Source organism: Falco peregrinus, chromosome 1 (assembly GCF_023634155.1).
Source record: "Falco peregrinus isolate bFalPer1 chromosome 1, bFalPer1.pri, whole genome shotgun sequence".
Taxonomy (NCBI): Eukaryota; Metazoa; Chordata; class Aves; order Falconiformes; family Falconidae; genus Falco; species Falco peregrinus.
The window spans coordinates 89,303,378-89,434,416 of NC_073721.1; the positions used below are offsets into that span (position 1 = coordinate 89,303,378).

The window sequence follows — 131,039 nt, forward strand, 5'->3', positions numbered from 1 at the left end:
AATTGGATGAATTTACTCATACAAAGTGCAGTACCATTCAGCTAAGGCTACTACTGAGAATTTATACAATTAAAATGGGAGTTAATTAGTTTTAGATCACTGTGGATGAGAGTATTAATCAATCACAAGTTAACTGTGGGCTGCCAGTGTAGTATATTTGGTAACCAAATTCCTGTACAGAAATTCATTCTTCACAGGAGGCATTACTTTCCTGGAATTTTTACTTGCAATACTATATTCCCATCACCTTAATTCAGGAGGGGTGAAGTCAGACTGTAGCAGATACCAAGGGGACTGCTGGGGTGATCAGGGGAATGAATGAAGAGCCTGTTTTAGGAGTGAAGACTAAATGCTGAGCTTAGCTTGTTTAACCTAGGATTAGAGCAGGCATGGCTGCAGTCTTTAAATATCAGGAAAGGAAAAATAGTTTAAAGGACAGCACTGGCACAAGAAGAAACTCAGTAAACTGGCCAACAGTAATTTTAGGTAGGAAATCTGAGGTTTCTATGGCAACCAATGAGTAAAGATTACTTGAAGGCAAAAAGTTGTTAGTTTTAATATAAAGTTTGACATGCATATGACAGATAGTGTTCATGGTTGTCATAGCGAGGAAGTGGACTCATCGGCTATCTCTGTGTTACAAATATAGCAGTGCCAGTCTTGGGCTGTGAGGCAGACTGGTGTGGCTTGGCCATGTCTGTACTGGTACACTCTTACCTCCCAGGTTAGTGTGCTGGCATCCTCACTGCCTGTGGCGAGGTGCCTGGGTGGGCATTAAAGCCTGGCCTGAAGGAGTTGAAAGATTGACCCTCAGGTCCCGTACCATGCCCGGTATTGTTTAATCTGTTACTGGGTCCAGAGGTGTTTTCCCTTCCCGGTTCATTGTGAAGGGTTGAGAAAATTCCTGGTAGACTATGATGTAGAACTCCCTACTGATGGCACTGAGATTTTTGTCATTACTATTCCTATTTCTAAAATGTAAATAAATTCTGCTTTATGTGAATATTTGAAAAAATAGTAAACCTGGACAAAAAAAATGTGCATTTTTTTACAATAGGGAATAATTCACTTAAACTTCATAAAGTAGTTTGCTATTAGATCCTATTCTCAGGGCAAAAATCCAACAAATAGCTGGAAGACAGGAGGAAAAATGGTGCTTTCTAGTTACTTTGTTGTTATTCTGTCTTTGTGCATGTGCTATTAACTACTTTTGGACAGAGGGTAGCAGATTAGACACTATAGAAAGAGAACATTACTAGTTCTTACAGAAAGACATGAAGGACACAGTGACTGCAATGTTACAAATGTTATATATTATGTAAAAACAAAAAAAGGATATTTTCTATGTTCTTGTAAAACAATCTTATTGGAGGGTATTAAGTTAGAGAAGAGAATACGGGAGACCAAGCTAAAGAAGATGAAAGCACAGTGAGTATATTCCAGTGTTCTTTCCTTTATAACCCTTTTAATGATATAGGTGTTCCAATGAGATGACCAAAGTGGCAAAAGAACAATCAGAAATTTTCTGCAAATGACAATAGTAATAGGAAGCAACAGTTTCTTAGCAACAAACTGGAAAAAACCCTAAATAATATTTTTTCCTGCTGAGGTTTGTGTATGCTACGTTCCAAGCATTGTTCTGATGTAGACCCAGATTTTTGTGTTTCGTTTACATTAATGTTCTTACAGGTTTGCCTTGACATGAAGATTTTCCGAAGAACCACTGTTTGTGGAGACATTCTTACCTGGAGTATGACTGGAATGAAAAATCTTTTTAAGGTTAAGGCATTAGATAGAACATTAAAGCTGCATTTGTTAAGGGTTTGGTGAACTGTAAAAAAAAAAAAAAAAAAAAAAAAAAAAAAAAGAAAGGGGCAAACCATTGCAGGCAGAGGATGCTCTTTTGGAAATGGTGAGTGACCACTGATACAACTCTGGCTGTTTCTCAATGGTGGTAAACAGACTGAATTGAACTTCTGCACAGTTTACGTGCTGAGTCCTGAGCCAAACTGTGATTACACAGTGCATAATTACATAGTGTACTTTACGAAAAGGTTGGTTGATATTTTTCTGTGGAGTATGAAATTGACAGAAAAAAGAAGAAATGAACAATTATGTGTTTAATTTTGACCTTTACAGAAACTTTTTGGTAGTCTAAATTAAAAAAAAAAAAAGAAAAAAGAAAAAAAAGAAAAGATTGCTTTCAAGTTGACCTAAAATATATTGCCTTTTTTCCCCCCTCCAATATAATCCAAAAATATTCTGCTGTATTTTTCCTCCTTTTCTGGTTTTGCCATTCCATAAGAAATTCTGGCTTTTAACCTGGATGGAGTGCAGACATTTAGCCTGAAAGCATTTCTTGGCATGTCTTTCCAAATCCCCCCAAACCAGTTCCTTCATATTCCAGCTGATTCGGGCATTAGAATACATGCTGAGACTTCCTAAATTTTTAACTTCTCTGTGAGTAATTTGATTTACAGGTTAATTCTTTGGGAACATGGAACAGTTAGGGGAAGAATCACAGCCTTTTCAGAGCAGTTTCCAGAAGGCAGACACCTAGCTGCTGGGTGGCAAAGGAGAACTGTGCATCTGTGCAAGACAAATCCCTGCACCTAGGAGTCCTTAGGTCAGGTCAGTGTACTTGAAGAATCCTTCGGGTACAAAGTCCTTCCATCTATTTCATTATTTTTGATTTCATCTGTATTGCATTTAGTTTATTGCTTTCAAAGGCACAAATAATAGGATTTATCTTCTTCCCCTAGGGAGGAGTGCCATTTCCCCAGGTGCTTTGCAGTTGTCTCCATCAAGGAAGGATTATTTAAAATCAGCCCTGTTTTGGCTTCGCAAGCTTACGTGGCTCCTGTGTTAAAATGGAGGTTCCAGTTCACTCTGGATTTCACAAAAGCAGTAAGAAATAGCTCTTTATTCTATTACAATAGCTGTGACAAGGTTAGAATGAAGCTGAAAGTAGAGCTTTATTTGGGGGAAGAGAGTAGTGGAAAAGGGAGGAGCTGCATGTAGCCACAGTGGAAGGGAAGTGATGCGTGACTTTCATCACAGATGAGAATGACAGACCACTTGGGGTGAATATGCCTGCAGATTTACTATCAGAGGGGATTAATTTTTCTATATGTGGTTTTGGAACAAAATATGCAAGCTTTTTTATTATTTTTTTTTCTCCTTCTGTCTGGCAAATCTGTGGGTCAAAAGGAAATGTGTTTATATTGAATCTGGGCAAGATAATTCCTTCAGTGATCTTTATTCTGGTCCAGTATTCAATTTACAGAAAATAATTAATCTTATTTTTATTCTGTTTTTCACATTTCCAGGATATTTGTAAATCTCTTTGACAAAGCTTCCAATTTTGAAATTGATGAGATTCATGCCTGCCCAGTGTGTCCTGGGCTAAGTTAGAAAGATTTTTAAAGGCGTTAAGGGAGCTGTTTATGTGTTTATAAAACACCCTCCTCTTTACTGGCTTACAAAATTTATGTAAAACATACTATGATAAATCAGTCTAATTATGTATCTAAACTCCACATTCTTCAGTCTTTAAAACTGAGTTATGAAATACCTGATTTGAAAACTGCAATGAGTTCGTAATTCAAGGCACACAAAAGAGAATGTCTTTGGTCTCATAAAACCTTAACGATTCATGGGAAGTATTTGCAAGGTGAAATAACCACAAGTTGGCTGTGAAAGAACTTGCAAAAAGAATTTTTCTAACTGAGATTGTGATTGCAGTATGTCTTACTAATACTTAGCATTGGCCGAAGCCTGCATGTCAGGATTCTGAATTTGAGAAGAGAATGTTATATAATTATTCGCCGCCCCCCCCTTGTGGAGCTAGTTAGTTACCCACTCTGAGAGGACTTGGGTTCAGTTATAACTATTATATTTGCTGTCTGATGATGTTCTCTGGTTAAAAGGGAATAACGCAAAGGAGATGTTCAAAGTAGTATTTCTTGTTCTCATTCATCATCATGCCCTGAAAACTCCAAATGGTTTTGGTTTCCTATTACATAATAGTTTAATTATTTATATGTACTTTGAATTAGATTTTTCTGCTAGTAATTCTGTTATACATTTTAAATTAATGGAGATGCTTTAATTTTTTACTGCTTTAGTGGTTTAACTGAGCACAGGGGTTTGGCCTAACAAAGGCTCTATTTGGTATGCAGAGAAGTAACACATAAAGGACCACATTTACTTTTTGCTAAATAGAAGCTGAGGTACTTACCAATCATAAAATAAAAGTTAAACAAATTCTGGGCAATATACTACATAGTATTATCTAATCCTTACAGTTTCTGGAATTAATTTTATACTTTATCAACGAAACTCACTGGGTCATGTGGACATTTCACCGTAGTAGTGAAATGTTGTGCCCACTGAAATAGGCCCTTGTGAAATATTTACGGGGGGGTGTGTGCGTGTGGTGTGTGTAAACTCCTGGTGTGAGTGTGATTGCTCGGTTGTGTTCCATATGATCATTGCAAAGGCTGCTGTCTTCAGGCCTGGAGAATTACTTAGCTCAGTAGCTAAGTGCAGCTCTGTGTGTTGATTCTTGTCCTGCATGCCTTTTGCATTACTGAGCCACCCCAAAGGAAGCCGTCACACTAAATTTTTAAAAAAGATTTTCCATGCTTATTTGTTCACCAGTCAGGGCTAAAAATGTCATACCTTTATTCTGAAATAAATGCTCTCCCTTGTAGCCCCAGTGTACTGTATTTGTGAGCCAGAACGCTAAATCCTCTGGCATCCAAGGCCTAACTGCCTCCATTGGGGAGGATGTTCACGGAGACCTGCCCTGCTGGAAGTGCCAGCGGTGTGTGACCTGTGCCGGGGAAGGGCTGTAACTGTGAGGCGCACGAAGTTGTGAGGAGTGGAAGCGACACCTTTGGTGTAGAGTTGCGGTTTGCTGCCAGGATGTCCAAAGCTTTTCTTTGGGTTTTTTTTTTATAGATTAATGTAAAAGCATTCACCGGGGAAGGAACCCGCTTTGGACTTTTCATCAAAACCAGCGTGTTTATAGGTTCCACCTGGGCAATTCGGCTCTGAAATAGCGGTGACAGTGGGGCAGGACTGGTGAGGAGCTCCAGCACAGCTGGAAGGGGATGCTGCCTGAGCTGGGGGGACGGTAGCAGTGGGGATACGGAGCCCCGTGGGCACGGCTGCAGCAGGCCTGGGAGCCGGCGGCTTCCGGGAGGTCGTCGCCGAGGGAGGGGGGAGCCCATAGCTGGGAAAGAGGGGCCCGGCGGGCGGGCGGCCGGGGCAGGCCAAGGGGAGCCCGGTGGGGGCGGCCGGGCGGCGGGGGCAGGGGGAGCCCGGCGGGGCAGGGGGAGCCCGGGGGAGCCCGGCGGAGCCCGGCGGGGCGGCGGTGCCCGGGGGAGCCCGGCGGGGCAGCCGGTGCCAGGGGGAGCCCGGTGGGGCAGGCGGTGCCGGGGGAGCCCGGCGGGGCGGCTGGCAGCACCGCGGGAGGGCGGCCGGCGGGGCCAGGCCCCGCGCGCGGTGGCGGCCGCTGAGGGGGCGGCGCCCTCCGCGCGCTCGGTACCGCCGCGCCCGGGAGCGGCTTTGCCCCGCGGAGGCCGCTGTAGCGCCGCGTTGCCCCGGCGACCGGCTCGGCGGTGCTGGGGCGGCCCCACCGCGGGGGCCGGCGCCGTGCGGGCTGCGGGGCTGCCCCGGCCGGGCCCGGGAGAGCCGTCGCGCTCGCCCCCGCGCCGCCGGGGAGGGCGCCTGGGGGGGCTGCGCCGCGGGACGGGGGCGGGGAGCGTCACTGCACCGCAGCAACCGTCCCTCCTCCCGGGGTGGGGGGGCGCGCAGAGGCGGCACCCGCGCACCGCGGCGGGGGGCTGCTCCGCTCCGCGCCCTGCCCCGGTGGGGAGCCAGCCCCGCAGCCCGGGCGCTGCGCGGAGAGACGCCGCCGCCCCCTCCCCGGCCCAGAGGCGGCGCCGTCCCCCTCGCCCCGCGCCGCTGCGGGCAGGGGCGGCCCGCGAAGAGGGGAAACTTGGCTCGCAGCTCCCCCCGCGCCGGGGCACCGGGGGCCGCGCCGGGGGCTGCCGGCACCGGGGGCTGCGGGCGCCGGCCCCGCTGCCTGCCCGCCCGGGCCGAGCGGACAAAGTTTCCCGGCGGGAGGCTCGGCGCGGCGGCGGGCGCTGCCGCAGTGTGTGCGCCCGGCGAGGCGGCGGGCGCGGCCGGGGCGCCGGTCCTGCCTCCTCCGGTGCGATGTGAGACTCGGGGCGAGCGGCGGCTGCCGGAGGCTGTAGTGTTACATGCGTCCGATAATCCTCTTCTCCAAAATGGATTTTAGTCAGAGCAATTTATTTGGATACATAGAAGACCTGCAGGAGCTAACTATTATAGAGAGGCCAGTACGCAGGAGCCTGAAGGTATATACTTCAAAATAGAACGATGCTTTAAAATCAATTTGAAATTGTGTCTGTTTGATTTATGCACAGCTAACTGAACAAGCAGTTTATTTTTTACGGACCAGAATAGTAAAGATTGTTTTCGGTCATTTTGGAATAAACGGCCTCGAATTCTGTGTAGCAGGGACTTAGTATTTTCCCTGTAAGAGTATCGTCCTCGAAAAAGAAAAGAAAAAAAAAAAAAAAAAGACTAGCTTAGGTCTTTACATTAATTTATATGTGATTTGTTTAGACTTTAAGTGATTAATAGTGGTAGCGTCAGACATGGAACTGTACTTCTATTGCATTCCGTCTTTTCCTGGTGAAAGATTTATTTGATTGAATTTGAAATACTGGCTGCAGATTTCAGGGATTAAATTCAAATTGCACGTGGAACTATCCCTGGTTGTGTGGGGAGGAAGGGGATGTTTTAAGAAGATTAAAGCGATGAAACAGTAAGGCATTGTAAACTCATAATCTCTATTTCACGCTTGACAGACACCAGAAGAAATAGAAAGATTGACAGTTGATGAAGAACTCGGTGATATTGAAAGGGCTGTTTATCTACTCAGGTATTTCCTAACATTACTGTGAAACACTGCTGACTGGTGTGCTCACACAGAGCTTTTTTAGTGCTTTACTTTTCACTATTACTTTGTCTTTCAGTAGTAGGTTTTTTTGGTGTGTTTTTTTTTGTTTTTTTTTTTTACTTTCTGCTCGTTTAATGTGTAGGCAACAAAAATAAGTACTGTCATGTAAAAAAATTGCATAGAATAGGATGCCTGCATACATGTATAAACGTTTCTTTTCTGAGTTTCTAATATGGCCCTCACCACACTGAGTTGTACTTCATCTTCTTTTCCTCTGCAGTTGATTTTGCAAGATTCCCTAAGTGTTAACATTAATGACACCAATCATTCAGTGATTTCATAGTCACTCTAAGGCATGAACAGTTATCACAGACTGATAACAGAGCTGTTTGAGCATACTGTATATGTCTGGGCTTTCGGAAGAGAAAACTTGAGGATTAGTTTTATAGTCCATAGGAAATACAATAGAAGATACTATATAAATACTTCCCTGTGTTCTGGTGGTGTTTTATTTATTTATTTTATTTTACTTCTTTCTTCTTGTTCTTCAGGATATTTACTGGCAGCTACTTGAATAACTTTAATTTTGATAATTTAAAATACAGATCTTTCAACTACTGTGTAAGTCATCTTTGAGAGTACAAATGTTCTGAGGGATTTTAATTTGAGTTTGCATTTTTAAACAATGCCTAGTAATTGGAGAACCAGCTGCAGCTCCCTCTCAGTTTGCTTATTCTGCTATTTAAAGTGCTCTTCTAGTCTATGCTTGTCTTCAATGGTTAGGGTAGATATTCTCAGTGCCTTAATTTTCTCTTTTTGGGGTGTGTGTCATTTTTAGGTAAGCATTTTTCTCCACTGATACTACTTTTGATACTGAGTTTTGTTTATTTTTTCTTTTAATGCTTAACTTTATTAAATAGTAGATTTTAAAACTTGCATTGCTAATAGTTCCTGTAATCAAAGGAGTCTGTTGACTCTAGGGAAATCCAGAGGAAACAAGTCTGCACGTGGTGCATATCATTGCAAAGGATGCATATCAATTTTAGACTGCAATCAGCATAGTTTAACTTTTTTTTTCCTTTTCCTATGTGGCAGCAAATTTCTTTGCTTTTTCCCAATTAAAGATCATGTTTCCAGCATTATGTCTTTATTGGATCATTGCCTTATTAAAGGGTAAAAGGTTCCACTTCATATCTTTTGTCTTACTAATTGCTTTTCACCCTGGCCTTGAACTCCTAACATCTTCATCTGCTTTCTCTCTACTTGAGCAGCTGCTCTGGGGACATAATATTTTTTTTCTTTGTGATGAAGTTTTCATTTTTGTCTCTGCATTGTCCTCATTGCTGAAAGGTAGCTTCGCTTCAGCTTGCCTTGATAAGCTTTTCATAAGTCAATCGCTTGCTGTGATTGTCCAGGTATGTTAATACAATAATCCAGTGGAAGCTTTTGCTGTTCAATAGCGTACTGCCTTCCCTGTACTAGAGTTGAAAAGCTGCCTGTAACACAGGTAGTATCCTTTATATAATGTACAAAAGTATGTATTTTTGGCTTGTGTGGCATTTTTGATCTATTATAATACACTACCCCTTCCTGTTCCTGTTTGACAACAATATCAGCCTGGTCTTTTCATGCTTCAGTTTCTCACACAGATGCATTATTTGCTGTCCTTCAGGTTGTCCCTTATGTGGGACTCTCCTTGATTTTATCCAAAAAGACACTGCCTTTTCTGAAAATCTCACCATAAAAATTGCTTTGGTGACATTGAAATGAATTGTTAATGATATCTGTATTGTGCCCCATTTGGAAAGGATAGTGCTATCTCCATATACATTAAGAAATATACAAGAACAATAATAGAAAGAAAATCTCTTCACTATCTAGAGGTAGTATCAAAATACTTAATGTTGTGTCACATTGTCTTTTATATTGTCATTTATGTAACCCTAGTCTGCAGATTGGAGAATTTTAATTTACTGAGGAGGGTGTCTTTGGTATTGCGTGTATGGTACTATGGGGCTGACTAATACTGAGAGAACATTTGTATGATACAGCAAAGCTAATGTTTACTAATTATTATCTGTGAAAATCTAAAAAGAGCCCTCACATTTTAATGACTTTCATTCTGAACAAAAAACAGCCCAACCACTTTCTTCTCTTTTCACACCAACTTTTCCCTCCAAAACCTGCCCCCAACTTCTCTTCGCCAGCCTTGAATTTAGATACCTTGGTCTGCTTATATGCAGAGTTGTTGCATGTTTAACAATGGATACTTGCTTTTTCTAAATTTCTGCTTCTGAAGTCTTTTACTGTTGTAATCTGAAAACAAGTACATTGACATCTCCTAGTTGAAGAGAATAGTACTGCCTTTTACTGTCTGAGGTTTTTGATGCCTGAATAGTGTTGGTGGTTTGGTTTGGCGTGTGCTTTTTTTATGTTTGAGGTGTTTTGGGGTTTTTTGTCTTTTTTTCTTTTCTGTGGCTGATACTTGCTATACTGTGTATATGAGAAGGTATTGATTCCCCAATTCTCATCAGTTTCGTCAGTCCATTCTTTTTTCACCTCTTGTATTTACTTCTCATTTGCCAATAATATTATGGCGTTTCTGGCATGCTCTTCTACTTCTTGATATTGTAAAATTATTTATTCTGCTCATCTAGTATGTATTTGTATCTATCTAATGATTATTTTGTATTTCCACCGTGTCTTGTCTGGCTATATTTAGCCATGATGTGTTGTTATAGATTTTGTAAATTTCTGTTCATTGTCTGAAGTATGACGTGTCTGCAAATGTTCTTAGCATGTGGTGAGTATGTCTACACATTAATCCTGTTTGAGATCTCACTTTCATAGAGATGTGGCTTCATTTTAATGAATTTTCTGTTGTTACCTACCAGTTTGTTTTTACAGTCTAAAGTGCTAATTGTAATTTTGATAATCCTAGCAAGTTTCTCTATTTTTTTTAATTATTATGTTTAGGGGATGACTTTGCTTTCAGTCTCCCTTCCTCTGCCAGTACTATCCTTCAGATAACTATGTATTGAGGTAGTTTGGCAAGGTGATCTAGGTAAAGCTGATAATTTTCAGTCAGATTAGTTTTCAGCTAAATCAACTCCTTGGTTTGGCTCATCATGTGTATATAGAAACAGTTGTGCAAGGAAGAGGAAAGGACTCGGTAGGTCTCCTGGTGGCCAGAGTCACTTTAATATGACGTAACCATGGGTGAACTTCAAGTTTAGATCATTGTTGCCCAGAGTACTGTTTTAATTAGGTAACATTCTGCAATTAGATTGAACAAGTTCTAATTTAATAAGAATGCGGTAGCAAATTGGACTGTCTTTTGTTGTAATCTCAATTAACCTTGATTCTGGTTGAGGAACTGGACTTCTTTAGACCAGGTTGTCAAGGATGTTTTTGAACTTCCCATTGGAATCAATTGGATTTAGGTACCTAAAAGGGAGAGGCATTTGAATGTCTAGGATCTATGTTTTACAGCTTAAGCTGGAGTGCTTGGTGGTTTTTGGAGAGTCTAACTGGAATCACTGAAGAGTTGTATTCTGACTGTGTTTCACATGTTGCTGGCCCAACAGAAGAAGGAGGAGAGCAAAATATCTATGTGCATCTGAACCACGTCAGTGTCAAGATTGATGGCTTATCATAATACCATCAGCAGATTCAGACAAGCTGCCAGACTTTGCACTAAAGTGACTGAATAGTTTGCGTTCCACCTCAGGGCATGGTGACCTTTACCAAGACAGTGGCAATAAGCAGCTCAGGAACAGTAATTTTTATTTCTGTTACAAACTTTTGCCTGTAGTCTTAGTTTCCATGTTTTCTGATGTTTGATTGATGTTGCTACTTTTATATGTCTTACTCTAGATCACTTTTTTATGGCATACAGCCAATAGCAAAATATATATTCTTTGCCCGATGTGAATCTGGTTTGGGTATAGCATGCACGCTGTGGAGTGGTTTGTTTTCTGAGGACTGAGTAGATTTCCCTAGGGGTTTTACATTGTTGTGTGTGCTATGTTATTTTGTATTCAGCTACTTCCCATTGCTTGTGTCTGCTTAGTGTTAGAGCTTCCAGGCCTTGACATTTCTGTCACACTCAAAACAACAGGGCAATAATGAGTTGTCAAGGTGGGAGATTGAATTATTCATCCTTTTGGGAACATACTGTACTTTGGTTTTGGAGTGATCCTATCTCTAGAAAACAAAATCCCCCTCCAAAACATTTAGCACAGGTTTTGAAGACACAATAGATACTTTATCTAGGTTGAAAGGAATTCAGTGCCTATAAACTTAGCATGTGTTAAGAAAAAACCCACACCCTGTACTTTATTGTAGCCATCCTTGATTAGCTAGAATATTCCTAAATTCTAAACATCCTTTTATACAGAATATGTTGTTAATTGTGAGTGTCAAAACCACTACTATTTAAAAGATTTTTTGATTTTTCTTCTAGTTTTAGTTTTCATCATGTTAGTTTTGGAGATTTTCTCTGTAGGTGCAGACAACTCACCTTTGATTCTAAACAGAAGCTTTAGTTTAAATATAACTTTAGGAGCTGGTTTTCTAATGGAAACATTGTCAATTTTATTTGTGCTACATAAGCATGAGAACTGGCTACTCTGACTCTTCTGAATTTCTGGCCCTGATGCATACATAGAATACTGAAAGATCCAGCTGTCATGCTAAGTGCGTTGGAGAACTATTCTTTCAACTATAGTGCCAAGCTGTAAATACTAACATAAAAAGTATTTCTTCAGCCTACATGCGCACACACACATATCTTTTATTTTGTAAATTACAACTTCAGTTTTATAAAAGTTTCATTCCTGATGGACTTAGTTGGATGGATTAATTAGTTGGCCTTGACTCTGTTATGCAAATAAATTATGTATATGAAATTTATTCTTTTACCTTAAAGTGAAGGGTGTACCTTTAGTCTGCTGGAATGACACTAAGTCACATAAATGCTTTTGTTGATCCTGTTTGCTGAGTAGAAACTACAGCTGACAAACCAGCTGTAGATATACAGACCAGAGTTAATATAGTGCTCTGAGAAATCTTAATAAAAAAAAAAAAAAAAAGACAAGGAGAGAGGAAAATCTTCATTTCAGTTCTCTTTCTTGGGCCAGTCAGTGTGGGAAGATTGCAGGGCCAATCCTTTCCCCCTTGTAGTGTTTGTGCTATGGTTTTGTCCGTGTACACATTGGGGGATTTATCTGAGACAAACCCTGAACATAGTTGATAGTTTTAAAACAGGTCGACTGTGTGACCCAGGACTTTGTGCACCTTAAAAACGACCTGTTTCAGCACAAAGGACTTGAGTAGAGTGTGGGAACAGTGCTCAGGAGTGGGTGAAATAGCTTTGAGATTTAGCACTATGTTTGTCTGGCTTATCATATTCTTGAAGCTAAGGTTTCCTCGTGTGTAGTTTACAGTCAAAGTAAGTTGAACGAAGCTTTTCCTATATCAGAAAAAGCAGCTCTTCTCTCCTTTCCTTACATGACTGTGTGTTACTGGCAAATTTTGTGTGCCAGCACTGATGTTATTGCAGCCATGCAGTCTTGGTCAGTTTAGGGAACCATTGCTAATTCTAACAAATTTTTCAGGTACTTTCTTCCAACAAAATGTGCAACTGCATGACTGCTCATGCTACTATAAGCTGGAACATGAGCAGAGAAGATGTCACAGCTGGTAGATCACTCATCAACAGCAGAACAGATTTAGTTCAACTTACTCTAATATTGAATCTGTACTTTGAATCTGTGAAGTCAAGTACTGGTTGAAACGACCAGAGAGTATAAAGTATCAACTGCAGTGTATTTAATGAACCCTTTGACATTACATGGATTTCTGGAAGACTACCTGAAAGCTGCAACAAGATCAGTGGTGGCTCTTCCTTATGCATTGTCAAATTATCCTCTGGAGATGATGTCAGTTACGTTTATGTTTCAGAGTATGTTTCTATAAACAAAGTTGAAAGGACTGTGGGTTTTCTTGACTTCTAAAATTTGTTCTGTTGCCCTGGGGAAAACCGTATCATGCTCTCCTAGAGAAGATCTGCATAGGAATATCCAGCTAAATATTTACAATGCTTCTTTCTTTCTACATGTCAAATCACATACAGGAATAGCATGTTTCTCAGCAGGAGACTGAGTCTGTTTTGTTTTTGTTTAGATGAGAACTGGCATTTGATAATAACTTTAACAGTTGCACAGTTCATTTTGTGATAGCACATAATTAATACATAAGTATAATAATTCCCTTTATATCACCTTCTGTGGAAAGTTCCAAGTGTTTACAATGTTTTGTACTTGTGAGGAGCTTTTATCCTTGTGCTTGCTCAATGTTACTACTTTATGTTTTTATATCCTTTGCCTGCTTTGGCAAGAAATAATAGTATTGTACCAGTTTACATCAAGACCTATGGATGCATCGAATGGAAACTGCATGAGGATGTAGATGGGAAAATATAACGTTTTGTATTAGAATATATCAAAGGTACAAACCCTTTAAAAAGCAGGTGAAGCTGTCCTTTTATGACAAACCTGAGAACACTTTCACACGATGGTGCCCTGATGAATGTTGCATGCTAGTGACTGAAACAAGTACCTAGCGGATTTTCTTGCAAATTCCTTCTTGTATTTTGAGGACTACTCTGTTGTAGACATAGGAAGCCCTTCACATGGCATGTTCTGGTGCTTCCATGGCCCTGCATTCTGACTACTTCATTTGCTGTCGACAGAGAGAAGCAGTGGCAGTTAGTACTGGCCTAGCTATTCTTCCCGTAAAAGCAGTAGACATTTCAGCTTTGTGAGTATAAGGACAGTAACGTGTACCATGTGTATCAAAAATCTGAGTACTCTGAGACTTCCAAATAATGATTCTTAATGCTGATATACCACATATTTTTACAATAAGAGTTGTTTTAGATACTCCTCTGAATCTCCACAAAATGAGGCAGATAACACATTATATAGTGTTGGTTCACATTGCTGCACTTTGAAATTTTGTGAGAGGGGAACCTGTTTTACTGAGGTGAAATCCTGATCATAATTTAAGGACTTCAGGAACTAGGACTTCAGGAACTAGGACTGCAGGCCTGGGCCTGTGTCTGTGCCTCAGCTGATGTGCTGTGACAGGAATAATTTGGAATGAGACAAGAAATAGCTTCATCGAGATTTAAAATTAATCCTGTTCTCTGGGGTATACTTGTAGAACTGTTTTATTTAGCTATTTTTAGAGTTAACTTTAGTAATAATGTTTTGTCTTTGCTCCACCAGCTGGTAGTCTAAATGCCAACACCGTGGTAAAGTTACACTGGATCTTTGTCAAGCTTCAGAGCCCAAAGCTTTATGCCACAGGAAAGAAACCAAGATTATTTATCACTTAAACAGAAATTTTTATACCAGGAAAAGAGAGTGGGAATATAGACAGTTATTGAGACTAAGCAATTCAAGTAGGTCTCCATTATTGATTGAAAGCTTCTCCTACGTTGTTAGGAGCATCATTTTAATCTTTCAGGGCCCTTTTTTGTATAAGAAAAATTCTCTTTAGGTCTTGAAGACAAACTCTAAAATAAATTGGAAGTAATTTCTATAGTGAGGATTTTTATTGGCAGTGCCTGGCAAAACCCATATTACAGCTAAAGAACCAACTGTTTAAAGTATACACAACTATAGGACTCTGCCTCAAAAAGAAGGTGGCTTCAGATTCCAAACCTGATGCCGCAAGTGGCATCTAGCCAGAGTAACGTCCTCAGGGAAAGATTTTTAGAAATAGGCCAGCGATGAAAAAACAGGAAGAATCTTTTCATTTGAACATGATAGTGATAGGAATGCTACTTAAGTAAGTTCTCAAAACTCACAGTTTGAGAGTTAACATGTCACTGGTGTTCTTACATCTTGATTCTGCCGTGCCCCCCCCCCCAATTACCTTTCTAGATCAGGTTGTGTATGGGTCTTTGCAGTCTGAACAGTAGAAGTATCTTTTACAGGCTTTGAAATGAAGGGTTCTCTAACTTTTATGCCCTAGTCTGTTAAAACTAGTTTTACATGGCGCTCACGTTTGTTGCAGTTCTTGAAGTTTCTCCTCTCTCCATGAATAACCTTGCGGGTCTCACGGAGACACTTTTTGTCTAGATGGAGTCTTTCTCATTGAATGTTAATTCCCTATAGCCTACCAGATGAGCACCCCTATCCATGGAAGAAAAATGTCTTTCTGCTTTATGAGTCATAATAAAACAGAATGAGAAAAGAGACAAAGAACCACTTGGAAACTTCTGCTAGATCTCTTAGATACATCTGTCTGAGGCATGTTTTGTTGCCTCTGGCTGATACTTTTACACAAGCAGGAAAATGTACCAGATATTTCTGGTACATGTTATTATTTGAATGGATTCCTGATGATGCAGGTATTCTTATCTAAATTCTACCATTTAGCTTCTTTTGCATTCAAATGAATGTTTCAGTGTGTTTCTTTTTGCAAAGTGTTATCCTACGAGGGGTTAATGTTAATGAATAAATATACCATGCTCTGGATGTATTCCTCCATATCTTGGTAGCAGTTGTTTCGGGAGCAGTTTTCTTTATTCCATGTTGCATGACTGTGGGTTCTGAGAATGTGTACAACTCACATGTGCAGATTAGCTGAGTCATTCCTTGTCAGTCCTATCAATTCACAGCAGGACCAAGAGGAATTACTGTACTTTATTGAACTTTTATTCCAACTTTTTTTATTTCCAATTTCCAATATTTATTTATTTCCAATTTCCAATATTGTTGGAAACATCTTGCCCATCTACGCCTTATATAGTAATAGATTTTAGATGCTTACTCCTTTTCTAACAGACTATGGATAAACAATACTTCTCAGTCATTGTATAATTCCAAAATTACTCTTTATTTACAGAAATATGCTACAGTGTGATTTCAGTCCCAGTGTTTTCCTGTAATTCCTACTTTCTTGTTCTTCCACTGTTCTTAAATTTACTATAACATAGGAAAGTCAGATTCAGGCTGTGTGTAAGCAGGGATAGATGAACTGATGTGAATGGAATTGCATCATTTTAAGTGTGTATGAATCCAAGGTGAGTGTAATAACTAGGGGTCTTGTTTTATTGACTTTGTCTACTTAAGGTAGCTGGGAAGGTATTTGTAGGACTTCAGACTTTTTTTTTTTTTTTGTTAACCTTACATTTTCTGTAAGATTATTTAAATGAAGGTGACCAGCATCACCAAGTCAAAACAATCTATAATGATGAAGAAAGAGTGAAGCATCAAAGAGCATATAGTCTTACGTTCTTTCTGTTGGGAGTGTGTGTGGGAAGAAGTAATTTATCTATTCTTCTTGTCCTTATCCATTTTCCAATAAACTTCCAGTTTAAGAGAATTCTGGCTTTGCAAATAGATCAATACAGGTATTTTTTTTATAAGGTATTTTTCTCATGGGTTTTTGAAGTTGTCTTCTGCTTTATTGTGAAAAAAACCCACAGGATTTTTTTTCTTTCCCCAGCATACCTTAAATTGGAATAAAATAATGTGGTTTTATGTTTTTAAATGGTAACGCACTGTAACTTTGAATAAAATTGCAAAATTGGCACGTGGTGTTCTGTGGTATTACAGAAGCATGAGGAAGGGTACAAGCAGAAAGTCTTGGAGCCCGTGTTTTTGCTTATGAGAATAGCTTTGTGTACAAATTGTCAATTATGTCCCTAGTAAAAGGTCTACGTTTCTTGAAGTAAAAACAGTGGATTAATTTGGGTAGGTATCAATTAGCTTCCCCCCCAATCCGATGACTACTGTTAAACAACAAAGAACACTAAGCACTGGAGCCATCAGTTTATACTAAGATTAAATAGTTGTTCAAAGCTGTCTGTAGAACTCCAACACATTTCTCTTTACCAGCTGGAAGAAGAGCAGGAAAGTTGGATTCAAGCTGGGTCAAAGCATTGATAACTCAATTGATATAAACAGAGCTGCACAGTAGGAGAAGCACTGTTGCACTCGGTGATATTATTGCATTTTGCTTGCTAGGGGTTATATCTACAAAATGGGATGATTTACTATTTACCTGTTCTGTAGGTAACACAGCATAGTGTTAGACGAGAAGTGCAGTTGACCTGCAGGTGGTCTGACTTTCGAAAGTAGTATATACTCTCTCTATATTCTCTTCTCCCCACCCCCACCCCCCAAGTGTAATTGCTTGGTAACTTCTTTTACCAAGAGTATATTGAGAAAGCTTGACCAGGGACAGTAAGGAAATGCTTTAAAAATGCTAACTATAGTTTTGTTGTAATTATGAATTAATTATATTGTCTCTGACAAAATAAACATGTAAAAGAGAAAACTGAAGGGCATCTGCCTTAATATATGTATTTTCTTGGTAATATTACATTGTTGGGCAGGCCTGGAGATAAAAATGCTGGCTTTAAAAGGAGAAACAGAAAAGATGCCATTTTCACTGCTGAAATTGTAACTGAGCTTTTTGAGGAGGAGGATTTATGTCCATATTAAATAGCAAAACATGAGTCACTGCCTCATTGCTGCTTGTACCAAAATTCTTCTGTTATAAGCAGTTAATCTCGTTTATGTAATTTCATTTGAAAGCTCAGGATTAGGATACCTATTTCTCTGCCATTTTGGGAGCTAGAAGTTATTCAGGGTATAGTCTTCAGGGCAAGATTTAGTTTTATTTTTGCTTTTTACAGCTGCATCAAGTGCTAACAACTAAATCAATGGAGAAAATAATGATGACTACTTAAAATTAACCTGCTGCTTTAATGTAGGTTTTAAGACAAGAATATGTCTATTTCCTCTTACTTTTATCACCATGTGAAGCCAACGGCAGGTGCATTTTGAGGGTTACTTGCAACTTGTTTTGAACCTTGCATGCCTGTTGTATTACACATGAACAAAATAGTTGTACCATGAGTTTGTAATAAATGATTAGGTGCATACCGGTATGGAAAAATCAGCTCTTAAGGGCAGATAAATGCATTTGTGCTTTGATCACTTAAACCATTCTACCTATTTTAAAACAGTGTGTTAGAGAGTAGGTAGATCAATAAAATTAATATCCAGATCTGTGTCCTACTTTTTTATTGCCAATTCTGAAGGCTTTAAGTAGTTAATTTTCCAGTGCCTCATCTTACTTCCTGATTAAATGAAGAAGATGGTTTTGTTGTTGGCTGTTTTCTTTTTTTTGTTTGTTTTTGGTTTTTTGTTTGTTTGTTTTTGTTTAAAAGAAGAATTGGAAAGTGGCAGCCTCTGGATCTATTGTGTATAATGTCCCACACCTATAAGACCCCTGAACTGAAAAAGATTCTAAGTAGACTTTAGTACTTGTTAGGTCATTTGAGGTGTTCATGATTCAGTTTGCGTGCTTGTTGGTAACAGATGCAAGTATTAGGGTTGAGGTTTCTTTATTCTGTTGCTGCTGTTGAGTCCAGCATACAGAAGACTGGTTTTATTTTTTGCCAAATGCTGTTCCTTCCCTTGCAAGTGTGTACATCTTATTTTCCTTTTCTTTGCCATCATCCCTATGACTGGTGGTTTGCCTTGAGATCATTATCTTCAGGAAACTACACACTGAGTGAATACCAGTTAAGATGGTTTGTGTGATACCTGTAAAGACTATGCTGGCCCTGTGATACTCATACAGAAATTTGGAGTTTTGGATGCAATGTAATATTGATATTCTAAGCACTGTGTGCTGTTTTTAAGGTAAATTCTACCTGTAGATATCCATTTGCATGGATGATGTATCAGACACGAAATAGAAGTATTATTCATGCAAATAATACATTGTCTTAATATTGCACAATGAATTTGGGCTAAACTTTTACTGTCCCACACCTTTTAGTGATCAGTTAATTCTGTTCAATTACCCAAATTTTTGTTTTGTAAACAAACCAAAGGGGGGATGGTGGTGGTTTGCAAATGGTATTGTATCAATGGTTGCCTTTTTCTGAATTTTTTCTTTTTTCTATTACTTTTGCTTTCGTAGAAGGATGTTGTTACTGACATAGTAAATAAATAAGCCAGATATTCTGATGGTTAACACTGGTTTGCTGTGAAGGATCTATGCAGTTGAGCATGTTTGACACACATTCAAAGGGAAGAGGTATTATTTTCTTCCAGAGAAGATTCTGAACTAATTTTAGTAAATGTGGGTGGAATTACTGGTAAATGCTGTATTTATTCTTTCAATTGCAGAATGTCAAACTTGTTTTGGGATAATCATGCTATTAGAAATAAGTTAAAATATGATTATGTGAGGAAAAAAATAGTCTAACAAAAGGCTACTCAAGATCATTGTAGTGATTTTGAAGGTAAGGAATGTTATTAGGATTATAATTACCTAAAACTAGTTGGGTAGGCAGGAAGATTCTGATCATGTGCTTATAATGATTTTGACAGGAATGTAAATACAGATGAATTATCCGTATGTATAATACTCATTTGTATCTGCTGTTTGAAATTATTCTGCCAGAGAGATGGAAATATGCAAGACTTGTGTCATCACTTCAATTTGTTTATGATGTTAATTGTATTATCTGGTTTGATTATCTGTCCACTCCAAGCTGTATGCCATCAATGGAACAAACAATGGCATGACTCTGACTCTTTCTTCATTTTAACCTAAGGAGCTGAAATTCATCCTACTTCCTAAAGTGAACATGAATTAAGTAAAGCACTTTTTTGTTTGACAGAATGTGAATCAGCAACAGCTTGGAATTGAATTAATTTTTAGTTATTTGCATGTTTACCTCCAAAAGCTGCCTTTGATCTGTGGTTGCTTCTGATACGTGAGAAATCACTATCAGAGGTATCTGTTTGACATTGTATTGCTTATGCATGTAACTGAAGTAGATGTCCAATACTACTTGAAAATATTTGAATAATGAACAGAAGACAAACAAATAAGGCTTTCCACTCTCAGCTGTCTAAAATCTAGCTTATTTGAGGAGTAAGTTCACAGTTTTGTGTTTGTTTTCTAATTCTTTTTTTTTCTTTTGAGTCACCAGGCCCTTTGAGTAAGACAATAATAATTTGGCAGAAATTTAGTGTTACCTGTTTGAAATCATTTTGAGGTCACAGTCAGATTTCCTTGGTTGAGAAAAAGGAACTGCTTCTGCAGCTAAAGCTTGAAAAGACTTGCTAAAATTTTAGATATTTTTCAGTGCTTACAATTTACATTGAACCATGAGCTCAGCTTGTATTCTTACATATGATACCTATCTACTTACAATGTCTCTCTATATAACTATATATATCTCTATATACAATATATAGATACATTTATCTTGCATGTGGGGAAAATGCTGTGAGCAATAGCTTCAAACCCCTGGGTTCAGTGTCTTTACCCTTTTTTATTTTTCTTGTGGCTTTTCATTCATTCACTGTACTTATACACTGTACTTTCATTCATTCTGTACTCAGCGTTATTTACAATGTTTCTACAGGTCTTTTACATTTACATTTTCTTCAATCCAGTCTGTGTGATTTTGAAAATGGATGGTCAACTTATGTGCAAAGTATGGTTTTTGTACTATTTGTCTATGTTATAGTGGTTGATGCAGCAACTTAGATTTTTCATTCTGAATCTTATAAGCCTATTTGAAAAAGTTTGAATTTTTTGGAAGATAACTCAAAAGTCCTCCTTGTACTTTAACGCTAAGAATGTTATGGTTATTTCAGGCTTTTACCATGGTCTTCAATATAAAACAAACTCTTGCCTATACAGAAAGGCTTTTTTTTTTTTTATGAAGCAATGCAAGTATAGACAAATAGACCAGTAACAGTTGCTTTCCTAACCTTATGATGTGTTTTTCCTAATGGTACCCAGAGGAATTCCTCATTAAATTAGTATAGCATAGTTTGGGTTTAAATGATTAAAGAGATTCATAGCAAGGTGAAGGGAAGTGTTATCCTCTATTAGAGCAGTCAATAAATCTTGAAAAAATAGGCAATTTTTTTAGACCTGCCAAGGAGAGGTGGAAATGCACAGATACAGCTTTCTCAATCAAGAACCTTTAAATATTCCTGAGAAGATTCTCGTCAACTTCCACAACTATCAGAGTTGCTGTAAAAAAAAAAAAAAAAATAAAAAAATTGATACAATGTGGAATATGTTATGGTCAGAAAGGATGATAATGCATGATGAAAAGTCACACAAATAAGTAATAAAGTGGAAGCTTTGGGATCTATTCATTATGATGCCCTACAACTGTAAGACCCATGGGTGGAGGAAGACTCTAAGTAGATTTTAGTACTTGTTAGGTCATTTGAAGTGTTCATTTTTTCATGCCACCATTAGCTAACTCAGTGGATGAAATGTACTGGTACAAAAAATAAGACTGGAGAATGAAAAGAGATCTTGTGTCTAAATTAGACTAGAAGATAAATTTAGGTCAGCAGAAGTAATTTACCCTTCTAGAATTTGGTTAGCATCTGTGATTATTTTTTTCCTCACTTTCTGTGTAGAAAAATTACAGGCTTTGTACTTTCTCAGAAGATGACTTATATCATATAACGCATGCTGTGAAATGACAAATCTTGCTGAAAGTGGAAATTATAAATTCTGGGTTAGTGAATGAGGGCTGGGCAGAGGAAAAATAGTATCAGCTACTAGCTTGTTTTTTTTATACCACCTAGGAATTGGAAATTATATTATCTTCATCTTGGAGTGAAAAGGCTGGTTTTACATTTCAAGTTTTGCTGTCTTTTATTTTGACTCTAGATGAATTCTACCCAGAGACCGTACAAAATGCAATATGCGTTATAAGTCCTCTAAAGAAGAGGAAACACTTATCTTCTAGCAGATAGTAATGTTGATACTAAGGTAATATTTGAAAGGAAAAATGTTTTCCTTTGAGGCACTTTTTATATTCTTGAAACTCTTCTTAAAATTCAAGGGAGAAAGTAATTTGTGTCTGAACTCACAGAAACTGATGGTATTAGGAAGAATTAAGTTATTGTATCATTATAGTACATCTGTTTTAGCTCAGGAACAGAAAAGAGTGTTTGTATGAACTGGACATCCTTTCTGTCTCTGACAGTTTTTCAGCAAGCAAACAGAACGGAGAAACTTCAGTTGATCAGACTAATCCTAGCAAACAAGGTTACTATGAATACAAAACTACTGTGCAGCTAAATCTTGGATTTCCATTCTTGTTTTAATTGCACTAAAAGTTTCATGTGTAGTGGAACACGTTCAGATATGTACTAAGATCAGATTAATTTCTTTTTTTTTAATGTATAGATCATGGAGGTTTTATTCAGATGTGCTGTAAAATGATCACGATCACATATATCTGAAGTAGAAGACCAGGATGAGGAAGTGGGTTTGAAAATTACATTTTAATAGAAAAGGGTTACAGTGTCAAATGAGGTGTTCATACTGCGATATTACCAGAACTTCTGACTTATTGAAAATGGATATATCAAGTGTTACATTTTCAGATTAACCTTATTCTATCTTATTTTCAGTAAAATTATAGAAGCCTGAAAATAAAGTTTCTTCCCTTTATTTGCTCTGGCTAGACAGGTAACAAAGGGAGGGAAGTGTTAAAAGACAAAGCTGCTTATCGCTTCTTTGGCCCCATTCCAGTCTTGGACTTAGTTGTAGTCTGGTTTATATACCTATTCTAGAATCTTGCTTTTTATCATATATGTCATACACACGAAGGCTTGCATACATAAATGTTATACTGTATTAGTACATACAGAAAAAGGCCATTGACTTCTAGGACAATTTAAATCAGTTTTGAGGTTGTTACATATGGTGCCCAGCTAAGTGTGGTCTTCAAAAGTTGTTCTGATAGTCAAGGAAGTGCAACATAGGGTTTAGGAGCCCCAGTATTGTATTTTAAAATACATAAGATTGCTTATGTGTGTGTGTCTAAATGAGTAATGTTTTTTAAGTTCTTGTAATAGATTTTCTTCAGAAGGAAGCCTCTTTTTTTAGCAGTTACTGTACAATGCCAGAAATGTTAAGTAGTTTGATACATCAGTAAACTGTTTTTAAAAATACAGCCTAAATATTTTGTGTATCTTTGCAGTTTCAAATCCTAGTGCAGATTATCAGGTAAAACATAATTTTGATTCCAGATACTTTTTTGATTTGCAACATGGTAGAAGATAATGCACGATTTTGTAAAGCACTTACGGTCTATAAAATCTTCCTTGTAAAATATAGTTTCAAGACTGAGAAGCATGAGCTGTGCAAATATTAACAAAGTCTTTGTTCAACTGAGGCACTCAAATGAAGTTATTTTAAAGAAATGACAGATTCCTCCATGGGACTGGGTCTGTTTATAATACACTTCTTACAATTTATGTCAAATAGATGTTCAGACACTACCATTATATAATTTATGTTTACAAAAGTATAATTGAAATGTAAGCACACATAACATGAAATAAAAGGAAACTTACGACTTTACAGTGGTATTAAGAAAAGATTGTACTTTCACAGAAAAGTGTGAAATATGGTACTGACTGTACTTTATCAAAGGAGTATTCACTTTGAAACAAAATGAAAATTGGTCTTAAAATAATTTATCGATATTTGTGATTTTAAGAAATTTTCCTATTTGCTAGGTTTTTTCTCCCTTTTTGTTACCAAAACCCTTAAAATATGCAATCAAAGACAAAATTAAAAAATAAAACTTACAGAAGTGTTAGTTTTTACTTAGCAAGAGCAGTACATAGAAAGCATTTTAATAAATTTTAAGTCTGTGTCTACGTGTCTGCATAGGAAAGATTGCTATGTAAAAATCTTCACCATAGAAGTCAAGAAGATTGTCTAATTCCCGAAGTCTTATGGGCCAAGCACTTTTATGTTATTGACAGAAATATTTATCTGGATTTCTAGTTTTCCTTGGCAACCAGTGTATTGCACAGAAGAACAAAAATCCTGGAAGGAGAATTGATATTAAATCATTCTGAATGGGCTAAATCCTTCACATTCTGAGCTTTTATACAAATAGGAAATTAAATTTAGTATTTATGAATGACAGTCAGAATAGTTTAGGTGGCTGGGGACTTCTGGAGGTCATTTGGTCCAATGCCCAGCGCAAAGCAGGGCCAGCTTCCAAGTCTAATGTAATTTGATGTTAGATCAGGTTGCTCAAGACATTGTCCAGATGAGTTTTGAATATCTCCAAGGATTCCCCCAACCTCCAGGCACCCTTTTTCAATATTTGATAATGTTCTTTCTGACTTTCTTTTTCCCAGTACCTGATTAGTTATTGAATACTTTATTATTTTTTTTATCATGTTATTCTAATCAGACACTCACTGAGGTTGGTAAATTTTTACTTGTGTTTTCAATGGATGCAGGTTTAGACCAACACAGAACATTTTGGAATCTTGTGCTGAGAATATGTCACTTATACGTATTAACACTGTAATCCCCTGCAACCATCCATCAGAACTACTAGATCTGTAAAACTAAGTTACACAAAGCATGGACTTCAGTGGTTGATTCAGCAATGGCTATTTAGCAAATCATTTTTGCTGAACTGATATCGTTGGCCACAGTGTTAAAGTCAGTTCATAAACACAGTGCTTTAGTTAGAGCTTGGGTAAACATTGTACCTCAGTCGTCTTTACAATGCCGTATTCTGCTCCTGTCACTGTGTTTTGCAGGCTAGTGCAAATGAAGGTGGGGAGAAGAGAGATATATGTAAATTTATGTTCTCTTTTTCAAACTCCTTTGTGGTAATATTCTCTTGGGGAACATTCAGTGACTAATCTCCTTTCTTCATACTGTAGAAGGAGCTGTAGTCCTTCATTCCCTTTCCAGATAGAAATGTTCCTAATTGAGTACCCAGGGACTTTTAAAACTTGTTTGCTCCTAATTTGCAGAATCTGTTTTTGAAAAATGATTTAAAAATGAAATTCAAATTGAATGTTTAAGCATCCATTTTTAGTAGCTAGCTATTTGAAATATAAGAAATCTTATTGTCTGCCCTGAGCTTGCTGAAAGTTTGCAAACCTGGAAACACCCCTCCTGAATGTAATCATAGTATAGTTGTGGTGTAAAGGGACCTCTGGAGATAATCTAGTCCACCTCCCTTCTCAAAGCAGTGTCAATTAGAGCAGTGTGTTCAGGGTCTTGTCCTGAACTCAGGATTTTGAATCCTAAGGATGGAGACTCTACCAGCTGTCTGGGCAGCTCATTCCAATATTTGAGCAGTCTGACATAGAAGAACATTTTTCAAGTCTATTGAATTTTTCTCCATTGCCTCTTGACCTGTCACTGGGCACCACTGGGAATAATGTGTGTCTGTCTTCTTTAGCACCTCACGTCACATTTTATACATATTAAATAAGACCCCCAAGTCTTCTCGAGACTAAAAATCCCTGTTGTCTAAGCTTCTGCTCAAATATTAGGTACTGTAATCCTTTAATCATTTTAGTGGCCCTTCAATGGACTCCCTGCCATCTGTCTAGGAGTTTCTTGTGCTGAATAGAGAAGAATAATCACCTCCTTTGAGCTGCTGGTGATGCTTTTCCTAGTGTAGCCCAGAGTGCTGTTGTCTGCCATTGCCACAAGGACACATTTCTGGCTCCTGGTCAGCTTGGTGTCTACTAGGACCTCCAGGTCCTTTCCTGCCAAGCTATTTTCCAGTTGGCTGGCTCCCAGCCTGTTCTGGTGCACTGAGTTATTCCTCCACAGCTGCAGGACTTGCATTTCCCACTGTTGAACTTAGTAAGATCCCTGTTGGTTTGTCGCTCCAGCTTGTTGAGGCAGCACAACCATCTGGTCTAACCAACCCCTCCACCCAGTTTTGTGTCATCTGTATACTAGCTGAGGTTACACTCTGTCCCATCATCCAGGTCATTAATGAAAACGTTAAACAGTATTGCCCCCAGCATAGACCCCTGAGGTAAACCACCCATGGCTGGCTCCCAGCTGGCTGCCTTGCCGCTGATCAGAACCCTTTAAGCTCCATAGTTTAGCTGGTTTCCAGTCTGCATCGCTTTCCATTTATCTAGCTTGTACTTCATCAGTTTATCTATGAGGATATTATGGAAAATTATGTCAAAAGCCTTGCTAAAATAAGTTAAAACGACTTCCACCATCCAAGCCAATGATCTCATTGCAAATGGCTAAGTTGGTTGGTCAGGTGTTCAGGTGTGATTTCCCCTTCACAAATCCAGGGTTTTTTTTGTGGTTTGTTTTTTGTTTGTTTGTTTGTTTGTTTGTTTGGTCCTTCTTATGTTTGTAAATGGTTTCTAGGAGGATTTGCTCCAGTATCACGGCAGTCCCAAATAGAACGTAGACTTCATTTTATGAGGGTAGGAAAAACAAGTAAAACCAAATGCAGGGGCTGGAGGGAGAGGCTTAATGCTACGCTTGCACTTGAGAAGTACCAGCTCTTTAACGAGCAGTGTATTTAGACCGGCTCTGGTACTGCTGGCTGGCGGCGAGCAGCTGCTGTTGCAGAGGCAATAAGCATTAGGACAAAGTGTTCAGGCGTGAGAGCTTTCCCCCCCCCGCCCCCCCCCGACTGAGGATTCCCATCACCGTAAAGTCACTGGGATCTCCTGTAGGATGAACTCAGAAGATGAGTCCTGAAGTTTTATATTTAAATGATATTATCTATGTGGATTTTTGCTAGCACAAAAGAGGTTGAGCTAAATTCTTTCTAAGTATAGGGCTGCGTTGATTTCTTCTATAGTTAGCACTGTTAAGAAAGGAGGAGTACCTTCATTACATTGAGCTTACTGTGACTCTGAATAAAAGATTTAGCATTTATTTTAATATATTTATTAGTACAAAAATGTTTAAATCTGAGCATTTAGCAATAATTCACTATAATCCTGAAGTCTTTAATATTTAAAGAAAATCTATTGGTGCAGTTCCTTTGGTAGAAATAGAAGAAAAATCTTCTGCAGTTGGAAAATTACAGGCTGTGTAGGTGTTGAAATGCCTCCTGCTTCACATTCTTACTTGGCAGCAAGCCAGATACTAAGCATTTCTGCTTTAAAGGGAAATACTCCCCTTTTCTTTACATTTCCGATGGATAAAGGTTGCATTTTGGCTGCATTTTTTAGCAGTTAGGATTTCTTCCAACTTGATACAAAATGAATAAAATTTAAAATTAAATAGCTTCTCCAAGTTACCTTGACCTTTTCCATTATTGCTGAATATTACAAAGGTACGCAGCTTTTCCTTGCAAGTTGTATTGTAAGAAGTTGTGGGCCTTATGTATGCCATGACCCTTTTCTACTCTGGGAGCTCTATATTTCTCAGTTCTGCTTTAAAAGCTTTGTTGGAATTAGTATGTGATAGTCAGAGAAATCTGCCATAAACATGAAATACTTTAATATTCATGGTTTTAAGTTGGATAATAAAATGGTTTTGCATAATGCAAAAATATTGCAAGCTGTAAATAGATCAGCTATTAATCATTAACTTAAGTCTATTTTCAGTAGTTGACAGAATACTGTCCTTTTCACTGAGTTTAGATGTTATTTGGAGATGTGTGTTTATTGAAAGAGGTCATACATGTTTATGAAATAAGACTACAGGGAAGCTAATATTAAAATCAGTCTCAAAATCTGTACTCTTATCCATTCTTTCTGATTTTGAATGGCATTGAAAAGGGCTTTGGTGTAGCTTTGCCCTGTCAAAACTTGTCAATATTCTTGTGTTTACAGACAACAGTTACAAATATAGAGGGGTATATATGGTAACTATCCAGAAAATTGATTCCTAATACTTTCTGAGAAAATTGTATCAGCTTAATTTTACATCTCTAGTAGTCTTAACAGAGGATTAAAAAGCTACAAAAATACTGATCCATTTTCTCAGTTAGAATATACACTATAAAAACCCCAAACGTGCAGTATTGGATTTGTAATTTTCTGTGTTCCTGAAGTAAGGTTTAAACCAAGAGAAAAAGATAACCCATATTCAAAAAAATACAGGAATTGGTGATTGTTTTTATGCTCTGTCAAGCCTTTTCCTCTTGACCTTGAAATAATGTATCTTAAATAATTTGTCTTGTTTTCAGCCTGTTGAGGGTTTTTTTTCATTAATATTTTTACTATTACATTGTGATATTGTTAATTTGAGTGTATTTTAGGTTTTTTTTACATCTGTGTTGAGCTCCATCCCCAGCTATAATTTTTGTTTGCTCTTTATTGCTGTAAATGTATAGGCACAATAAAAGTGAAGTCTCTGCTCTGGGAATGATTCCCAGATTTTGCTCAGCAGGTCAGAACATTGCAGCCCTGATGTCAGCAATGTGTGAATACCCTCAGGACAGTATTCACAGCTTTCTACTCACTTGTTACTCATCTTAGTATTTATGATTGCTCTTCTCTTTGGTTTCTTATCTTTCTAATATTTAAGGTGTAGACGGTCCATTGGAAATAAGACAAAAATACTGATTCCTGGCATTCGTGGTGTGTAGCACCCATTTAAAACAGTTATTGCCATTACTAAGTGTGTGATGGATCCTTCTTGATTGCTCTGGAACTCCGGGAAGTAGGAATCTTTTATTTCGTCCCACATTAGTTAAGTGCTATAGTCATACAAGCATTTCTAAAGATGTTAATTCAAGTTCAGACTGGACATTAGGAAAAGGCTCTTCACAGAGAGGGGGGTTGGTCACTGGAGGAGGCCTCCCAGGGCACAGCACCAAGCCTGTCAGAGTTCAAGAAGTGTCTGGATGATGCTTTTAGTCATATGGTTTAGTTTTAGGTAGCCCTGCAAAGAGCAGGGAGTTGGACTTGATGATCCTTATGGGTCCCTTCCAACTTGAGATACTCTATGATTCTAATATATTACTACATGAGAAATCAATGGGACCACTTGCAATGGTGAAGCTAAGGATAAGCGTGAAGGCCAGTAGGACTAAGGCTTGTCAGGCGTTTCTGTGGGCAGGAGCCATCATTTACTTACGGTGCAGGTGCATGCAGGAGAACTAGTTTTTGTGTCTGTTTTTATAGCTGGTAGAGGGAAATGCAGTTCAGAAGCACTGTCCATCTCAGCTATTCAAGCTGAGATAAACTGCTTTTGATTGAGTCCTATTTCTCTCCATTGATTTTAAAGGAAAATTAGACACAGATACAAACAATCTAAGATCAGGTTCATTCTATTATATATGCTCTTGATACATGCTTTCAAATTACGGGAACTTTATGTTACTCTGTACAAAAAATGAGATGTATCTGCCATCGCAAGTTTGCCCCTTTCTGGGAGGGGAAGGTTTTGTTGGGGCAGAGGTTTTCCCATGTTAAGACCCCTGTACAGAGTGATAGTTTGTAGTTGATGAGTTAGGTAATTACACCTGTCTGCAGAATAGAAACCTAACAGAGATGTGAACTGGTGGGTGTGACTCTCCACCTTGCAAAGAGAATTTGGATTCCTGAATTCCTGCCTTCTAGCCTGTGCTTAATCTTCCAGGACATACTGCCTTCTAACATGGAAAATGATCTTTGCGGGGATAGTGAAGAATACTTTCTTTCAAAAATACACTAAAATAGTTTGCTAAACATGATTAAGTTAGTCTTGGTGATACCTAATTGTTGTTTGAATGTTTTTACTCAGAAATTATAGTGTGCAAAGAAAAAAAATCTCTCTGGTAGGATACTACAGTATTTCTGTTGGGATATTTTAGTCTCTGTTGATTTTCACCAAACCTTTTACTTTTGTTTCTTACTTTTTATACAAACATATCTTCATTTTAAAAAGCAAATTTGTATGCATTTAACCAAATAGATCTAAATTGGCCTGCTTGACTGTACCTATAATTTCATTTGATCTTCTGAAAGACATGAATGCTGAGGATGGTGTAGAATATTAATGGAAAGTGTAAAGATCTTTTCAACTCTAAATGCTGCAGAAAGGCTTTACATCTTAACTGTGAATTCCCTAATATACTTCAGAGGCAGAACACAACTGGAAGGTGGTTGTGCAGATCTACAGTCCTGTGACCAATTTATGTACCTGGTTTCCTTCCTGAGCTCATATGTTTCACTAAGAAAACTTGGAATAATGACAGAATAAAAAGTGGTATATGGGAGTATTTAAAAGTAGTTTTACTATGATTTATCACGTGTATAATCATATTGTATGTTTCATTGCAATGTCACACGAAGAAAAATGCTTGCATGTGTGCAGTTGAACATTGCATGCTTATTTAAAAAATAGCTTCTTAGCTGTTGGAACAAATCTGAATTTGTTTAGCACAATGATTTTATGCATTTAAACAGGAAAAAGATGTATTGATGTTTAGTTTTATTTTTAATTTTGGCATCCAGACCCTTTCTATTTCTGATTCTGTTCTAGAAATTTATCCACTTGGGTATTTTTTATTTTTATCTCATACCTTCATTGCTGCCTACTGTTTCCCTCCCATCCTGCTTTTTTTTTTTTTTTTTTTTTTTCTCCCCACTTTCAATTGCAGGATACCACTGAGACAGACAGAATGAGGAGAAAGGTACAAGATCTGTAATCTAACCAAGTTATTGCATCCTTCTTTAATCATATTTGTCAATGTACATCTGATTATACATATGGCTTTTTCCCTACAAAAAGGAAAAAATTGTAGACTTCTGTTAAAATGTTCTATGTTGATTGTAGTTTTCGTTTATGTCTTCTGTTTGTCCCCCTCCAATGCTTTATCACTTGTACTGTTATAATAGAAAAGCTTCCAAAAAAACACTGCCTTCATCATCCAGTTTGAAAAGATCTTTCAAGCATTTCATATTTTTTCCCAGTGCTACACTAAAAATTGAAACATTACATATGAGAAATGATACATAACAGCTTTTATGGTTGATATTTTTTAATGCTGTTTTCTACTACATATTACATTAACAAAGTAATGCTTCTTTTGACTTACTATATGAATAACCTGGGTAGTGTGGGCTTGTTGTTTGTTTGGTTGTGGTTTTTTTAAGTGAAAGTTGTGAACCTGTAACCATTGTAGAGACTAACATATTGTTTGTATATATTTTTGGAAGTTCTGGCCAGGATATCCAAGGAACAAGTGTGGTGGCAAATCTTCCGGTCCTGATGCGACAGAATCCTGCAGAAACACTTCGTCGGGTTTTACCAAAAATCAGAGTAAGTTGGTTGAAATGAGGTTTGACTGTATCTTTTTATGCCAGTACAAATATTTTAACAAAGGTAAAAAAAAATCCCACTTTTATTGCAAACTCACTCTCTAGGAGAGGTATGTCCAGTAGATCTTCCATATTAATTCACTGGATTTACAAAGTATGTCAGGTATTGTATTTTTTGAAAAATGTTACCACAGGAAAAGAAAGCACAATTAGTACTATTTACATATTCTAAATATTTACCAGTGTTTTGACAGCTTTTTGAGAACTCTTTTTGAGAACCAGACTGTAATAACAGTTCATTTTGACATTCTCGATCTCCTTCCATCCAAACATTAAGATTTTCATTCTGCTACCCAGAAAAGTATACTTTGCTTTTAACTGTCTGAAGTTTCATGTGCTGCCCTCCCCATGTTTAGTAAGTCACTGCTAGCTGTGGTAGATGTATGCTGGCCATGTAATGTTATACAGTTATTTCACATACACATATGTTTGTATAAAGGATATTTGGGTTGTTTAACCTGGAGAAGGCTCCATGGAGACCTTATTAAGGCCTTTCGATACTTAAAGGGGGCTTATAAGAAAGATGGGGACAGACTTTTTAGTAAGGCTTGTAGTGACTGGAGAAGGGGCGATGGTTTTAAACTAAAGGTGGCTAGATTCAGATTAGACATAAGGAAGAAATTTTTTTATTATGACAATGGTGAAACACCGGCACAGGTTGCCCAGAGAGGTGGCAGCTGCCCCATCCCTAGAAGCATTCGGGCTCAGGTTGGATGGGGCTCTGAGCAACCTGATCTAGTTGAAGTTGTCCCTGCTCATTGCAGGGGCATTTGATTATATAACTGTTAAAGGTCTTTTCCAAGTCAAACTGTTCTGTGATTTTAAGGCAGATAAATAGGTCTATATTTCCGCTCTGCCCTGGCTATGACCTCTTGCCTAGAAGAAATGAAAAAGTGCATTTAATGTGTGGTTTAAAGCAGCTTTGGCTAAATAAGAACAAACTGCATCGCAAACACAAATGCAGTCTAATAACTCTAAAGCAAAATAACTCTAAATAATTCTAGTAACTCTAGGTAAGGTTACAACAGGAATTAAGACTTTGGTTATGTTAGCCTGCCGGTTCAGAGTGGGTTTCAGTGATTTTAAATGCTACCAGCTGAGTGGAAAAATACACTGGGTTTGGATGTCAAAATATCTGAAGGCTTATTTTGGTAACAGCAAATTTCTGAGTTTTGTTTTTATTGGATCAGTGTATTGTCAGTCTTCTACTGATACTATTGACAATTTTTATGTGATGAAATCAAAGTTTTTATTTAGAACAGTCTCTGGCCTGGTCTCATGCAATTGATCACTTTGGTATAAACCTGGTTCCAATTTATACAAATTGTCAGCTAAAGGAACATTGTGTTTGTTCGTAGATGTTTGGCTGTGGTAACTGTTTGAATGTATGTGCTTTCTATGTGAAAAGACGTAAAAATCAGCAGGGTTTCTTGTAGAAATTTAATTTTCAAAGCGTTGAGTTCTGTTCATAATGTTATGGACAGACTCAGTTGCCCCATGCCTTTTTAGAGTTACATTTGACATTTTCAGTGGTGTGATTCAGTCCTGATTTTATCAGGACACTTTGAAGAATTTAGGTTCCATTCCGCTCTCCTCCGCCCCCCCCAAATTTAAAATTCTTTCCATTGTTAACACAGTTTGCCAACGGGAATGTTATTTTGTTGTTACAAACAACTAATGCTTAAGAAGAGTATTTAGATCACTTTAGAAATACAGAAAGAGTTTAACTAGTTACTGACTCAAACTAAATCTGATGATCTAAACTATATTGAACTGAAAGTTTCAGTTCTGTTAAGAATCTCCTCGGTTGCATTGTCCTGTCTATCTCAAGCACTTTGTGGATGAGAAGAAAAAGTCTTCTGTAGTAGCTGGTGTGAGTTTTCTTGCTATATCTGTATCTGATTCTTGTTGCCAGTTTGTAAGAAACTATGTAATTATATTAGTAGCAGAGGTGAGATGGCTGAGTCACATGCTTATGTTACACGGTTTTCTGTCTACCAAGGAGATGATTACTAAATGGTAAAATGCGCCTGTACAAAAATGATACATATTTGTTACAGTAAATTCTCATTTATATTTCATTGCTTTCTTTGCTGAAGTTTTGAAGAAATTAATTGCTTCTTTCATTGAAATGCTGCGTGGATATATATCTCTCAGCTTTTTTTTTCTTCCACTTTTAAGGCAGCTACCTTAACATTATATTAATTCCAGTATAATAATTCCAGAAAAAATGTCATATTATGAAAAATTAGTTGGTGTATTTCTTACTGCTTGTGGAATTGGTCTTAAACTGAATCCTCCCTCTGTCTTCTAATCTTAAGAAAAAGGCTGCTCAAGGGACAACTCAGTATTTGTGAAAAACTAATTTAATGAGTTACATTCTGCTCATTTGTTATGGATTGGTTGACTGAAAGATGAGGAACAAATATGTACATAGTTCTCAGCATGATTATTTAGCAAACATTTTTCTGTACATTATTAAAACACATTCCTTGCTGCATAGGAGTCTTAGGTTCTGTGTGGTAGGGGTACTTGGCAATATTCCGTGCACTGATATGTGCTGATGGCCACCCAGCTGAAAAGCTGCTTTGCAGAAGAGGACCTGGGGGTCCTGGTGGACACCGAAGTGAACATGAACCATCAATGTGCCCCTGTGGCAAAGTATCCTGGGCTGCTCTGGACAAAACATTGACAGCACTTTGAGGAAGGTGATTCTTCCCCTCTACTCCATCTTCTACTCTACTACACCTGGAGCATTGTGTCCAGTTCTGGGTTCCCTGGTACGAGAGAGCCATGGACATACTGAAGAGAGTGCAATGAAGGGCCGTGAAGAGGTTTAAAGAACTGGAGCATCTCTTCTATGAGGAAAAGCTGAGAGGGCTGAGACTGTTCAACCTGCGGAAGAGAAGGCTTGGAGAGGAACTTACCAATGTGTATAAATACCTGAAGGGAGGATGCTCAGAGGACAGAGCCAGGCTCTTTTCAGTGGTACCCAGTGACAGGGCAACAAGCAGTGGGCACAAACTGAAACATAGGTTCCCTCTGAACATCAGGAAACACATTTTCACTGTGAGGGTGACCAAGAACTGGCACAGGTTGCTCAGAGAGTTTGGTGTCTCTCTCCTTGGAGGTATTCAGAAGCTGTCAGGACATGTTCTGGTTCTAGGTGGCCCTGCTTGAGCAAGGGGATTGGGCAAACTGACCTCCAGAAGACCCTTCCAGCCTCAACCGTTCTGTGATTCTGTGAATATTAGACATCACCTTTCAACTTCATATCATCTCCTGAAACTTTTGTGATCCCAGGATACTCCTTAAGATGAGCTGTTCCAACTTTTGTCTGAGTATTTGAATTCAGCAAATGGCCGAGAAACAGCAGTCTTCAGAACCGAGGATTAGTGTAGACTGTTTAAAAAACATTAAAGTACTTCAGGTTATCATGGTCTGTGTTATAAGTTGCAGATCAATAGGGGTTTTGTTTAAATATATATGTGTGTGTGTGTATAAAAAATGCTTTGCAAAAAAAGAATGACTTGAAGTTGCAAAGTAATTGAAAACCCTTTAACTTACACCAAGTTTCTGGAGTTACTGCCATGTGTTATTCTGATATCTATAATGCATTCTTTCCTAAACCAACCTACTGGCTTAAAAAAAAAGTTGCTTTCTCGTTGTTTTTTTATTTATTTCCTGTTTAACATAATGACTCCATTTTTGTCTCTGGTGTTTCTGCTTTGAGAGCAGAGTCCTTCCTCAAATGAAGGAATAATAAGAAATGCTGGGGTTTTCTTTACCCTTATTTGTCAGGATATGGAGAAATTTTTGCCTTTGCCTGTGTTTAATAGGATGTCTAATATGGGAATACAGTTTTTGATTCTAGTCTTAGTTTTTTTTATATAGGGATGGAGAAAAATATCTAAAAGGATGATGACTATTGTGATTAGGGCCTGGAAAATATTTGTACGGTGGGAGCTGGAGCTCAGTGTGTTTAGATCAGGCAGTACTTAATTACTTTGTAAAAGTATCTTCCTGCATAATATTAAATAGGACATGTATATGAAGAAGGAAGAGTTAGGAACTGAAGATAGAAATATTAGACATGAAGCAGACAATAATAAATCTGTTCAATCTTTGAGCAAATAACTGAGAAAAGTAGTGTATTTTTCAACTTGCAATGGAATTTAAATCCAAACTGATTGCTTTCCTAGATGATAAATTAAATGAAACTTAAGTTAATGGGCTCAAGGCAGAGGTAAGAGAGTGAAATATAATGAAGTCAGTCTAAATCTAAGTCTTCTTTTCAGATTTAAGCTTTATAAATTGAAACTTTCTGGAATGTATAGGAGTTAAATTTCTTTCTGTGGCTATACTCTTATGAAGCAGGTTCTTCAATGGTGCTCTGTTATCTAATATTTATTTAATCTGTAATAGAAGAACAGTTCTGTTCTGCCCATGTTCACTGCACTTTTAACTGCAAAAGAGTATCTGGCATCATTAACCGCTTGACCTATTTTTTTCTTATCCTTGTTTTTATTGGACGAATAGTCCAGAGCATTAACTGGAAACTGTTATAGTCTATAAAGGCATAATTGAACTCAACTGCGATTGGAGTCTTGCAGATGTAGTCTGGCATTGCAGAGAAATAAGCTGACTTAAATTGCTAGCCTTGGCTTCACTTCTGTAGATTGGGAAAAATCATTTGTGAATTCAAATTTGCACATGAAAAACAAGTTGTATAGTAGTTTCAGGGTGCTATTTATTTGAAAGTATTGTCACCATATAACTGGATAGGGAAACTAGCCTAGCATACTTGCAGAAAACCCAAAGCAAATGTAAATACTGTTTTGGTTACAGCTGAGGATAAAACAGATACAGGAAGGAATAAATGAAAGTAATATTCTGGCTGGATACATTACAAATTTTTATTTCACTTGCCAGAAATTGGTAAGTCTGGTTACTTTTATAAATAAATGTAGAAAATGATATATGCAAATTGCTTATAGTTCCTTAAAACCTAATTAAATTAAAATTATATCAAAGACCCTTTATGTGTTTAACATAAGGGTTTTAGGACTGAGTTGAATGAAATCAAAAATACAATGCATCAATAAATATGCCAGATCTAAGTAATGATTAAATTGGGTGTCAGTATTTTGGTTATGCTAATAAAATAAATATGTTGTATATCATTTAGATGTTAACATAGGAATGAGATTATGAAATAATTTTAAATTCTACATTTAAAAATAAGTGACATCCTTGTATGGGTTCTTTTGCATAGAGATCCCCACTCTGGATTTCTGCATGCAACTCCTCATGAACCTTGGAAGTCATTGAAATGCAGGTTTAGGGAACACTTAGACATTCTTATTGGCATTTCTTGTTGTGCCACCAAGTGGCTTTTTTCAAACAATGTTAGTAGTATTTTCCGTGTTTTCCATCCTTGGGCACTGCCACCAGAAGTACTGGAGGGAGGTTGCAAGTGTCTATCTGATTGACTAATAAAGAGATTTTTCCAAATGCTGTGATTGCAGAAAAATACGGCTATTCCTGTTGAGGTGTATACATCAAGCCTCATTTAGTGCTGCCTGATAAGTTCTAAACTAATTTTCGCAGTTACTTATTTTTCTAATCTATCAGTCTCCCCTTGAAAGCTTTTCTTTTTCCCTAGTTGATTTTATAGTTTAAGAGGAGGTGGGGTAATTTTCATCCTCTCTTATACCAAACATTGATTTTAAGGTCCATCCTTATTGTACCTTTGAGCTTCTGTAATCTCCATTATTTCTGTGTCTTTCTAGTCCTACATCAAGATTTCTGTCATGTCAACACAGTTCCTAAAACAATTGACTATGTTTCTGCTTGCAGCATTCTTTCAAGAGAATTCTATCGCTGCAGGACATAAAGTGCATTAAAATAGAAGTAAATTTTCTGCTTTTCAATTAATGGAATAAGCCAGGCTTTCTAAATTTTGCAGGTTTTGATGCCTGAGTTTAATCCGTAGACATTAGGATAGTTCAAGAACATGCCAATACACTTAAATTCCATTAAATACACTTGTCTGAGATAAAGAGGAGAAGCTTTTTTCCTCCAGAATAAGAATCTGTGAAGGGTCCATGTATAGAAAAATACATTACTTCCTAAATGAATTTACTTCAAATAAGTTTAAGTCCCTCAACTTGAGTTCAGTGAAACTGGAATGAGGGGATCCATATATTTTCGTATGTGGAAACATCAATGAGTTTCTGAGTGCAAACGTCAATGCAGGCAGGCATGTAAGCAATCTAGAAATTTACATTTCAATGTCTCCCGAGGTCCATGAGGAGGCACATCCAGAGAATGTGTTCTCACACATGATTATCCAGAGTTGTGTGGATCTGTGGAGGAGACTATTTGGAAACTTTATTTGATGGTAAGTAACCCTGTTTGCATTGCATACAAAGTGAATACGTACATAGAATTGAATTCAGCTCCATTATGTTCTGGTCTGCAGTGGTGTCTTAACATCTACAGTAGGTAGATAGTTCTTTTGATTATTTTGGAGATGTTCTTTTGAGCAAGTGTAAGCCAAAATCCAGAATAATATGCACATTGAAATTACAAAACTGGTAGGTGTCCTTATTCTTGGCTCTGGCTGTTGTAATAACAATGGAGGAACAAGGACAGAGGCAGGCTGTGGAGATAACAAAAGCAGTTTCCATGGCTATTGAATGCAAATGTTTTAGCACACTTTGATTGGTAAGCTGTGCAATGCTGGTTTGTTTTTTGTCGTTTGTTTTTTAGTTTGGGTTTTTGTTTTTTTTTCATTTGGGGAGCAGGGGCACGGAGAATGCTTTTACAAATATATACAGCTGTAAACTGAGGCAGCTGTTGAGAGATAAGCAGTGGTTCTCTTTGAAACCAGATAAAATACAATTATACATTTGCACACACAAGCTGGTTTACATCTGTGCAATGAAAACTTGTTGTTTAACTTTGAAGTAAGCAATGTCTGCTAAATAATTTCTCAGATGTTCTCTACAAACTGTATTTTCTCAGCAAAATACCTCTGCTATGTAATACTCAGGTGCACAATGGTTATTTTCTTAATCTGGTCTAGGCTGATTTTTAAAAAAATTAAATATAGCTTATCCTTGATTTTTGATATGTGATCTGCTGAAAAAACGGTTCATCTAAAGCACTTAAAAAAAAGAAAACCACATATATTAAGTGTTAAATAGGAAGTATGTGCTTTAAACTCTTACTGGGTTTGGATAAAATAAATGTATTGCTTTAGTGGTAGAATAATGCCCTTTATTTTCTCATGAGATAGAGAGAGACGTTTAGAGAAGTAAACAAATGAGATGTTCATCTAGCTGATGTACATACTTACAATGCTATGTCATAGATTGCATCCTGCAAGGTCTTTGGTGTGTGCATAAATCTGAAGTATAAATTGCCTTTTTTCTTTCATTCAAAAAATGTAGTAATATTTCATTCCCATGTTATCTTTGTTTAACTTTTGAACCGATGCTTTGAAAGATAGTCTACTTACTTATATTCTTATAGGTTAAAGCTGAGTACTGGTAAATGCTGAGTTACTTTAAATATTTTAGCACATCTTGCTTTATTTTTAAGGGGCTTTTTATACATATACACACATTTTCATTTGTGTTCCACATCGGTTGGCAAGGGACAAAATTTAAATTGCCTTCTTCTACTTCAGTATCTCTCACTGGCTGAATGAAATATTTAATTTAATTCATGCACATAAACAGCAGAAGTGCAGTTGTTGGCTGGTCTTTTTTTACCTCTCATTTTTTAAAGTAGAAAAATTCAGACATGTGCATTGATAAAAATGAAAGTCACAAAAAATATTATAATTAGCTTTATTTTTCTTAAAAGGTTCATGCTATAATATAAGAGATTTGAATATCTCCAAGTAATTGCTGTTAAGAGAAAATAATTTTACAGCCAATTTCGTAGTTTACCCAGGTTGTTTCATATCCACCCTTAGAAGTGAATGTAAAAATTTGAATGTTCTTTCAGTGCACTTCTGCACTAAATTGATATAATTTGTAATTATACAGGAGGTGCTGCATGTTGCAGGAGTGGAAATGCAGTTAACAGCTGCTGTTTCATTTTTGACTGTTCTGCAAGAGGAGTCTGTGTCCATTCATACATACTCCCACTCCTTCCTACACATCATTCTCCAGAACCTGGAACACAGAGATGCAGGTCAGGGCTCTAAAACTGTATTGATGACTGCTTACTGCTATATATTTTGTCTCCTTAGTGACCGTACAATAATACTGTGTAAAGCAGTGAGTGCAGTTGTGTGAGTGCAGTTGTGTGACTTTGTACCTAGACCTGCATGAATGAAAAGATTTTTGTATGCTGAGCACTTACAGGCTAATATTTAAATGTAATTCTGATTGAAGCAAACAAAACCACTGTGTCTGAAGGACTAAATCCCAAAGTTATTACCGAGTCTGAGCTTCTACTGAAGTACTGGAATTTTTTGGCTGAGAAAATGGAGGAAGGATGGTTGATGATTAGTTTTTCTTGACTACTTTGAGGCTACTTTTAGGATGCAAGGAAAAAAAAGTGGCCTTTTGTAAAACTGGAAAGTTTCAGTGGGCATAAGAAAAGAATATGCTTTGGGGGGCATAAGAAAACATTATGCTTCTAAATGAGGGAGATAATCTTTTCAAAACAAACAGGATCATTATTATTTTTGTACAGGAACAGAAAAGGTAAAAGCATCAGGGACAGAATTTGCTTCTCACCTATCCTACTTCTTAGTCTGAAGTCTTGAATGTTAGTCTAGTGGCTTTTAGATATATAGCTCCTTGAAGAGGTGTGTGTAAAAATTGAGAACTAATTTTGTAAAACTGATGTGTGTTTTATTATACTTTTTATCTGTAGAACAACATACAACCCATTTCTTTCTAACAGGTGTCAGCAATGCATGGCTAGAAACTCTTCTTGCTGTAATAGAAGCTTTACCAAAAGAGACTATCAGACATGAGGTAATAATATTCTCCCACATACGCTAACAAGTTAATAATATGTTGTAAGATTGTTTTTCCCTGCAAGTTTCATTCACTTCAGTAAGATTTGTGGCAGTTCCATGCCTGTGAAAACAGTAATGCTTGTGGAACATACTGTAAGAGAGGAATGTGCTAAAAGGTGAGACAGGAAGGTGACCTTAAAAACAAATTTTGGTGTTCTTTGGCAGATAAAGACTATTTACTGTAACACTTCCACCACACTTAGTATCCTCAGTAAAAGGTTTTTATATATCCTGTTTTGGTTTACAGTATAGTATCTCTTTCTGTGTCTTCATGAAGAAACTACATTTTCTTTGCTACCGGACTAAAATTCCAATTTCTACTAAGTGGGACCAAATACTAGACATCCATTTGATTGTGTATTTCAGTTGTTCTTGATGTACAAAACCCCAAATGCCCTGCAAAGACTTAATTTTTCACTGTATAGCTCAAGAAAGAGGAAGGAAGTCTGTCACTAAGTCATAAAGTCACTCCTTTTTACTCAGCTAATTTATTCAGTTTTAAGTATTCATATTTCATTATTAAGTTTAAAAGCTTTGCAACAGGCATATTTTATTGTTTTTATAATTTATAACAATATGGAGATTTAAATATATGATTGATTGTGTAGTATAAAAGTACCTATTAAAATAGGGGGTAATTAAAATCCAACACTGTTTAAAAAATAAATTTCTAAAAGGTGAAAAGTTTGGTTGGGAAAAAAAAAAAAAAGATAAATTATTCTAGTCACCTCCAAAATCCATTTGTAATGTAATTTTAAAGATGCTGTTTAAGCAAGATGGGGTTTCTCTCCTGGTTTGCCTCTAGGAACACATTTGTAAGTTTCCACCAGAATTTGCTTTGGGAAGATCACAACTGATAAAGCAGTGTTGATTCAGCAGCTGTACAGACACCTGAATTTGAAAAGGGGCCTTTTATGTTACTTGAAGGATGCTTGTATCAGAAAACTGAGACTATTCTAGTTGTTAATTTTTTTTGTAAGTAAAAACCGTAAAACAATCGTAGGTGCTGAGGATGTGAGGAAAGGTGTGTGCTTCAGACCAAAGGTCAACCTAACTCAGTGTCCTGTCTCTGGCAATGGTCACTTCATGGGAGAGACTGTGTCTAGCTCAGTAACTGGAGTATTACTGGACATGGTGTGTTTGCCGTCGTAGTTCAAAGACCAAATAAGTAACATGCAGTCTTGTACATAACTAATGATATGCTTATTTATCCAGTATTGTAGTTAGAAACTTACCTTATATACTAATTTTAGTCTAAGTGATCTGTTTGACCTTACAGCGCTCAGATTCTCTCACCTCAAAATTTCAGCTGGTAAAAGGAGGAGAAAAATGCTTTTAGAATACTTTCCTGAGCTTTACCCTTATTACCCTTTTATAGAGCTCTGCAAGACAGATTGGGTGAGGAACTGTGGCAGACTACAGGAGATAACTCTGTAATGTTCCTTTTGGCCTGGCACCTGGATTTCTGTGATTATTTCTGGGCAAAACTAATAGATCTAAATATGGTGCTCTACGGGCCTTTGTTTCTGGCACCATAGTGGTGATTCGAAAAATGAAAGCAGAGCTCCAATAAAGATGCAGGTTTTCTGCATCTGTACAGAAATGAAACCTCTTCCCTATAGATCCCCACAGTATGCATAAGCAGGAGGGATCATTGGCTCAGCGCTTTATGTTAAGTGGTGTTTCCTGGGAAAACTTATGAAAAAGAACCTTAGAGAGGCTTCCTTTTTCTTTTTCTTGTTCAGGAACATGTTTAACAACTTTTGTGAAAATTAGCAGCTAACAGCTATAAATATTCATATACAACTTAGTCCTAAAATTAAGACACAAGTAGACAGATGTAAAACTGGGTCTGTGATGTGAATCATAAACTGTTATTTGGGCCAAGATATGGTTTTAATATACTATAATTAGCACTGAATATTAAAGACAGGTTTCCAACAGAGTATTAATTTACACAGCCACTATTACTGTTAGTATTGAGCAATTCCATGAAAGGAGTAGATGACATTTGGGATATGCTTTTTTGGATTGTTTTTTTTAAGAAGAGGAATACATTATTTACTGCTCACATCTCTTTTTTTTTTTTTCTTTTTTTTTTTCTGTTTTCTTTTTTTCTTTCATATAGATCCTGAATCCACTTGTTTCCAAAGCACAGCTTTCTCAAACGCTTCAGTCCCGCTTAGTTAGTTGTAAAATCATGGGAAAATTAGCTAACAAATTTGAAGCTCATATGTAAGTAGACTGTACCTGTATTTTCAGTCCAGAGTATATGCCAGAATTTCTTTGTTAGCGGACAAAAATTACTACAAGAAAAGTAGACTTTATTGCAAAAATTAAATGCTTTCTTTTTACAGATCCCTTTATCTAGATATTAATTAATTTAAGAAAAGTGTTCATTATGTAACTAGCATATTCAGACTGGATGATGTTCATCTGTTTACACCTTCAGTTTGTATGTTCTTCCACAGGTTCTAATGGGTACCATTTTCATGCCATTCTTCCATATTATTTTTCTCACCAGGAAATAAGCCAAACTGTGGATTTCTCTGCAATTTAAAGACAAATTCCAACTTCATCACCTTAGAGTTTCTTGCCATAAAGAAAAGAATTCTTGTTCCTAACTTTTTGTCTAACCGAATTTGACTTGTATATACATTTTTTTGTCAACCTGGATTATATGTAGATGTATCAGGAGCCACCGTTGTTGCCTAATATTATCCCAGCTCTTAGATTCAGTGTCTGTGGGTTTTGGACAGTGTTGCAGAAAAGGGAAACAATGATAAAAATAAACCTGAATAACATCTGCCCAAAGCAGTTGGTATGGAGCATTCTTTGGACAGTTTATCCATTCTTATGATAGCAGGACCATTTCACAACACGGGTTTCCTATCCAGGCAATTGTCCATGTGACTTTTACATTACAAAAGGAATACTCTGGGGGCAACCAAATGCATAGAAAACATGTCTAGCTGAGGAAGTCAGCTCCAATAATGATTTTGATCTGCCCCAGAATGCAAGAATTCAGCATAAGATAGAAAGATAAAAAGCAGGATTGTATGACAAGACATTTACAGTTTCATTACATTTAAATTAAATTTTGATCTTTAAATTACAGTTTTTTCTTCTGTAAAAAGTAACTAGAAGCAACCAAAAGGAAGCCATCTACACCTTTATTTGCTATGTAGACTGCACTTGTCAGACATGCAAAAGTCAATAAGCATGGTAAAGCAGTATTTTCTGAGAATGTTACTGAAGCCTTCAAATCTTTATCTTCAAAATTTATAGAATTCTGGCAGAATCACAGTGGCTTTTATTTATTTGATGTTACATTCTTATGAAAATAAAGTGAAGAATTGGAATCTTACAACAAATTATGGTAGTATTAGTCATTAATAAGTTCAAATAACCATACCCTCTTTCACTACGTTATTTAATATGATTTCTTACTAAATAGGAAACCCCTCATTTCAGGGAACAGACAGTAGCACCATTTCTGCACGAAGCTACATGTTAAGAAGTGGGTGAGAATTTTCTGAAACATACTGCTCCTGTGGTAGAGGGCTCTGCGTGCAGTTCAGAGGGCTGAAGAGACCTGGATCCACAGGTTTAGAATGTGGCAGACTGAGTAAGATTCATGACACCCTTTCAGGCCCCCTGCAAGTGGGGTCTTGATGTAGGCTCAGGAGACGTGTCTGCCCTTAGGAGCAGGCAATATATAAGCATATCTTCACATTCTTCTTCAGAAAGGCACCATTTTTCCTCATAAAATTTATACTATAATTTTTTTTCCATATTTCACAGGACTCCCAGGTTATTTTATAGAGTATTGAAAAAGTCCTGACCTTGGAATAGAACATGAGTTTTTCTACCCTCTGTTCCAATAGCTAGTTAAAAACAAGGCTTTCTTGGAAGTAGTCCCCATTTCAAAGTATTCTAAAATGCCAGACTCCCAAGACTTTGTACAATTTCTGTAACTTGAGGCCAAATGTTACTGTAAGAAGGAAATTAATTTTCACTAGGATGAGTGGAGGCTGTGCAAGCTGGCTTGAAAATTTGCTTGTCTGTGGCTTCATATTATTTCTCTTGAGTTTTGCAACAACATAAGGATTTGGATAGAGATATTTTATGAACACTCATGACAGCATCTTGGGCAGTGAAAGGAAACACAATGGCTGGTTCTGCCAATTTGTAGTATGTGTTTTTACTTAAATACAAAATAACTGTTTTGAATTCTATCTGCCATTGATTTAACATGAATGCTTGGAACTGCTTACATAAAAGCATTGCAGTACTAAAGCTTTTAATTTTAAATTAATTTTCTGCTTCCTAAATGTCTCTTGGGTGCTACACACACACCAAAGATGAGGTATTAGAGACAATTAATTGGGATTTGGATTCCATTTATAGAATTCTTTGTATTCTTACAGTGGCTGTTCAAAAATTCTACTGAAGATTGTTATTAAATGAGGACAGCATCTCTAAGCCTACCTTCTATTTTTGTAATTAAAAAAAAAGATGAAATATGAGCAAATTATAATGACTGTAAATAATCCTTTTTCTGCTTCTTTATGGCACATATTTGTCCGATGTACAGTATTCTTTTATAAGTGCACATTTTCAGAAAATTTGCCATGTGTGATAAATTAGTTTTAAAAAAATGCCATTAGAAGTAATATATAGGTAAATTTTGAGTATGACAGTGGATTTTATATATTCTTGTTCTGTATATTAATAAAAGTATTCACATTCTCAGTATTAAAAGAGAGATTCTTCCATTGGTAAAATCACTGTGCCAGGATGTGGAGTATGAAGTGAGAATTTGCATGTGTCGGCAACTAGAACATATAGCTCAAGGAATAGGGTGAGTACAATTTACATAATGGCTTCTCAACACAAAATCTTTCTCTAAAATACTTAATGGTAACCTAAAAGCTACTTTTAAGATCTCTAGCTTAATTCATGTGTACTCAATGATGAATCTGGAGCGTACAGATATGTTCTTAGGAATTGGCTGTTGGCATCTGGCTCTTTTTCCTTTTTCAGATTTTTGTTCCTCTCTGATAGTAAAACTGCTGAACCATACAGTTTTTTGTAAATAATGAGTTTATTTATAGCATCTTGAAATCATTTCAATTATCCATTGATGTTATTAGGCTTATTTAAAAAGTGGAAGAGGATTATGGCAAATTTGAGCAGTTTCTAATCAATTACTTTGCAGTTTTTTGCAAAAAGATGCTAAAAGTGTTTTGTAAGCAAATTTCAGTTCAGTATCAACTTTTACTCTAAGCTTGAAGACCTTCAAGATTGCACACAATAGGAGTAGAAAAAAACTGGAACTTCTATTTTGCTAAAAAGAACATGTTAACTGCCCATACAGGATTGGTCTCTGAGTGAAATAATATTTTAAAATTTTAGGTCTGTTCACCTGTTACTGTGTCAGGAAGAGAAAACAAAAGCAGTAACAGCTTTTAGAGACCTGAAGAAATTATCAAGTGAGGTTCCCTGCCCTGGTTTATGCAGACGGGATAGATTAGATCTTAGGAGCCGCTCTGGCCTTTAAAATTGTGAATTTATGAGCAAATTCAAGGATGAGGCTGAAACTGAGATGTAATTTGAAAGCTATGGTAAATCCGCACTTCAGTGTGGCTGTGGAATGAGTTTGTGTGTGTGTGTGTGGTGTTTGCTTTTTTGATTTTTTTAATGGAGAATTATGTTGTGGCTCAGATTCTGAGTTATTTAAAAAACAAACAAAAACAAACCACCAAAAATTCCTGAAACAATGCAATTTACCTCTCAGCCATGGAATACTGGGAAAGTGTATGTTCAGGCAGTGTTTTAGCTTACTCTATTATAGGGAATGAATATTCACACAAGAACTAAGCATTACTGCCATGTGCTTAATTTAACTTTGTTTTGGTAAGATCATGTAGGATAGTAGTTTATAGATGCCTAGATAAACTTGTCTATATTGTGTACAAAATAATTTTATATATATGTGCTTTAGGCAGCTCTTCTGCAAGGTACTTGTCCTGCAAAAGTTCAGAGAATGTGAATAATGTGAAAACACAATATTATTTATCTCACTAAATAATTTGTTTGTCTTTATACTTACTGTCTTTGATAACAAAACATAATTAGCACAGTAAATAATTTTCATATTTTCCATCTTGAATGGCTTTGGGTTTAAAAGAACTTGTGATTACAGAAAAGAAAAGGAGTATTTGTCAGTATTGTTGATATTTGTAAAACTGAAAATTTAAGACACGTTTTGCCAAACTGAATTACTGAATAATCTGCGCTTGTGTTTATTTTTACTGTGTGTGTGTATCTCATATATATCTTTATGTATCTTGAAACTGGATTCTATTTCATGGAGATTAAAGATGAGTGAAAGAGGGGATTCTGTTTGTCTTCAGAGAGTGACCAGGGTGGTTTGGGTTTTTTTTTCATATATACTGAGTTTTGAAGGGAGGGACCGTTCTAACTGTCATACTATTTTGAAGTTTTTTGATGCCACCAAAATGGAAATCCACAGAAATGCATTTCCAAAGCATCTGTGGTTTTTTTTGCTTCCTGATTGATTTCAGAATGTAGTCCTATCCTTTGCTCCCCTGACCCTTCATAGGCCTTGCGTTCTTGTCTGTCTCAATCACCTTCCTTCCTCTCTCCTCACTGGTTATTGATCAATTCCATGAGATTTTTTTTTTGGTGTGTTATTTGAGATACTGTGTGCATTTCCATGGATTCCTCTAACCTTCTCAATTAACCTCTACTATAGTCAAGAGCTGAGAAGCAATCATATTAATTTGGCTTTGAAAATGATTTGTGACACATAATACAGAAAAGTATTTTTTAAAATAATGTAAGTAGGTTATTCTGAGTAAAATAAATTATCTAGGATATACATATAGTTAAAGAATACTTCTTTCAGATATAACTGGAAACATTTTTTATGTTTTAAAAATGTACAGCTGCCTAGATTGTCTTGCTCTGTGGCTCAGTCTATTGAGAACCAAAAAGTGGTTTTAGTGGTAGCTTTTAGGAGCACTGTGAATCGTGTGAATCTGCTTTCAGCAGTTTTGTTTGTTAACAAAATTGACTTTATTATAGGTGGGAGCTGCAAGTCTTGAAAGAAGATAGGTGTTACACAGTGGCAAATGATAGTACTGCTGATGATTTAGCCAGCCTTAGAGTACTGGTTTAATAGAGCTAAATATGTAGTTATCAGTTAGTGGTCCATTGTATATATTTTTCTTTCTTTCCTCCCCAGTGTTGATTTTTAGCATTTATGTATCCATATACACTACTTTCACAGGTTTTTGTCTAGTCCCTTCCCAATGATTTAGATGCTTTAATCTAGTAACAAATGGTGAACTGTCGGTATTTTTGGTGTGTGAACTGTATTGAGGATGAGTAGGCAGTAGGAAAATAAAGACAATTAAATAAACAGAAAGAAGCACATTATTAGGTAAATGCTGAAAGCATAATGTGACAACAGTCCCAATGCTTATTTTTACTATTTAGTGGTGTTACCACTAAATGATATCATGACATTTTCAAATAACTTTATATGAATGATTAATCATCTTTTTGTTAAGCTACATCTTAATCTGTTGGTAATAATAATAAACTCTGTAAGCTGCAAATCACTTTGCTGATTATAAACATTTGAAAGTGTTATTGTTCATAATTGACTTACAAAAGGGACAGCTGCTAGTTGTTTAGCCTGATTGGAAGAAGTATTTTGGGGCATTTTCAGTAAAAATCTGTCATCCTTCCTGGAGGTTGTGATCAGGCCTGTATTAAAACTGTGATTGAAATGACAGAATCTAAACTCTTCATGCACAGTTGCTCAGTGTCAAACATAGGTGTGAATTCGTCATCTTATTTAATGCTCACATAGTGTAATTTTATCAGTCTTTTGCTGCAGTTTTATGTTTTGGGCAGTATAAACACTGAGGGCTGGATCTCTGGTTATTACAAACTTTTGAGGTCCCATCCTTGAAATGTGGTGCTCACAAAAGCTTTCAGGAAGTGACAGGGAGGCAGTACATGAGAACAGGGCAAAATGGGCTTCTTAGCTCAAATGGAGGCAAATTCAAACACTAGAAACTTGCCTACTATAAATATAAAATGAGCGTAACAGAAAAAAAAAAAAAAAAAAGAAAAAAGTACCGAGTATGTCTTCCCTGTTCTTGTTGATAGTAGGGCTGCAGAAAAGCTCCTTCTAATCCCTTAAAGCAATCAGGAATCAGTTATACACTGGGGCATGGGAAATTATGCTGATTGGTTTCTTCTACAGAAGCTGTACTTTTGCTCCAAGAAGTGAATTTCTTTTCATCTTACTTGTGCCAGTCACCTTACTGCGCAAATATTTGTGTCCAAGAGTATTTAACTCTTCCTTATTCACCTCTCTGATTAAACTCTGATTTCAAAGTCAGTCCCTAATAAATAGTGATCTGCTGCCGATGTTTGAGTGGTGAGGACCATCACACACGCAGACACTGCTAGTAATTACCAAGGCAAAAAGAGAAGCAGAACCTGTTCCTTACTACTTTAAAACAAGCCTAAAAGCTAGTGTTTGGACTAATTAGGAAACCGTGTTTTCTCTGAGCAGTAGTTGCTTACCCTCTGTAAATAAGGAACATCTTTGGAGTGTAAGATTTCCAGACACTTCAGCATGACTCACATTTAATCATTTTGGCTGTGGAGCATTGCATTGAGCAGTTTCTACATGTTTGATCAGAAGAGTTTTCTTAGTGACACAGGGAAGTAGCTGACTCCTTTGTGTTTTTTCAGACTGCATTGTCTCTGGTTTATTTCAAGCTAATTTCAATGCCTTTTTGGGGATAAAGTTTCACATTTTAAACTTGCATGTTTCTTTGGCTGACAAAAAATAAAGTCCTCTGATTGCCTGGAAGTTTTTATTTTATTTTCATTTTCTTACAACTTTGTCGAGTTTTCATTCTTAGCCACCCAAAGAATTTCTAAATGAGTGTTTCAAGGAAGAATTCTGTTTTGCTGGAGCAATACTTTTTTCATTACATATTTTCTCTTGACTGCTTGACTCGCTTTGCAGGACAGAACTAACAAAAACTGTGGTGCTTCCTGAATTAGTAGAACTGGCAAGAGATGAGGGCAGCAGTGTACGCCTTGCAGCTTTTGAGACGTTAGTGAATCTGCTTGATATGTTTGATGCAGGTAAGCATTTAATTTAGGCTTACTAGCCCAGTTCTTAATGCTTTAATGGATCTTATAAATGTATTTAAATGCTTTTTGTTCCGTTTGCGTTCTTCAGACATTTCTGTTTTTATTTTGTTTATTGTTTTATCCTTTATATATTTCATGACTTGCAGTGCTTTATAGCACTTTTAAGGAAGGTGAACCAGTTGTCCCCAAAATCAGTTATCTTACTCCAAGTTTCTAATGTAATAAGGTTAAATGGAATGAGTAAAAGTACTGTATAAATGACGGGAATATTGGGTTGTTAGTATTCACTTAATGCTGTCAATACACAAAATACGAATGTTAGCTCAACAGATGCAATTGCTTGTATTTTTTTTGCTTTTGGCTAGGTTTTGCTTCTTAACTGAAGTAAAGCCAGTCCTGACTAAAGGCTGCAACCTGACTTCTGAGCTGAAGCACCCAGACTGGGGCAATGATATGATATTTGTGTGTGTATCAGCAAATCTTGCAGGTTTTAACATCCAGTGTTATATGTCAAATACACTTGCAAATTTTGGAACAAAAAATATTCCTCCAAGTCCCATAAGCTGCAGTGCGCACAATTGATTGGTTTTAGAAGTACTAAGCATCATCAACTTCTATTTAAATTCCTTTAAACTTGCAGATATATGACACTGAAAGCTTTCTTCTTTGCAACGAGAAAGTATGTGTATTTAATAAAGCTTTTCTGTATTTAAAAGAGAAAATGTACATCCTTGTATCTTTCTCAGCATGCTTTATCTTTCCTCTAACGAACATGCGTATTTCACGCTTCTCCAGGTGTAGGGGTGAGTGTCTGTGTCTTCATATAAGGAAGGAGAAATTCTCTGTTCTTTATCCAGTTCTTCTGGCATAATGGTGGTGGATTACTTACAGTCATGGCTCTTGGGTTCTTGTTGCCAGTTCAGCTCAGCATTGACCAGGACAAACTTTAGGACTGCTCCAGCACAGGGGAACATTCTGGGTGACTGCTGTGCCTTGTCCTCCAATCAACTGCTCCATCTAGATTTTTTCAGAGGGATGTAGAAGACAATAACAATCAGGTTTTCTGGCTCTGTATTGGTTGGTTCTCTGGTGTTGATTATTTGTGGGTTTTTTACAACTGGAAATGTACAAAACAGCAAAGTACATGATGGATCATTGCTATAGTCTGTTTCAAAAAAATATTTTATATTGTTGATCGTTGCTCTCGCTGCTCATTATTTGCCACTTTGCTCTTTATACTGTCTTTTTCCAAACTCTCAGTTGTTTATCTTCATTAGCAACTCTGTATTTTGCACCACGTTTCTCACTCCTACTCCCGTCTTACTGACTCTGCTACTCCTTCCTGATACATAAGTGAGGAGCAAATATTTACTGTGCAGGAACTTGGTGATGAATTACTAAAATACATGATTGCATATAAGCCATATGGAAGAGTACATAAAGAAATAAGATAATTTTGGGGAGAATACCATAAATGGAGTTTTTAGCAGTTAGTGCTTATATCAGTAAAGTATGATAGTAAGTTAATTTTCAAATTATTGAGCTTTTGCATTGATGCTAACAAGTTTGTGCTTCTCTTTGCACCTCCCAGTCTTCACTCCTCCCTCCCTCAATCGCTGTACCTACTGCTTTTAGCTGTTGAAAAAAGCTTAGAGAAAGCAATCAGGGATTGTTTGCAGATTTGTAAAGAATGTGTTTCTAGAAATTGGTTTTGTGTGGTTTTTAGTTTCATGGCTGAACTATAAAATGAACATTTTGAAGGTAGATGACCCGAAATTATATCCTAGGGTGTCTTTCTCACAGCATCAAGACATTTCTTCACGTCGACCTAAGTATTTTATTCGGCCATAATTATCTCCTGAGTTTTGGTCTTGATCTACAATTAAAAAATCCTAATCCCTTTAAAACTTGAACATTTTAAAATATGATGACTTTATTTAAAACAAGCCAAAGCACATAAATTTCTTTGACAATTTATTCCTTTATTTTATAAGGAGGCAGAGTGCTTGGATTTGGCTTTAATCTCTGAATGATTTAATTTCTTTCCTCTCTCCTTAATTATTTTTTTTCTCTGTGAATTTATTGTTTACTAAAAGATTTTCAATCTCCTCTTCTCAGTAGGTTGGAAAAATTCACTTCCAGTGTATCCAGATATTTCCTTTCCTGTCATGGTCATGTTTGGTCTTGATCTCCCTGTATTCCTACTATTGTAGGAAATCTTATTATAGGAGTATTGCAGTATTCTTTCTCTCCCTGTATCCTCGGTGAATGGAGAAGTTAGTGACTGTTCATTTATTCTGTCTCAACCTTTAGTGGGGGAATGCCTTTTCGTTAAAAACAAACAACAAAGAAAATAGGTAAGGTACTGAAATTTAGGACCTGAGTTATGGTAGTATGTTTGTCATTCTCCATACTTTCTGTTTTCTACCTCCAGTAAGTACCTGCCAAAAATAGTCCTGAGCATGTTAAATGATATTTTCATAACTTGTTATGGAAGTCTACTCTCTGTGCTTTATTTTAGATGTTGATAAATGGCTAACATTAAAAATGTCTTTTGTTTTTCAGATGATAGGAGTCAAACTGTCCTCCCCTTAGTGAAATCATTCTGCGAAAAATCCTTCAAAGCAGATGAATCTATCTTGGTTTCTTTATCATTCCATTTAGGGAAACTGTGTAATGGTTTATATGGTATGATTTAATGTTCCTTTAAAAAACATCTTAAAAATTAGGGAAGACTGGAGAATTTGAAGCCCTTGAAAAATATCCAGATTTGAATGTATCAAATGAAATGATTGTTAGGGAAGGAAAGATGGAAGTAAAACTCTGAAATCATCTATTGCGTAACTATTGGGTTTTGTAAATTTCCTTTTTGGGTCTCCATCTGTTTATTTTTTCTTTTTTTTGTTTAGACAGGGACAGAGGTTTTTGTTTAGAGAGGGACAGAGTTGTTTGTTTAGACAAGGTCAGAGAGGAAATGTGGTGGTTTGTGTTTATTGGTTTGACTGATTTGTTTTGACTCCTTCTTGTATATTCTAGAGCTTATGAGTTGGATGACTAAACTCTTGAAACTAGAAACCTTTGAAAACACAGTATGATATTGACTGTGTATGTTCACTTCTGTGCTTGATACCCTTTTTGAGGCACCGCACAGAGGTGGCCCATAAGGAACTTCGGGGGAGGAAGGAGACCTAATGGCATGTGGATTCCCAGCTGCAGCTGAGGCCAAATCTGTACCTACAATTGTGGTTTTCACCTAAGCGCAGCAGATCTTTCCTTGATAATTCTGCCCACCACATACCCTCTACACAGAGCTTACCTGGGGAGGGACAACACAGAATCATGGATTTATATTGTAGAAAATTTCTTCCTAGACTCTTAAACCCTTTGATCTTATGGATCTTTAAAATTTTCATGTTAGAGACTGTCAAAGGGACCATTGCCTCACTACAAATAACTTGAAAGGGCTGTTCCACATGTCAAACTGTTATTTACAGAGATACAGAGCTACGGCAGTCCATACTGGTTTTATCGTGTCTTCCCAGTCATCTTTTCTCTAGGCTGAATAACTTAATGGCCCATTTCTCTTCACTTCTGAATGCTGTCTAGCAAGTTCATATTTTTCTTGAAGTGTTACACCTTGGCAGAGGTGAGCAAAGTGAAAGGGTTGCTTCATGTGTCTTCCCAGCTGTATTGCTCTTTGCATTTTTCAGTATGAAAATCTGTCCCCCCTTTTTATTTTTCCAATAGTTTGACAGTATTTGTTCAAGGGCACTTTTGGTTTTTTCGTTTTGGGTTTTTTGGGGTTTTTTTTTGGTTTGGTTTGGTTTTTTACATAAGTATGACAGCTAGTCTCTCTCTTTCCTGGTCTTGTGCTGGTGATATAGATGTGGCGAAGCATGGTACCTTACCTTTGTCCTAATGGAATAATAGTCTAAAGTTTTAAGACCATGTATCCAGTTTCTGAAGTTAATTTTAAACTCTATCTTGTGAAGAGTAAACAGTCCTCTTCCTAGGTTGATGCTATCAGAATATTTAATAAGCCAAGTCTCTAATCCAACATCTCAAAAAACCAATGAAAATACCAAATAGCACCAGAACTAGGATAGACCTTTCTTTATACATTTGCCTAATCTTGTCAGTGAGCCATGGGTAACTTTAACTGTTTTTCTAAGCAGTTTTGCATCATCTTTGTAGTTTTTCATCTCTCTTTCCTGAGCCCTTATTTTGCTTGTGAATAACGTGACCTTTACTGCATCTTTTGTATTCAGGGGACCTGTAATCCAGTACTAGAAGGAAATGGAATATATTTGACAAGTTTTGCTTTTGCCATGTTGGCTGCCACTCATTTTCTTACTTTCTTTTCAGTATTTACAAGTAGATTTTTTTAATTTTTATTCCAATTTTTTTGAAAAACATGAAAGTAATCTGACCGATCTCTTATTATGTGACTTGTCCTTCCCCTCTCCAACTGTTAAATATCAGTACCACTTTTCTATTCTGATATCTCACTTATTTAAGATTTCAGCAGCTAGTACTTTAAATAGTTTTGAATACTGGAATGAAGCACATCTGACCCTGCACATTTTGAAAAACTGGTTTAAGTATTTACCAACCTGTCCCTTCTCTACTTAAAGCTTAAATCTTTGTCACTGATATTAATTATACTGAGTCTGATGATACTAGTGGAATTTGAGAAAGAAAATAAAAGCATTAAGCATTTCAACCTTCTTGGTACCAATCACTGATAGCTTTCTTTTCTCTCTTCAGTAGAAAACTGCCTTTCATTGATTGTTCTCTTATTAGTAATGTATTTATAAAATGACTTGTAATTTTCGAAGTCATCTTGTTAGTTGCATTCCATTTTTTCTGAGTTTTCTAATTTTATTCTTACACCTCTTTGTTATCTGTAGCAACATGACCTTATTTTTCAACTTTCTACAGGCATGCATTCTTCATATGGCTGAGTTCCATAAAGATTTTAATCAAGAAGAAATCAGTCTTAGAGGAACAAACATACATATTCATAATCCTGCAGTTAATGTTCTGAGTATTTCAATAACTATATGGACAGAAATTAAGATTCACTCTCTTATAGTTAGATGTTATTTTTATGTGATCACTTTTTCTGTATAATGTATGCTGATGATACTCTACTGAGATGAGGCAGGAGGTGGCATAAAGATCGACATATTTGATAGATTTGTAAATGAGTTTTGTTTGGGCCATTATTAATAGCATTTGTAATGAAGAAAGTAATTTTTTTTATTATTATTTTTAGGCATTTTTACTCCTGAACAGCATTTACGGTTTTTGGAATTTTATAAGAAGCTTTCCACACTGGGTTTACAGCAGGAAAATGGCCACAATGATAATCAACTACAACTTCAAACTCTGGAACAGGAAAAGAAGTATATTTCAGTGAGGAAGAATTGTGCTTACAATTTTCCAGTAAGCAACATTAATTTCAGGTTAAATAATTTGTGTCATGCCTATAGTTCACTAAATAGGACTGCATGAATGATAGAGAAGTTATTCCCAATTGTGCCTTGTTAGCTAGATTCTAGCTCTCCTCTGGAAAGCTCAAGTTGATGGCTTAAAGTAGAGCTTCTCCAAAAGAGTTACCAGAAAAGATTCCTCTTTCCATAGCCTCAGAAAATTATTGGGAACTTTTGACTTGGAGAGTGTTGTTCTAAGAGGTTACTGGTCTCATTTTTTCCTACACATTTTCTCCAAACCGTTACCACAAGGGCTTTGAGAAAATGGCTGTGAGAATCCCTGGTTTCAAACTGCTCAGAGCTAGGTTTTTGCATTTGCTGTCAACCATGGTATTCCAGGGAGTTGAAGATTGAATCTGAACGGTTAGATTCATGTTTTAGTAATATTCCTGTCTGAATACAGAAAGTCTTTTCAAGTTTATGTGATGTCTTTAAACTTGCCATTCATGTTTCTGTAAATCTACTTTGTATTTCAACATTCTGCATTTATATTTAAAGAAAACATGTTTGTACGGAGAGCCAGTAGACAGTTATTTTTATTCTACCTTTTAAAGACAAGCACCCTGTAGGTAGGTAGACATCTGTTGGTTCATTTGAGCAAAACCAAGGTATGTACATACATAATTATGTTGAAATTCAGATGCTCGCTTTGCTGCTTGCTAAAATGTTTCTTGTTTTTGAAGTCTCCAGTTGCAGCTTCCACTAGTGTACAGGAACATTAACGATATTTATACAACTAAGGTGTTTTTATGTTGTGGTTTTAAGTTATGTCATCAGAAGAAAATCCTGCAGTGTGTCTGGAAGATATGTAAATTCAGTTTAGTTCTCAACTCCAGAACTTGTCTGGCGCCTGTGTTTTGACATGGCCATCAGAAATGACACACCTTCTCTTTAAAATCACAACCTGTTATCTCCCAAGTGTCTTGCTTGTTGTACCTCAATGTTTTCACCTAGTAATCTTCGATAATGTGGTCCTTTAGCTATACAGTTAATAAAGGAATTTATCTTTCCACAGGCTATGATCGTTTTTGTGGATCCAAAGAACTTCCATTTAGAACTGTATTCTATATTCTTCTGCCTTTGTCATGACCCTGAGGTTCCTGTCAGATATACTATGGCCATAAGCTTCTATGAAGTAAGTCTACAACAGTTCTTTGTTAGTACTTTTTATACTAGTAAAATAATACTAGTAAATTTATATTTTTTTAAAAAAATAAATTTATAAAATTTATAAAATTGTATTTTATTATAAAATTTAATTTATAAATTTTAGTGAATTTAGTAAAATTATACTAGTAAAATAATAAAAATACTTTTTTTTAATAAAATCTTTTTATTTTATGCCGTTTTCTGCTTTAAGCCTGTTTGTGACTATTTAACCAAAATAAAAAGACTTGAGAAAACCTGTTGAAATGATTTAGTTTTTCAGAAGTGTTCAATCCCTTCTAGCCTGTATTTGTACATGTGTATGTATATGTTAGTCTAAGTTGTGTGACATTTGGCTACAAGAGCCTACTCCTAGGTGAGATTTTAAGGAGCAAAAGCTAGAAGAAACTTATAATGGTTTAGTACCACAAACATAAGCAATTGTATTAATTACAATATTTGAAGGCTTTCAATGCTATTAGAAAGCAATGAGGAAAAAGGGAGAAAGGAACTTGCCATTTCTGGTCTTGAAAACCTTCTTTAGAACTGTACAGTTTGCTACTATGCTTGTGTTCTGTGGAATGTATTTACATGAATCAAATCTAAGTTAAATGCTTAATTTAATATGAAACTGCTTGGAAATTTGTGCAGATGTAAAGGCATATGTATTCTTATTATTCCATCCAGTTTACATTAAGTTCCACTGTATTATTTTTGTAAAATTTAAAAAATGTACAACTGCATAGATATTATTCACTGTATGGGGTGAATTCTGAAAATGAAGATGAACTCTTTCCCGATTGCAGTAACCCATATAGGGAGACCTTCAAGATTTTCATAGTGTTTTACTCGAGCTAGCCTTTTATCTCACTTTGTTGCTGGGGGAATTAGTAAGTTAACCAACTTCTGAAAGCATTTAAATCACTAGTAGAGGCATAAATGAAGCTAAGGTGGCTTTATTTCCACCATTTTAATAAATTTCCCATTCTCATTACCTGTTGATGACTTGTCTTAATGAACAATAATGCAAAGTAATTGTTGAAATTGTAAAGCTAGCATCTAATTCTATGTAATATTTTGTGTTAGGTGTATAACACTTTTAAGGTACTGTCTAAATATAAGCAAAGTATTTTAACTGATTTAAAAAAAACCCAACACTGTATAGTTATACCTTGATCTGAATATACATTTAGTGCTGTTTGATTTAATTTTAACACCATAACTAGGCAACCAATGACAGCCAAAAATGAGTAGTTTATGGCATTAACTGCAAGGTGGATTACTTTTTGTTAAATAAACTCCTGTGGCCATTTCCTTAAAGTTTTGTCTTGATTGGAAGCAAGCTTTTATTTTTGCTTGGCATATATAAACAAAGAAAACTATTAAAAAGCATCATCTAAATATTCTGTATGGAAAAAATCTCATTCCTCATATTTTTCTCATATTTGCTATAAAAACTTTTTAACAGTGTGGAGACTGCTGGTGGTTTTTTTAGAAATTTATATGTGACTTATGAATCAGAGTAAAAAAAAAACAACCAGAGAACTAAGGAATGAAAACTTCAGATGAAAAGGTTAGGGAGACTTAAAATTCAGCACAGGCTAAGCCTATTTTTATATTTTATCTTCTGTAAATTATATAGCAGGCTGACTATTCACTCTCCAAAGGAGTATAAAGTACAACATTTGATTATTCTAGAAGGAATTTTTCTAGCCTTGCAGTGCAGTCTTAAAAGTTTTTGGTAAATGTGAAATAGAGTTAATTCTAAAAGTATGTTTCATGGATAGGTAACAGGCCTGTTTCTTTGTATAAGCATATTTTTAATGTGATCCATGGGAAAGTGTACAGCTTTAGAAGGCTGATATTAAACAATTGTTCTGCATCCCTTCTTCATGCTTGCTGTAAATAAGCACATGTAGTATAGTTGTTGTAGTGCCATGGAAGTAAAGAATGTTTCACCTTGCTATCTCATTGTCATTTTTTAGGTTGCTAAGCTTTTAAATTCTGGTGTATATGCAATACATAAAGAACTGGTTACCCTATTACAGGATGAGTCACTGGAGGTAATATACTTTTATTGGAACTTTCTTTTGCTTGTTACATTGAGGCAGATTATCTTGATGTTTGATAACTGCAATAACACGGTACAGTAACTGTTTGAAATGATAAACAGCTTTTACTTCTGTTTCACAGATGCTTCATAAAGATGCCAGCCTTCTGTGAATAAAAAGGAGGAAAACAGAAAGGTGTTTGAATTTAGTAAACCCACAGTGAATTTATTAGCTTTTAAAAATAATCGCTCTAAATTCTTTTAATTGTTCCATTATTTATTAGCATACAAGTTCTATGGAAAGATTTGGTTTTCATACTATATTAAAATAGTCATTGATAACATTCCAGTTATTTGCTTTGTTTTATTTTCATTTATGGACTTGAAGAGGAGATGAAAAAGATGTGTGTGGTTCAAAGATCGAGATTTATAGAAAGAGTTTCAGTCCAAGATCTGGTACAGAATCTGTGAGTGTTTATAGGACACTTTAACTCAGTTTCAACCTGTGTAAAACATGAATCACTTCGCTATATTACAGACAATATAGTCAGACTTTTTTGGATTGAAAAAAAGACAAATATTTATGTTTGAGACAGAAATCACCATTTCCTCTGATACCACTTATTCCAATATTGATCTTTTTTGTTTTCTGTGTAGGATCTTTAGATGTGGCATAGAAAAATGAGCTTTGCTTTCAGGTTTTTCTTTTGGTTCCCTTTGTTAGACATTTTCAAGGAAATTAAAAGTGTTCATAGCATATCTACTTATTGTTTATGAAATTCTGACCCGTCTTAAAAGATTTCTCAAACTGAACACCTGAAAGCTGAGACTGAGCAGCTGGTCATTTTGAAAAATTCCTTGGTAATAATAATAAATACTAAATAATAAAAAGTACTCGGTGCTTTGTCTTACACACCACCTCAGGCAGAATTGGTGCCAAAAATATTTAATTATGTACTTTTCTAGTCTAGTTTCAAGTAGTACAATATTTGAAAACAACATTAGAAAGTATGGTTATTCTATTAATAGAAGATATATATTCTATTTTCATTTATCTACTGGAGTTTTTTGTAAAGCAAGAAAAATTGCTTTTAAGATTCAGCTGACAAATACATATATGAAAACATTCCTTGTGTTTGCCAAGGCTTTTACTTAACTGTCTATGAAATACAGATCTTTCTTCAGTATGAATGTACATTTTCAAATATTGTTTGCTGTGAATAGTTCAGAAAGCATTGACTGTGGTATTCACTTAGATCAAAACTATAGTTTGTTTTCTTAAACTGAAATTTAAGATAAATTTAATTAAGTGTGTACTTAGTAAGGAAGGTATTACTTAATACACTAAAACATCAATTTTAAATCCCAGTCCTCATCAATGCAAATGTATTTAATCTCATTCTTTTTCTTTCTTTTTTTTTTTTTTACATGGATATGAGAGAACAGTAACGTAAGAGGTGTCAGCAGGGATATGTTGGTGAGAGATAAAAATCGTGTCAAGTTAATATATAGACCTCATTCATGCAGCTTTTCTTTAAATAGGTGTTAGATGCCCTGGTAGGTCACCTTCCTGAAATCCTTGAACTAATGACTAATGGAGGAGAAAACAGTGGATCCGAAAGCAAGGTGAGTATTCTCAGGGTTTTATATTTTTTTTATTTGCTTTCTAATGAAGGTAGTAACAAAGTTGTTCAGGCATATATTGTATGAAAAGGCTTAGATAGTTAGTTTCTGCTTTGGAAAAATATAAAATTTCTGTGCTGTTTTGACTTTTTGTTGACATTATAATTTTTTAAAGTAAAAAGAAAAGGTTTTGAAAGTTCAGACTTTTTTCTAATTAACCAGAGATTTGCTGAAATAGATCACATTTTGAAATATAATATTTAAGTCAACACAAAAGTTGGTTTCATGCTGAAGGTGTGATAGCTAATACCTAAATATTACTTTTTAAAAAATATAGGCAACTGCCAATGGTTGCTGTTTTCAGACACAGCTTCTGCTAGAAGCAAATCTATTGCCTGAAGTATAGGCACTGAATTACGACTTCAGAGATCTATATTCAGCTCCCAACTTTGCTGATTTAATTGTATGAACCACTGAACAACATTTTATTCAATAACTCCTCACCTGTAAAATGGCATGTTGAAAGACCACCTGTTGCTTCAGGATGCTGCTTTGAGCATGCTTCCTAAATGTATAGAGAAATTGAGATATTACAACATAAGAACCAAATCAATTTATTTTCATGTATGGACAAAAGCTGAGAGTGTAATTTTAAAATGGGAATTTGTTGGATGTTTATAGCTGTAAATGTATATAACTGCAATGTCAAGTGTGGCGGTCTGTTTCATTTTGCTTAGTGCTAAAGAGAGTTTAGCTTGGCTACTATAAAGTTTTGCTTCCTACTGAAAAAAGATATATAATTCCTGCTAAAACTAATCAGGGAGCTGGGAAGAATAAATGCAAAAACTGAGAGGCTAGAAGGAAAATGGGGTTTATTTGGTTCGAGAAAAAGACTGGGGAGGGGTGTTATGATGGTCTTCATAGCTATAAAAGAGTATTATGAAGAGAACAGTGATCAGTTTTTCTTTGTCAGGAAGAGGGTTGGAAATGCAAGTGTATTTAATCAGGTATTGGAATAGCTTTTTGACTAGTTAAGTGGAATTTACCGCTTAGGGGAGATTGCTTAATCCCGATCGTTAATTTTTTGTAAGAAAAAGTTAAACTATTATCTGCTGAAAATGATCACAGCATAGCTGATCCTGTCTGAGGAGAGTAATTAATTGACCCCTTAAAATCTCTTTCCTTCTTACATTGTTGTGATGTACTTTTTACGCATAGTAACACACCATACAGCTAGAAGATGTAAAATTATTTTCATGTTTATATTTTTATTTCTAGTTATTGTCTATTCCTGACTTGATTCCTGCATTAACGACAGCAGAACAGAGGGCAGCAACTTCTTTAAAATGGAGAACTCACGAGAAGTTACTGCAAAAATATGCATGTCTCCCTCATATCATATCAAGTGATCAGATTTATTACCGTTTTCTTCACAGAATGTTGACAATCATTTTGACAAATGTGAGCCTGCCTGTCTCTTTCACATTGTTTTTTATCTGTTTATGCTATTTAGAACAATGGCTGCCAGATATTTGCTATGTGTAGTACTTAAATATATCAGGGTCTTAAAGTACTGTTTCTCATTGCATGTGGTATATCAGGTTGGGGTTTTTTTTATATGACTGAGAAATTGCTCTGAGAACTAACCCCCATTTGAGGAACAAAATTGGATTGACAGATTGTCATGTTTTTCCTCCCACCCAAGATTTCTTTCCTTTCCTTGTGCTTATTATCAGTTTATTTCTAGGTAAATCAAAACTTTTCCCTCTGAGATGCGCCTTCTTTTTCTTGATTCCATACGTGACTTTCCATTGTGTTTTGTTCTATATGAAAGAACAGTTTACTCTAAAAATGAATGATCATTTAGAGCCACTAATCTGAAATTTTACTGAATTTAAATCAAGAGTAAAACTGTCTGTTGTAAGAAAATATGTAAGATTTATTTTCTAACACCTGCAATATAGAAGGTGCCTTCCAAACATGGAATACTTTAAGGTGTTTGTGAAATAGTTGAATAAACGTGTTAGGCAGAAGAGATAAAAGACATAGGTGGGTCATGAATTGGCCAAACTTCCTTATTCTCCCTTATATTGTGGCAATTACTTCAAAATTTATGAAGTTAAACTTTTTAGCTACTTTTCTGCTTCTAGAATTTTTGTACATTTTTAGTCACATTCCTTCAAGTATGTTTAATTCTGGTCCCTTTGTTTTTTCAAGAATGTCCTGCCAGTCCAAAAAGCAGCTGCTCGAACTCTCTGCGTTTATTTGCGTTATAATCGCAAACAAGAACAGAGGCATGAGGTTATTCAGAAACTGATTGAACGTAAGATGATTTTTCCATGATTACTTAGAGATGCAAGTTAGTTTTGACTGAAGATCTATTTATGGTTATATTTGTTCAGTGTAACTTCCTGCTATCATTACTTAGAAGGCAGTCAGTTGCTCCTTTTATCATCAGTCAAAACATGTGTGTATGCGAGGAATGTATCTAAAGCTTATGCAAAGGAATTGGGAAAAAGGCAATGTGGGAAATTGATAATATGCCAAGATCCCTTCAACCCTACTCCCTGAATCCAAAATTGCTCAGCTGTAGGTGCTGCAACATACAAAATACACTTCCTCTGTAGAGGTAAAATTCTCTAGAGGCTTCAGCGTAAGAAGTGTTGAATAAATCTTTTCAGAAATGAATTTATGAGTGAGTTAGTCACCTAAGTTAACTTTCTGGTCTATGCTAGGTGTTTTAAAGATAGGTTAGAAGGTTGAATAGTTCCCACTGGCAATCCTTAATGCTTACATAGTAATTCTGCCACACTTATGACATGGTTTGAATGGCGTACAGGGCTTTGTTCAACACAGTAGCTAGTTAACTTGCTGGTTTTGCTTTTGCAAATGGTTAAAGGGATGGATTAAATTTCTGAGGAAAAAAAATGCTCGCTGACAGAAATGGTCATTGAATTGAAAAGGTTAGGCTTTCACTGAAAGGAAGAATTAAGACAGGCTGAGAAGGAGTGCCTTGTGAGGAGTGTAATAATCATCTTTAGTCAAAGGTTAATGTTTGAAATGTTTACTAGCTGACATTGAAAACTTAACCAACAATATCTGTGGATTGTTGTTTTTCAGAACTGGGCCAAGGAAAAAGTTATTGGAACAGGCTTCGGTTTCTAGATACTTGTGAATTCATTATGGAACTGTTTTCAAAATCATTCTTCTGTAAATACTTCTTTCTACCTGTGCTTGAACTTACACATGATCCAGTGGCAAATGTGAGGTACTGTATGAAGAGTATGTAACAGTGTACAGGAAAAAAGCTCTAAATAATATATTACGAAATATAGTTACACGTCTTATGTCTTGTTTAAATAATGGGACTTAAGTAAAAAGATAGATTCCTTCAAAGTGAGCAGTACTAAAGGTGTAGGGGACTACAGGACAATGTCAGGAAACCACAGAAGCAGGTTAGTCTGAATGTTTGGGGGACTGGTTCAAAGTGTCAGTTTTTGGGAGTGAGAAAGGAACACCGAGGCAGAGGAGCAAGCAACAGGTGAGATCAAAGCAATATGCTGTTTCATGGGTGTAGAGAAAGAAACATAACTTCACAGTCTCCAATAATTTCCATCCATTTCAACATTGTGGTATGGAAAGTAAGACACACAAGCAATTCTTTCAGTGGTCTGGGTTGCACAGATTTTTTTCTTTACTGAAGAGATAGGGACCAAACAGTCATTACTGGTAAAAAAGATAGTTGTTTTTTTTTTTAAATGTATTTTGTGTGATTTTATGCTTTTAATCATATTCCTGATGTGTGTACTTCATGTGGTCATCATTAACATGTCTAATAATACTAATGCTGCAGAGATTTACATAAGCATAATTTGCACACACATGTGTGCATTCAGTAAGCTTTGCTAAGTAAAGTTGATTACCAAGTGAAACGGTTTAAACAGACCTACTAACTTATTTTATGTCAAATGCTAGCATGCAATACAAAAAGTAAGGTTTAATAAACACCTGCATCAAAAGGTGAATATTTACTTTTTTCTTTTTTTTTTTAGAATGAAACTATGCTACTTGTTGCCAAAAGTTAAATCTACTCTGAAGATTCCCACTGATAAACATTTACTTCAGCAGTTGGAATTATGTATAAGGAAACTTTTGTGTCAAGAGAAAGACAAAGATGTCCTGACTATTGTGAAAAGAGTAAGTATTTTTCTTTTCCCGCAGCATTTTATCTTGGGGTTATCACTCAAAGTTAAGATGATCAAACTTACGCCTTCTGTTGATTCTCTTAATGTAAGAACAAAAGACTAAAGAATTCTATTGTTTTTATGTACTTCTGAACAATTAAGAGAACATGTAGTATAGTGCATTCTGTCAAATTTAAGAGTTGGTGTTCCCTTGGTTACTTATGTTGCGGTTATTTCTTAGTGACGGATTCAGAATTTTGGCTCAATGACCATTTGTGAAAAAAATAGCAGATGAGTAAAGATGGGATTAAAGGTTGACAGTAGTAAAAATGATCATGTCTTTGAGGTAGAGATAGCTTGATAGCCTTATTTATTTTACAATATACAGGTAAATGATTTGCTGGATTTTGAAATTTACAAGTGTCTTTGTAATGTGAATATTCATGAAAAAGTTCATCTTTGAGACAGAGCATGGGCATCCCCTTAAATAAGCTTGGAAATTAAGTAGCTAAAGTAGGTGGCTTCCTTTGGCTTCCTTACAGAGCCAGTCTGCAGGAGAGGTTGGATGAACACCTGCTTGGAGCACCCTGGCTTATTCACAGATTCCTGAGCTGTTTCTTTCTTTTAAGAGTTCTTAAAAACTATGACAGTTTTTAACTGCATTGGTAGCATTTGTACAAGCATAGGCTTCAAATATTTAAGAAGAAAAGGCATGTTTAATTATGAATACCACTATTCTAAGCTTCTTGTCTGGACATTTTTTTTAATTAAATGTGCCATACTGTTGAGTAAGGATAATGTTTTGATTTTCTTTATAGACAGTGTTGGAATTGGACAGAATGGAGATCTCTATGGACGCTGTAAGTACTTACTAACTTTAATACTTGCCAAGTACTTTTAATTCCCATTTTCTTGTAGTGATTTTTTATTTTTATTGATTTTATTTTGAAGTTTCAGAAAAGATTTTACGAAAATGATTTATTGGATCAAGAAAAAGAGAGACAAGAACATCTGCTTTTGGAAATGGTATATTTTATAAGTACATTCTGTCCTTTTTTTAATAGTTTGTAGCTTAAATATTAATGAGGCAATAATTTTAAGGTAAGGGAAGTGTATACTGTGGAGACACCCTGGTAGGTTCATAATCTGTGTGTGGTTTTATTCTACACTGTACAGTAGGATTAAGTCCTTCAAAGTAATGAATAACTTCCTTTTCTTTACCACTTAAATTTTACTGTATCAATTAGAAAGGCAAACTGGAATTTCTTGAAAAATACTCATGCTTGATGCATCTATAGTTCTAATATTCCAAGCTCTTCAGTACACCTTTAGGAAATCTTTTTGACAGCACTTAGCAATTTGTCATGCATGTATAACATAATCAATTGAATAATGAAACACCTCAGAATTCACATACAGCTTCCTTAGGCAAAGAAATTAATATCGTAACGTCTTTTGTACCAAGGAAGCCAAAGGAAGCTCTCTGTGTTACAAGCTTTCCTGTTAGCCAGAAAAAAAGCAAGCAAGGCCATTGACACCTTCAGCCTGGCAGGAGGGGGACTTCGTGCAGGTTGGATTGAGCAAAAGAAGATACAGGTTACTTAGGATTTGGAAGACAAGTCTGAAGAATGTTTTTTTAACTTACAAAAACTGTTTATCCCCAGTTGTGGCTGTAAGCAGAAGCTGCAGCAGGCACTTCACCACATAGCCTATTACACCTTCACAAAGCCCAGAGGAGGTTGCTGCAGTCCTCTGTTCCGCTTAGGCTGGAGACGCTGAGAAGCTGACAGGATTTAGAAGAGGCTAAATTTCATTAGCATGGTTCCTCTGACTTGTCGGAATTAAACTCCTCTGTGGAGAACCAAAACAGGTTCAAGACTGTCCAAAAAGTGTGACTTTTTCCTCTTTGGGGTTGCTGCAGAGCCCGTGTTTGTGGCCTGCTTTGATGTCGGTCACGGGTGCTCCCTGGCACAGCTGATTTCCTCTGTTCACGACACCTGCCTCGTGTACCTCCTGGCACCTGCCCTTAGCTCGAGCCAAAGGTTCCAGCTTTGCTCTCGGGACCTGCGTACACATATTCCAAGACTTGAACTGAGCTTTAGCATTTTTTAGGTAGATACAATTTGGGGCTGTGGTAAAATAGCCTCCAGTGTGCTCTGTATTATTGTGTATTGTCTAACGTTAATTTTTACCCTTTTTCCACAGCTAGACTTTAGAAAAGCACCTGTATTTTTATGATATATCCCATTGATATAGGCATACTGTCTGTATCAGAAAGGTCTCTTAAGGATTGACTGAGATGTATGCAGTAAATTGTGTTATGTTGCAGTCCCAAATAGATAAGGAGCCATTGAACCCAGTTAGATGTATTTGACTGCTACAGATTTTAACACTGAACATGTTAATAAGTTTCCTTAATTTTAGTAATTGACTTTGTAGATATTATCCAGCAACCTTGACCTGAATTAGTTACCTTTTTTTTAGTTTTTTAAACTCTGGTACTAGAGTGAAATGAAAAAACAGAGTAGGACAATTAAGGTTCACTTGGCACTTTCTATTATGAACATAGTACAGAAAATAAGCTAATATCATATAGCTTTTTGAAGTTGATAGTGTGATATCTATTCACCAAGAATCCTGAAGTAAGTATTGACTTTTGAAATTATTGATGTACCTGTGTTAACACTGTCTTCTGTCTATGGATGTGCTCTCAAAAAGTATTCTGAGGCTAGCTAATATTACCGAAAGGCAAACAAAATTCTTAAACATAAGGAATTGTAATACTTGGTTTTGTTTTGCATAAAGGCTTATCAACTGTAGATGTTAATTTTAGACCTTTAAAAAGTTTGAACATGTGACACACCTTACTATTTGAGAAAAACATCTTAATTGAATTGTATGGTTGAATTAAAAATATTGCCAGTTCTATTATCAGAGTATCTGTGTAGCACAAAAGTTTTACATCATGAGCTGCCAATTTCTGTATCTTTTTAACTAAAAAAACCCAAATGGCCAGGCATAATTTTAATAAGAAATTATAAATGCAAACTTCAACTCTGAGGTTCCTTCCTAATTAAAGTCAACAATTTTTGGTGTGATTTTTATATAGGGATATGTACCTTTATTTCATTCTGTGCTATTTAGTTGGTCCTCTGGATATTTACTAGGGGTTGTACTAATAGAAGGAGGGAATAGAAACTGACTGTTATTTTGGTGATTTTAAACAATCCCTAACTGAAATACAATTTCTTTCTTTTATTTTCCTGAATGATACCTAAGAAAATTATTCAATTTTTTTTAGGAACAGTTAGAAAAAGAGAAACAACAAAATGAAGGAAGATCTACAAATATTAATGATAAAATTTTTGAAAAGAAGCGTAAGTCTGGTTTTTTGTGTACATATTGTTTGTGCATGCATTATTCTTCTACAAAGGTAGAAGAGAAGGGAACAGAAAAGAGACTGTACAGCAAATAACATATTTCTAGAAATTGGCAATAAAACTTTTTGTCTATATAATTTTAAAGAGATTTATGAAAACTGGCTTCATTATGTTAGAAGGAAGACTTTTTGTTAATAAAATACATGACACTTAGTTCTCTGGTATTTTTCATTTTGGGATGTAATGTAAGTACTTGTTTGTGGTATTTATGAAGTGTTAGTAGCACTGGATTACATATTATTACTGTTTACCCCAGGACTCTGTCATGTTATATCCTCTTTCTTTATTTTAAGTTAAATTTTAAGAAAGAAGTATTCATGCTAGACTTTTTTTTAGGTAGAGACAGTAAAACATCATCAGTTTTGGCAAAAAGTATCACTCTATCTGTTCCTGGAAACTCTTCTGGTACATCAGCAGGTAAGAGTTCTTCAAAAACTCTTCTATAATGTTTTGATCTCACATCAGCAGGTTAAAGCCCAGCAAAACTGCTGTTGGCATTTGCGGGCCAGTTTCATCTACTGCCCACAGGAAAAAATTCCACTCCTAGAACTGAATGTGTTTTCTATAGTTTTTAATTTTGTTTTGTTCTTTAGTAAATAAATAGGTGGTGTAAGGTTTATTTATTGTTATTGAAGTATTTAAATCGGTTTCTTCAGCTAGCATAGGCAGAGAAAATGATATATAAAAAACTTTTTAATTACTGAGGGAATGCAATGATATCCATATTGAATTTTTTTGCTACTTACAATTTTAGGCAAAGAAGACAAGAAATCCAAGTTGGTTCGAAGTCAGTCTTTCAGTACTCAAGCACTACATCCAAAATACAGCAACATAGACAAGTGTCCTAAGTATCTTTATTATCTTCATTGCTTACCTCATAGGCAACTGTTTACCTGATAGACAACAGTTATGAAGTTATATGCAGATAAATGTCTGAAAGTAATGATATGCTCACTGAATTGTGACCCAAATTTTCAGCTTTCTGTTTAACTGATTAAGGTATGCAGTTTTGAACTGAGGGAAGAAATACCATTTTGAGGCATGCCGAGGTCTACAAATTCTTATGAATTCCTTTTAAGTTAACGTATATCAACTTTTATTATATATTCAAAAATATTTTTTCAGTATGAACTGCTAAATCTAAACTTTTACATTTCTAAAGAAATTTCAGCATAACTTTATAATTTATTTTTTCAAAAATTAAGAAATAACCTCAAATATTATAAACAGTAGTATGATGCAATTGAGAAGAATTCTTTTCTGTAATAAGACATTTTTCTTTTGTTTTTTAAGTAAAAGCTCTGCTACAGGATATACATCTTCAGTATCAGGATTGGGAAAGAGTTGTATGTTATCCTTTAGTGGTAAGTAAGTTATAATGTAGTTTACATTAGGTTTTTGTTTAGTTATAGTGTATTGGGGCCCCATTAAGCAGGCATACTGTAAGATATCATACTCCTAAAGAACGCAGAGTAATATACATCAAATATATCTAAGCACTTAAGTGCTAGTCTAGGTGACTTATTTTTCAGATTCTTCTTTTGTTGTGTGTGTTTGTTACACATTTGTTTAAATTTACATTTTAAAGTAGTAAAAGTAAAACGCGTTTGACATTTCTTGATTGGCATTTTGGATGTCATAAAATGGTCAGTCTTGTAATTTGCCTCGACCTGTTTTATGTGAGGAAAGGGATATTATGTGTAACTTCTTTGAATTAGGATAGAGAAACCGCTGCCTGGAAATGCCCCTCTTTCAATTTGCTGGTGGATGTTTGGATGATTAAAGATTAGAATGAGATTAATTGCTTCCTAGAAGAAACTGTCTTTTTCCATTCACTAGACAATTGGCTTAGATGAAATAAGTACATTTTAAGCAGCTAAAGGTTGGCCAATTAAATCCCACTATTTTCTTATATTAAAGGTATTAAACTTCTCTTCCAAAACATGTCTTCTATTTATTTTTATTCAGTGTTTTTTTCATAAAAATACTTGAAGAAATATTAAGTTGAAACCGGTTTCTTACAAAAAGTTAAACTTTGCATTATTGCCATAGGAAATATGCCACTACTCCCACAGGAAAAACAGCTTGGTCCGTTCACACTCCTGTGTATTTTTTTCCAGACATAATTCTTTGTCTAAACTGCAGCTCTTTATTTCAGATGATTCTTTCCGGACTCATTCTACTGGTAATAGTGGCAATGCTGCCTTCCCTTCCAGTTCTTCTTCTCGCAACTTATTTAACTCAGCTGACCAAAAGACCACTGGAAATAAGGAGAGTCAGTCCCGAAAGATGAGCATGTAAGTGGTTGTCAAGAGGTGAAATTAAGCTTATGGGTAACATTTTCAAAGGGAACTCAAAAACACCATGTGAAATGAAATCTATATTTATGATACTTCTCTGCCCAGATTTTGAAATACTAAACAGGTTAGAAATGTGATGTGTGTAATTATAAGTGTTTTTAAGATTGCATTGCTTCCCTTTTAATTAGTCTTTCACATTGGTTCTCCTGCACTTTGCATTCAGCTGATGAATGATGAGGAGGGTGGAATGGGACAAAGTGAAGGTTAATGCGTTTGATATATAACTACAGTCACTGTGGTTTAGGTGCCTATAGTTTGAGATACAGAATGTATGTGGTGTTAGATGATTTTATTTTTCCTTTTCCTGCTTTTATGTGCTTATCTATGTTTATGTTTTACTATGTAACAATTTCATGATGAATTTTGAGAATTACAATGAACTGGTACTGCTACTTGTTATTAAGGCTGCCTTCCTTGCCTTACATTAATCATTTAGATAAAAAAAAAATATCCAATGCTAGGCATCTCCCTCAGGCTGGTTTTCTTTAAACATCAGCCTAAACTGTTCACTGTTTCACAAGAACAAAATGAAAAATTAATTTGTTTGCTCCCATGTTAAAGCGTAACAATCTTAGAAAATTGCTGTGATGTACACTTAAATCTCTGTAGACTCTAGCAGCTAATTCCCTGCAGATTCCTTTTACACTGTAACTTGTAGTTCTGAATTATTATCATTGGACTGCCTGTAAGTTTGAGTGCTCAAACTGAGATTTGTTTTTTTTTCTCTGCTATCAGAAATTTTCTTTCTTAGCCAAGGCAGAATGGAGAAAGGAAAGGAGCCAGCTATAGCAAGAAGTGTTGGGAAAGTAGACTTGAGTGTAACAGCAAGTAGAACTAGAAGCTGAGAAGGATGGGGAGATGCAAGTAGGCCTCGTGAGTCTGAACAGGGGTGAGAGACCAAGAATGAAAGGAAGAGTCCAGAATGCGAGGCTTGCATTCAGCTAATTGTATACATTATAAGATGATACAGTCTCTTGCTGTGTGATCATGTAGGTTTTGTTCTACTGGAATTTTACCTCCTTCACTGTACAAGAGAAATTTGATATGAAATTTAATCAAGCTTGCATATAGTGACCTATTGTTTTAAAAACAGCTTTTTCTATGTAGAAAAGGTTGGAAGGTAAGTAGTGAATGAAGGTGAACTGTGTCAAGGCAGGGTTTCACAGCAGAAGTACCTTTAGGTGTCAAATCAAGTTGAACTCTGTCTTTGCCAGAGTCTAATGCCTTCATGAGCCAGCAGTGTGCCCTGGTGGCCAAGAAGGCCAGTGGGATCCTGGGGGGCATTAGGAGGAGCGTGGCCAGCAGGTCAAGGGAGGTGATTCCCCCTGTATTCTGCCCCGGTGAGGCCACACCTGGAGTGCTGTGTCCAGTTCTGGGCTCCCCAGTTCCAGAGAGACGGGGAACTGCTGGAGAGGGTCCAGTGGAAGGCTGCAAAGATGATTAAGGGACCGGAGCATCTCCCTTGTGAGGAAAGGCTGAGAGAGCTGGGCCTCCTTAGCCTGGAGAACACTGAGAGGGGATCTTATCAATGTCTACAAATGTCTTAAGGACGAGTGTCAAGAGGATGGGGCCAGACTCTTTTTCAGTGGTGCCCAGACACAGGCACAAACTGAAGCACAAAAATTTCATCTGAATGTGAGGAAGAACTTCTTTACCTTGAGGGTGCCAGAGCACTGGAACAGGCTGCCCAGAGCGGTTTTGGAGTCTCCTTCTCTGGAGACTTTATAAACCCTCCTGGATGCGATCCTGTGCAACCTGCTCTGGGTGAACCTTCTTTAGCAGGGGATTGGACCAGGTGATCTGTGGAGTTCCCTTCCAACCCTGACCATTCTGTGATTCTCTTAAACACTACACATGGTACTTCAGGCTTTTTATAGGCGATCATTAGATGGTTGCTTATTTCGAAGTTTGTGATTTCAGACTCAGCAGTTAGATTTGTAGGCATGCTGACATTTTCAGCTATCTATAAAGAAAATGGGACATGTATCTTGAGTATGATATACAGTGCTACATACTCTCAAAAATAGGGGTGCTCAAAACCCCATATGCTTTCACTGTATACCTTTGTTCCCTCTCTTTAAAAGCAGAAAATTAGTTCAAATGTTGTAACATTTTTAACAACCAATGTAGAAATTCCAATTACTTATTCAACTCACAAGGATTTTGGGGAAATAAATGGATTAATATTCATAAGTTCATAATTATAATAATATTATAATAATTATAACATTCATATTTAGATGCAAAGATCAGTTAAACATATTTTTTATATCACAAAACTTTTCCAGATTTCCAGGGTTTTTTATCACATAAAACTGATATCTTTTGTTTTAATACAAGGGGACAGAAAAAGACCCATGCAGAGAAGTTTGTACCTTTGTCTTCAGGCAGGACACTGGAATGTAGCAGGCTCAGCTTCAAGTCTCATTGTACCATTCCCAAGTGAATACTTTAACAGCACATTACTTAAAAGTAGATATCTGATCAAACACAATGATCTGGACAGTCTCCCTCGTTCAGAAAGTCCCTAAACTGCACTATAGCCAAAAGGATATACTAGGGAAAGAAAAACATTTTTAAAGAAAGAATAGCAGGCTTAGGATGACCTACATTTAGCCCTGAATAAGAGTTTCAGTGTTCTGTGGTCTTATGGGAAAACACATCTCTCAAGTTGGTATAATGTCTGCTGCACTGTAGATTCGATTTCTCTTTTGTAATCTGGCTCAATACCTAATTGTTTTCATAAAAAATTGGAGCACCTTAATAAAGAGATATTGAGATACATATACAGGAATGGTTGGTGGTATATGCATTCATCTGGATAACCTTGCTGACCACAGATATATTTAGGTGTAACTCTCCTTTGTTCAGAAAGTCAGTCTTGGTGTTAAATATACGCATACTAAAATACAAAAAAAGTCAGTTTCAAGGAAACATTTTTCTTCTGAGTTGAATGATGGGAAAAATTAATATCCAAATATATGGGCTCACAGAAATGACTATCACTAAGAGAAGAATTTGGAAACTGTACAATAAGAGCTGCAATTGAATAGATATTCATGAGTGTCACAATCTATGCATTCAGTAAGGCAGAAAACTTGTAAAAAAATAATAACTGAGTATATATTTAGACTATATCATTATGTAAATTTCTATATGTGCTGGTTAAATATTACACTGACCATCTCAGTTCTGGCAAGTCCTAGCTTTTTGTTTGACTCTGCAACATGAATACTGTAAATTCTGCTATACTACTTTTTCTAAGTAATTATGTGTTTGTGAAGAATGGAAGATTGGGGAGTAATATGTTGCTTAATAATTAAAATACCAACGGATATAGTTATTGATTCTTAATTCAAAGTGATGTATGTTTGGAGAAAATATTTAATTGTTTAAGAGTAATCTTTTCCATAAAACTGCTCTGCTGAATATTGGCAGATGTTCACTTTTGACAACATAGTGCAGTTTGCAGGGATGAAGAATTTCTAATTTCATATATTCATGTTGTTAGAGGAACTTGTCAAAACCCAAAGTTACTTTGATGCAGAACCGAGATCTTTACTTACCATACTCATGAGTTCAAACACTTTGCTTGTCCCATTTCAGATGTCTGTGCCAATTAAAATGTTCTTTCTTTTTGAAAATAATGTAGATGTAAACAAAACCCCAAAATCTCAGTAAATCCTGATCCATTGCTCACAAGAAGGTGACAAGAAAATGATCATGAATTCGGTGTCATTTGTAAGACCTTATTTAATACTTAGTCATTAGAAAATGCAAGAATTATGCTGAAGATGCACCGATATAACTTAATGGTGGTATCACAAAAGATGCTGATTGTAAGTACTTTATGGAATAGGAAAGAATCACAAAGAGCACTGGTTGAGTATTTCATCCTACAAGAGACCTTTCTTAAGTCAATTTGCAGAGCAGATGTGCTTTTCTGACTTTCTTCTGTTGAAGAGTCGCCAGTAAGACCATGAATCATCCTAGTGCAGAAATTCACGATTCCTAAAAACTGTGTTCCATTAAGTAGTCCGATCATGTATTATTATGCCATGTAGTTCTATGATCTTTTTAAATGTTTTCATTTTTATGAGATTAGAGATATTTTGTTTTAGGATGAGAATAGCTGTTCTGCCTCAGTTTACATAACTGTAATGGGACTGATTTTGATACGCAATTGGTTAAAACTATTTTCCAGAACTTTATAGATTCATCAATAAAAATATCCACCATTTCAGAATTTTGCATCTGGCCTATAGACATACAGATAGTGCTTGATTTTATTTCATTTTCAATTAAAACCTGCTTCAAGAATGAGGGGTGCAGGTTTTCCATCCTGTAAAAAATGGGTGTAGATTTATCATTGCATACACATCAATTTCTTAATAATGAATAAATAAATATTAAATTAATAAATAATAAATAAAATAATTTATAATATGTACGCAGCTGACCTTTAAGGCATCCACGTTGGGGTGTGACTATGTTGTAACAATTATATGCGTAAGTATCTTAAAGTAGTGTCTTTCATCCAGTCATATAACTGCTTAGGAAGTTGAGCACAAGATGAAGTAGTTCTGCTACTAAGCTACTACAGTTTTAGTTGCTTACTTACAGCTTCTGATCATGTTTTCCTTCTGCCACTTAACCTGGTAAGAGTTCTGAGCTCCAGTAGGACTGGCATGTGATTTAGGGGCCATTTCTAGGACAAAGCTAGTTGGTATCCTAACAGTGGTGTATTATCATGAAAGGTTCCATCAGCGATTTTAAAAGGGTGAAACAGAACAGTATCTTGCTTTGTTTGTAAATAGTATTTTAAAATATTGATGCAAATATTTCCACAGAGTTCTAAAAGTTGAACCCTGTTCTTCCAAAGATCTCTGACCATTACAAACAATTGTTAATTGACATAAGTACAACTCTGCAAAAACAGTGTATGTAAAGATTCAAAATTAGCCAGGCTATGAAAAGTTCAGAAATTGCCCAAGTGGCATGATCAACAGAAGACCTAGAAATAACACTGTAAAGAGCTCTAAGCTTCTGCCCCTCCCCACATTTCCCAGATTTTATCTTATCATGGGTTAAGCTGAACACCTCTGGCATTATTTGTAGACTTGAGTAGACTAATTGTATTACCTTAACGATCTCATTTAGAAGTATGCCTACATTAGCTTCTGTAGAAAACTTATGATGAAATACACCCATCTTGTGAAGAATGCCCTCAGAATGTGTCTGTTTGACTTTTTCAGTGGGTGCAGTATAGCAGCTAGTAATTTTTAAGGTACAGCAGCTAGGAGTTTTGTTAAAATGTTGCATGCAATAGCAATTTATTTTGCTATGTTATTTACTAATATAACAACAACATATTATGTGTGTTTCTTCTTTTGTATGAAGAAAAAACAGAAAATCAAACTCTTAGATCTTCTGACAGAAAAAGAAGGGAACCAGAGACTGGTGGAAGCAATGTTCTGGTGTGATAAAGTGGGAGCAGCAGATGGGACTCTTTAATGCCTGGAATAGATAAAATGCATCTTGCAACGTTAAAAATTTTTATCATTGAAATAAAATCCCAAGCTGTAGAATATGTTCCAGTAAGTAATCTAACGGTTGCAGAATTCTTACGTTGTAGTGAAATGTTACAAAATATAACTTCAGCTATGTGCTCTTCACTGCTGCAGCTAAAAGAGAGGATTTTGTTTTCTTCAATTATGCCTTTGTACTTCAAATTCTTGGATTTAGAATGCACATATCCATTATTTAATTGGCTTACTTACAATTATAGCAATTCTTAGCACCCATCTTTTATGCAAAAATAGAAGGCATTGTTATGAATATGAAAAAGTAATCCCACATTTTAAGGAACCTTTAAACCTAATTTAAGACCAAAGTCCAGAACCATTGATCAGTCTATAAAAAAATGTAAACTTCAGTAGCATTGTGCTGTGAATTTGGAGGTAATGTTTTCACAAGTACTAAGTAGAGTTCATAAAAATCCTGTGTACGTTTCAAAGCAATCTAAAAGTAGATGTCTCCAGATGATACAAAAAAGTTTTGTTTCATAATTTTTGTTGTATAAATACTTGTTTTAATTTTTAGTATTTCAGATTGTATTTTCACTTGAACAATTTATAATGATGAATCTAGTTTTTAATCTACTGCTATTGCAAGCTATCATGCTTTAGTGATGTCATCTGCATTTGTTTGTATTAATGCTAATGTTTCTATCAAAATTTGTCTGTGGAAAAACATGCAATTCTATTTTAAAGAGTTCTATTAATGCCAATACTTGAGAAAGAGCCTATGAAGCTATTGTCAGCTTCTCTATTTCAAAATGGAAGCAGCATAAATATATTGATATCAGAAGTATGTGATTTTTAAAATTTATTGGTGTATGATAAAGATGATCTGATCTGTGAATGCATATGCGTGCGTGGTTACTTTTTATAATGTAAAAATATGAATGATGATTTACTCAAAATAAAATGTGGGACAATGCTGTACATGCATGTTCTTGAAACAAAAATTTCTCAGGGCATCTTTTATAATTAAAATAACTAAAACCATTTACCTATAGAAGGTATTTATTTTAAATAGTAATAATGCTAGAGGTATGCTGTCATGTGTGAAGTACAAAATGTGTCTTCAGTTTTAGCAGTGGTTTACTGTCTGAATTCTTAAGCTTCTTACACTGCAGCTGTATTTAGGTGTCTTCTCTTTCTTCAGTCACCAACACTGTTCAGATTTTGTAGAAACACTCAAGTTTCAGTTTGTTCTGCAGCCTGGTGTAGGGTCCTGTAAATCACAGATTTCTTTAAAAGCTTCTTTCAAGTATTACGATGTTTAACATGCAATAATGATGCAGATATAGAGATGACGTATGCTGGCTCCTCCCAGTTTCTGCTTTTGTCTCATCCATGAAGGCACATGCTCCCTGGTCCCCAGGGACATCTAACTCAACGTGCCAGCTACAGCTGCTCACCCATGGGCCACAGGACACTGTTCAATCCGTTCTCAGCCTGATTTCTGCCAGGGGCCAAACTCAGATCAGCAGTACCCAGCTGCAGAACAGGACTCAAAACTGCGTTTGACCCTCAGATGCCTTTACTAGAGCAGTGCAGAACAACCAGTAAGTCCAGAAACTTGAATTCAGGCTACTTCTCCCCTTAATAAGCACCTAATGAATTCTGTATACAGTCTGTCATTTGTTTCTTATTGGCTGTCATTTGTCTGTCATTTTTAACTGATTAATTTATTTAGTGCTGATAACATGTGCTCCACTCAATAATCCTACTGTATATTAAATTTCTGCTTATGCAATATTTAAATGCTCTATTTAGACGTTTTTTGGTCTGCACATCTTCCTTGTACGATATTCCTAGTGTCTCATGTATACTTTCATCAGTCCTTCACACTGTAGACCTCCATCCCAGCAATCTTTCATGAGGCTGCTTACTTCTGGGTTACTTCTGTTGGGCAGCACCAATACTTTGGAACCCTCTGTAGCATTGGTTTTACCTGCAATTCAGAGTAACAGCTGGAGGTCAACTGTACAGTGATACTTGGGTGGCTCTCTATAGCAGCATTCCTCCCATCAGTCAGCTGGAGGCAGGAAGGAGTGTCTTTTCTTTCTGAGTACGTACTGCAATGCGGAGTCAGGTTAGATGCACCTTTGTAGTCTATCAAATACCCGAGTCTGCCTGCTAAATCCTTTTGTGAGTGGCTTACACCAGGTGCCTGGTGGTAGTTTCTGTGGGTAGACATCTGATGGTAACTGAAGTGATTTTTAGACATGTTTACCAGCTTTACCCTGGAATGTATCTTTTGTATCTTCTCTTGTGGATGCATCTCTCTATGTGCAATTACTGACAGATATTTTTGAATCTTCTATGCCAAATGATTTTAAAAACTCCTCTACCTCCTTTTGGGTAGCTCTTCTGTGAAGGCAGTATGAGCAAGTAGAGTAATGCTTAAATCTGTTAGTTACATATAGCTAGAAATAGCTTTTTGCATTGTTTTGTACTTTATGTATAGAACTCAGCTGCTAATTAAAATTTACTAAATGTTAAAGCTCTTGCTGTTCTGTGGGAATCACTGTATCACTTGAATAATGTAAATTGCGTTTAGATCATGGAAATATTTCTCTGAAACATTTTGGCAACACCTTTTGGATTTTAGGACCAACTCTGTGAACAGGTTTATGCCACTTTTATGGAGGCATGTTTTTTCCTACCAAAGTCTGTCTTAGTTCAGGTGTAGAGTCCTGTTACATAGTTCACCCTGATACCTAGACAATAATACATGCAGAAATTCTGTTTTAGGACAGGACCAGTTTGGTGTTATGAAGTAGTACAGATTCGGATTTTCCAGGTTCAGAATACCTAAGGTTTTTTTCATAATTATTTTGTCTTCAATAGAGTATTTTAAAAGCAGGCACATCATGTACCCTGAGAAAATTAGGTGATTTGATACTCTGAATAAACACTTTGAAAGAGGTCACACTTCCAGATGATATGGACGTCATGATAGACTCAGCATAATTTCTGCAGTAATAAAATAAAGATCTTTAGACAGAGGCTGTACATTCTCTTTTAGGGCTTGATCCTTCATTTGTTTTTATAAGCAGCAAAGTCCTGCTAACGTTGAAGTCAGTAGGCTCTTTGCAACAGAAGGTAACATCAGATATCATGCCTGCATTGTTTGTGAATGAGCTTCCTGAATATTACGGCATATGAATTTCTGGGTTTTTATTCAGACTTATCGCTAAAATGCTGAATTTCCAAAGTTCAGTTCTGTGGGGTTTTTAATTTGCATGGTAGATTTTATAAGACATATTTTAGTCACTTTGGGCCTTAATGAATTTAATTTATTACTTGGGCATTAATAGGATGACCTACTGCTAGCCAGAGACACAAAACAGGTTTCACATTTTCATATTTAACTGTCTTTTTATTCTAGTGTAAATTAATAAAATAGAAATAAAGCCTCTTACATACCCCAGAATAGAAACTGTTACCTGTATTCACATTTTTGTTGGATCAACCACCCTGCCAATGAATAGTAATGTTTTAAAAGTTTCTTCAAAAATCATAAAAAGGAAAGGTCGATCCACTTTGATGACAGGAGGCACTGTGAATGCAGTTATTTCTGACCCACTAGCTGCTGTGGCCTCAGTTCCTTCTTCATCCACTTCGATTGCTGCCTTTTGGACAACCTGAAATGCAATGTAGCAATAAAATGTGACAGAAATAAATATTAACATGAAGAGTGTTGTTCCAAGGCATTCAGTTGATGTAGGCTTCTATTAAGGATTGAAATGAGTATGTCTGTGCAATCTAGCTCTGTCTGTTAGAGCAGTAGACCCATATGCTGTCTACTTCAGCAGCAGATGGGTTAGTACAGCCACCACGACCACAATACCGACAGTGTGGATGCTAGTACAGGTGTCATTGTGCTTTTCCACATTTCTGAGCATAGGCCTCACTTAGAGATTTTGTCCTTGCAGCTGGTAGCGTGAAGCAGCCATTGCATCTGCATCACGTTCCTCTTGGACACCTAACTGTACAAGGGAGAGTTTCTCACAAGTGGAAAGTGTGTTTTCCGAAGTCACAAACACTGGCTGGCTGGATATGTCATTCACGGTTAATTTTGTGAGAGCAGAGGCAAATGCACCAATCTTGACTTGTTTCCTGCTTATTTGTAATTTGCATATTGGTAGCACAGAGTAAATATGTACAGCAACCAGGTGCAGTCCTGGATTGGTCTGAGGACCTTCCCTTCACACTGAAATTGCAGCCTGGCAGGATCTGATTCTTCTCCCTTTTTGTTCTTTCAGCCTGTGTGTACCTCTGAGTAACTCCCCTGTATTTGGGTCTGTATTGGCGAACTGCCCAGACAGCTAGTGCATTCCAAACTCCCAGACTCCTAATTCTAGGAATGACTTAGGTGAAGACAGTTGAAGGAGTTCAGCAGTGTTGAGCACTCTGTTAGACATTCTTAAATAATGAAGCTGACTATCATGATTCATAGGGACAGGACACTCCTCTGGCACTTTGTAGCTGATGCACATACTGCTTCTAATATCAGTTACCAGCTGCTGCTATTTAGGTGTGATTTTTTTTTTTCCCGTAACACAATAGTTAACTGCTGAGAATTAGCACGAAATAGTTATATGATCAAGAGGAAGGGAGAAAAGTGCTGCAGGTTGCCATTGTATTTCCCAAACTGAAAATCACTGCAACTTTATCCATTAAACATTTATTTTTAGGATTACACATTTTCCCAGAAAGGCTATTTTTTTTAAGCCAGCAGACTTTTGAAAAACTGTAGTTCAGTTCAGTGTAGTTCAGTTCTACACACCTCATACTTGAAGTGAGGTCCGTACTGATTAAGGTGTGCAGATTGCATATACTTGGGACATGGGGTCCTTTCCCATTACTGTCCCTATAAATGTAGATGACACTCTCTTGACTGGGCTATTTATATACTACTATAATCCGAATAGCAAGTAATTTTAGAAGGCTTACCTGTGAGACTGCTACATATCCTTGATCTGTGAGATGACCGAGATCTGCTGTACGTGTAAAGAGATTTTTAATTCCAAGAGCATGTAGCAATTTCTTCATTTTGTATTTTTGCTCTAGTTTAAACTTTGGAAAGGAAATATCCACTTTTCTGTTTGGAAAAAAAATATTTCAATGCAAAATTAGACTATATGGTAGGTCACTTGACTGCTGAAAGGCACACTACTCAGGAATTAAGCTTTACACAGAAAAAGGAAGCAAAGGAGCCAAAAATTAAATAGTCTTTGCTGCAATTTGGGTTGATAGAATATGATCTCTGACCTGTTGACTGCCAGAGACTTCTAGAAATCGTTTCCTTCTCTGTGTAAAATACTTCCACCAGCACTTACAGTGCCCTGACACCAGGGTGACACAATAATTTATTGACCAGTGAAAAGAATTGCCACTTCAGGAATTACATTTCACAGGGATAATCTGGGTTTCCATTTTCATATGCAAATTTATTCATTACTCTAGGTTTCTACTGGTAGGAAAAGTTTAATAAATATACTGCGTATCTAGATTTATTTTGCACTTTGCCTAGCAGTGCTAAATTTAAGGAGAGAGAAAGCCTCAGGAAGAATTTGGAAAAGCTAAACTGACTATGCCTTTAGAGAGACGGACATTTCTGAGATGAGCCACTGACTTGTCACCTCAGAGTAGAAGCTTTCATATGCCACTTGGGCTGTGGGTAAGACCTTAAAAGACCTCTACTCTGTAGAAACCTAATGCCACAGAGATGCTAGCATGTGAAAAGGGTTAGGAAGACCTGCTAATCTTTGTTGTGCATTGTTGCTTTGCTGCAGTAGACATGAAAGACATTAAGACCAACAGGTATCAAAACATACCTGGTTTTCATGTTTGCAAGCCAGGATTCCACAAGCTCTGTAGTCAAATGGTCTTCAAGTGAAATGTAATCTCCCTCTTTTTCTGGGATGACAATCAGCATGTGGGCTTTCCCTTTGTAGGGTAGCTTTATCACAGTGCATCTTAAGTTCTCATCAAAACTTGAATTAACTTTACCTGACTTGAACATCATGGGTACCTTTACGCTTCTGTATTTGTTTATGTGGAAATTCTCCATTTCTGTGAATTTGGAATTAAATGGGTAGACCCACTTGCCTGAGGAAAGAAAGAAATTAATTATGTGCATTCAGACTTAAGAAAAATGTTCAGAAACCCTTAAAAAAGTATAGGATTTTTTATGTATCTAGTTGAAGTGGATGTTAATTGTGTCTGGGATATGGGGATGAAAATTGCAGTATATATCGTATGTGTGCTTTACGTTTTTTACAGCAGGAAAAGGAGGTAATCTGCAAAATGAATTCCTTCATTTGCAGGGAAAGAAGGGAAATCTTTTTGTGAGGTTGATTAGTAGCCAGTCAAGATTAGAACTGATAATCTTTTTGTTTATTGAATGCCATATGAGCATCTGCCTTTTATTAACATGTCACATTCTCTGAAATTCTGTACCAGCTGTTCAACACCCTGTTTTTAAATTAATTATACAATCTTTTAGATGGAGATTGAGCAGTGCACTGACTTACGAGGTGCACTGGAATGTGACCTCTTATATACTAATGATTCTGAACTCTGCTGTTACTTTCAAAAGTAGCCACAGCCATGTATCCCTTTTCTCTCATTTTCTCCTAGGGAAAGTAACTTCATCATTGGACAAACTGCACTTTTGTAAATACAAAAGAATAAACTTAGGGAGGCTGTAGGGCTGGGGGATAATGTTCTTTGTCCTCACGTGGGCATTTATTTTAGGGGGGTGTCCCGTGGATGGCACCTGCTGAGTGCTTTGGACTGTAGTGGCTATGATGATGTTTTTTCTGCACAGCATTCCTCTCATCCCCTTTGTCATCCCAGCTCTTTGTCTTTGCTTTTTACCTAACTGGGTGTCTCTGGCTTCTGTATGGCTGTCTCAGAGTAAAGGGTGGGCTGTGGCTCCCTGTCAACTGCCAGGACCTCCTTTTGGAGTCCCTTATCTATCTTCTAAGCCAGCAGTCAGAAAGACCCCAACAATAGGAAAAGGAGCATAAGATACTTGGCAACAGAGGACCTCTCCACAGAACAGTCTCTGCTCATCACTGCGATTTTTCCCCTTCACCGTGTAAGGTAATATAACGGAGCATTCTAGTTCCTCTGAAGAAAAAATTTCTTGACTGAGATAGAGAAATTATTTTTTTTTTTTTCATAATTTTGCTTACTGTGTAAAATCAGTCAATTATTTTAGGCCCAGTATCCAGCATTCAAAAGACTATCACGATTAAGGCTTTTTCATTTTAATTGGTGAATGAAAATTAAACATCCTTTTTAGTCATGAAGAAGGATCATTCAGAGATGGATTTGAGGTAGTTTGATGCAGAGCTTTTTGTTCTCTCTGAGACTCTGTTGTATAGACGAAAGCATAGAAGAATTTGTGGTTCCCTATCATGAAAAATCATTTCCTATTAAATAAACCTAATAGTCAAAAGCAAATCTAGATAAAGACATAGAGAAAACAGGACATCTGAATTAATTTAAATTTTCCCTAATGTAGCCAAAGCTGTATCCTTGATTCTTCTAATAAATAATAATTTGGCAAAATAAAAACAAATTACCTTTAAAGACAATGTAGTCCACAAGTAGCAGTTTATTTTGGCGGTCAAGGTCTTCAAAAAGCTCTGGGATTTTTCCTTTGGTCCTTTTGTTAATGTTTTGGTTTATGACAGATTTTGCCTGTGTAAAGTTTTGAAAGTCCACTCTCAGGAATTCCATATCAAAGTACTGCTTTGATAAATTGAGGAAAGATTCCTTGAGTCTGAAGTCTTTTTGGATAAAAGAAAGGGTACCTTGCACAAGGAGTAGTTCTTCATTCATTGTGATGTTATCTTTCAGTTGTTTAAACAAAGCTGGTAAATGGTGGCGATCCACTCCATCCTTCAAAGCATGGAGGTTTAGACTTTTTACTATTTGTCTCTGTGTTTCCCCTTTGGCTGCAAGCGTATATGCAGTCATGAGAGCTGATACAGAAAGGGGAGAGATGATTACATTGTTGTCATGTGTCATTGCAATTTTTCTGTAGAGGTTAAATCCAAAATTTGCAGTCTTTTCGGTGAAGTTGTAAAGAGTGAACTCTTCAAGACCTCGGTCTTCAAAAGGCTTAGAGATATTTTCAAGATAATGTAACTCTTCAGAAATACTGACATTTTTATTTCCTTCTAATAAATTATTCTCGTTTTCCTCCTTTGGAATGTTAAGGTTTATGCCAGCCTTGATGAATTCAACACACATTTCACTTAAAAGAAATAGGTAAACTCCTGTTTTCATGTTGACATCCAGTAATGAGCTTTTTTTCTTTTTTTTCTAGTAAAGAAAACGGAGAAATATTTTTTTTTAAAAAGGCAACACAGTGTTTTTTTAGTTTGTTCTTCTATTCACAATGCAAAAAGTCATAATGCAGCAAGATGGTCTTTCTGGTTCTTCAGTGTATATACTCTAAATGTAAGATCTCGTTCCTGTTTGAAAGGTCTAATTTAGATCAGTGAAAGAGAGAAGTTTCCAACATCATTCAATGAATCCAGAAAAAATATTATGATCTTCTGATGTTGGTGGTTCCACATCAGAAGTATTCCACCAATTTTCCCTTGCTAACTTGTAATTCCTTTACAAAACAAAACCTGCATTTCAAGTATAATACACAGCTCGTAGATGAAAAATCAGCTTGTTTGGACCTCTGCTGCAGCTTTTGCTCCTGTGAAATTGATGTAATCTATAAGCACAAGAATTCTAGGCAGCATGTGGTAGAAATTACATGCTTGCCTTTCATAATTTCATTTCACTTTTCATCCTTCTGCTATTGGTTGTTTATTACTCCATTGAGATCATTCTTGTGATCACATACCATAGGATTCCCTGTTCTTTTGTACTTCTCTGTCCAGCAAATGCTGAAGCAGGTTTGTCAGTGCCATCTCCCTGAAAATGCCATATTTCAGTGTGAAATAGCACAAGGATGAAACAGTTGTTCTGTTCTTAAAAATACAGTATTTTACACAAGTTGTCTGAGCAAAGTTAATGCAGGGTGTCTGCATTATGTCCAACAAAATGTTTGGAGAGAACTAGGCACATCTTACAGAAGACCTCAGGCAAACTTTAGCATCAGACATTGCTTGTGTAAATTTGCACATGCAAATGCACTTCTCAAGCATAAATGCAAATATGCCCATCTTTCATCTTTCCATCCAAGCAATATATGAACTGCTCTCCCATACAGCAGGGTTCATTTGCACTGTATGGAAAAATTTTGAATGGCCATAATCTTCAGAGACGAATTTTCCTGTTGTAAATTGAACAGGATGTTCAAGACCACCAAGCCTGCACAGAATCCTTTTGTATACCAGTGGCATGGGAATGGATAAAGGAGATGAAAAGATGGAATATATGGGCCATCATTAAAGTAGTAAGTGATTCAACAATCTAGAAAACACATGGCAGCTGTTAACTACTCCTTTTAAGTTAAGGATCTGTAACAGCAAATTACGGTCATTGTATAATTTGTGATGTGGCATATGGGAAAGCTGGTTTTATTTGATTGCCATTTATTCACAGTTCAGCTGAATTTCACAGTTGCCTGATTCAGGATGTGGGAGTTAGTGCTGAAAAGGTGTGTTGATGTGAGTGCTGAGACATTTGGGTGCCAACTCACAGGGTGCTTTTGGCAGTCAGGTGGTGTGCTATTTTCTTTTGAGATAATAGGTCACGTTCTGTACTTGGTGCAACACAGATGGGCTATAATGACTTAATCAGGAGGCAGCGAATCCCTGAATGTTATGCCTCTTCTTGCGTGCATGGCAGCCAGGGAACAGACTAAAATATGCAGCATGCTGTAGTTCTGAATAATTTTCCTTTATTCTTCTTTCCCGTTAGCTCTTACTTTATTTTCATTGAGATTACCAGTGTCTGGATTCTGCAGGACTGGACCAGGGAAGGGGATGACTTGACTTCAGCTGCTGCCTTGCTGGCCAAGTGGCGCATGTGACTTCTGCCAGGGCTGGGATACTTACTCTCCCCTGACAGACTGCAAGCAGCGCTGTCCAGAGCTATTACAGAACTGCTAGGAATTTCTGCTCATTATGTAGTGAGCCACTTCTGTGCAAAGTAACACAGGCACCAAGGTACTGTTTCTGCCACAGTGCTATGCCTGCCCGGGCATCAAATAAGGTCTTTTCCCCTGGTAGTCATCCCTGCTTCAAAGAGGTATCCTTGGACACTGCAGAGCTGGCTCTAGCAAAGAGGCAGGGATTGGAAAACTTTGCTTTTGGTCATATGAAGTCAACAGGAAGGGCTTTCTGTGACAGCAGCAGTCCCTCTGAGAGAGCATCTGGCCTAACTGCTCACTAAGTGTTGCAGAGCACCAGATCTTCCCCATCTTTTCTGGGGACAGTGCAATTTCTGTGTAACATCTGACAGCCTTGCGTTTGGCAGATGCCACTGTTGTGTGTCCCTGAGAAGTTTGGGACAGTACTTCGCTCGGGTGGGCTGCCAGATCCCCTGGGACATGTAAAGGGACTGAATGAATCATATCCTATGGTATGTGATCACAAGAGTGATCTCAGTGGAGTAATAAACAACCAATAGCAGAAGGATGAAAAGTGAAATGAAATTGTGAAAGGCAAGCATGTCATTTCTACCACATGCTGCCTAGAATTCTTGTGCTTATAGATTCCATCAAGCGGTGAGCTGCCTTCCAGAGGGCTCTGCCTTCCAAACACAAAGAGCTTTCAGATTGAAAGGATGGGGCAAACTCAGAAGCCCTTGTTTACAGGCACATCCCAGACCACTTAGCACTCAGGAAGAGTCCTCCCTCAGGCATACACAATTGCTACTGATTTGGGTGGTATGAACATCACAGGAATAGGCAACTCACAATTGCACTGAGCATTCACTGCAAATTTGGGATTGCAAATAACGAAAGTTCACCTTGCAGCAGCTTTATGGCTCACCTTTAGTAACAGTTAGAAATAAAGCATGTCCTCTAAGACTAGGAAAAACAGCCCTGGAAACAATACAGTTATATTTTTGCACATTATAGACTTGTATTTTTAGACCTGAGTGAAGCTTATTGCTGATTTTAGAGAACTCACTGCATGCATAGAGTAGACAGTTCATTAATAAGCAGACAAGTGTTAAAGCAAAGTTGACAGTCATTCCATTTTAAGAAACATTTGTTTCTAGTAGTTTCAGATATCAAAGAAGTTTCTTGCTCAGATGTATTTTTCTTCTGAAGGCATTAGAGCAGGAGAAAAATAGAATGCTCATTAAGAACCATTTCAAACGTCACATTTAGAGAATAACTGATAAATATATAGAATTATATATATATATAAAAATATGATAATCCTTCCCTTTATAATCTAAATGTTTCATATAAATCTTGTCTTACCTATTAGGCAGCTCCTCTGTTACTATTCTCAATCAACTATGTTGAAAAATGAGATGAAGATGTCTGTCCCACATAGAAGTTTTGCAACAAATATTTGCTCTTCCGAAGAGTGATAATCTGGTTTTGTCTGTTAAAAATTAACTGCTTTATAAATACCAAGTATTGTGTTTCCCATAAATGGCATAATGATGGAGGGTTATATTCCAGTAAATATGTTATACCTTCCATGAGAAAAAAGAGAACAGTAAACTCTTTACATCCAGCCCTTCAGCACCCCAGCAGGATTTGGCCCCGCACATCCAATCACCCATGAGAATTATTTTACAGGCAGGCTCCAAGTTACTCAGTGGTGGAAGCAGTATCCAATCCTGCTTAAAATACCCACTTTTGTAAAAGAATAGGTCACTGCTTACCAGGGCCAGTGGGAACATGAGGGAGGGACAGAGAAGGTGCAGAACACGTGTAGGGTTGTTGTCAGCTCCCTTGCCCTGCAATTCAGCCATTCCTGTTGGAGGAGAGACCGGGGCTCCGCTCCCTGTTTCAAGAGCATGCCAGCTATTCAGTAACGTATCAGTATGCCAAAATTCACTGACTGATAAGAACTGAGTGGTTTCTCGTATAAAAGACAAAATGGAGAGAGCTGACATTCCTGCAAAAGTTGTACAGAGCTATGGGAAGCAAAAATAACCTTTTTGAATTTTCAGTTTGTCTTGCTTGGACAGATTTGACAGGCCAGTTTTGGGTCTTGAGTATTTTTAGTTGGGCAAGGCATGTTTTTTAAGACAGATAGTTTACTCAGCAATTTCTGTGGTGTAGGCATGATCTAAACTCGTAACTATTTTGATCATTGGCCTAATTCCAAATAAAATATAAACATGGAACTACCTATCTTTCCCTCATGTTCCTAAATTCTTAAAATACTCGCAAATGAAACAGAACATTTTGTTCTGACTTAAATTGTAGAAGAAAAATAATTTAGCCTTAAAAGTTGAGATAAGGGGACTAGTCTCTACTTTTCAACTTATAATATATTATGATATATTATTATACGCAGTCTAAGTGGAGGCATTGTCAGAGCAAAGGATGAAATTTTAGAAAGCCCATAAAGAAATTGGGCATCCAGGACTCTGTGCAGAAGGGCATTGCTGCTGCTGATTATTACTTATATAAAGGTGACAACAGTGTTTGCTTACAAGGTATAAGATTTGATTAAGAAGTGCTTAAGACCTGAATGTAGCCTCTCCATGGTCTAACCAGGTTTGTATCCACGTCACAGGGACACATTACTGGAGGACACCTGCAGCTTTTATGCTCTTAAGAAGTTCAACAGGGGAGGTCATGAAGAGTTGCAGGCTCTAGGTACCTAAATTCTTCCTTGGTTTCAATTATTTTAAAATGTTCTTCCTTTTAGAAACAATCCTGGTCGTAGTAGACCCCAAGTGCAGGTATTGTATTAAAGAACGCAGGAATATAAGACAGAGTTACTGACGGAAGGCCCTGCCCTAACATCATGTGGTCTATCTCCTAAATGTAAAAAGCTCCACCGTGAATGCCCCAGTGACTCCAGAACTTGAGTTCTCTGTCCAGATGACTGGACATTTTTTTCTTCTTCTTAGTCTATATTTATTTGTGGTTAATTCAGTTGGATTTGAAATTCAAATGTCTTCTCATTATATGGAAGAAATTTGCATCTGATGGTCAAACAAAGCTGTATTACTGTGATTGCTTCTGAATCCATTTGTCTTCTGGAGGCTGCGCTACTGTGGTTGCGACCCAAGATGACAATACAAGGCAAACCTGCCGCACACAAAACCATACCCAGCTTTTGTGCTCAGCAAAATTAGCGATGTTATTTGCAATGACAGTAGCAACCAAGCCTCTTCCTAGCCCTTGCACCAGGACCCTGACACACATGGTGACCGCTGAAAGCCCTGCCTGAGTTAGGAAGCAACAATATTGATAGTTAATATTCAAAAGCTGAAGTCTTGCTCATAGGTGGTAGGAAAAATAAGGGTTTGAAGAAATCTTAAAGTCTTTGAGTCTTCCAGTTAAATCTTTTCTGGACCACAAAACCCACATCAATCCTATTTTACCTGGAAGAAAAAGGAGGCTGCTATGAGATGTATTGGCTGTGTACAGAGATCTGAGGGAATTGTCTTCTTCTCTAGTTATTCACAAAGGCCTTGCTAGTTTTTCATGCTGGGTAATACCTTCCTGAGAGTATCCTCTACACACTATTGTGAGTAACATATTCCTCCCACCAACTACTATTTATATTGTCAGTCACCCCTTGGATTCAACAGAGCTTTCTGAGCGGTAAAACACCACACAGCATATGGGTAACCCTGCCAAACTATACGTATCCACAGAGTGATTTACTGGGAGAGGATTGCTGGTGTGTCACACTGGCAAAATTGCACTTTTCCACAGTTAAGACAAAACTGTCCCTGAGAACAGAACAAACAAGGGCAGTACACGTGTGTTGCTGCCCAGTTGCGTCTCTGCTGGGAGCTTGTGCCAGGACAGTGCTGAGGCTGGGCAATAAGCGACTGGTACGTAAGCAGCTGAGCTAAAGACTGTCTGTTCATTAACAGGCAAAGCGATTCTGGATGCATATACAGCTCCGCAAAACTTGGCAGTGATTATGTACTCCAGGTCCTCACCAATCTGTTTGTCAAAGGCCCTGTGACTCTTGAGTACCTGGGGGTAGATACTGCAGGCTCAGTTGCTTGTTCCAAGTATTCAGAGGGTTTCTGTTATAAGGCCCTTTCATCCTTTTGCAGTTCTTCTTGTGGGGCTGGCAACACCTCTGCTTTGGTGGCTGCTTTTCCTTTTACTTACTTTCACCAGTCTGTTTTAGGAAATATTCAGTGACCATGGAGTGACCAGTCATCTTAATATTTGGGGGGTTTTGGGTTTAGGTTCCCTGTGCTAACTGTGGTTGCTTCTAGTCACAAGCTGCTTGGTACAGCAATAGCCCCTGTTTCACATGCTGTGACCCATTTTGGTGATGTTTGTAACTTGACCATAGCTGAGCTTCCAGGTGGGCTGTGAGATATGATGGGCATGATATCAGTTCCAGGAAGGAAACTGGTGATTTAATTAAGTGCATCTGTACCAGGTTCCTAGTAAGAGATTTTCTGGAACCTACTTTCTTGCCTTGCTCAAAAAAGGTAGTAACCAAAAATAGATACATTTCACTCAAGCCCCTGCAAATTTCTGTCCTCAGCTAGTGGATACCCATTTGGTTTCTCAAGGGCAGACACAGGGTATTTACATCTGTCTTGATGGAGCTAGTTGAGGTTAGTCAAAAATACTGTCCAGGCTGGAGTCTGATGAGAAGAATTAGGGTAAAAATTGTTAATTTAGGACAATATTTGGGCTCAATGTTATCTAAACTCTTCTGCTTTTCTTAGACTAAGCAAAATACCAGTGTACCAGGAGTAGCGCAGGAGATACAGAAATAATTTTCAAAGATCTATATTTCTTCTGAAGTCTCACTGTGAAATTACTCATAACACATAAATGAACATGCTCTAACAGGTATAAACCAGCTCTCTGTACAATCTCTTGAACATAATTTAGTTTGTCAACAAGATGATTCATCAAGGTGGCTGCTGCTGTTTCTCCCACTCAGAGTCCAAGTTATAATTGAAATCAGCTGGATGCAAACACCCTAATGGCTCCACACCTACACTTTTTATAAGCCCAACCCATTTCGTAGAGAGCTAGGCCTATGCAGCTGTTCATATGGGAGGATTCCTGTAGTGAAAGCATCTTTAGAAGGTATATATTCCTGCTTCTCACCTGGGGTGGGATGGGTGCGTTACTGTACAAGATGGACAAAGCAGTAAAGCTGCAGTATTTCATATCATAGGGCTGAATTATCTCCTTAACATTTTCAGCTTCACAGTCAAGCACTATTTGTCCTTGAACACAGAAATGAATTTATAATTATCTGTTAATAGGACAGTCTACTATGGAAGCTTTTATAGGGAAGCAAAAATGCTGCAACACTGAAGTATATTTGTGTCAAGAGAAGTACTGTCAGTTTTCAGTAACAGGTAAAACAATCATCCAGGAGGTATGGTGGAAGTAGCATGAATCCTGCTTTATTCCAGGAGATGGAGTAAGCGACCTTTTTAAGTCACTCCCACCGAGTAAATGACATTTTTAAGTCACTCCCACCCTTGTTTCCTGTGATCCTCTGACTCACAGCACAGGAACATCTTCATTCTTGATAACTTTTTTGCCCCGCATTGTTACATACAGGAATGGACAAGCTGCTGTTTGCCTAGTCCCCCGGAGCCAGCAGGTGTCATCCAAACCTCTGTTTCTCTGATGGGAAGAAAGACAATGTTGTGTGTTTGGACATCTGCCCTTCTCTGTGCTGTACAAAGTTTTTATCGTGAGGCAGGACTTCAGCAGGCAGGAGACACAAATCTAAAAAAACCAGCACTGAAAGATATTTCTGTTTTGCTGGGAAGGCGTCTGAAAGTTTCTCCAGTAGATGTGATATGCCAGTGCATTTTTATTCTAAATTCCCCTAAAAAATCAAGTTTAAAGGCAGGAATTACAAAGTGTCTAATAAAAAAGACTGGTATGTCTAAGGGGAAAAAAAATACCCCAACCTTATTATTGCATCTTTAGAGTGGCAGAAAATTTTAACATTGATGATTTCTGATCGCCTGAACTTCAACTATGGCATTTTCCCACTATTCCTTATGCAAATTCCATGTTTATGTGCACTGTGCAGGCATCTCCTTACTGCTGTAATAATCAAGTTGAGTTCCTGTGACCTGCAGTCTTTGTCTGGCCTGATGTAATGAAGAAATCTTTGCACTTTGGCCTCTCTAAAAGACAAGCAAAAGATGCCCTCCTGCACTTGTGAAATGTGCTGAGGTTTACTAAGTACCAAACGTGTGCCAGGTAGCGTTATCCACATTGTCCAGAGTGGCTGGCAAAGAGCTCTGCATTGTGGGGTTGTTGGGTTTTTTTGTTTGTTTGTTTTTGTTTGTTTGTTTGTTTTCCTTTTAAACATGGATGTCAATCCAGTAACCTACTACAGGTCTGGTACTAGTTCTGATGGCTTGAGTGTGAGCTTCCTGTAGGCTGCATGTGGTGGGTAGTCAAAAGGAATTCTTCTTCCTAGAGAAAGTATGTATCTGCCTGGCTGTGCTTTCACAAAGCATTTAAATAAGGGTTTGTTTTCATACAGGACTTGATGTCTTTAGGCTGCTTCAGCACTTTACCTGTTCTTCAATGGGACAAGTCAGTATCTGTGTGCTTCTATTAAATTCTGCATGCTAGTTTTGGGACCAGTCCCTTTTAAAGGCAATCCCTGAGTTTACCTGAAAACAATAAAGCTAAAGTGGAGAAGCAAGGGCAGATAAACAAATCTTTAAGGAGACATGAACATTTTCTTAATACTCTGCATAAAGCTGCGATATAGCAACAGCATAGTTCTTGTGAGTTTGAGTTACAAGGATAGTACGTTACACACTGCTAGATACAAGAGACATCCATAATGATCAGTCTCAAATGTAAGGCCAGAGACACTGGATACTTGTGTCTATCACTTGATCATACATATAATGTCTTCAAGAAACAGACATACTAAAAATCCACTATCAGTTGAAAATTTGTAACTAATATTTTCATTGTTTCTTTCCCTTAAGGAAAAATATTTAGACAGTGAAACAGTTAAATGGGACAGCAACCCCTGTCTATGAGCTGTGTGGGGACTCAAAGACTGTTTTATGTTTCATAAGAATATTGTGTTTAATATGTGGGCAGTGCCAGATGTGAGGTGTTAATTATTCATTTCCTTGATTTAAGTGCTAATGTCACTTAGCAACCTTACTCGTCTTTGAAATGGAACTTTTTAAGGATGCATATACATTGCTAGTGAGAATAACATTTAAGTTAGCAAAATGATTTGGGAAATGGAGCAAATGCATGAATCTCTCTCACTCCTGATGGGAACCAGGGGAAAAGTTTATAGTTCTTTTGAGAGGTTTCCTTTAGACCACTACAGCATTTTGTTGGTCTTCCCGGTTCCTGGTATTTCCTGGCTAAAGTGCCATCCAACTTTGCAACTGTGACACAGTGAATTTTCAGCTTGTTTTTTTTTAAGGAAATTTTGGTTATACTTTCTCTGTCTCATTCTCTCTCTCTCCCCCCTTCTCTCCATTCCATTTTATATATTTTGAATGTATTCTCTTCTGGCATCCAATCTGAAAAAATTATAAAGGTCTGAAACATACCAAATTCATACAAATTTCATGAAATTGAATGGCCTGATCTAGGACAGAGACACTTCTTCAGCCAGCACTGTGGGAGGAGCTGGTGAGTTTGTCTGCTAGACATCAGAGAATCCACACCAGAGCAGCTATGGAAACCAGGTTTCACTGAATCTGTAGGACAGATAACTATTTTTATATACCCCCAAAAAAGTGCACAGGTTTGCTTTTGCCTGTTTATTTTTATGCTGGTAAGTTAGGCCCATCGATGTGTTGGAGGAAAATGAAATCATAACATTCACTTGCTGGATAGAAAAGAGTAGTGAGATATGTTCTTGCTGAGCAGTTTTTATGAAAGTATCCATACCTAGAGGGTGATAGGGCAGCTGGAAGGAGGGGAGAAAAAAGGAAGACAAGCAAGATGGCAGGAAGCTGGGACTTTACTGAACAGTGCTCAGAAATAGTAACCTTCCTTGGAGATGCTCAAAACCTGGCTTCAGATTTCATCAGGTCATGAAGCATAACTGGCCATGCAAGGTTTGTGACTTGGCTAGTGACAGCATTTTGCCACGTGTTTGGTGTTGGCAAAGCAGTCTCTTTGGACACTGACTCACTTGGAGTAGAAAGTTGTGTTCCCACAGGATGTGGACTGTGGACCATGGACCAACTTAAAGCACCTTCACTGTCAGAGCCTCTCTGAAGATTCAGCTGTAAGTCCTGCTTTTCTGTGCTACAGCCATAAGCACCATATCAGCACTGCTCTATATGCCTTTTCTTGGAAAGATTCCCGCTCTCCTACAGTCAGGATTTTGTGCCAAACTGAAGCATTTGAAAGCCTGTAATACATGGTATTATATATGCCTTTACAGAGAGTGGTGTGTCCAGCATGGGAGCAGTTTTACTTCAGACACTTCCTGGCTCTGTGGCCAGATCAGAATAAGTCGCTAAACACATCGAGGACATCCTTCTTACCTCCCAGAAGGCCTCATCGAGTATCTTCAGTGTTTCCTTCTTAGTCATTTTTGATTGAAAGCACCTATTTTGCTCCCTGTATAATGAAACAATTTTTGGATCCCACTGAAGTCACTCCATACTGAATGATGGTAACCTTGGTCAGTAGCTGATTATAGAATGAATGTGACATTTCTGCATCATATAATTTGTCTTTGATGGGGGTATTCATTTTTCTTCTTGGCATTGTAACGAGCATGGAAGCATTTGCATTGACAGGAGGTTTAAATTACCATTCACCACCCGTTCTTCAGTCAGCAGTGGTGTCTTCAAGTTCCAGTCATTGTCATTCTAAAGGACAGCCAGTCCTGTGGTGAGACTTCTTGTCAGCCAACATGTCTATTTAGTAGAAGATAAACGTAGGGTGAATATGATATTTCAACTACATTTTTATTAAGCAAGTGGCTATATTTAACAAGACTGCTCTCTGACCAAGAGGAAAACAAGTGCTCTTGGGAACACCAGTGCAGTAATAGCATGAAGTTGAGGACTGTGTATCAAGAGAGCGCTTGAGAACAGGCTTTAGTCTTTAGCATCATGGTTCATACACTTGTCACCCAAACTCATATCTTCAGCTTGACCTTAGTTATCTTACAGCTTAGGCACATCACATTCGTAACATGCATTGGGAGACCTAAGCTTGGACACTAAGTTGCTCTGCAGTCTCTTTCTATAGAAAGAATATAGTCATTGGACCTACTTTGATACCTGTGGTAGGTCAGACCCAGTGATAATCCACCTTGTCTGTACTCCATACAGGCTGGACTGTATAAGCAACTGTCTTCACTTCTAACATGTTCCAAACATCAGGTCTCAACTCCTTCTTAGGCTTGTGTATGAGTAACATGGACTGCATGTGACAAACGTGCTTAGATGCTCAGCCTCCTGCTGTTGTGTACCAGATCAAATTGTTCTTCCCAGGTAATGTGTAACATGGGCTGCAGAGGAGGGATGTCTGCTAGCAGCCATATCAGAAGCCCTAAAGAGAACATGAAAAATAGAGAACTCATGTATTTCATCTGAAGAAAGAAACCTATAAGTTACAAACCATTACAATAATAAAGAGAGGGAAATTAACAGTCTTTTTCAGTGTGGGTATGTTTTATCATTGTATCAGTAAAATTTACCTGACACAGGGCTGTCTACATGAGGAAATAAAGCAGTAGAACTGTGACAGGAAAGTGTTACTACCCTAAATCCTTATGTGGACTTTCATTCCAGCATGACTTCTTGGTTGAGCTTAAACTCTTTGCCAGATGACAAATTTAAAAGGATGTCTTATGCCAGAACAAAAAGTTTTGTACAGAATATTTTCACTCTAAAAGTATTTTGCTTTAAACTAATCCTTTGGATCATAGCAGAAACCTGTTCTTGTGTGCATACTATTTTAATATGAAGGTGGAATTGTTCATCAAATATAATTTTTGGAAATCAGTGCAACTGTTTCTGCCTTTTTGGCCAAAATTCAACATGTGAAGCCTTGCAAAACTCACTGCTTCCACTGCTAGCTAGCACCACAGGAATAGGTATATTGCCCACCCTGTGTCTGTGTGACTCCCACACTTACCTGACTCACAGCTCTTACCCTAGGTGTGCCCAGCCCGGACATGGTGTCATGGGTTCTGAGTTCTCACTGAGAGCTGAGCCACTGAGAACCCCTCTGTAGGAGCAATGATAATGAATACAGCTGTGCCTATAGCAGTATAGCTCGTGCTGCTCAGGGGAAGTGCGATAAACAGTCTCTGTATGAAGCAGTTGTGTAATGACGTAACTGTATTACTTCACTGAGCAAGCTGTGGGTTTAACAGGCCTTGCTCAGGCAAGGACCAATTTAGTAATCGATTGCACATGCTGCAGTTCATGTTGGTAACAACACATCTAGTTCACGTAGATATGATAGATGCAGATGTTGAGGCCAGTCTGCACAATGATACTGAAAAGCCTGCAAGCAAACAAGTTCTAACAAAGGAGGTCGCAAAAGCAAAAGTGGAAGCCAGGCTGAAATTTGGTCCTAAGCACCGGTGAAATGTCAGTGCCTCTTCTCTGTTTCAGTTCTGCTGGAAAGAAAAATAAGCTGTGCAATGGAGTCTTTGCCCAGAGTTTTATCTCCTAGTTTAAAATCAAGTGATAAGGCATGGGGTGGAAGAAGTATGCAAAATCAGCGTGCTTGCTGCAATGCAAACATGAAGGTTATCTTAAGTTTACTCTGAGAGACTGGAAAACAAAGGTATAAACTAGCAAAGCATTTTCTCACAAAATCTCTACTGTGCATTGAGAGTGTCTTAGCCACAATCTCCTATAGAGTCATTTGGTTTAATTATACGAGCGGTTAACACTTTTGTGATCCCAAAACATACAGCAAAGATGAGTGTGTGTGTGTGCGTGTGCATTTGTGTGTGAATCTGTAGGAGAGATGACAATGAACATAGCTAAATGCCAGAACGTCAGGGCAAACAGGTGCAGAGCTGGCAGGATCTGGCCAATGTCCTGGTGCCCGTTAGGAGGGTTTGCTCAGGAATGGTAGCAAATTTCTGTCAGTCTAAGAGCAGGTCTGCAGAAGGAAGCTGAGAAGAAAGTATGCCTTGATGGAGCACAGCACCCAAGGAGGCCTTCCTAGCATGTCAAGCAGTACCAGCATGGCTCAGCAGTGGGGGAGCAGGCAGGAGGGCACAGGGTCCTAGAACCTGTACGCATTCCGTAATCTCAACAGTAATACATTTGAGCTGGGACAAAATCTCTGTTATAAAGCGCTGTCATCACAGTCTCCCAATAATCTAGAAAATGTCCAGATTTTGTACTACCTTGTTGAATGGTCTTGGGGTGTGAGGCTCACATCTTCCTGAAGCGCTTAAGGAACCACTGAGATATATACGCCCTGTGTTGGTCAATGCAATCTGCATTGGTTACAATATGATACACATAGTAGGCAGAACTAAGCTGAAACAAAATGTCTTGAAGTGTCTAATTTTGATTCTGCAATGGTATGGTGATCCCATTTGTCATATCCTAAAAATATGGGGTTTGCTTGTATCAGGTTAGAAGGGACATTTGGATGCCGGTATTTCTTCTGTGGGGCAGATTGCGCCCTCAAATGCGGCAGCAAACACAGTTATGCTCCTGACTTCAGACTTCCAGCTTCATGGAGATCTCTTCTTTCCCCTGCAGTCCCTGTCTGTGCTACCCAGGGAAGGACAGCACAGGCAGGGGCATGGGAAGGGTGACACTGGGGCTCTTGCATCATGGCCAGTGGTCCTCCTGTTGGCAGCGAGGCTGGGAGCAGCAGCCCTGTGGCTTCTTCCACCAGAGCTCCTGTTTATCCTCAGCCCTCACCGTAAGGATACCCTTGGTTTCTCATCCCAAGTGGCCTTGTACGTATCCAGGCTTTGCCCCAGCACTGCTGGTCCTGGTGGCCAGGAGCAGAAGCAGACCGAGCTAACCTCCCATGCTAACGTGGAAGGCTGAGCTTTTCTGCAGCTGCCAAATTAAACACATACTTTGTTTCTTGAACTTTGGATTTGTGTTTCGCTAAAATCTGGAATCATTAGAAAGTTTTTCTTCTGAGACCAGAGGAAGCTGACTTCATGAAGAAAAATGCACATGAGATCTGCCAGTTTGGGAAGACTGCTGAGTCAGCCAGGCTTCCCCAGCTGATGCTGGTGGGCTACGTGGGACAGCATTACCCTCACTGCCCAGCGTGACAGGCTGAGCTCATTTCCACTGCAAGGCCACTCCAGAAAGTGTCTCTTTTCCTCACTACTGTATGAAGAACTCAAGATATATTTTGAGAATATATGAAAAATAAATCCCTCTAGCATATATTGCTAAAGCTTTTTGTTAAAGTTTTGGCTGGTATACAAATATTAAGTCATGCTAGGCTTTTATCTGTGGCCAAACATGTTACCTTAGTTAAACAGTTATCTCCCTTGCTTTGAAGCCAGCTATTTCAACACACTAGGTAGTCTGATAATCTCTCAGCTGCATCATTTAGCAGGCAGATAGCTTCTCTGTGTAAAAAACCATAGCACACCCAGGGATATAAAATAATGGATAGAACTAGATCAGGCTGTGACATTCATATGCTCAGATCGACTGGAGAGTGGTCACAAACAATCAGATTCTCACACTGGTCTCCTTCAAGCAATAACCCACACAACCATGTTGCACCTGGCCTGCAACAAGCTGTCCTTAAAACTGCTGGCTGTTATCAGTGCCCCAGCACCAACAGAACCGTATGTTTTGACGTCAGTTCTGGTTAGAGGCTGGGCGCTCTGGGAGCCGTGATTTTGACACATGTGAATGAGCACACGGGCGGTTTGCCACAGCAACTTCTGAGTAGCTGTCACAGGAGGACAGTCACAGTCATTTACAGCTGGGAACATTTGTTTTTAAATAGTTTTTCCATGTAACCGTGAAGAAAATTACCTACTAGAGCTTTCAGCTGTGATTTCACCTCCTCTTGGTGAGCTGCTGTCCCTTGTCAGTGGTAGAGGCATGCTGATGCCTTCCACTAATCTGTAGCTGCCTGGATTAGTCACTGAAGATAAGACAGAATAAATAATGATGAAATCTTATTTCTTATGGCTATCTGTGAAAAAAAAAAAAAAAGGTGCTTTTGGTCAAGTTGCTAAATGTCTAGTGACTGAATAACTGAGTATCAGTACATCAGGTAAGGAAGCAAAGAAAAAGGAGACATACTAACGCTTTTGTCCTGCTTTCCTCTATTTCCAGACTAACAAAGAGGTTTTAAGTATTGTCCATGGGACAGGCTTCCTCTGACCACCTCAGCAGAGCGGAGGGGAGCCTGTTAGCCCTGGAGTGGTGACCCAGAAGGTCCCTGGGCTGTGGGTCACAGCCTCCTGCCTGGGCTGCCCCTTGCACCCAGAGGGAGTGGGGGTGGCCAGGGTCTCTGACCTGTGGCCACCCAGATCTTGTCCCTCAGTGATGTGGCTGGCCCTGCACCAGTCTTCCCTACGGTCTTGCTGCCCAGCTGTGGGGAAGAGCTGGAAGTCCTGGGGTCTGACACATGGCAGGGGACCTGTGGGGAGGGAAGGCTAGGCAAAGATCATTGAAGGAGGATGGGGACATGGCTGCCTCCCAGGTCTGTCTCATTGCCTTGAATCCCTCTTCCTCTTCTTGCACCATCTTTTTGCCTTTTGTCCCATATTGGTCCACAAGGTTTTAAATGCTCGGCAGCCGGACGAGTTCAGTGACTGACTGCAAAGGGGTGGGTTTTGAAGGGATGTTTTTTTCCCAAAACGTCAGTTCTGTATGTGCCATCACCTAGGCACTGGGAGAAGGGTACTCTGGGACACTCGTATCACCCTGTGAAGCTGATCTTGTGCTAAAACACTGCCTTTTGGGTAAACCCACGATTTACTCCTGCTTCTGCTCTAAACACCACAAAAGCTGGCATCCGGGGTAGCTTTACCATTCCTTTTCCAGACACAGCATGTGTCTACTTGTGAGTCTCTTGCATATTTCTGCCCCCCTTCCCTTCTCAGAAATCTCTGGGATCATCCTCCCATGGCTGTGCTGCTGCGTGCACCATGTTCTGTGCTTTCCCATGGGTGCTGACATCCTCTGACTTACTGCTGAAACAGGGACTTTTGGTGCCACAGCCTCAGTGCACCCTGGGGCTGCTCACCCGCTGCCTTCCCCTTTTGCCAAAGACGACAAGTTGGACAGGTCTGTTGTCACTGATACATCATTGCATCTGGTGTGGCAGCCCTCCAGGTGTCTCTTAACAGAGAGAAGCTGTAGACAGTTGTGGGGTAGTGGGTGCTGGTGCCTCCTCATTGAAAGCTCCCATTTTCCCCAGCCCTGGGGTCTTGCTCAGTGTCTCTGACATCCTGCAGTAATTACGATGACAGAGAGCAAGTGAGATACTAGCCATCCTTGTTCACATCTGTGGCCTGAAACAGCCCCTACCTTGAGTTTTGGTCAGGGGAACACCATGTTCTGGCAGGACTGTCTCTTCTTGAACAGCTGAGGCTTTGGTCATGCTGCTCCACTCATTTCAGAGATTACCTTGCACTGTGTGGGTATTTTCATATCACATACAGCAAGCAAGAAAGCAATGGGGCTTTGGCTCTACCCAGGTGTGCAGGGCACTCAGTATTACCAGTTTTTTTGCACCCAGTTAACAGAGTAGGTGGCTTGAATTACCACGGATTTCTTATACTCAAAATCCTGTTATGGTGAAAAAACCCATGCCTTGTATGCAAAAATAAGAATTTATCAGCAGAATATTTAAAATCTTAACAGTCTTAACCAAGAATTGTTAGTCTGGTTACAATACTGAGACTTACAATTCAGATTATGTGTTGTTAAAATTAGTACACACAAACTTTTTAGTATCTTCCCCATTCTCTGGTGTTATGCTCACCCTTTCTCTGGCCCACTGGTTCCTCAGGTTGATGGCTTCAGCCCTAAGGGAAGGAGGTGGCAGGATGGCAGCATCCTGCACCCTTGCTGGGGGGAGTACAATGGTGGTGGATGCAACCTCTGTGCTCTGGAGCCTGCCTGGGGTCATTTTTATACATTCGCTGGTGTGCTCTACCCCTTGCTCTTCCTTCATTGGTTCACAGGTCCACACTACGTGTGAGTTTACTACCTGTGCTGTGGTTTACACACACTGGGTACTCAGTCTCTGTTATCCCTCAAACTGGTTTTACCCAGCTTGCAAGGCTGCTGTCCTTTGATGACCAGTAACTGAGCACTGCAAGCTGGTATAGCCCTGAAGCCTCCAATATCATCCTGTGCCTCTACTCTTCAGTCCCCTGCTATCATCCTGCCATGCCTGTACTCCTTCATTTTTCATACTAGGGCCATAGACAACTTCACTTTAAGAATAACTACTTAATATCTCCTAGTTACAGAAATATCTAGATGTGTAACTATGTAAATGTTATACCATACAATCATATAAAGCTAAGGAACAATTTCAGAAAATCAGGTAATAGTACCTGATTGCTGGATAATTACTGTAACAAACAAAGAAGCTAAAAAAAAAAAAAAACAACCAGGCAGGCTAGGACAAGTCCAAGCAAAGCCTGACAAGTGCAGAGACCTGAGGCCTGTGCTGCCAGTTTAACACAAGGCAGGTAGCTGTGTGACAAGCAACAACTCTGCTGTATTTGCAAAGCTAAAGGCTATGCTGACCCATGTCTGTCTCCATGCTGAACAAGAGATGTCAGACTACACCTGCCTGAAGTGTAAATGTGAGATTCCCCCTTGACTTGTCTTTGTAGCGGGGCTGAGGGATGTGGGGGGGGGGAAGTGAGGGGAGTTTTGGTTCCCTTCCTCCAGGTACAGCCTTGGATGATAGTGAGAAAAGAGCAAAACATACCCCAAGTGCCTCCTTCCAGAAACAGTGTGTGAGCCAGGGAGGCCGTTGCAGCCTGGTGACGCTGTCCGTGGAGCACGTGGAGGCTGCTGGGCTACAGCCGATGGCATAGCCCGGGTGCAGTCAGTGAGACAGGGGTTTCTGCCTGGCCAGAGGACACCCAGGGTGCCCAAACCTGGGATCACCACAAGCACAGCTGTGAATCACATCCCCACACTCTATAGCTGTGTCGACAGCTAATGAACCTGGTCGTTAATTGCTCCCAAGGTGAGCCTTTGGCTCATTTATATCCACATATCACCCGCCGGCCTGAACAGAAATAGCTCAGTGACCTGCAGCCCTGCCTTTCTGCCCAGCCTTCCCGGCTGTGCTATGCCCTTGAGGTGGTCTGTGGGAGGCAAGGAACCCTGTTGCCTCACACCCTCCATTTCTTGGGAAGGAGGAGAGCAGGACCTGCTGGTGGAGCAGGCAACACAGCCGAGCCAGCAGCGTCCACCGCCCGCATGAACAAACGGTGCCAGTGGGTGGGAGAGGTAAAATGTTAGTCTGCAGGAGGGAGAGTGGGAGGCTGTGAAAAAGATCTGGTGCAGAGAGGAAACACGAAGAGCAAGCGTAATAGGGAAAATCTGTTTGGTGTTGCAGCGACGAGAGCAGGTTTAGGGGAGTAGGACTCGGTGGATGTGGGGGGAGAGCTGAGAATGGGCCACAAAACAAATGGCATAGCGCAGCATGGACGTAGGCAGGGAGCAAGCTGTCTGCTGCTCTTTTGTGCTAAGTGTGGTGCCTGCCTCTTCTTCCACACTGTCTCTGGCAAATCCTGCAGTGGAAAATCACAGCACGATATCAATACACCAGGAGCTATTGCCTGATAAAGCAAGTCTGGCAGACAGCTCCTGGATGCCGATCTTGACATTGGCAGGAAATCCCCTGCGGGAATGGCAGACACCCCTCATCACCACCGCTCTGTCTCCCATGGCTGGCACACAGGGACCGCATCATTCGCTGTCCCTGCAACCTCTCCAACACATTTTGCAAACACATGGAAATTGTATAGAGGGGAAGCACAAGCTGTGGAGTGACAGTTCTGCATGGCAGCATGTCTGCCCCTGCACCGCCCTCCTACAGCACTGTGCATCTGGGACCTCTGTTTCTTCCACATTTCTTGATGTAAAATGAGGATCACTCTACTAAAATCAATTATGTCAGTTTTTCAACTGGTGCAAATTGGTGCTACTCTAGGGAATTCAATGCATAGCGAAGGATCTCAGCTCTGTGAGCTCTCTCATCCCTAATGTTTACAGGCTGAATACCCGTTCTTGAACAGTAGTTGACAGTAGGAGTGATGCTGGCTAAGACTGACCCTATTGATGCTGCACTGTGCAGTCATATTTCAGGAGGACAAGAAACCTGCACAGTCAGACAGGGTACCTTATGAATTATATCCCTGTGTGGATGTCAGGCCACAAAGCCACCCAAGCAGATGGAGGTGAGTGCAGGAAGGAGCCAGGAAGATGATGTAGTGCACATGCATCTCTTTCACTGGGAGCCCTGCCATCAATGCCTGTCATCAAAATGCTTTAGTCAAAAAACACCATCAAGCACCACATATAAGAGTTAACAGGAACATTTACTATGAAGACAGAGCAGAAAGGAGGCTTTCCTTTTGGCTGTGAAAGGGGAGACAGCCCTTGGCACCAGACTCATTAAAAGCAAGTATGATTTTATTTCAGAGAGGGCACACAAGACCTTGCTGAGGCTGTGTTAGCTTTCCAAGCTGTTTGACTGCTCCCAGTGTGATTCCCATGCCATGCCACCATTTCATCACCTTAGAAAACCCACAGCTGTAGGGAAGAAAGGGGCAACTGTGCTCTTTCTGGTACCTGTTGCCAAGGCAGGTCTGTTGAAAGCAGTCACCAGCCAGCCCTCAAGCCACCCCCTGGTTCAGGCAATCTGCTTATTGGGTGCTCCCTACCTACTTTTTTGGATGTAAAGAGGACAGCACTTGAAATATCTACAATTTTCTAGACCATCATTATATGTTTTCCACAAATCTCAGCTGGCAGTATGCTTGTGTAATTACCATCCAAATACCTCGCCTGTCCATCCAACTACCTCCTCCTTCTGACCACTGATGGTTACATGTGTGAGCAGTCAGCTGCTTGCAAGGGCTAGCTAAGTCTTTCAAATTGGCATTATGTAGTTGAAAAGTCTTTGGGTTCAAGAGCAGATTTGATCCTTCTGCTCTGTTTTGAGTTGCAAGAAACTCAGGAAGATTTGCTGCTAGATTAATAGTAAAAATGACAGAATGTTTCTGGTGGAGAAAGCAGATTTCTTTCTCTGTTGAAGACAGCTTTTCACATTCCCAGTGCTGCCTCCACTAGAAGCTTCTGTTTCTCGTGACCCTGCATTGTTGATTCAACTCTTCCCATCTCTTGTTTACTTACTTATGGCAAATTACAACCACTTCTGCTTTGTTTGCAAGAGTGTTAATCATTTTACCTGCTATTCTGGCTGACAACCACATATTAAGCAAGAGTCTTCTGTTGTAATACAGATGTCTCTCTCTGAATGCTGGCAAGTCTTAGGTCTTCCCTTGGCTTTCAGTCAAGTAAAAAAGTCATTCTTTGCTAGCTCAATTTAAAACATTTTCCTTGTTTCCTTTTAAGCAAGTGTCTCGATCAATACCAGCAGTTTTTGATAAATGGCATAGAATGACAACTCTTGCTAAGAAACTGTATACTAGGCTGGTACAAATGGAAATAACTCACATCATGCAGTTTCACATCATCTTTAATCAGCAATAGCAAGCAGAATTCATGTCACTTCAACTAGTGATAGTTGGGTTAACTATTTTTCCTATGAAGAGTGTACTGTTTGTATCTCTATCAAAAATCAGCATGAGGAAAGGACGGTTGAATTCAATGGTTGGATGAATAGACAGTGTCAGTATTTCAGCAGCAGTTCCTGCTGCTGCCTCAGTACCTCTCTCATCAACATCCAGAGCAGCCTTATGAACAACCTAAGAAGAAGAGAACAGACAGTCATTCTGGGCAGACAGCAGCCACCTGGGAGATGAATCAGACCCCTTTTAAAGCAGCCCTGTTTTGAAGGATCCATTGCAAAGTGAGTAGAAGCTGCAGAGATGTGAGCTGTGTTGTAGTCATGGCTGCTCTAAATAAGCAGAGTGATGGAGATACAGAAATGTCCTAAAAAAAAAAGTCCCAGGCTATTTTTCCTCTGTCCCAAAGATTGGATGAAGGATGGAGGCTCCACTTGTAAGAGTTTCTATCTCTAAAACTGAGTCTCTAGGGTAGGAGGACAGGCTGTGGTGTGCCCAGGAGTGTTACTGGCTCCTGTCAAGGAGCTGGGTCCTCTCATGTTTCAGATACTGTCCAGGAAATCTTGGCCAATACCAGTCTTGGAAAAAACAGGTGTGCAGCAAAGTGATCTGATCTCCACTGTCACTGAGGGCCAAACTCTTCTTGTAAGCTTACTAGCTGAGGCCAGGGTGAGCCCAGCTGCAGGCAAGCTGGGAGCCAAATTTAGCTGGTGTTTCTGGATGCTACCACAGAGGTGTTTTCCTGCATGTTTGTGAAAGAAAGGAGAGGGCCAACAGCCATGGACTTACTTTAGAAACCTTCAGGTCTGGGGTGCCAGTGATGCCAGAGAGATCTGCCTGGTCAGTGAACACATCCACAATTCCCATCTTGCTAAGAGTGTTCGTTATTTCGTAGCTCCCAGAAATAGAAAATTTGGGGAAGTAGAGGCTCACCAAGCTGTTATGTAGAAGAGAAACACAGAAGGTAGTGAAATATCCTCACCAACGTAAATGATGGTGAGAAAGCTCTGTAATTCCCATGAGTGTCAAACCCCAGTGGCTTAGACCCTGAGTATACAATAAGCACTAATTCAGTTGCTGATGCTGATGGTGACACAAGCACTATGATTCTTACTACTACTGCTACTAATACTACCTATCTGGTATTCTGCTTCAGCAAATCTGAGAGTGGTCTGCAAAGGAGGACAGTAACAAGATCCCCTCTTCACAGCTAGAGAAGACAAGGTGCAGAGGTGACAGCCCATGCTGCGCAAGCAGGTGAAGACCTGAAGTGGGGCACAGACAAGGTCTGCCTGGGGACAAGTGTAACAAACCCCAGCACCTTGAAAGTGAAGCAGCGTTTTTGGCATAACTGTGGCATTTGGTATGGCTCCAGGGAAGGTCTGTGCCCTGCTGCCTGCACCTTTGGACACCCCTATCCTCTAATCTTCTTCCTGTGGGTTGGCTGTGATAGAGTTTGCCTTTAACTACGAGCTATCTGTAGGCAGCTCCTGCATAGTGTGCTTTCTGTTGGATTTCTCTTCATGTACTGTCTAAGGATCCTCAGAGCCTCCAAGTCACCTGCTGCAATGGTTCCCTTTAGGTAGCTCAAGTCTTTTGCTGTCTCACTCAAAGACAGCCTGGCTTGAATAGCAAAACAAATAGGAACCAAATCACACAGCTGTAGCCTTTATCTGATAGTGCCCAGTGCACTAGAAGATGGGACCAAGTGTATTAGCACTGGCATCAAGATAATAATAGATCTGAAACTACCATCCAGTTCTCACAACATCTCCCGTAAAGAGCTTATTCCTGTGTTGACCTTGAAGGCACTTGAACCAAGAATTCATTTAGATAAGGATTTTTGCTGATTTTGCAGCTGAGAATTATATATTTGTATTTTTCATATTTGAGGTATCACATTAATAGTTCATAACCAGTTTGTTACCCACTATGTTTTTATTAACTGTGCTGGTATTTCTATAATGATGCACCAAGAATCGTGGCTGTGAACTGCACAGCCTTATTACTTGTGAGTCAGGGCTGAGCTTGGTATTAGGCACACATTAACTTGATATTACTCATCTACTGGTGCTAAGAGCTCTTCCCTCCGAGACAAAGAAAGTTGTAAAACATGTCAGCTGATGTTAGTGTCAATGGTAGGAGCTACAACAGAACCTCATTAGATTCTTACAGTTTTAAAACCAAAATGTCAGAAAATCAGCACACCTGCAATTAATCACCAGCCTGTTCTAACAACCACTGTGTGCTGCAATGGTTCTTGTAAGGAAGATATTTGTGTAGGACATGTTAAGTATGTAAGCATTACTACAAACTGTTTATAGTTTATTTAAGGTTTAGTACATATGTCTGACTCATGCTGTGTTCAGTGACATATAAGAGGTAAAACATATTGGCTGAAACCTCAGTATGGGAGATCTGCCTTAGAATTTCCACCTTCCCACTCAGACAATGGACTGTTTTAGAAGTGTCGGTTGAGGCTTGCTATTCGGGACTCCTAGGAGCCCATCAGGATGGTCTCCACTCTAGTGAGGAAAGCAGCAAGTCATGTAGGCATCAACAAAAGAATAGTTAAATACCAGCCAGCTGCAAGATATTTACAGCTAGGATGCACAAGCCAAAAATAACCCGCTCAGTTCCCAGAACCAGCAAATTCATAGTGTTTGCATTCCCAAAAAAAGTAAAAAAGACTATAAATCTAGGTGCTGCTGCAGCTGACTGGCAGAAGATTACCTCTGGAAGAGATGTTCTGACCATTCCTGGACGGTTTCCTTGACCAGAGTTTCCTCTAACTGCTTCATTTTCCCTTTTGCTGGCAGAACCAGAAATGCCGTAGCACTCCCATTATAATGAAGACGTACCACTGTGCATGACAGCTCCTCATCAAAATAGAGGTCGAATCTGCCTGTCTGGTGCATCATAGGGACTTTCACCGTCATTTCAGGATCCACAAAGAACTCCCTTTCTTCGGTATGCTCTGGTTTAAAAGGCTTTTCCCAGCTGCCTGATAGAGAGAGGGAGAATACAACTGAATATCCGTGCCTCATCCCATCATAAACTGTATTTTATGTAACTAGTAATAATATTCACCTATTGGTCCATTTGTTAAATTCAGAATTTTCAAATATAATATTTTAAAATTTGTATCACAGGAAGGCAAATATCTTTTACCTGGTCAAAAGAGTGCATTAGATTTAAATTTCACTTTATTTTTTCAGATGCTAGTTAATGAACTAATTAGGCATTTTCTTCATACCTACCACTACTTTTCTGTTTAGGTGATCTACGTGGCCTTTCTGTAAGCTGTCATTTAAGGGCTTACTTGACATCGTGTGTTCTCATGTACTGTATGCATTTCATTTCTGTTGACTCTAATCATAAGCCTCAATTTGTAGACAAAATTAATGCAGGATTTCATCTCTCAGTGTTGTTATGTCAGGCTGAAGAGCACACCACCTATTTTGCATCAGAAATGCACCATGTTTCAAATTTGTTCCTTGAAATGTCCTCTCCTGTTCATCCCTGGCTTCTTCCATATATAAATATGTTAGTGTCTATACATAAAGGATTCTGATAGAAAAATAAAAAAAAGAGTATGTAGTAAATTAGGCCATTGAATCATGCATACTTTTAAAGAGAGGTATTAAAAGGATTAGGTCATGCGTGCATCTCAGCTCCTTCACGGAAAATTGGAAGAACATGGGGCAATCATCAGTTATGGCTAAACTATGAAAGTGAGCTCGGGCTGCACAGGAAGCTGCCGCTTGGATCAGAGGTCCTGCAGCTGCCACAAAAAGAACCAAGCCTGTGTGGCCCCTGGCTGCCTCCTCGTGCCAAGCAGGGTCCTGCCACCTCTCCACCACCTCCAGTATGCCATTAGGGGCTCTTCTGACCCAGCAAAGAGCATTTGAAATTTCCCCCAGACCAAATTTCAAATGAGGTAGCTGACATTAGATCTATTGATAAGAATGAATAACGTGAATGCAAGTCCTAGAGGACTTACCTTTAAAGAAAACAAAGGTAGCCAGAAGCATTACAGTCTGTGGATCCATGTCCTTGACCAAATCAGCAATTTTCCCATGTGTTTTCCTCTCTATATAATCATTGATCTGCTTCTCAGCCTCCATGGGATTATTGAAGTCAGTGGTAAAAGCCTCCAGCTGATACAGAGCTTTAGCATCATCTAAAAATTTTTTTAGAGGTTTCAGCTTCTCTGTTAGAAAGATGGCATTCCCCATGTTGAGCTGGACCCCGCCCTCAGGATGGCTCAGCATGTGGATGAGGTTGTGGAAACCTTCCTGTATCTCTTTCTCCTGAATCTCTGTAAGGTTGAAGGTGAGTCCTTCCAGGATCTGAGTCTGAGTGGTTGATCTAGCCCCTAGGGCCAGCATTGCAAATGCAGTGGAGATGCTTACAGGAGAGAAGAAAATGTTCTTATTAGGTGCCTCCAGTGTAATCTCTTTAAAAAACTGAAATGCAAAGTCAGCATTGTTTGGCACCAGTTTGAGGCAAGCAACTGCTTCATGTGCATGGTGTATATGTTCATTTGTATCATGTCCATTGTGGTGGCTGGGTAGGAGCTGACCATGGGCAACAGCATGAAGCCCAGCCAGAAGCAAACTCATGTAGAATGTGGTCTTCATCTTCTTGTATTAAAATCCTATGGAACAAAGAAGAAACTATTACTAACATAAGTAAATTAATTAAGTAGAAATAGTTATTCTGTCATTTCCAGTGAATAAGAAATCTTAACTCTTTCTTTTGTTTTCAGCTCTTGGCAGATTTTTATTATTCCCCACCCCCATCCCCTTGGCCTCCTGGCAAGTCTCTGCCAATTCTTCCTACCACCCTCAACTTAAACACCTGTGCAGGCAAAATTCAGCGTGGATTAGGTGAATACACAGCAACCTCAGCATGCCAGAGAGTGGAACATATCCCATCAGAAAACACACTATGGCTAATCACTGGAAGGTTGTGATACTACCATGTTTTTGTCACTAATGGTCTAAGACAATTCCTGCAAAGTGCATCATAGGAGAAGTCTGGATGGTTTGTGACTAAAGGGAGGAAGAGGAAATCCATGCAAGTGGGCAGCAATCAGTAGCTACATACAAACAGAATTTGAGCAAACAGGCATGAAGGAAATCTTTAAATAAACTTTTGGTCAGGTTGGTAAGGCACCCTATTTCAAGACAGGACAAACGATGGCAGCTGTTTTTCAGTAGCAAATAGAATATAAAGCCCTATATCTCTAAGGAATAGGTGCTCTTTCTTACTGAATAAAAGTGATTAACACTTTAAATAAATAAGTAAGAACCTGAAGTAATATGTTGTCTCTTAATAGAGAAACTGAACCATTGGAGTGGGTTCATTTTCAGCACAGCAGCAGAAGTCGATGTCATTAACAAAAAAAGGCCTTATTTTTATCAGATGCTTTACTGGTCAAAGGGCGATACATTTATCAGCCTGTTAATGCTTGGCTGTGGTAGCTGCATTCCTTTGCAGAGCTGACACTCTGCGCTGTATAAGCTCTTACAGAGGGACCTTGGAAATGTGGATATGAGTATCCCAGTGATCCCCATTTCTGAGGAGAAATCTAGGGCAAAGAAACTGTGACAGACTTGCAAAGAATTTGCAGAGATAAGCCAGATTTCCTAAAAATTGTGCAAAGAAAGACATATTAAACCAATTGCACCTTTCTGCTCTGGTGTGATTCAACTTGAGAGCCTGTTGTCAGAAAGTGCTACGCTCATGGTCCTGCTTTCTCCATAACATCAGAGGGAGGAATTTGTATTATTAGTTGACTATGCAGTTACAGTTAGACATGCATAAGAACAACAAAACATTTTTGAGCTATAATCAAATATTCAAACATTTACATGTTTGATATAAGTATTTCTAAAAAGCAGGCCTATTTGCTATAACATCTACTGTGTTACTGACAAATGGAAGAACCATAAGGGTTCTTGGTAACTATATTTTCAATTACTGTGCACAGTAGTTTTAAATTATAGCTTGGCCTTCTCAGATTTTGACATTGAAATGATACTTCTCAATATATCTAGCTACTTGTAACTCAACATTAAGAGCTCCAGTTCTGAATGTTTGAAAGCGCTATCAGTGAGCCAATGTATTAGTCAGACTTTGAAAAGAAACCAACTCCCGAACAAAAGCAACAGAGCTAAGCCTAATCTATCCCCACATATCCAGCAGGGCGATTCAGAAGCCGCTTCTGGATAAATTATTCACTGTGAACTATTTACTCAGCTGCAGTCGTAATTTATTAAGAATAACACGAATACCAAAGAATAATACATTTCATTTTAAATATAAGTCATCACCTGCTCCCTATCTCATCACATTAATATTTATTATAAAATACAGCAGATAGATAGACTTTTCTATATACACATTCAACTGTCAATTTGTGTTTATTTGGAAAGCAAAATAGACATAGATTTTAACTGACCTGGCCGCACAATTATGGCTAATGTGATATATAGATAGCATGGGTTTGCTGTAAGGATTCTGTAAAATATCAGCTACAGTTTTCTGAAGGTTTTTTCCTATCCTGATACTTTGCTCTATGTAGTTATGACATGTTTGCATTTCATGGTTAATTTATGTACTTTCATGGAATTAATTTCATTTTATTACAGCTCTGAATTCACAGATAATTAAATGCAGTCTGAATCTGAATCATCCATCTGTTACTCAGTACTGGCCAACCACAAACAGTCAAGACACATGATTCAGCCCTCACAAAAATCTTGATAATGGTTGATTTTAAAATCATAAGATTAGAAAAGACTCAGTAGCTGCAGTTTGTAGAGGTCTTTTTTGTCGTTTAAGCCTTGAATAAAGAAGTGGCCCACTCTAATAGGCCCTTCTTTGAAATGTAAAGGTACATGTATAATAGACTTTGCATCCTGTAAGCCTTTAGAATATGATTTGTGATTGTTATTTCATACTTTATATTTACTTTTCCATTTGATATTATTGTGGCTTTTAGTTTAGCAAGTGATCAGCCAATGATAAATTGACAACAGAGATCCTTTCAGTATGAAGCAGAAGATGCAGATTCTTATATGTTCTTAATGATCGAGGGATTTTCTTACTGAGCATATTTGCTAACAATTTATTAAAAAGCAAAGAGCTGAGACGCTGTGCTAAAAAGACCTCAGTGAATTCCCTGTCTGAAAGGACTATTTTTGCAGGAAACTTCCATTTTAAGACCTTTACTCATATAATAAAAACAATTTGTTCATGAACATGGGAGTAGAAGCGGAAAGCTCTTCAAAATCTAATTCCAAATCTACACTGACTTGTTGAACAGCCTGGAAGGAAACCTGTTTTGTTCTCTTTGTCTATGTTATGCAATGACAACATATTTGTGGTATTCAAAAGGTTGCTTTCATGAAGAGGTTTCAATCAAACCAGACAATGGCACAAGAGCATGCCAACACCTGGAGGACAGTGTTCCTTTAAGCAATTTATCTGTAATAGACTTCATAATGACACTTGTTGAACGTATTATCTCTTCCCTGTTACGCAATCTTCCCCACCATGCAACCCAGAATGGCAATACTTATTTTGGACAGTATATTCTGGGAAGAAGATGTAGAAAACTGGGATTGGCTGAAGTTACCTTAGAATAATTCTGCAAGAAGACCTGGAAGGGAGCTGGACTAAGTTTTCTGACCGACAGAGCCTGTTTCTTTGTGGGTATAGCTAATTTTTCCACTTTAGGGCTAATTTTTATCTCTATGATTTGGATAAACAATTCGGAAATAAGTTTTCTGCCTTTAGATTACCATGTAATAGTACAGGAGATTAATATTCATCCTATGCTATTCCCATGAGGGGTCCTCACTGATAATCTCATTTCAGACAACATGAAAATTTGCACTGCTCAAAAACGTGTGCAAGCTTGATATAGGAAAGCTGTTTGCTCACCAGATGGTGCTGCTTCCCTCCTGATTGCTTCTAAATGAGGAAATGTAAGAAATCTGTTTCCTGAAAGCTCACTGGGAGAGCACCAGGTACACCAAGACATGCCCCGGCCGCCACCGCCGCCCCCCCCCCCCCCCCCCCCCCCCCCCCCCCAGTGGTATCTGATGAAGTAATCTCAGCTTCTCAGGGCCATATAAAACAATTAAACAAACAAATAAAAACAAATCACCTAAACGCACAAAAAAAGTCACAAAAGGAAGACTTGACATCTGTGTGTGAAAAAATTACCTCAGAAGCCTACTGTCTTGGACCACCTACTCACAGGAGCACCACAAACTTAAATGTGCTTTGCTGGCTAGCCAGAAAGATCTCTGTGTACCTCATTGCATGTGCCTGGACATGCTCCAGGGCTTTTACAGGCTGATCAGCTAGGTGCTTATAACTCTTGTGATTCAGAGTTTTAATGTCTCTGTGCCTGAGGCCCCTGGGAAGATTGCAAGCACTAGCCAAGGGCATTGGATTCTGCAGAGAATCCAACCACTGTGACTATTTCATTAAAAGTAATTCCTTTTGCAGCAGAAATAAGGAAGCCAAGTTTACACCATCCTTTAGAAATGTATGTGACTGTTCACAGAGCTGTTCCCAGTGCCATCTATCTTCTGTAAAACAGCTTAACATTGGAGAGCTCCCCTGGCAAGTGTACCCTCCAAGAGTGACATCACCCACTTCTAGGCCTCCTTTTGCCTGGGAAGAGGTGAACATGAGCTCTCACTCTTCTACCATCAGTATTTTCTGTTGAACTGGAATTACTGCACATAGTCAGGGATGAAGCATCCTTGAGGCCACAGGATAAAAAAGAAAATAAAAAAGAACCAGTGCAGTGGTTAGGGCAGTCAGGTGGGACAAAGGAACTTTTCTTCCCTTTTCAAAACAGCAGCAGTGCCAAGAATAGACCAGACCAGGTTCACAGTTTCTACTTTCAAGTGTGCACCTGACCACTACCCAGTCTCTGGCTCCATGAACATGTTGGCCTCACTGTGATCTTAGCTCCCCTGAGCATGAGGAGAACATAATTTTGTCTCCTTCCCTTTCAATGGCCCTGTAATCTGGTGATTAGAGCAACAGGGAGATGCCTCATCTGAAAGGGAAGCAGACCTTAGATATTCCATTCCCTAAGCAAAGATATTTCTTGTAGACCTTGGATATAAAAATCGGAAGAATTACTTAAAACGAACTGCCAATACATTAGGTATTGCTTAGGATATGCTGGCTCCAGAGATCATCTTGCTTCCCTGCAAGGGAACTGACACCCCACCCTGGCTTTTAGATTCTTACTCCTCCTGTCAGCTACCTAACAATGTGCAGGCAACTCCATGCATAAACTGTGATGCCTATGTCCTTTATATCCAGCTGATCCAATAAAAGCTTCTTTATGACTAGAACAATTCCTAAAACAGACTTCAATATAAGATACAACCCTAGGAAAGACTTAAAATCAATTGCAAGGAACAAGAAGATACATTTTTCAAGTTTCTATAGGAAACAAAAAAATTACTTACAGTAGCTTCCAAGGATCCTGCTGTATTCACTAGGACTACCCTGCAGCTCCCTCTCTTATTTATACTGTAAAGAGCATTATGAAAGCAGAGCGTCCTCTAGAAAACATTAACCAGGGCAGACAAGTGTTATTACTTTAGGAATGGTGCAACAGTGAAGACAATTTTTTGGGGAAGGCACCTGATTTTTGCTATATACACATGGTCAAACCCTGACTTTACTTACAACAGTCATGAGTCTTCCTGCATTTCTGCAGATCCTCCTGCTGGGAATCCAGCCCCTCACTCCAGGAAATACTTCACATGCATCATTAACTTCTGTAAAGTGCATGAATTCACGCAGTAGAAGTGCTGAAATGAGTAAAACTAAAAACATACATAATACTAGGCAAGAGCCTAAGGAAAAGGCAGCTGGATGCATGCTGCAGCCAGATCTCTTCTTAGTATTTTGCACAGAGGTATTTTGCTTCCTCTACACCAGACTTTTAATAGCTTTTATCTGGCATATTTGTTTTAAATGATCCACTATTTCTTAATTATCTACATTGCTATTAATAAGGGCCAATTTCTGGGAACATCACTAATAAAATTAAAGCAGTAGTACTAATATTTATAGTGGCTGAGGGTTGCTATAGGGCTGGCTACTTGACAGCAGAGCTGGGCTCTCAGGAGGTCATGGTACCCAGCACACCCTGGCCAAATTGGTGTCACCTGTACCTCATGCAGCAATGAATTGAAGGACAAAGTGTTGCCCTGTGCTCTGCAAGCATGGGCTGACACAAGGTGCAGGCATTGCTGAAATGCAGGCAAGGAAGTGTCAGGCCAGTACACCAGAGCTTGCTTTCACACAGGGGTGAACCCATGTGGTCAGGCCACCTGTGTTTTACATGATCCCCCTTTAAAGCCAAACTCCACGCAGGAGTCTGTGCTTCTGCAGCACCTATAGAAGGGTAACCACAGGGACTGTGCTAATGTGGGTGTAACCGAGGAACTGGAAAAACAGAGGAACTGGAACAGGTCAGTGCCTAGCTGAATACCTTCCATCCAGGAAGGAGCATCCCCTTGGGAGGTGGGGGATTGCAGGAGAAAAGGTGCTATAATTCATAGAATCATTTAGGTTGGAAAAGACCTGTAAGATTACCAAGTCCAACCATAAACCTAACACTGCCAACCAAATCCACCACTAAACCATGTCCCTAAGGGCCACATCTACACCTCTTTTAAATACTTCCAGGGATGGTGACTCAACCACTTCCCCAGGCAGCCTGTTCCAATGCTTGACAAGCCATTTGGTGAAAATTTTTTTCCCTAATATCCAATCTAAATCTCCCTGGCACAACTTGAGGCCATTTCCTCTTGTCCTATTGCTTGTTACTTGGGAGAAGAGACTGACACCCACCTCGCTGCAACCTCCTTGCAGGAAGCTGTAGAGAGCAATAAGGTCTCCCCCGAGCCTCCTTTTCTCCAGGCTAAACAACCCCAGTTCTCTAGGCTGCTCCTTGTAAGACTTATTCACTAGACCTTTCACCACCTTTGTTGTCCTTCTTTGGACATGCTTGAGCGCCTCAATGTCTTTCTTGTAATGAATATGTCTTTTCTTGCATTATACTTCAAAGAAGGAATCTTTCAGAAAGAGAAGCTTTAGAATAATGGGATAACTCTTTTGGCGGGTTTTTCCTCTGGGAAATTCCTCAGTGGTTAAGAACAAATGGAAGTATGTATTTTCCTCTGTTTTCCAGGATGTATCCCTGCACATTTGCAACTACGAGTAGGTGTATCATGGAGGGTTCTGTGCATGCAGGGCTGTCAGAGCTGTTACAAATCATTTCTTTCATGACTTCTGTTTCTCCTCTGTGGGTGTCTCTCACCCATGCAAAGATAAGCAGAGTTCACATCCAGGCTGCTAGAACATGTGTCTGAATTGTTTACCAGCAAAACCTGTTTATCAGTGAAAAGAACAGCTGGGCACATGCAACCTGTTTCTCTTTAAAATAACAAATGAAAACAGCCTCTGAAGTTACAGAGCATTACCCAGAACCTGTGCAGAGTGAAGAGGAATAATACATGCACCAAGAGACAAACGAGAACAAAATTAAAGAAGAAAAACCTGCAGCTATGAGTAAAGTTACTGGGAATAGTGAAGAAAAACCCAACTGACTTAACATGACTTCATTTAAGAGTGGTTTAGTGTTGTAATAGAAAGTGCCCTTTACTTGCTGACATTTCTATGGCAGTGCAAGAAGGAAAATGAATGCAATAATATCTAATCTATATCAGTCTCCAATGTTATATGCAATGTTACCTGATTTTTTTTCCCTCATGTATACAACAATTTCATCCAATCATGTAAATTATCCTGAAATTTGCAGAGACTCTCAATATTTGATGGCAGAATATATTGCATGTGAACTTGCAGCTCTCTTTTTGTGCAGGCAGAGGGCTTATATAGGCACTTTTCTGATATTTGGAAAGACAGCTCATTAGCTGTAATGCTGTTAGGAATCCTTCCATTTGCTCCTCTTGGTCTGGGACATTAGGTATCCTAATAATTTGAACCCCAAGTTACTTTAGGGGTTTTAAAATTATTATTATCATTGCAAGATCTTAATAATGCTATTTCATTTTCAGTAAATTGGCAACATAAAAAAAAAGTGTCATGCAGCATGAATTCCCTTGGAAACAGTCTGGCTGTAGTCCAAAAAGAATTAATTATTTAAATTAGAAGAACTGTATGCTTGCTTCTGTGGCAAAGAAATGCTTTAATATTTTTAAATATTTAACTAATTACTCTGAAAGCTATTCTAAAACACGATGGGTTGCTGTTCTTCTGATGGTGCCCTTTGGAGTACAGAGAGCACACAAGTCCCTGCTATGATAGTGCTGAGGTTAAATGTCAGCATGGAGCTGGTGAATGCTGTATCTTTCTCTCCGCTGCCAGGCTGTTTAATTTGTGGAGCTCTGTTGCTCTCTGTGTTTCAAGGGAAAATGTACTTGTGGTTATGTGAATAGTTCAACAGTGACCTGCTGGAAGAAGTTACTCACAGTGCCAATACAGATCAGGCACAACTGTGTCGTGTCTGCTCCAGTCCTTCCAAGAGAAGATAGGGCAGACCCTTACCTTTAAATTGCTGCTTCCTTGATTTCATGCTGTACTCTGGTCTTGCCCCCTGCCAGCCCCACACAGTAGGTCCAGGCTCACTCCAAGGGGGAGCATCTCACTCGGACATTAATTCTAGCCCTGGTAAGGTAATGCACACCTAGCACTGTCCCCAGGCCACCACAGCCACAGTGAGTCCCTACCCTTGCTTTCATTCTAACATCAGTTTATTTCTGGGTCCCAAGAAGACTCTTACTTTCAGTCGCTTCCAAAAATTGGCTTGGAGTCCAGTTCCTCCTCTTCTCAGGCTGTGGTTGCACAACTGCTTTAACTCCACCAAAGTGCAGGATGCTGTTGCCAGGGGTGTCTCATCTTCCTGCATCCCTGCCATCTCTCCAGGACAGTCAGTGGGCTGGCACCCAGGACAAGTGAGGAGAGGCTGGGAAACCTGAGCTTGTTCAGCATGGAGAAGAGAAGGTGAGGGGGGGAGGCTATACCTGCCATCCTCCTTTACATAATGGGCTACATTAGAGAGAAGATGGAGCCAGAGGTGAACAGTGGCAGTGTGTAAGGCGGGGGACACAAGCTGCAGCAAGGTAAATGCAAATGATATAAGGAAAGTAATGTTCACAGGGAGGTGAAACACAAGGACAGATCACTGTGTGAGGCTATGAAACTGCTTGTCCTTGGAGGCGTCCAAAACCTGGCTGGACATGGCCCTGAGCAGCCTGAGCTAGATTCCAGGCTGGTGCTGCTGTGAGCAGGTGGTGGGATTGGATGACCTCCAGAGGTGCCTTCCAACCTAAATTATTTGACTTTTCTGATAAAAATGACTGTGAAACCATGCTCTCAGGAGTCCTTGTCTCCACTCGCACTGCATGCTTGCACTGCACTCTGCAGAGAGACCTCCTTCTGCTTCTCACCACATGACTCCACAGGCTTTAACCTTGAAGCACTCAGCCCCCTGGGAAGGTATCATCTCCCTCATCCTCTGGCATACCGCAGCAGATCCAGCACAAGGCAATCAGACAGCCTCTCTCCTGGCTGCCCAGACACAGGCTCTGCCAGAGCACAGCACACGATATGCACACTGGGAACAAACAAATCTGGTGGACCATCTGCCACGCTCCCAGCAGGCCACAGCCGCGGCAGGCGGCACACTCCGCTCAGCGGGGCTGCCTGAGCTCAGGCTTGCAGCACTGCACAGGACTGTGCTTTTGTCCTCAGACATGTCAAAAGTTTCCAGCACTGATCGTGGTCTCAGTAGGGATCCATGTATCTGCCTTGATTTCTCTAGACCTGCCTGTAATTAGGACCTGCTATGATATGCTTTTTAAAAGCCTGTGTGGGAGGGGAGAAGGAAAATGGTGAACTTTGGAAGCAGAAAACTTGAATGGGCTATTTCAAAATTAGAAGTAAGTTGCTGCCAAAGAAATACTTGATACTGTTATTTTCCTTCACATATCTCCTTTAAGATGGTAAGTTTTCAGATGTGCCCTTAGTGGGGCATGCCAGCAGTTGAGATTTAACTCTGTTTTCTTCCTCAGAAATGCAAGAAGCATGACCACGGGTGTCTCAATGGGTCTGACTCTTTGCTATCTAGCCTCAGGACAAGATAAAGCATCTCCAAAGATGAACTTGCAGTGGGGAGAACCGTCTGTAATTGAAAAAATCCTTTAGCATAGAAGAACAGAGTTTGGAAAATGTTCAAATGCACATTAATTTGTTTTGTACATTTACTTTTTTTTATTATCTGAGTAGACTTATGTTCTATTTTCTTGTGCCATGAATAAAAAATATATGTGAGTGGGTCTGAGAACAAATGTTGACAGTTCTCTACCTTTTATCTGGGAAAATCACATTTCTTTCTGTGTCTGTTTGCAATTGTTCCCTCCAGAGAACTGTAGGGAAGAGGAAGATTCAGTGAACCTGTTGCTTCTATGTGGTCTAAACATACTCTGTATTAGATCTTTCTTTTGGTAATGGTTGGTTCTTTCACCAAAGAAAAGCCCTTGGTTTCTGCAGGTTTAAAATGTCTGCACACCTCTTGCCCTATGCTGTGAGATAGATGATCCATAAGAGATTTAAACCCTGTAAACCGCCCAGAGGGCATCAACTTCTGCACATGCCCTGTGGAAACACTTTCTTCTTTCAAAACCCTCCTTTAAAAAACACATCACCTCTGCCAAGATGTCTCTAGGTCTCTCTGAAATGGCTACAAAATTGGAGCCTGGCCACTTCCAGAAATACCCAGCAGAGGGAAAAGTAGCGTATTATTTAGCTTGAATTTAATCCCCATAAATCTACCATCACCTGTGTGTTAGGCTGATCGCTCCAGAATTTGCATTGTCTTCTCTTCCCCCAGAATCTCATTTTTTGTCCCATCTACCATCTGTAGTGATTATTATATACTTAGACACCTCAGAAACAGATAGTATGGGATACTGCAGGTGATAAAATGTGGGACTCTTGGACAGGCTGCCATGTTAACTGCAAACTCCTGCGGTTAGGAAATGCCAGGATGAAGGTGGCTGTGCTGTGCTTTTTGGCCAGAGGTAGGTGCTGGAGTCAGGCCCCGCTGACACCGATTTGACATTACATTTCTCCAGAAGCAAAACTGGACACACACCCCACCCCCCCGTTCCTGTACCCAGCTGCCGTATCTTGCCCCTGAGCTGCACTCTGCCTCTCCCTCCTGTCTTACCTGGTGTCTTCATGGCAGTGATAATGAAAATATTGAACCAGCCTACACCCAGAGCACACCCTGAGAGAACCCAATTTCTCCTTAACGATGGGTCACTAAAACCTTTGAAAATGGTTTCCAATCTTGCACCAATCTTATAGTGCACATTTCTGTACCTTATGTAAGAATATGCCACGTAAGACAATAACGCCTTACTAAACCTAAATATAACCTAGCTATTGCTTAGCTAGGCTGTACTTTAGCTCAACTATTTCCTAATGTCAAGGCTTGTTACTCTGCCATTGGAGAGGATTAGGTTGGTCTGATGTGGTTTGTTTTTGACAAAGCTATTTTCATTTTGTCATCCTGTTTTTTTCTCGATATTTATCATCTTGTTATTTTCTAGATGCTTTACTAATATTTCCAACTTTTTTCCAAGAACTGGAGTTGGGCTGAGTGACCTATAATTCTCTAACTCTTCTATTTTTAAAAAAAAGAAAAATACATATTATTCTTTTCCAGTTCTCTGCAAATTTATTTCTCTTTTGGTTTGTTTTTGTTTGTTTTTTTTTTAAGGTTGGCTTGTTTTCACTTAGAAGCACAGTCTTCTCCGCCCCTTTGCAGGGGCTGGGGGGAAACTGGGAAGCTCTGAGGGGTTATGAGGTATCCATAACTGGGGTGGAGAGATGGGGAAAGTTGTAAATGTCAGGAAATTAATGTGAGGGTGACCCCCACATAAACACTTTTTCTCTCCACTTCCCTAAACCACTGCTTGAGTAGGAATTATGCACAAGTGTAAAAACAAAGTCATGTCTGTCTATGCAGAACTCATTATAATCAGTGCTGGCAGTGTTAACCCCTCCAACTGAAGGCTTTTAATTAGTAACAGATTAACCACTGTGGAAATACACCTTAATAGTCACCTTCTGTTGTTGATGTGAACATGCTTTACTAACCCACTGTAATCAATGATTCAAAGGTAAACAGTAGGTATTGCCAAGTATAGAGTTTTCTGAAGGATTGACTGTCTCCCCCAGATGGTCAGCCTATCAACACAGTGAGGTCAGCTGTACTGAAGGGGGAACTGATCCTGCCTCTGTATGTATGTAAGGATCTCTTGCAGCAATTGTCATCTCTCCAATCTCAAATCCTTAGGAACAGCCTGCAATGAAATAATAAGAAGTAATCCTAATTTTTTGAATGTGCGACATGGGTCTATGATGAAGTACTTGTAGATGTGAACTGTTTTTAAAGAGAATTGCCCCCTGAACAGACAAATACCTGACACTTTTCACTGAGCAAACAAGAGTGTTCTTGTACTCTTGGAAGAGGAAAATATCTCCCAATACTGTTGTGTAAAGATGGTGGAAAGACCATGCACCATAGGCAGGTCCAAGCAGACTGGCGGGCTTGTCCTGTCCATCACTGTCCCAACAGATGGATAAATTAGGCATAGCGGTTGACTCTCATCTTTAATTAAAGAAAAGCAAAATAAAATAAATCTCATCCAGGCAGACAACTGTCTGTCCTTGGTCTAATCCAAGCAGCCCATGAGATGGCATTGTGGATTGCATGGGCACAGCAGAGCAGGAATTGTCTTGTTCACCTGAGTTTAGGGCTGTGGTGACAGCCAACAGTGATGCTCACACCAAGCAGGCACAGAGAGAGAGGTTGCAGTCGTCCCTGGAGCATATGAAGGTTCTTAGCTAAGAATGATGCATAGTTAACTTAGTTTTCATCAAAACATGAAGGAACTGCCTGGGTCAGAGCTGATGAAATGCCTTGTAGGTAGGCAGACCCTTCCTAAAGTATGTATGGGACATACACAGAGGTATGTCTAGGCACTGCTCACCTGCTTTGAATAGCAGTTTCACTTCCCAGTTACTCCCAACAAGATCAGGCTGCTTTAATGAATACTTTGGTCCCACTCATTTTCCTGAGCAGGTCCATTTGCTCATGCCAGCTGGACAATCTTGGGTTACACAAACATTTGCCACTGCTCAGAAAAAGAAACCTACAATAAAGATTGAAGCACTTAAGTGACTATATTCTTTAAAATATCATAAATACTTTACATGTATGTAGTCAAAATCTTTATTCACAACCACTAAAAGGTGCCGTTTGTATTGATTGATAAGGAGACTAGTGGCAATATCTGGCACTTGTATGCGTAATTAGGGTAACCGAGTGAATATTTTGGCACAAGTTTAGTTTCACTTCCTTGTATTTATGACATGCTTAAACCAGTATCAGCTTACACACACTACATAATCGCCCATCTGCTCTGGAAATGCTGTACAGTGAAAGTTATTAGTTCTTGAACCTCAGCTTCAAGCTTCAAATATGCTGTGGTAATCTGTTAAACCAACAGAAAAGTATGGAAGTACACATGGGAGAGAATGGGGAGAAAACCAGCAAGGTTTGGTCTGAAATAAGTGTGAATAGTTTCAGTGAAATTTAGTATGGAAAAGATTCAGTATGAACATTTACTGAAAACATAAATAACAATCATAGAATAATAGAATTATAGAATACCTGGTTAGAAGGGACCTCAAGGATCATCTGGTCCAACACCCTGTACAGCTGAATCTTAAAAGCATCCAATGTTGGGGAATCCACCACTTCGCTGGGAAGATTATTCCAATGGCTGATTGTTTTCCTTTGTGAAATTTGTGAAAATTTGTGAAAAATTTCCCTTTTGTGTCCAGTTGGAATCTCCCCAAAAGTAACTTCTACCCATTACCCCTCATCTTTTTCATGTCACTCCTTGTAAAAAAGAGGTTTCTGTCTTTGTAGCCACCCTTTAAATACCAGAACATAGTGATAAGATCTCCCCTAAGCCTTCTTTTCTGAAGGCTGAACCAACCCAGATCTCTCAGTCTTCCCTTTCATACGGCAGGCTTCCCAGTCCTTTGATCATCTTTGTGGCCCTTCTCTGGACCCTTTCTAGCCTGTCCCCATCTTTTTTGTATAGCGGGGACCAAAACTGAACACAGTATTCCAGGTGTGGCCTGACAAGCACTGAGGAGGGTGGGATAATGACTTCCCCACTCAGTTTGGTATCATCAGCAAAATTCATCAGGGTACACTTCATCCATCATCCAGATCGCTTATGAAGATATTAACCAACGTTAAGCCCAATAATGATCCCTGGGGGACCCCACATGTGACAGGGTGCCTGTTTGAAAAGAAGCTATTTACCACCACCCAACGTTGTTGATCAATCAACAATGATTGATGACTGAAAATCAGTATCTATTCACCCCTGGTGCATAAGACTTTTCTCAGTACATAAGTTGTAAATAAAAAGGAGAAATCTCTTTGGGAAGGAGGTGAATTGGATGAACTATAACATCCAACAAGAGGAAACACAGACTTTTTAAAGCTGTTTTTACAGATAATTTCATCTTATTTAATCTTTTTTCTTTAATAAGCACAGAATTAATATAGAGCTATTTTATAGCTGGGCAGCAAACCTGTTGGTGCTGGGGACCCACTGTCTCCACTAGACTTGTTTCAGGGGAGTTTCCCTTTGGACCAGGTGTCTCCTAGCACTGAGTAGACATGCTGGGAGGTCCTAGAAGGCATCTATCCAGCTTCACCCAGAGGGGAGTTGGCTCCCACCCCAGGACTCTGATGTCTATGCAGCCTGTTATTCCTATCCTAAAGGCATCCCACATTTTTGACTTGTTTTCTTTTGTTTAATGCTTAGTCCTCTAGTCAAGGGAAAAGTAAACTATGGTGCATAATTCAGCACTTTATCTCCATCTCTAAAATATCCATGGAGAAAGGAGGAGATGAAGGATTTTTATGAAATTGGTTTTCCTTTTAGCTCAGATTTTCTTCTGGCAGGTTATGTTCTTTCCCATCTATTCATTTGTGCTTTATCAGGTGGAGTGAAAAACCTGCTGGCATTTCCCAGGGAAGATAACTGCAGTGGAAGGCCCAGCAGCTGATCACCCTCACCCAGGATGTTTGTAATACATTGTTCTCCCAGAGATAATGAACTTGTTTGGTGATCTGCAGCAAAATCCTGTCCCTCAGGGAGTTCACCAAAACTTCTCTTCAGCTGGCATCTACCAATCTGTGGTGGTTTGATGCTGGCTGAATGCCAGGTGCCCACCAAACCCTCTCTATCACTCCCCCCTTCAACTGGACAGGGGAGAGAAAATATAACAAAAGGCTCATGTGTCAAGATAAGGACAGGGAGATCACTTAACAGTTACCACTATGGGCAAAACAGACTCAACTTGAGGAAATTATTTAATTTATTACCATTCAAATCAGAAAAGCAACTTCCTCCCAACCCTCCCTTCTTCTGAGGCTTAACGAAATTGGTTGTTAACACCAGTCTGGCATGGTGTTTTGTTCACACTGGGGTAGACCTGGGGATGAGACTGGTGAGGATTAAGAAAGTGTGCAGGACTATAAAGAGACACCAACATTTCTCCAAGGGGAAATGCTCCCATCCCATGCACACCCACTTCAGCAGCAGCTGAGTCCTGCTTCTGCTGACTGAAACTCCTGAATGTCATGAAAGCACAAGGAATAGATGACACAAATGATGGATGCATGGAAAATTCTGGTAATTAATTGCTATGAAATATTATTAATGGTGTTGCTCTTAAGAAACCTGTTTCAGTTTTGCTTTTTTCCTAATTTCTTCAGATGTGTTTAAGGACAACAATATTGCTGGGTGTGAGAGAGCAGCTGGTCTCATGTCTGAGATGTAAATCAGTCACCTCAGTCAGTCAGAGGTGACTTCTTTTGAACTCAGGTAGTATAAGCAAAGGAGAGTGATATAGCAAGGCGAAATGTGCAATTATTTGCTCAATAAATTAAATTCACATTTGAAAAACAGTATAGAAAGAAGGCTGTAGTTCTGGTCAGGATCAAGAAGGGACATTTCCAGTAAAATAGAAGTGGAAGAAAACCAACAAGAAAGCACAGATAGCCCATGAGATGAACTGCAGTGTGGAATCTGCAGGTGTCTAAAGCACATAATTTATAGCCTCGTTTGTCCTTAGACCTGAAAAACACCACTGTTGAAGATCCCAACTCTCTGGTAATAACCAGCTGGTAGTGTTCTTGCAGTTCGTGAGTTGTGAGCAATTTAGCCATCTTAGACCGTCTTTTGGTTATGCCTATGCATAAAGCAAACCATGAGGGCCAGGGACTGACAGAGAGACAGTAACGTTTTCTAGAGGATCTCAGTGGATGGATACCTGCAGTGGCTGCTGCACATCCTTATTCCCTGTGCTGCTGTGCTTGTCAGTCCATGCAGCAGCAGGGATGAAGATGAGGGGAAGTGGCAGACAGTGGCTGGTGGATTTTTCCACTGGAAGGAAATGGTAAATCCAATTTTAGTAACATAGACTGCAAAGAAAGGCTGAGCATAACATGTCCTTTTTATTGCCTCTTAAATCAAGGATGGTGGGTCACAAGGTTTCAGAATTGAAATGTGGTGCTTTTAGTGTTATGTTCTTCAGAGTAGCAGCTCATTGACACTGGGCAGGGGTGTCCTTCATTGCTTCTAAACTGACTGTTGTCTGAAATGATTAATAACAAGGATTTGGAATAAGGAAATGAACTGTCAGTTCAAATCCCGCTATAGCTTCTTAGGTCTCTGGTCCTCAGGATTTCCCCAGAAAGCCTTCTGGAAATCTGCACTAGAATCTGTTGGGAGAACCTAATTTTCTCTTCATTCCTGTTTCTGTCTAAGAGAAGCAGTTGTTTCCCTGAGGAGTTTCATAATTCTTGGACTCACTTCCAGCCATCCCAGGGTGGCCACATTGCACTGGCTTGGGGTCACAGGGCTGCCTCTGTTACAAAACCCTCTTCCTCATGTAGGTGTGTTTGCTCACCCCTGCCAGAAGCTCAAGATGTAAGGAATAATTGCTAAGTGCAACATCCTAGTACCATTTACAGGTGGTGAGGATACCACAAAGCCAACCTTTTTGCCTTGAACTCCAACAGGAATTCCCATGTGTTTGTTCCAGCATGTTGTGATGCCAGTGAGGGCTCTTTCCTATTTTGTCTCTGTTCTTTAATATTTGCAGATCAGCTACACAGACCTTCCACACATTTTGACCTGTCAGCACAGCACTGCCCAGGTATTGCAAATACAAGCTGCTTTAGGCAAAGGTAATCATCTCAGACTGAAAGACTCTGGGTCCAAAAGCAGGTAATTATTACTGCAGTAGAAGTGTTATGTAGTGTCACCCAAAGTGGAACGTTGCTTATAGATTATTAGTAAAAAAAGCAGCTACCAGTAGTGTCCCCATATGGCATAATCATAAAATCTCTTGAGACTTTTGTCTTGACAGTGTCCCATATGTATCATGAGGTTTCTAGCCTGTTCTGTCCTTAAGTGTATGTAAGCATAGCAACTGATAAAAATTTGTACTCCACTGAATTTTTTTCTATGCTTATATAGCATTTCATTCCAATGGCCCTTCTATGCCTTGTTCATTTTCATTCCTGTAAAATAAACAACAAGAGATTTACTATGTCTATGGGATTTCACCACCCAGGCAGGCAAGCATTCAATGCTCACAGGGCTTACTATAATTTTTACTCAGTTCAGCCTTCATTTGGGCTTCAACTGACATTTTGCCATCAGGAAAAACCAACATAATCCTGGGTTATTTTATAATGAAATTCTTTGTTCATGAGGCTTTTGAGAAACAGTGGAAAATGAAGCTAAAAGAAGCAAAAGAGAAATCATTAGGAAATATCCAATGAATCTGTTTAGACAGTTATTTAAGTTTTTTTGACCACAGAAATCTTATTTCTGCAATGACATTTTTAGCCTGTAACCAGATAGTTGGATTCACCAAGCAGTACCCATAATTACTGGTGCTCTGAAAGTTTTATTAGCTAGTAATATTCTGGATGAAAGGCTAACGTGAAAAGAATGGAAACTGGTTTTCTTTAAGTCTGCAGTTTTAGGAAAGCTAGTTTTCTAAATTGTTTTTTAAGTTGTTTCTCTTGTTCCACTGAGGCCCTTGCATGTGTTTCAGATCAGTTCCAGGTCAAACTGTCTCACTTTTAGAAATGTAAAGAAATTAATAAACCCTCTATTTCCTTGGTGCAACTCAGAATTCTTCCCTTGAACCTTTACAACTTGTGGTTCAATGGCTGAATGAGAGAGCTGCCTCATGTTTAGCTATATATAATTTACCTTCCTTCTGTAGTAGCACAGCAAATGCAACAGATAGAGACCTAGATGGGAAAGTGACAAGTGTTTGAAGTTTTTAAGATACCTTTTTTTTTTTTTTTTTTAGTTTAAAATTGTTGATGCCATCCAAATAATTTAAAAGTTATGAGAGGACTTCCACACAACTCACCCCCCACTTACACTGCTTATGGACTACCAAAAATCCTTACACCAAGCAGTCTACAGTATGTGAAATTAAATTGTTCAAAACTGATACTGCCAGGGAGAACAAATCCTGATGCTGCTTTCTCTCTTTCCCATCCATACGGACATGTGGGCCTCAGCGAGGCTGTACACGGGAGAGCAGGGACATTCAGGGAACCAACATCTCAAGCTTGGTCTAATGCCATCTGCTGTTTTGGGGATGGGGGGCCTGTTTCTTCCATGTGATCTGCTTCATCAGGGTCAACTTCACCACTTTCTGAATAGTCACAACGCTCCAGCTATTGATTTTTATGCCCTAAGGTGAATATCCAGGGTTGCGGACTGTCCCTCACAAAACAGAACAGATAGTACTTAGTTTTGGGTGTTCTTGAATGAGAGTTGAAGAAAGAACAGTGTAAAGGCACTGTGCATGCAGTGAATGTCACAGACCCTGCAGAGGTTTGGAAAAAATGGCTGCATTCCTAAATTAGACAGAAGTTGTGGATTTCTGTTTCCTTTTTCGGTGCCATATTTAAAGGCTAAAATCAGTCCCACCTGCAGAACAGGCAGTCAGTATGTATTTACAGCTCCCATTGACCTCCACATAGCATGTAGGGATGCAAAATTTTGATGTAAATATGATGTACTTACCTAAAGATCACAGATTACAAATGAAGACTAACAAGTTTCGTGGAAAACATGAACAGAACTAGTAATAGTTAGTTTTAAATTACTATAAACCTGATGGTGCCCCTGTTTTACAAGCTGCCCCAGCATTGCCTGTACTGCCACACTTTTAAAGAAATATAGCTGGCAAGAAAATCCACTTGACTGTGCATATAATAGCTATGGCTAAGCCAGCACTTTTCCCAAGGGCTCATGAGAAATTCTTTGCTCAAATTCTCAACCACCGAGGAGCTCCAGGTATTGCTAGAAATGACTCATGCCAAGTGGGTTCCCAGTGCCTGGTTCTCTAAGCAAGGAAGCTGAGTGCACTGGCCTTCTTCAAGGTATTATGGAATTCCTTTAACATGTGTGGACCTGAGATCCCCAGATGCATTCCCTTCCTTGCAAGGCAGTTGTAAATGTAATTTCTAAGTGAACTGAGAGGTACTGTAACCCTACAGAAAAGGGGGACTTGAAAAGACCTATAACAGAAAAAGACTCCAACATATCTAGCTGTTGTAGAACATTTTTAATATACAGTTTTATATTAATCAAAGGTAAAACATGGGGACTTTTTCTGACCCTTTCTGATTTGGTGGCTGTTTATGGTCATTATTTCAATAGGTGCAGTGCAGAGAAATCAAGAGAGTTTACAGTAACTTTGAAGGGCAGTATGTTATTTTTCAAATATGCCAGTTTGCCACCTACAACATTCTCTATTGCTCCTCATGCCACCTACAACATTCTCTATTGCTCCTCATAAACCTGAATTTTGCTGGATGCCAGGTTAGACTGTTTGGAAATACAAAACATTACCACTTCTCAGACAATCTCCATCCCCACTTACAGCTGTCGGTAGGCAGTGCCAGGTCAGGCTCCCTCTGACTCTGGCAAGAGCATTGCTGTCTCTGAGCACTTCAGTGATGCCTGTTTTCTCAGATAGGGCCTTGACACCAAAAGTAGCAGAGACAGGTGGTTAATGAAGGCATAAAGGGACCTGTCTGTTAAACTCTATGGGAAAAAGAGGTAAAACATTGTAAAGTTAATGCAGTCCAGTTTTACATCCTGCCCATTATTCCTGTATGGTAAGGGGACATGCTACTGTTTCAGTTAACAAGGGAAGTCATCTAGGTTCAAAATCCATATCTTTGGATTTTAGCTAATTACCTGCAGGTACTGTGCTGGTGGGAGATGAGGAGAGAATAGTTATCCCCTGATAACAGAGGGGCACAGCTTATTGGCAGTCCCTTCCATGTGCTGGCTCCAAGTTTTCTCTCCCTTGGATCAGTATGTCTTAAGCGTGAGGAGCATCTGGATGTTCAAGTGTGACCAAGAGTTCCTTGTCCTCTTCAGAAAGATTTTACTCTCCCGCCACTCTTCTTTCCGTGTTGCTCCCAAAAATGTGAAGGCTCTGCAGTTTGCTGGTGTTATCTCGGCTGAGGGTGATATGTTTTCCTTTTGGTAGAATTTCAGCCAGAGCTGATTCAGGGTATCTACAGCTGGGCCACTACATCGCCTTTGGTTTTATGGCAGGCTTTCTGAACATCTGTAAAGTTTTCACTTTTTCTGTTAAATCATCATGTTCTTGCTATACTCCCCCTAGTTCCACCATGGAGCTAAAATTCCTGAGCAAATCAGCTCAACACTCTTGCTCTCTTCCAACTCTTTAAACCCCTTTCCAAAAAAACATATAAATCTTCAACAAAGCCTTTGAACTTAAGTTCTTATTTGAGAAATCGCTGGCCTGCCTTTTAAAACTTTTTTGAGTGGTGGTTCTTACTTGCAGTTGTAAGGAAGTTACAAAAGCATAGCTGGAGCTATCCCCTCAGCTGAAACAGTTTTTCCACCCTCAAATAACTGCTTTTAACCCATAGGGCACCAAGTGGACTTGCACTATTTTCTGTAAGAAAATCTTACAGATCTGCTAAGAAGATAATCAAGGATTTTTACAAAGGTTTCTATTTCAGATATCTAATATTTACATCTAAACAAAAAAGTGGGGTTGTTCCTGGGTTTCATTTTCCAGAAGTGGGCAGAGGCAGGGGAGAAGAAATGAGGTAATATGAAGTTTCCTATTTACTCTCATTCTTGCCTTCCCTCTAACATCTCCCAAACAGTGCACAGTTAACTGCTCAACTAAACCTACTCGCAAAGCAGAGGAGCAATGACTCTGCAAGCGTCTTAGTAGTTGTGGATAAAGAGACTTGTAGTCTGGCAGCCCCGTGCAGAGCTGAAACCCTTGGCTTGTTTCCAGCAGCAGAGGTTTTCCCCTTCAGGCACTGCTGAAACAAGTGATTTTATTTTCCTGAGAAAGAAAATTAGTTAGACAGGTATAGCTGACAACGGATTTCCATAGAGCATTTTCCAAGCATTGCTGGTTTTCTTTCTTTAAAATCTGGAGTCAAGGGGATGATCATAGAGAAAGTATTTTCCATTAAGCGTATCTTTAGGTCTTTGTGAATAGGTTGACCAGGAGTTGGGGTTTTTTGCCTGTAGGTCTGGGAAAAGGTCTGTGCTAGCCCACATGAAAGGCCCTACAATCTCTCACTGCAAATACGCACACTATGGTTTTCTCTCACCTGTATGACCTGGCAGGGCTTTCCCAAACCAAGCCACAATGGCAGGAGCATTTAGTATTATTTCTGACCCAGCCTAGCCAGCAGCCAAAGCCCTCCAGCAGTGGCAGGGAGCCCCAGGCCCTCTGGGGTGAACTGGGATTCCTGCCCCTCCTGGGGAGGGAAGCAGAGCTGAGGCTGGAAGCACTGGGAGGGGGTGTTACCCTCAGCTCAGGCTGCGCTGGTGGCCTGTGTGGAGGCTCACCAGTTCTCCATGCTGAGATGACACTGTGAAGGGATTCTATCTGCAGCTTCTGACAGCTCATTAGCACCATCAGTGTTCTGCCCGCCCATGTCCATTAAACATCATTACCCTCAGTGAACTTCATGTTATCTTAGGACTGCATTTCTGTGTTATCGGGTGTTTGTGCAGAGCTGCTGGCAGCAGGGTGCTGCAGGGCAGCCTCTGTGAGGAGAGGCTGGGGCTGCCCCATGCTGGACATGGCGGTTCCAGCCGGCTCCAGCTGGCTCCCACGGACCCACCACAGGACACAGCTGAAGCCCTCAGCCAAGATGGTGGCACTTCTGGGAAGGCGTATTTAAGAAATGAAAAAAAAAAAAAAAGCTGTGTGACAACTGTGAGAGGGAGCAGTAAAAAAGACACATGAGAGAAGCAGCCCCACAGGCACACAGGTTAGCAAAGAAGGAGGGGAGGAGGTGGTCCAGGTGCCAGCGTAGAGGTTCCGTTCAGCCCCTGGAGAAGACCATGGTGAGGGAGGCTGTGCCCCTGCAGCCCATGCAGGACCGTTGTGGAGCAGATATCCGCACTGCTGCCCGGGGAGGACCCCACACCGGAGCAAGTGGATGTGCCCTGAAGGAAGCTGCAGCCTGTGGAGAGCCTGAACTGCAGCAAGGTCCTGGCAGAACCTGTGGCCTCATGGAGAGGAGCCCACGCTGGAGCAGCCTGTTCCTGATAGACTGTAGGAAAGATGTATGCTGGAGCAGTTTGTGAAGGACTGTCA

The 131,039-nt window shown here is 38.6% G+C and overlaps 3 protein-coding genes and 1 long non-coding RNA gene across 11 annotated transcripts; 1 reads left to right on the plus strand and 3 right to left on the minus strand.

Moving 5' to 3' along the window:
- Positions 1-5,784: 5,784 nt before the first annotated feature.
- PPP4R4 (protein phosphatase 4 regulatory subunit 4) lies at positions 5,785-76,280 on the plus strand. Of its 4 annotated transcripts, XM_005241930.3 has the most exons (25): positions 5,785-6,389; positions 6,906-6,979; positions 30,997-31,099; positions 39,219-39,366; positions 40,087-40,160; positions 42,333-42,439; positions 44,961-45,068; positions 49,287-49,408; positions 51,983-52,105; positions 54,696-54,865; positions 55,928-56,047; positions 58,044-58,121; positions 59,651-59,734; positions 61,010-61,192; positions 61,949-62,054; positions 62,852-62,999; positions 63,784-63,928; positions 64,734-64,775; positions 64,867-64,941; positions 67,217-67,292; positions 67,692-67,772; positions 68,110-68,203; positions 68,649-68,719; positions 69,514-69,652; positions 75,116-76,280. In XM_005241930.3, the coding sequence occupies exons 1-25, from the start codon at positions 6,273-6,275 to the stop codon at positions 75,138-75,140; spliced, it is 2,613 nt and encodes an 870-aa protein (XP_005241987.1). In that variant the 5' UTR covers positions 5,785-6,272; the 3' UTR covers positions 75,141-76,280. The 4 variants fall into 4 exon arrangements, with proteins under 4 accessions (XP_005241987.1, XP_027649009.1, XP_027649012.1 ...); XM_027793208.2 differs by lacking the exon at positions 64,867-64,941; XM_027793210.2 differs by lacking the exons at positions 5,785-6,389; positions 6,906-6,979; positions 30,997-31,099 and adding an exon at positions 37,481-37,561.
- Positions 75,037-86,808, minus strand: SERPINA10 (serpin family A member 10). 4 transcript variants are annotated; one of them, XM_027793215.2, is made up of 6 exons: positions 86,708-86,808; positions 82,887-83,631; positions 81,129-81,402; positions 80,245-80,392; positions 78,735-78,932; positions 75,037-75,232 (listed from the first exon to the last, which is right to left on the minus strand). In XM_027793215.2, the coding sequence occupies exons 2-5, from the start codon at positions 83,593-83,595 to the stop codon at positions 78,741-78,743; spliced, it is 1,323 nt and encodes a 440-aa protein (XP_027649016.1). In that variant the 5' UTR covers positions 83,596-83,631; positions 86,708-86,808; the 3' UTR covers positions 75,037-75,232; positions 78,735-78,740. The 4 variants fall into 4 exon arrangements, with proteins under 4 accessions (XP_027649016.1, XP_013158286.1, XP_027649015.1 ...); XM_013302832.3 differs by lacking the exon at positions 75,037-75,232 and adding an exon at positions 76,285-76,513; XM_027793214.2 differs by lacking the exon at positions 75,037-75,232 and adding an exon at positions 76,520-77,236.
- Positions 86,809-93,171: 6,363 nt separating this feature from the next.
- On the minus strand, positions 93,172-101,214 carry LOC129785238 (uncharacterized). Of its 2 annotated transcripts, none has more exons than XR_008749010.1 (2): positions 98,387-101,214; positions 93,172-94,939 (listed from the first exon to the last, which is right to left on the minus strand). It is a non-coding gene; the product is annotated as an uncharacterized LOC129785238 (long non-coding RNA). The 2 variants fall into 2 exon arrangements; XR_008749014.1 differs by having other exon boundaries at positions 98,383-101,214.
- A 2,863-nt stretch (positions 101,215-104,077) lies between these two features.
- Positions 104,078-113,761, minus strand: LOC101921011 (alpha-1-antiproteinase 2-like). Its single transcript, XM_027793223.1, has 5 exons — positions 113,657-113,761; positions 108,148-108,804; positions 106,878-107,148; positions 104,934-105,081; positions 104,078-104,324 (listed from the first exon to the last, which is right to left on the minus strand). Exons 2-5 carry the CDS (start codon positions 108,785-108,787, stop codon positions 104,130-104,132), a joined length of 1,254 nt encoding a protein of 417 aa, XP_027649024.1. The 5' UTR covers positions 108,788-108,804; positions 113,657-113,761; the 3' UTR covers positions 104,078-104,129.
- Between the last annotated feature and the right edge of the window lie 17,278 nt (positions 113,762-131,039).

Coding starts and splice junctions, on each gene's coding strand:
- PPP4R4 (XM_005241930.3), top strand. CDS start 6,273: ATGCGTCCGATAATCCTCTTCTCCAAAATGGATTTTAGTCAGAGCAAT. Junction 54,866..55,927: donor ATTGTGCTTACAATTTTCCA/GTAAGCAACATT, acceptor ATCTTTCCACAG/GCTATGATCGTTTTTGTGGA. Junction 61,193..61,948: donor TGACAATCATTTTGACAAAT/GTGAGCCTGCCT, acceptor TGTTTTTTCAAG/AATGTCCTGCCAGTCCAAAA.
- SERPINA10 (XM_027793215.2), bottom strand. CDS start 83,595: ATGAAAACAGGAGTTTACCTATTTCTTTTAAGTGAAATGTGTGTTGAA. Junction 81,403..82,886: donor GGACTACATTGTCTTTAAAG/GTAATTTGTTTT, acceptor TTCTTTCCTCAG/GCAAGTGGGTCTACCCATTT. Junction 78,933..80,244: donor GATATGTAGCAGTCTCACAG/GTAAGCCTTCTA, acceptor ATTGCATTTCAG/GTTGTCCAAAAGGCAGCAAT.
- LOC101921011 (XM_027793223.1), bottom strand. CDS start 108,787: ATGAAGACCACATTCTACATGAGTTTGCTTCTGGCTGGGCTTCATGCT. Junction 105,082..106,877: donor TCAGAACATCTCTTCCAGAG/GTAATCTTCTGC, acceptor TCTACATAACAG/CTTGGTGAGCCTCTACTTCC. Junction 104,325..104,933: donor CAGACCTGAAGGTTTCTAAA/GTAAGTCCATGG, acceptor TCTTCTTCTTAG/GTTGTTCATAAGGCTGCTCT.